The 136377-nt window shown below is 33.6% G+C and overlaps 6 protein-coding genes and 2 non-coding genes across 9 annotated transcripts; 4 read left to right on the plus strand and 4 right to left on the minus strand.

The window, feature by feature from the left end:
* Window positions 1–55477: 55477 nt before the first annotated feature.
* Window positions 55478–55559, minus strand: TRNAS-GCU. The gene has a single exon. It is a non-coding gene; the product is annotated as a tRNA-Ser (tRNA).
* Window positions 55560–67311: 11752 nt separating this feature from the next.
* On the plus strand, window positions 67312–71035 carry LOC115965290 (heme oxygenase 1, chloroplastic). Its single transcript, XM_031084483.1, has 4 exons — window positions 67312–68251; window positions 69197–69420; window positions 70507–70614; window positions 70824–71035. The coding sequence occupies exons 1-4, from the start codon at window positions 67822–67824 to the stop codon at window positions 70914–70916; spliced, it is 855 nt and encodes a 284-aa protein (XP_030940343.1). The 5' UTR covers window positions 67312–67821; the 3' UTR covers window positions 70917–71035.
* Window positions 71036–74987: 3952 nt separating this feature from the next.
* Window positions 74988–75060, plus strand: TRNAR-CCU. The gene has a single exon. It is a non-coding gene; the product is annotated as a tRNA-Arg (tRNA).
* A 355-nt stretch (window positions 75061–75415) lies between these two features.
* Window positions 75416–78782, minus strand: LOC115963626 (protein BUNDLE SHEATH DEFECTIVE 2, chloroplastic). Its single transcript, XM_031082709.1, has 5 exons — window positions 78570–78782; window positions 78366–78463; window positions 77585–77648; window positions 76515–76611; window positions 75416–75692 (listed from the first exon to the last, which is right to left on the minus strand). Exons 1-5 carry the CDS (start codon window positions 78625–78627, stop codon window positions 75614–75616), a joined length of 396 nt encoding a protein of 131 aa, XP_030938569.1. The 5' UTR covers window positions 78628–78782; the 3' UTR covers window positions 75416–75613.
* A 116-nt stretch (window positions 78783–78898) lies between these two features.
* Window positions 78899–82923, plus strand: LOC115963625. The gene is made up of 9 exons (XM_031082708.1): window positions 78899–79013; window positions 79228–79355; window positions 79597–79669; window positions 80360–80442; window positions 80718–80756; window positions 81491–81561; window positions 81633–81747; window positions 81984–82125; window positions 82688–82923. Exons 1-8 carry the CDS (start codon window positions 78968–78970, stop codon window positions 82050–82052), a joined length of 624 nt encoding a protein of 207 aa, XP_030938568.1. The 5' UTR covers window positions 78899–78967; the 3' UTR covers window positions 82053–82125; window positions 82688–82923.
* A 473-nt stretch (window positions 82924–83396) lies between these two features.
* Window positions 83397–88106, minus strand: LOC115965571. Its single transcript, XM_031084832.1, has 2 exons — window positions 87097–88106; window positions 83397–84198 (listed from the first exon to the last, which is right to left on the minus strand). Exons 1-2 carry the CDS (start codon window positions 87703–87705, stop codon window positions 83836–83838), a joined length of 972 nt encoding a protein of 323 aa, XP_030940692.1. The 5' UTR covers window positions 87706–88106; the 3' UTR covers window positions 83397–83835.
* Window positions 88107–108370: 20264 nt separating this feature from the next.
* Window positions 108371–121684, plus strand: LOC115963965 (polygalacturonase-like). 2 transcript variants are annotated; one of them, XM_031083231.1, is made up of 12 exons: window positions 108377–108494; window positions 111396–111457; window positions 116994–117061; window positions 117157–117282; window positions 117399–117536; window positions 118222–118392; window positions 118902–118928; window positions 119143–119350; window positions 119471–119552; window positions 120814–120922; window positions 121021–121149; window positions 121252–121684. In XM_031083231.1, exons 3-12 carry the CDS (start codon window positions 117050–117052, stop codon window positions 121480–121482), a joined length of 1233 nt encoding a protein of 410 aa, XP_030939091.1. In that variant the 5' UTR covers window positions 108377–108494; window positions 111396–111457; window positions 116994–117049; the 3' UTR covers window positions 121483–121684. The 2 variants fall into 2 exon arrangements, with proteins under 2 accessions (XP_030939090.1, XP_030939091.1); XM_031083230.1 differs by lacking the exon at window positions 111396–111457 and having other exon boundaries at window positions 108371–108494.
* Window positions 121685–126324: 4640 nt separating this feature from the next.
* On the minus strand, window positions 126325–127889 carry LOC115964527 (uncharacterized protein K02A2.6-like). The gene is made up of 4 exons (XM_031083822.1): window positions 127449–127889; window positions 127109–127288; window positions 126536–127003; window positions 126325–126480 (listed from the first exon to the last, which is right to left on the minus strand). Exons 1-4 carry the CDS (start codon window positions 127887–127889, stop codon window positions 126325–126327), a joined length of 1245 nt encoding a protein of 414 aa, XP_030939682.1.
* Between the last annotated feature and the right edge of the window lie 8488 nt (window positions 127890–136377).

Raw genomic sequence — 136377 nt, forward strand, 5'->3', positions numbered from 1 at the left:
GAATCAGTTATGTATTTGGCTTGAGAAATTATATAATATTTTGAGATGCAATTCACTATCACTAGCACTGTTAGCATATATGCACATCCTAGCTACTCTTACAGCACAAGATTCCTGGTGTTTGAATTTTCTGCAGTAATTTTTCTGCATAATTGTGTTTATCATGGTCTTTGGTTTAGACATGGTTTGATGTTCATGGTTTCAATTTTAAGAATTTGTGAATTCAAGAAACTCAAGTCACTTTGCAAGCGTTTTTATGTTATTAGCATTAGAACATCCCTCACATGCTACTTCAATGTCTGTCTTCTCAACCTATACATTGGTGCTCTAGAAATTAGTCAGGGTATGTATGGGGTTAGTGATGGATTTATTATATTGACCTTTATGCCAATGTGAACTAAGAATTCTTTAGTGCTGGAAAAGTACTTTTCAATTTGTTTTGTTTATTTGATTTCTTTTATCATTCTTCTTTATGACTAAATCCTGTTATAAAAATTCTTTTTCTCATGGGGCCTTTAACTTTTATCCTCTAAAAGCCGGTTCATATGGAGTTCTTTTATCTCCAAAGAATATGGTGAAAAGGAAGGCACTAAAAGAACAATTACTCCTCCAATTGATTTCTTTTTCATTTTCCTTTTAATTTAATTGTTCTAAGAGGTTTCAAATCTAATGTCTAAGTTGTGGACTACAAAGAAATCATTCCTTCCAAAACGAGATATGGAGTTGTTCTTCTTTTGTCTTCAGTAATTGATCTGGATGTTAATTAATTTTCAGCTATTTCAAAACTATTAATAATTAATTTATATATACAACTTATGCAGGGTTTATGTTTGGACGGCTCTTTTTTTTTCTTTCTTCTTGCAATATTCAATGCTTGCACTGTCATCAATAGATATCTGATTTAAGTTAGTGATATATAGTTATATACAATTATCAGTGATATAATTTTATACTTTTTTATCAAATAAAATTGATACTAATTAATTGTTAAGGATAAGAATTGTTATTCAACTATAAAACAAACTCATGCTGGTTGTGATATGGTGATATCTTAGAAATAGAATCATTTGGGGTCATATTAACTTCTCACCTTCTCTACATTGCTTTAAAGAACAAAAAAGCAAAGTTGTGTGTGTATGGCACAAGTTTGTTAAGATAAAGTCAAAGCTATTTATTGAATAGTTTACATGTTCAATCTAAAATTTACTACTATGTTATGCAAAAGATATAGAACTATTCAGCTGCCCACAATTGTTATTTTACCATTAATGAAAGTAATTGACACGTGTTAATTTATTTGCTACCCTCATCATTTGCTGATCATTTAGATACATGGAATATGTGATTGCTAATGAAAACTCTATAAAATTGTTTAAGACATTGCTAGGTTGGCAGATGAAAATTATGCATCACAAATCAATTCAAATCAAGACATCTCAATAATGATACACTTTATGGAGGAGAACATTAAACGTAAGTTACAATCGAAATATATATTCAATACTATAAGATTTAAGCTTTATAGTGGAGGGTATATGAAAGGCTTCTATTCACCCAAAAAAAATAAAAATAATTGCTAATAACTTAAACAATCACTCATCCATAAAACAAGCAAAACACTATAAATTACAATCCTAAACAACTTCAAAAATACAAACCAAAAATATCATTAAAATACACTCTACACAATCACGAAAATGAGCATACAACATGAATTATTGCTCGAAATATTTACCAATTTTGGAAGACAATTGCCAAAATTTTTTGGCAACATCAAAGTGAGATACACAGTTTTGAATTCACAACTGATGTCTATTACTTTCATATGAACTACTTTTTCTCTACTAATCACAATCTATCACATTCAAAATTGTGTCACGAAATATTGTAGTCCTATATTTTCTCTTTTTATTAAATTTATCTAATGAATTTGTGCACTGTTCTAGAGTCATTGTTATATTTTTGGAAAAAAAAAAACTGACTTCATGGATTCAATATTGCAATTAATTCTAAACCAACCAGATGGAAAATAATTGCTGCAAAACTATCGACAAATCCTTCGACATACAACTTTTGGAACAAACATATTTCGTATCCCAAAAAAACCAAGCATGCAAGAAAAATGAAGTGGGTCATTGGGATCATGGATGCCCTTACCCTTACGGAAACGAAGAACTACATGTTACATGAAAAATGTGCTCAATTGACTTGGAAATGTATAAATTAGCCAACCAAGTATGGTACAAATTTTGTTTTCAAAATAAAAATCTACAATAAAATTTCCTCATTCTATTCCGAATACAAATCTCTAATAATACAAAATTAATTCCATCACCAAAACCTCCAATCACCATGAATCCTGCAATATATTGGTTAAACATATAAAATGCAGCTTGAGCGGTAATACATAGAAAAATATTAATAATTAATAATATATAATAAGAACACTATCATAAACAAATTTATCATGCGCAACGCGCGGGTCCGCGACTAGTATAAATAGAAGCTAAAACTGCAAGTAGCTTAAGCAGAACTAAAACTAAACTATACACTTGCAGTCTTCAATTGCATTCTTCAATTCCTTCAATTGTATTCTTCAATTGTATTCTAACACTCCCCCTCAAGATGAGCCGTATATGTTAATTAAGTTCATCTTGGAAAGCAAGTGAAAGAACTACTTCTGCCCAAGAGTTTTGGTAAAGAAATCTGCAATCTGGTGCAGTGTAGGAACATGAAATGTTTTAAGAACTCCATCTTCAATCTTTTCTCGAATGAAATGATAGTCTATTTCAATATGTTTTGTTCATTCATGGTACACAGGATTGGTAACTATATAGAGGGCTGCTTTACTATCACAATAAAGGAAAGCAGGTTGAGAATGATTTAAGCCAAAAGTTTTGAGCAAAGTAATGAGCCAAACCACCTTGAGAGTGACTGTTGCCATTGATCTATACTTTGACTCAGCAGAGGATCTGGACACCACCTACTGCTTTTTACTCTTCCAAAGAGATTAGTGGATCTTCTAAAAACACACAAAACCCTGTGATTGACCTTTTGGTATTAGGGCAGGCTACCCAATCAACATCGCAAAGGGATTTCAATTGCAATTCTGATCTTGCAGATAGGAACAAGCCTTGATCTGGTGTTTTCTTCAAGTACTTGAGGATTTTGTAAGCAACTTGAAGGTGAGGAACTCTTGGTGAACTCATGAATTGACTTAACTTATGGACTGAATAACAAATGTTAGGCCTATTCAATGTTAAATATAAAAGTCTCCCTATTAACCTTCTGTACAGTGAAGCATCTGGGACCGCATCACCAACTGAACTATTGAATTTAGCTTATTGATCCATAGGAATGTTTGTTGGCTTACAAGCTAACATACCAACATCAGATAGAAGCTCAAGAGTGTATTTTCTCTAACATAATGAGATTCCATTGGAAGTTCTTGCTACCTCAAGACCTAGGAAATACTTCAAGGTTCCCAAATCTTTGAGCTTGAACTTCTTGTCCAAAAATTACTTAAACACATTCACATCATCCACATCATTACTGGAAATAAGAATATCATCAACAAAAACAAGTATGATGATCATAGAACCTCCCTTAATCCTGGTAAAGACAGAATAGTCTGCCTTTGATTGTACAAAGCCTTGATCCACAATTGTAGAGGAAAACTTTGCAACCCATTGTCTGCTTGCCTGTTTAAGCTCATAAAAAGACTTTGTGAGTCTACAAACCTCCCCCTTGCTGCCAAACCCAGGTGGAGGGAGCATGTAAACCTCTTCATGTAAGCCCCTATGCAAGAAAGCATTGTTGACATCCAACTGAGTTAAATCCCAGCCATGAATAGCAGCAAGAGCCAAAAGAGTTCTGACAGTAACAAACTTAACCACAAGAGAAAATGTCTCATAAAAGTCTATACCTTCAGTTTGTGTAAAACCTCTGGCCAATAACCTAGCCTTATACCTCTCAACAAAACCATCAGCCTTCAACTTGATTTTATAAACCCATTTACACCCAATTGGTACCTTACCAGGGGGAAGCTTGCACATAACCCAAGTATGGTTAGCTTGAAGTGCATCAATTTTAGCTTTCATGGCATCAAGCCACTTAGGATCATTCAAAGCTTGAGCATAAGTTTTAGGTTCCTTAGCAATGGTTAATGCAAGAGCAAAGGATTTATGGGAAGAAAAAAGTTTGGCATAGGAAAGTGTTGAAGCAAGAGGATAAAGAATACTTGTATCACCAGGAGCAGTGGAAGCATCTGATTGAGTAAGTAAAATTGAGGCAGACACATGTACAAAAGCCAAGTTGCAATGATAGTCCTAAAGATAACCAAGAGGTTTCCTAACTTTAGTGGATTGTCTAACAAGTTGAGCATCAGGTTGTGGCTGAGGAACATCACAAGAAGGGTTAGAATGGTCAGAATCAGGATGAACAAGGTCAAGGAACTCATCAGGGGGAACAACCAAGTCTGTGGAAAAAGGAGTGAATTCTACAGTAGGAAAAGAAGAAGAAGAGGAATCCGGTATGATAGGTTGAGGAGGAAACATGAAGGGGCAGGAAGAAATGGGAACAAACTTAGAGTTGGACAGCCAATGTTTAAAAGGAAAGATATTTTCTTTAAAAAAAAACATCTCTAGAGACAAAACAAGTTTCAGTAGCCAAATCATAAACCTTACAACCCTTAGTGCCAAAAGGGTAACCAAGGAACATACAAGGCTTAGCCCTGGCATCAAACTTAGTCCTATCTCTAGATAAGGTTGAAACAAAACACAAACAACCAAAAATTCTTAAATGAATATAGGAAGGTGAATGCCCTAACAGTTTTTCATAAGAAGTGAGATTTTGAAGAAGTGGACTAGGTGTTCTATTAATCAAATAAGTGGTAGTGAGAACACAATCACCCCAAAATTTGAGAGGTAAATTAGCTTGAAATCTCAAAGCTCTAGCTACAGTAAGAAGATTTTGGTGTTTCCTCTCAACAACTAAATTTTGTTGAGGTGTTTCCACACAAGACAGTTGGTGTACAATCCCTTTAGAAGCATAAAAAGAATTCAAAGCAAATTCAAGTCCATTATCTAATCTAATGACCTTTATAGGAAGTTTAAATGGAGTAAAAATGAGATTATAAAAGGATTGAATCAAAGATGAAGCTTTTGACTTGTATTTCATCAAAAACACCCAAGTGCACCTACTATAGTCATCCATTAAGGTAAGAAAATACCTAGAACCATTTAGGGAATGTGTGGAGTAAGGTCCCCAGATATCAACATGTATTAAATCAAAACATGCAGATGAATGAGAAACAAAAATAGGAAAAGACAATCTCCTTTGCTTAGCTAATGGACAGATAGAACAATCAAAGGTCTTATTATTGCAAGAAATGATGGTAGGTCCAAAAGATTGCAACAAGTCAAGTCTTTTGGCAGAGGGATCACCTAATCTACAATGCCATAGACTAGTAGTATCAATAGAATTCACATTACAAGAATTAAGAGCTGTTACAGTAGGAAAAGAAGATGAGAGCTTGGAAAGAGCATTGGAAACACATGATGGCAAACTATCTAGCAAGCTGCTTTGCAATGTGTATAATCCACCTTGATTTCTACCCAACCCAATCATCTTCCAGAGCTCTAAGTCCTGAATGAAACAGTATTGTGAAAGAAAAATGCAACAACAAGAAGGATGTTGGGTCAGTTTACTAATGGAAATCAGATTAAAGGAAAAACTAGGAATGCAAAGCACATTGTTAAGAACTAAGGTAGAAGATAATTGCACAGTTCCAATGTGTAACTTTGGCCATGTCACCATTGGGAAGTCTAATAGAAATTTGAACAGCAGAAGTAATGGAAGTGAAAAAGGCTAAAGAATGAATCATATGATCAGTAGCTCCACTATCAAGAATCCAATCAATGGACTGAATATGAAAAGTACTAATGGAAGAAGAAAATACTGAATATTCAAGAGAGGGAACAAACCATATACCTGATATCGCATGTCCTTGAAGATCAAATGATGGCTAAGTGATGATATTTGCAACCTAATGGGTATCTGCAGCTCCCTTAGAAGGTCTTTGAGTACCAAAATGGCAGTTGGAGTTTAAAAAACTAAGTAACTGCTGATATTCTAACTTAGTAAGGCTAACACCTCCACTTGCATCATCTTCAGGAGCAATTACATTGTTAGCAAAAGGTGGTAGAGTAGCTGCAGCTTGGCCTCTAGTAGACTTAAACTTATAGCCAAGAGGGTATCCATGCAACTTGTAACACTTATCAACCACATGACCCATTGCACCACAGTGAGTACATTGTGGCCTACCCTTCTTGAAGTTCTTAACATTCTTTGCTGCTAATGCTGATGCCAAAGCAGCTACTGTGTCAAGTTGCATTTTCTTGGCAGCACCAACCTTCCTTTGCTTCTCATCTTGAAGTATAAGAGAAAATACTTACCTCAACAGATTTCTGAGTTGTTCGTCGGAATATTCACGTTATCTCTTTCCGGTCACTCCAGCACTCATCGGTAAGCTTTAAATCTTGGATTTGGTTCCTCTCTTTAGTTATTCAAAAGTCTTCTTTTGCTTTCCTTCGTTTTCTCTGTTACCAAACAGTTTACATCTTCTAATTTTGTTTGATTTTATCTTCTCTAATTTCGATTGCCTGAACTTTTTTTTGGTAATTTAAATCTGTGAAAGAAATTTGACATCTACTAACTACTTTCACATTTCCAAATTTTATAGATATGTAAATGCATTACAAGGTATGAGTTTCCTTGTTTGAGATTCAATTGCAAGGCTCACCGTTACTTGTTCTCTCCTGACCTTAATCCCCCTATTGGAGATCAGGTACTACTTCTTTTATCATTTCTACTTCTTGTTTCTCTGTTTTGTTCATTTGGGTCAAAGTTGTTGATGGAAAAGAACTTGGATTTTGAGAAAATGTGTCATATAAAGAGATTAGTTTAGTAATTTGATCATATGGGATAGTTAAGTTTTTCATTCTTGATAAATAAAATATCAAACTTTATTACTTTTTTTGGAAGAAAAAGAAAACGATTTCCTCTGTTTTCTCAGTTGCCAAATATAGGAAAGAGATCATGACATTGATGAAGAAGAGGCGGTCACATAGAAGAGTTCAATTTAAGCAATTTGGGAAGTGCGTCTCAATGATTTATTCAGTTTGTAGTCGATTTTCTACTTGAGTATGCTTTGAGGACCAAATTCAGACGGCAATTTATGAGTGTATGTGATGCAAAAACTTATAGCTATAGATTGCCCTTTAATAAGATAATGAGTTAGGATACTTAATTTGATAAGAATTTGAGATTTAAGATTTAGTGTTTTTAATGAAGTCGCTTGGGTACATTTAAAGAAGCCATAATTCAATGTACAGTGTAATCAGAAAATGAGGAAATAAAATTTACATAAGGTTTGTGATGCATTGATTAATTCAGCCACATGGTTGAAATTAATTGGGACCTAAGGTACAGGACTTTTTTTGCTGCCTATTTGAAATTTTGAGCATTCCATGGTTGATTGTTTGATCAAATTTTAGATAATTCTATATACTAAAAAGTAGAGCAGTGAGGTTCTTGGATCAAAACTATAACTAGGTATGTGTGTAATTTACTAATAAAGAAAGAGTTTTGAAAACTCTTCTTGTATTTCAAAGATTATATTTTGAAACATTGAAAGGAATATTAAAAACAAAATTAATTATGTCGGTTGCAAACCAACAAAGGTGTGGCCATTTAGCCCTGCATATACAGTAATTTGATTGTGGGTTTATCAGTTCATTGGACATTTCTTTCTTTGTTGAACATTTAGCCTTTTATCCCAACATAAGTATTATGCTGCAAAAATTCATTTGTTTCTATGGCCTTTAAAGATCTCTTTGTGTGCTGAAATACTGCAAAGTAGAAAGAACGCTTATGCTACGTTAAGAACTTCGTTTGCTTTGTTTGTAATTCATTTGGAATATTGATGCAAGTGGATATGTTGTGGTGAATGAAAAGCTGCCTAATTATGTAGTCTCAGATTTGACTGACTTCAAGGTACTCATTTTTGTAAACTTTAAAGACTATTTGTATATATTTGAATATTGTTGTGAGTCTTCAAAGGGAAAGGTTCCTTTGCAGCTTCACATTGTACAAAATGCTTATATAGGTGGTTTGTCTTTAAAGTTTAACTTATTGGTTCAAATTCAAGCAAGTCACAATTGGATTTATACTTGGAAGAGACTCGACTTGACCATAGGTTGCGCGAGGATTTGAATGTTATGGGGTATTGGAAGTCTCACAGTAATCATTTCCCGGAACTTTCCTTGATGGCACGTGATATTTTGAGCATTCCCATTACTACTATTGCCTCGGAGTTTGCATTCAATATTGGTGGCTGCATTCTTAATAAGTTTCGCAGTTCTCTTTTGCCACAAATTGCAGAAGCTTTGTTATGTGCTCGTGATTGGCTATATGGAGTACCAAGTATATCATATTTTTTATCACTTATGTGCTCACAATATTCATTAATCTATATTTGATTTACTAATAAATGCTTTGCTTTCCTTTTTCAGTTGTACATGATTTTGAGGAAGAAAGCCTTGTGGAGGATTTTGGCAACTTGTGCCTATCTCAATCTAGTTCAAATGTTGGTAAGGATTAGGTGAAAGGAAGCTTTAAAGTTAGGTTTTTGTTGCTTATTAAGTGCTACATTGTTTGATAGGTTATTTTTCGTCTTCTTTTTTAATGTATTGGGTTTTAGGATTTTACTTTTGGTTGTTGGTGGTGTTAAATTTTAATTGGATCAGCAGCTGGTGCAATCTACAGTACTGCAACTTTCCCACTTGAGGTGGCTCGCAAGCATATGCAGGCTACTGGAGCTATCAATGGGAGACAGTATCAAAGCATGCTTCATGCTCTTGTGAGCATATTTGAAAATGAAGGGCTTCCAGGTCTGTATAGAGGGTTGGGACCAAGTTGTGTGAAATTGGTCCCTACTGCTAGGATATCTTTCATGTGCTATGAGGCATGCAAGAGGATACTGGTTGAGAAAGAAGAAGATGATTAACCCTAGAAGAGGCAGACTTTATTTTTACCCTTTTGAATAAACAAGATCCATGTTTTATTTTAATGGGTGACCTTTTTAATAGCAAATAGATGTTGGTTTCTAATTGGAAGTGTTGAGTCCAAATCTTCATGGCTCCCACTTAGCTACCCTATTGAGGAAATGCCACATCAAATTTTTTTTACTAGAAGGAAATATTATACGTATAGATTATTCATCATAAAAATTACGAAGTGGATTCCTACACGGTGGATTATGGGTTCCATATTGTTGGAGATGAGCTTGAAAGCTCTTTACATAGTATATAAAGTGAGGTATGTGTTTATCATTATAGATCGCCTCCAAATATTTCTAAGCAGGCCTCAAATTATTGTGTACGAAAGAAAACCTTGTGTTGTATCAACCAGGTGGTCCTAATCATGTTTTAAAAACCGGACCGGCCGGTTTAATCGGAAATCGGACACTAATCCGGTCCGGTTATTGTTAAAAACTGAAAATAGAAGAAAAACTGTTAAAACTAAGAAACTGCCGGTTTAACCGGAAAACCGGAAAAACTGAAAACTAGTACGGTTAAACCGGTTTTTAGCAGGTCTTCGTTAAAACTACAGATGCTGTGTTTTTTTTTTTAAAAAGAAAAGAGAGAGAGAGGGAAAGAGAGAGAGAGAAAGAGAGATTTTGTTTCAGATTTGAGAGGAGAGATTTTGATTTGGAAAATGTTCTCAAGCTTGAAGTGGTGAAGCCTAAGACACCAACAGAGACTCCAAAAACATCAAATCTCCTATCTTTGTGTTGAGGAAGGAGCCCAAAAACGAAGCAAATTTTATATGATTTTATCTGTCTGCACTCCGCTTCAGCCTTTGTTTTCTGCTCTTGCACAGTTGCACTTGCACATACCCATATTGATGGGAGAGATAGAGAGAGGGAGAGAATGTTGAAGAGGGAAATCCGGAAATTAATGAAACTTTAGCAAAAAGTGGATAGGAAAGAAACTTTTAAGTCCAGAGAGTTGTTTGAAAGTTTGAATAAATGTGTGGTGGGTGTGATATAAACGTGTAAGTGTAGGATAGGTGGGAAAAAAGTATCAAGTGGGCAATGATATTGTTATCCATTGGTGACTTTCTTTTGGTTATTTGACAAATTAAAAAATAACTAAATTTTTTTTGTAATTGTTACACTTTACCTTTTCGTACCGGTTTTTAAAACCATTGTCCTAATTGTCTTTGATTCGATGGATATATATCATTAATCATATTAAAGCAACCATCCAAGAGAAATTGGAGGAAAAAAATGTAGAACTAAATTACAATTGTCACCATATTTGTTGTTATATTTTTAATCATGGTGGTCCATTGAAGCAGTAACACATATGTATAATAACTTTATTTTCCTTCAAACATGTAAGGAAAAGAATTTCGAAACATTAATTTCAATAGAAATCTATATCATAAATAAATAAATAAATTAGAGTGTCATGGAATTTCTTAACAAAATCAATGCACCTGCTAAAAGAAAAGTATGAAAAAGAGATACAGTTTGCTTGTACTTGGTCATTTTTTTGGATTTTGGGGGTATATTTGTCATTTTCAGGTTTCGGGGGTATTTGGTAATTTTTTGGGTTTTTGGGGTATTTTGATAATTTTTTGGGTTTTAAAGGGTATTTTGATAATTTTTTGGGTTTTAGGGGGCATTTTGGTCATTTTTTGGGTTTGGGGATTTTTTGGTCATTTTTTGAAGATTTTAGAGTACTTTGGTCATTTTCACTTTAGTAGCATTTTGGTAATTTTGATAATTGGATAACTGGGTGGGTTGGGGTTTACCCATAATAATTGGGTTGGGTTGGATTTGGGTTAGAAGTAATTAGTTAAATGGGTTTTAATGGGTAAATGAGTTTTATATACCTAACCCAATTATGCCAACCTCAAATCCACCAATTTGTCACCCCTAGATTTAGGGTTTCATTTGTTGTCCGGAGAATATGTGTCCTTAGAGAGAGAGAGAGAGAGAGAGAGAGAGAGAGAGAGAGAGAGAGAGAGAGAGAGAGAGAGAGAGAGAGAGCGTTGGCCTTATTATAGGCAACCACTTGGCATCATCTTAGCAATATCTCTCGGGAATATCTCTTGAACATACTAGAATTTTGAGTACTTAACCCCATCATAAACCGCCACATGGCCTGATCTTGACCCTCTATATGTATCAATTGGTTGAAGATTAGCACCACATAAAAAGGGACCTAATTTAATTTGGATATGCCCAATAAAATGGATAACTAAATGAATTTTCGAAGAATGACACGTTTGATGAAAAATCAAATAATATTAAGAATTAAAATGCCTTTCTAGCACAAATCCAAATCAAATCAAGCCAAAAATACACACATTTTTTTATGAAAGATTCAAAAAGATAATTTTCACATTTTCACAATAACTCACCCAATTCAAGCATTAATTTTGTTCAAAAAAAAAACAATTTGAAGAGAATTTTATGGTATTTAAGTCCACCAAATTCTTAATTTAAATCTTAAAATTTCAGCAAAATTTAGGATAAGACAAAATATGGTATCAATAAAATGGAGGTTTATTGGTTTTTATGGAGAGCTAGATGCTCAAAAATACACGAATCATGGACAAAGCTGCATAGTCTAAAAAATCAAGGGTCTTCACCATGGATTGGAGATTTTAATGAAATCACACATCAAAGTGAGAAATTGGGAGGGAGGGTTTAACCTCACAGCCAAATGCAACGTTTCCGAGACATTTTAGATGAATGTGGTTTCCTCGACATGGGCTTTGTTGGATCCCAGTTCACATAGCACAAACACTTTGCAGGATATACAGTCTGGGAACAGCAGGACATGAAAGTAGCAACAAATGACTGGTTCTCACTTTCCCCAGATAAAATAAAATCCACCACCTCATGTGACCACCTCTTATCATAAGCCTATGTGGATTGCATTAGATGGCATGGATTGTAGAATGCAAAAACCTTTTCGCTTCAAACAAGATGACGGATGAAGGATGCAATAAAACTATTGAAGCCATTTGGAGAGAAAGATGTGATGAGCCGCATGATATACAAGTCATAAAGAAAGTGGAAAAATGTGGAAAAGAACTGGCAGCTGGAGTATAAAATGCTTTGGGGGGAGACTTTAGATGTATGACACAACTAGAGAGGGACATTAACAACCTGCTAGATAAAGAGGCAAAGATGTGGGGCCAGAGGTCCCGTGTTATGTGGTTAAAGGATGGGGACGGAAATACATAGTTCTTTCATAGTAAAGTTTCTCAGAGACGTCGACGAAACTGCATCACTGGACTCATGATGTTTTGGGTAGGTGGCCTACGCAGCAAACGCAGGTGGTTAACACAATTGTGAATTTCTATCAACGTCTTTCACTACAAGCAGTCCAGAAAATTTTGAGGAAGTACTAGAATCAATCCCCCGACAAGTGAACCCTGAGGTGAATGATCGACTTAACAGTTAACAGTGAGTTCACTACCTAGGAATTAGAGACAGCTTTAAAACAGATGGCACCACTCAAAACCTCATGTCCAGATGGATGCCTCCTTTATTTTATCAAAGCTACTGGTCTTTACTTGGTAATGATATTGTACAGGCTATGCTGCCGTACTTAAATTCAGGTTCCCTACCACCAGGGACGGACCCAGCTGGGAACCCAGCCCCCCACTGGTCCAATTTTTTTTTTTTTTTTTACTTTTTATTGTTATTTTTTTACTTATTATTATTATTATTATTATTATTATTATATATTAGTTGGACCTCCTTCCAAAAACTTACGCCCCTTCTCTCCAATCAACATAGCCCAACTAGAAACTATCCAATCCAAAAACTTAACAAAAAAAAATAGCAACATTCACAATGGTGATTGTATTTTAACCAAAAAAAAAAAAATTTATTTTACCACCAAAGAACCAAAAAACTATGTGTTCTTAGAAAAACTAAAGCTAAATTTTTTGCAACTATAATAAACTAGTATAAATACCAATTGATCGTAGAAAGTTGTTAAAAATAAAATACAATATTTTATTAAGATTATCTCTCTTCTTTCAATTACAAAACTCAAATTCTCTCTTTTCCTTTATTATTTTAATGAGTTGTTTATATTATTTTAAATGAAGTGGTAAAAAAATAGAACATTTGATATTGGGCGTATGTAAAGTGAGGTAATAAAATAGATAAAGTAGCTTTTTGAAGTGTTAAAAACTAAGTTTTTAGCAACACTACTATAAATGCTCTAACTTCAAAAATAATAAATAAAAATCATAGCCAGCCTTATATTAAAAAACAACATTATTATTATTATTATTATTATTTGTTGATAGATAATTGCATCTTAATGTATTAAAAAAAAATAATGATTTTTTATATTTATAATTTGTTAATACTATATGAATGCCTATTTAGAGTATTTTTTATTTTAATTTTTTTTCTTATACTCTGGGCCCTTCTAGCTTGAAATCCTGGGTTCATCCTTACCTACCACCATCCCTCTAGCTCTGCCACTCATTCATCACCTTAATCCCTAAAGTCAAAAACTCAAAATATTTTTTTGAATATAGGCCAATCAGTTTGAGTAATGTTTTCTACAAAGTCTTTTCTAAAGTTCTGAAAAAAAAAAAATAAAAATAAAAAAAAAAAAAAAAAAAAAAAAATAATGTCACACTTAGGTTATGTTTAGTAACAGGTTTTATTTTCTATTTTCAAAAACTTACTTTTGGGAATATGAAGAAAAATCAATTTTCTTGTATTTTTTAAATCAAAAACATGTTTAGTTAGTTGAAATTAAAATATATATATATATATATAGTTTTTTGAAGAAAAAAGTAGAAAATTCTAAAATATGTTGTTACTAGGATTTGAACTCTACTACTAACTCATTAAATGAGATGGATTCATTAAATTGAATGTATGTTTTCATTGAATTTTTAAAATTAGAAATTAAAAACAATATTTTGCATATTTTCAGTTTTCTTCGCAAATTGAGTTTTGAAAACAGATTCTATTTTTTGTCCATTTTGGGTTCCCAAACAAGTTTTTTAGTCTTAAAAATAGAAAATTATTTTTGGAAACAAAAAATAAGGGAAAATATGTTACCAAACATACCCTTAATTTCATAAATCAAAGTGCTTTTATGCTTTTATGTTCAGATAATATTTTGGCAGCGTTTTAAACTCTACACTATATGAGGAATCATAGCACTAGCAAGACATGTTTCATGGCTCTATAATTGGATATGAGCAAAGTCTGTAATAAGGTTGAATGGAGATATATGTAACAAGTCCTAATGAAGATGGGCTTTCTTGATAGATGGTCAAATCTAGATTTTAGCACTATATAACATAATTTGTCAAAACTACACAAAATACAACTTTTTTTTGATAGGTATAACTACGCAAAATACAACTTTACGAATGAAGCTTCTAAAAATTTTATTTAGAGATTAAAGGTACCGTTAAATGCAAGCAAATGGTCAAATTTGCTTTCAGAAGCTTACAAATGAGACAAAGAAGAGGAAGAACGATAATTCCCTACTTACACGAGAGTTGTCAAAATGCGAGTCATATCAATTTTTGATTTTTCTATTCAGCATTTTGCAGACTTATCTCTTCATTTGAATTTTCTTCTTCATCATCAACATTTACTATCTCTTCTTGTTATTTTATCTTAATGATTTATTAAAAAATATTTCTTCTTAGCATTTTAGTTTCTTAGACTTATAACAATAAGGAAAAAATAAAAAAATAATTATATTGTCAGTTAATCCTTGTTCATAGTATAGAAAAAAAAAATTGTAAATATGAAAGTGAAGTGTAACTGTGTAGTCCAACTTTTGTAAGAGAGAAAAAAATAATAATAAAAAACCTTATGAACATGTTATTTTATTAGGCTAAATTAAGTAACCTAATAATTTTGCAACTTGTTAGATTCAAATAAAAGTACAAATTTTAACCCCAAAAAAAAAAAAAAAAAAAAAAAAACCCAGTTTAAAGCATTTGTCTACATTTCTATGCTAGGGAAATAAAATAAAATCAGAACAAATATGCCAGAAATTCTCGAAATCTCTAAGCAAATTGAAACATAAACCGCTCAATCACTCACTATCCCAGTATATGCACATATGTAAATGTAAAATTTCAACAAAAACTCACACCCACACCAACAGAGAGAGAACTTTGAAAAGAAAGGCTTTGAGGCTTCTTTTTGTTGTTCAAATGCCGTTTTTTTCTTCCTAAACAACCATGCAGAATTCCCAAAATTGTAATAAAGAATCCAAGTGATTTAAATTTTTTTTAAATGCAAGTATTGAATCATGGAAGATTGCAAAAGAAAAGAAAGTGCAAAAGTCTCAACAGGGTTATCACAAAAATCGTTGTTAGCATGGTGAATTTGCAAATTTCATCATCACACTAACAACCATTCTAATTATTTTGTATTGATTCATCACACTTAAAAACCAAATCCCAACTAGAATAACAAATAATGAAATATAACTTCGGAACTCTCTCTTATCTAGAGTCTTACTTTTGTAGCAGTTCTATATCACTGACAATTTTTTTTTTTATTAGAACAAATTGTACAAAGTAAGTCACCTTTAGGAACAAGAAATAAGTGATAATATTGATAAAGAAAACTTCCCACAAGAATTTTCAAATTGACCTCTTGGCTATGTGTGGAATCTGATTGCTAATTGGAACTATAGATCAATGAACTTATTTGTGAAGGAATATCAGTCAATGGATTTTGTAGAGATCAAAATATAAGGAAACATTATATCAAAACAAAGCTTTGTACATATATTATTACATAAATTAGATATCTTTTATTTCATTTCAAATAAACAAACCAATTGTGTCAATTACTCAATTTATCTGACTAAGTTCTATTATAACATTGATACCTTGCAACATAGTTGTAACTTGTAAATGCAATATTTACACAACTCATGTCCTAAATCAAGAAAAAATTCATATTTAGATATCCAGTATGACCACAATTATGCTTTTACATTATAAATATATTCTTTTTATTTGGAGGAAAAAAGTATATTCTAATTTTGTAAATCAAAGGATACTTAATACTATTTGTCCACTACCACAAACATAATCTATGATGTGTGTCTAGAAATACTTCCTCAATAGCACTTGACATGGCTTGATCTTGGTCAGTAAAAATTGTTACCGAAGATCAATTCCCCATTGACTCTAAGAATGACTTAAACATCCGTTCCAAAAGGAATGCACATCCAAACATCATATTCTGCCAATGGTAAGTAGTGTCAAATACCAAATCTCCAAAATAATCATAATCAACCCTTGATTTCCTATCTCTCTAGAAAAACTTTGTTATGCAATTTTCTTGATCTACTTGAACCATGTAAAAATACAAGGGATCTTATGTCTGCCTTCTCTTAAGATGATTTAGTAGGCTTTGAGCATTTCCAACAATGATCGTTAAACATTTTCTTCATGTTCACATTTTAGGAACCTAGTGGTTCGTAATGGGATGGATGAGAATTGTAGAGAGATAAACTTAATTTGAGGTAGTCATCTTCCATAGAGAAATATTAAGAGAGAGAGGATATGCCCTAAGCAACCAATTGGTTTATTCTTAACTAATTTTGAATTACTATTATGTATTTATAGGAGACTAACCCTAATATCATTGGCACCCATGGCTCAAGATGATTGGCTAATTCATTCAACATGTGCGAATACCATTAGTTTTTTTTTTTTTTTTTTGGATAAAATTACACTTTTTCCACCTGTGGTTTGCCTGAAAAACATTTTGCCTACTTGTGATTTAAAAATTGACATTTTACCCACCTGAAGTCAACTCCGTTTGTCTCCCGTTACCCACATCTATTAAAAACATAGGTAAATTTGTATCTTTACTACCCTTTTATGTCTCTCTCCTATCAAAAAATAAAATTTTAAAAATCAAGAAAAAAAAATCTAGAAGCTAAGTTTTGTAAAAATTAAAATCTAGCTTTTAATTTAGATTAGAAAAGATTGTCCAATATGATCAATTGCTTCATTAAATAAACTTAGCTTTCAATTGCTTAATGGGTCTGTGCCAAGCAAACTGCAGAATTTTTCAAAGGATTCGTTTTTGGGTAACTCACTTTGTGGGGGTCCCTTAGATTCTTGCCCTGGAAACGTCAATGACCCAAGCAAAAGCAATGACGGTGGAAGCAACAAGAAGAAGAAGTTTTCTGGTGCTGCAATTGCGGGTTTTACAATTGGATCTATATTGGATTTTCTGGTACTAGTAGTAATTTTGATATTTTGTGCCGAAAGAAGAGTAGTAGTAAGATGGGGAGCATGGTCGACATTGCTATGGTGGAGCACCCCAAAGTAGAGATTCCTGGTGATAAATCAGTGAGGGAGGTTGAGAATGGCGGATATAGAAATGGGTATTCGGTGGCTATTGCGGTAGCTACAGCTATGACCAGGACCACGAGGGCGGAAGCAAATGGTGGAGGGGCTGGTGCTAAGAAGTTGGTGTTTTTGGGAATGTAGCAAGGGTGTTTGATTTGGAGGATTTGTTGAGGGCCTTGGTGAAAGTGTTGGGGAAAGGGACATTTGGGACAGCCTACACAAGGCGGTTTTGGAGATGGGGACTGTTGTGGCTATGAAGAGGTTGAAGGATATTGTTAGAAATCAACACAAACTCTCTTGTCTCTAGAAATTTTTAGAGTATTCTAGAAACTTCTAGAACTTCTCTCACAATCTCTCTCTCTAAAAACTTCTAGAGTTCCACTCAATTTACTTCTCTCCGGAATTCTCTAGAAAGTTCTCTTGCATTCCGGAAATTTCTCCATGATGCTCTTTCCGAATTTCTCTATGAGATATCTCTAGAGACTTCTATGTAGAAGTAAATCTTAGCCACGTGTTTATAGAATAGTCTAGAAGCTTGGTAAATAAAGTATTCAAAAAGAAGATGCTAGAAGCTTCAAGTTGGTTTCCTAACCAACATATTTATATGGACGTTATCTCCTTATTATTATGCTTAATTTGTATAATTAAGCCATGATTTGCATTAGCGCCTATTATTTATCTTTACATAATTTCTTGAATACAATGTTATTCATTGTGTGTAATTTTCTACTTTCAGGAAATTATGTGAGAAAGATGAGTTTACAGGAATTTGTGAGAGAATGGAGACCAAACTAGAATTAAAGTGGAGCTAAAGGATCATGCTTAAATGTCTAAGGAGGTGTAGCTGGAGCGCTTGGATCGTCTACCATGATTGGAAGCTTCAAATAAGGAAAGAAATCAAAGAGACAGAATCTGAAAAGGAAAAATCTGATTTGAGCACTGATCAGTATTTTGGGCGTATCTCTCTCCTCAAAAATCCAATTGACACAAGGTCAGATGGGTTGGAACCGTGACTTAGATATCTACAACTTTCCAGTTTTGAGTTTTTCGAAATTCTCAAGTTTTGTAGGCTGAAATTAACTCATAAGTTACTGCAGTAAACCTGGACGGAAATTAAAATAGTAAATGTTTTATTTTCTTTGGATACTTAGACATTAGGGTTTGTAAAGGAGGCTGGGAGAATGAATTTTGGAGAGAAAACCTTGTATTATTCTTTCTCTAATGGCAGCCTAAACTCTTTGCTAGGGCTAGGGGTTATGTTTCTTCTATACAGTATGAATATTCAATGTGATTATTTTTAAGATTTTATCTACAACATATTTGATTGTTCAATTAGATTTCTTTTGATGTATTAGTTCTTCCATGCTTTCAATAAGTTCAATCATGTTTTTCTTATTGTTTAGATGAATTTCTAATAGTTTCAAATAGAAATCAGGATTTAAAGTTAATGGGTTTTTCTGAAAACTTTTCTAACCGCATTATCAATCGAGGTTATCATGCGTTCTTGAATTGTCTCAACTCAACCGAATCATAAGTTTTTAATTGTATAAGAACAATCAATTATGAAATAGATATTTTCTTAGATCACAAAGAATTTCATATTGATATATAGGGAAACACCTCGATGCCCTAGTATTTACATATTGATTTAAATCAGTTATTATTATTATTCTTGTTAACAATCACCAAGCAAAAGTATTTTTCTTATTCACCCAAATTGTTATTTAATTATACTGTCTTTGAATTTACCCTACTCCTTGTGGTTCGACCTCGGTACTCCGAGAATTATATTACTACGATCTCCTGCACTTGGGAGTGAGCAAGCACATACACCTAGTATAAATAGATGTGGTGGTATGTGAAGAAGTGTGTGAGATTAGTGTGAGACTAGAGAGAGGTGCGTGAAGTGAAGTGAGATTAGTGAGATCTGTGAGAGACTTGTGAAGAGTGTGAAGTGAAGAAATAAGTAAGAGTTATTGTGTAGTGTCAATACATAGGTGTCTAGAGAGTTGGTGTGTGTGTCTTGTAAAAGCATTAGTGCTTGTAAAGTGTTGTAATTCAAAGAGTCAAGTTTTAATAAAAGCTCTTTGTTCAGTCATTTTTTCAATATTCTAGTGTCAAAACTTCCGCTAACTCAACAGATATGACGATTACTGAGAAGGAGTTCAAGAATAAGATTAAGGTTGTGGAGTAATGGATTATCAGAATAATTTGGTCCCGCTTAGCACATTTTCAGAACTATTTAGAAAACTAACATCTCGAGTATAATAAACTCAATTTTGGTATGCTAAATCGAGTACATTGAACTCGATTTCAACACCACTTAGGCATGAAACTTGAGTCTATTAGACTCGTTTTCTTTCATATTGAAATCGAGACCTGTAGACTCGATCCTAGCACGCTTTTTCCTCATTATCTCTTGTTCTCTCTCACTCAATGTCTCACTCACTCCATCACAGCAACAACTACACTTCTTCCCTCTTCACTCACTCCATCATAGAGCCTATCTCTCCATGTCTCTTAATCAAAACATCAACAAACCCAAAGACTTAGAGAAGAAAATCAAGGAATTACAAGAAAACCTTCACCTAGAGCCTTCGCCACCGCTGTTGCCAGGGTTCAAACACCGCCACCTCTTGGAGCCTTTGCCATCACTGCCTGGGTTTGATCTCTCTAGTTTGTTGTCTCTGTCTTCGTGGTTTGGGTTTATTCTTCTTAGCTTCTATCTTTGGGGGTTTCTATCTTCGTGAGTGAGAGACTGTAGTTACTATGATGGAGTGATTGAGATGTAGAGAGATAGGCTCTGTGATGGAGTGAGTGAAAAGGGAAGATGCGTAGTTGCTGCTGTGATGGAGTGAGTGACACTGAGTGAGAGAGATGGAGAGATAAAGGGCTAGGAATTTAAAAGAAATCAAGTCTATGATAGAAAACGAGTCTAATGGACTTGAGTTTCATGCTTAAGTGGTGTTGAAATCGAGTTCAGTGTACTCAATTTAGCATACTAAAATCAAGTTTATTATACTAGAGATATTAGTTTTCTAAATAGTTTAAGTTCAGTGTACTCAATTTAGCATACCAAAATCGAGTTAATTATACTTGAGATGTTATTTTTCTTAATAGTTTTGAAAACGTGCTAACTAACAAAATTGTTTGAAAATTAGTGTTATTTTGAAAACAAATCTCTCTTAAACATGTTCGCTGAACCAGAACAAAAAAAACCCGAACTCGAATAACCTGTATATCAGGTCGGACCAGAAAAATATTCAAAGGTCTGTGTCCATGTTCGTGCTTTGGAAACCACCAGAACTCCGACAACAACAAGGACGGTCTGGACCTCGACGTGGTCCTACTAGTCTCCGGTATGGGTAGCTCCATTTTACACTCGAAGAAGAAAAAGTTCAGGTTCGAGACCTAGGTTTGGGTTCAGATCGTCCTTGCAGACTAGGGGTGTGCATGGGTCGGGTTGGGTCGGGTTGAGGGGAGTTTTTGACCCAACCCACCATGGTGGGTCAAAAAAAACCCAACCCAACCCAACCCACATGGGTCGGGTTGAACCCATGGGTTTGAAATTTTTTTTTATTATTATTAAATTGAGTAGAAAAAAAAATTAAAATATTAAAAAAACCTAAAGATTAGTATCAATGTAACTCCTTAAAGGCAAACAACATTAATGACTAAACAACAATAGTAATTTATTAGGATTTGTGTGAACTAATTGGCTTTTATATAGGATAGGAAGAACTGGCTATTTAAAAAAAATTATTAATTATATAATATATTTTATATATATATATATATATATATATATATATTAAATTAGTATTAGTAGGAGAAACTAAGGAAATGCTGCTCTACAACTGTTTTTTTTAATTATTAATTATATAATATATATTTAAATATATATATATATATATATAAAAAAAAGTGTCCTACAATTGATTTAAAAAAAATATTAAATATAAAAATATATTTTAAATATATATTAAATATGGGTGGGTCGGGTTGGGTTTGGCGGGTTTGTAATTTTATGACCCAAACCCAACCCAACCCGCCATAAAATTTTTTTTTGTAACCCAACCCAACCCACCAAGCCTTAAAAACCGACCCAACCCGGCGGGTCGGGTCGGGTTTGGCGGGTCGATGGGTTTTCTGCACACCCCTATCGCGGACCTTGAGTTCAAGAAGAAGCTCTAGTCTCTCTACAAACCCACGGTCCCCACCACAGGTCTCTCTCTCTCTCTCTAAAATAAATAAACATTTATGTTGTAGTGTGTATGTGTAATAAGTGTATATGTGTATGTATTTTATGTTTGTATTAGTGGGTTTGCATGTAAGTTAACTTTGTGATTAACTTGTGTGAAAGTTGTGTTTTTTGATGTATTTTTTTAATGAGTTTGTGTTTGGTTGGTGAGAACGTGGAGGAAATTAAGGGAAAGGAAAGAAACATGGGTTTTGTATGCTTTTGATTGCAAAGAAAGTTACGGACGTTGGAAGCATTAATAAATATGAAAACCCATTATTTGGTTGGAGAGAAAAATTTGGAAAAAATAAGAAAAATGAAAACTTTTTTTGATGGGGTTGGGTTTGGTTTTTAAGAGGGGAGGAGATTAAATGGTAGGGGGAAAAATGGTTATGTATGTTCTTTAGTGGTGAGAAAGTTAAGGATGTTGGAAGTATGATTAAATATGGAAACTTGTTAATTTTTTTTTTTTTTTTTTTTTTTTGGATGATGGAAACTTGTGTGTAGTGTATAACTATTGTGCTTTGTATGTGTGTGTATTTGCATGTAAGTTAGACTTTGTGCTTAATTTGATTATGGAAGTTGTTTTTGTGAGGCTTATGTTTGGTTGGTAAGAGAGTGGAGGAAATTAAAAGGAAAAGGGGAAAAACATTGGTTTTGTATGTTTTTTGGTTGCTTAGGAAGTTAAGTACGTTGGGAGCATGATTAAATATGAAGGGCCATTACTCTCTTATTCTTTTTTTTCCTTTTTCTTTTTTTTGTTTGATGGGAAGGCCCATTAGTTGATTGCAAATAAATTTTAGAGAGAAGAAGAGAAGAATCAAAACTGTAAATTTTTGGGCTTTACTTTTCTCTCTAGGTTTGGTTGAATGGAGATGAGTTATAGCCGATATTTATTTTTTTGCTAGACCTCAAAAGAGAGAAAAATGATGGTGATTTATAAGCTTGTAGACAGTGTTTGGTTGCCAGGGAAATGTAGGAAAACAACAGAAACTCAGTTGGTGATTCTCGGGGTTGTTAATAACTTCAAGGAAACTAAACCTCCATTCTTCTTTATTTATTAATCATTTTATGCTTCACAGTTTTCCTCAACAGGAAAACAATGGGTAGTTTACCCTGAACTTCCTAAATTTCCATCCAAATAAAACCAGAATTTATACCTTGTAATATTAGTATCTGAATTATTCATGGAATCTTCCCAACAATATTTTAAAATGAGTATAATATTTTTCATGGTTCCCAAATTGTTAGTAATATTTTATTTTCACAAATTTTAAATTATTTTGTTATGAAAATAATTAGTTGTCTTTAATAATGATGATCTTGGATGCTTCTAATAATTTCCAAACTATCAGTAATTTTTTAATAATTCCAAAAATTCAAAAGATATGAAATTCTAAGACTTTTGATTTTTTTTTTTTTTTTGCAATTACTAATAATTTTTTACTTATATTTAAATTCCCCAATGGCAACCCCCAAAATGTTGCTCACTCATACATATTGATTCTTAATGAAGTGTTATTGTTCTCGTATCTATGGTATTTGAGAACAAAGTTTCTCTCCAAACTAGTTTGGAGAGAAACTCAACAAACTCCTCGTATATCTTTATATTGAGCGTGAATTTTGAAAATCTAACCGTTAGATTACATATTCTTATTATATTCTTCATGCATATAAAATTTCAAGAAGATTAAAGATCAGTTGCTATCTTATCGAACAAATGTTAAAATTTCAAATTTTTATATCTAAAATTATGTATAAAAAATAAGTTTATTAATCGAATAGTAAATAATATCCAATTTGAACGAAATTTAGTATGCATGTTGAAAATATAATGAACATGAAATCCAACGGTTAAATTTTCAAAATTTACACAAAAAAGAAAAAGAAAAAGAAAAAGAAGAGAGATTTATGAGAAGTTTGAAAAGTTTGAAACTTTATTTGGTGTTTGATAACACAATTTCAACTGTTTGGAGAGATAGTAGCATTGTCATCTGCAATTTTACCTTTTTTTCATTATCTGCGTTATTTTGTTTACTTAATGGCATAGTAACTTTCTTTCCTTAAATTAGTCTGACTTGAATTTACTTAATCCAAAAAAGAAAAAGGAAAGAAATCTGACTTAACTTTATGTTTTATGTCTTTCAGGTTATACAGAAACATTGGATGATTCTGTTGAACTTTTGGTCCCAGATGATGATTATGGACTACATGCAATTGATATTTTAGATCCTTCGTGGGTATGATCAATGATCCTTTCCATGGATTCTCATAGTCCTGAACTGATGTAGCATACAGTATTTTGTGATGGGATTACTAGATTTTGGATTGTACAACTTGATTCTTTTGGACATCTGATGGTTGCGGAATTTCTCCAATTCTTTGGTGTTGGTTGATCTGAAGTATATATAAAATATGCAGCTGTTCTTGAATTGAGTGACCACCAATGGTGAACATGATTTAAACTAGGTCTAATTGTAAGTGAAAATCGTTTAAAAAAAAAATAGTGATTCCATGCAAAGGGGCCCCAGCTGACTTACATCCTTTCTGCAATTAAGGAGGGAGTGCTTATGATAACCATAAATTATTGACTTTGGAACTATTGTCCTTATTTGATCTTTCTGCCTGTTAGTACTTGGGAACTCCTTACCCCCCCCCCCCCCCCCCCCCCGCCCCATTCTATTAAACGCACACTGATCACTCTCTTTCCCCTTAATATTCTCTTGGGCTTGGCTTTTGGTTTTTGAGTAGTTCAATTGCTGTGTTCTTTAGATTTTACGCACCGAAAATCATTGCCAAAAAAAAAATGATTTGGCAATGATACAGTGAAACAAATAGCCTATAATGATGTTCAAAGTTACTCACCTCCTGTTCTATCTCTTTTGATGTGATCAACCATATGTTCCCTTGTTTTCAAAACACACATTATTGTGCTTTCAGAATATAATCAATTAATGCTTCTTCCCATCAGCGTTGCAATAGATGTGGTCATGGGATGAAGTGCCTAAGTTGGACTTACCCCATTTTCAGATGATAGTTCCTGCTTTATCCATGAGGGGCGTGGGGTGCAAATATATATGGTAGTGCATTAAGAAAAAGAGAAAAAAAAAGAGAGAGAACATACTATTTTGAGGGAAAGGGGGTGGGGGAAGGGGTGGTGGTGGTGGTGGTGGTGGTGGGAGGAAAGGTTAATTAGAATTAGATGAAATAAGTATATAAATTCTGCAATCTAATTAAGTAGAACTAATTGTTGGGTGACATTTGTACATGCTCATTTAATGTTGTCATTAGATAGATAAATTATTTTTGGAATATAAAGTAAAAAAGAAATACAGTAACACTTTCCATAACAATACTTTAGATATATTCTCTAAAATATTACATGGATTCAATTATGAGATTCAAAATTTTGCTTTCTAATTCTTAAATAAAATCATAGTTTTGAGAAGTAAAAAATTTTGGTTGGAATTCACAAAAACATATTTGGACTTTATTTTTTAGAGAGTATATAATACTATACATTAGTGGTTTTACTTGCTGGTAAAACCATTTTGAATTTATATTTCTTTTGGAGGGATTTGGGAGAAAAAAAGAGGGGGGGGGGGTGTGGAAGGGGCTCTGCATTGCATGAATACATGTTTTGATCCATGTGAGGATCTTGGAATTGCACACAATTAGGAAAACAGTTTAGTTGAATCATGAGAGTTGGTTTGAGAGCGCCATTGAAACACTCCTTTTGTCTCTATTACATTTGAATTTTGCATTTCTTATTCTTTCTGTCACCCTTTACCATTGTATCAATTTTTTCTCTTTTATTTATTTCTGATATTATTTTCCTTGATGTTCCAGGTGGTAAAATGTTTACATTTGAAAGAGGTATATCATTTCCATGATATGATAAATATGCTTGTTGGATGCGGGTATAAAAAGGGAACTATATTATTTGGATATGGTTATGATTTCCGCAAAGCAATAGGTAATTCATATTGTATCAGTTGCCTTTTTGGTGGCTAAAGTTGATCATTTGGTTATGCAATTTTTAAGTGACTTAATCTCTAGCCAAATTTTAACTATAACGACAGTGTCTAATAGCTATTAAAAGTTCCATAATATTGCTCATAATTTATATGCAATGTATTGTTGGCAGAATTGACAAATTAATGGAAGGTCTTAAAGTTGAAAGCTGCTCACCAATCTTCTGGTGGTAGAAAAGTCAATATAATTTCACATTCAATGGGTGGACTGCTGGTATCGTGTTTCATGTCCCTCCATAATGATGTGCGCAAATTTTCTTTTGGTGACTAGTTGTTTCATGGAACATATGCGAAAAATAGTTTGCTCTTTTTGTGCCATAAGAGGCACGACTAGCAATATAACTATCCTTCGACAGGTATTTTCCAAGTATGTGAATAAGTGGATTTGCATTGCCTGCCCTTTTCAAGGTAATTTCTTGATTCTCTTTTACGCTATGCGGTTTTAGTTTTATGCTGGGAGCACAGTGCGGATTCGGGTTCAAGCGTGGGTGCGATGCAACAACATGGCAATTTTTGAAAAAGTAGTATACGGGTACAGCGGGATACAGGTATTTTCCAAGTATGTGAATAAGTGGATTTGCATTGCCTGCCCTTTTCAAGGGAATTTCCTAATTCTCTTTTATGCTATGCGGTTTTAGTTTTGGACTGAATCGGAAACAAAACCAAAATAAATAAATAAAAAAGGTAAGCCACAACCCCACGGCGTGTCCGTGCGTATCCAACTCGGGTGCGCCAACCCTATTGGCACACCCGTGCTTCCTAGGTTTTATGTTCAGGAAATAATTTCTTATGGGTATTTCCCAATTGAAACTGATGAAGATCTTGAAAGCTACGTGAGGGAACAGAAATTATGGATATTTCCTAATTGTAACTAGGCTAAAAGAATTATGGGTATTTCCCAATTGTAACTGATGAAGATCTTGAAAGCCATGTGGGGGATCAGAATCCTGTTCTTGCTTGCAACAAACCCTATGGCCGTATGGGTAGTGCATGCTATAAGGTTGAGCTTGTTGGAATGCAAGAGTAGGCCAACCATGATGTGGTGCACCTCCATAACTGTTGATTCCATCAGATAGCTGAGAACTCATGTTGTCATGATCATCTGTTCTTTTTCCATCCACAGTCATTTCAGCCTGCTCAACATCTTTCAATCGCTTGGCTGCCCCACCAATTGGCAACGTGCTGCTCTCGAGTATGCTCTTTACATCATATCTGCTCTTGCTGAAGTTTGTCACTGCATTCAGTCCTTGGAACTTAATGGCAGCAATGTCATAAGCAAGCCACAGCCGCTTCCTCTTGGGTGCCTAGGCCCTAGATTGAAAAAGAAAGAAAAAAGTTGAACTAATTAGTATAGCGTACCCACAAAATTAAAAACACAATTATATTCTTAGAAATCAAGCATTAGGGTATTTCACGTTCCATTTTACTTCTTATCTCATTTTCAGTGAGAATATTGGTTAAACAATTGTATTAACCATTTCCTAACTTTTTAAATTTTTGGAAGAATTGGTAATTTATAATTTTTAATATGAACTGGGACTATAGGTTTGAAAGTATAGTATTTTGATGTAACTGACCTAATTATATCACAAGCACCCAAAGAAAAAGAAAAGAGAGACTTACCGAAAGTACCAAGTAAAGGTCTTTTTTCATATGACAAAGATAACATAAAATATAACTATAGTTACGACCAATATTGATGCGCATGGCAAAGCAATGTTGGGAATCCAAACAATTAAATCAAGTGAAACTAATTGTAACATTGAAAGGGTTTAAGAATTATACTTCTAGGAAGATGGAGGGCCAAAATTTTATGCAGCTTTGAAATCTGCTTCTCTTGATTGATATCCTTAAACTCTTCATAGAACCCCTCTAAACTTACAAATTGCAGTATATTAGAAATCATACTTTCAGAAAATGGTCAGAGTGTACGTAATTAGTTACTGTAACATACTCTTAAAGGCCGAAGGTCTTGTAGCTGAATTGACACCTTCCCATACATAAAGTGCTTAGGGGTCTAGGGGGGAAAGGGTTCAAGTTGCGGAGTTAGCAGCATGTTGTAATTATTTCTCAAAAAAAAAAAAAAAAAAAAAAAAAAAAAAAAAAAAATTAAAGGAATATATACAGCATATCCCAGTCATAACAAAGTCCCATAAATTATTAAACAGCCTTAGATTTAGTACGTAAATAAGTATAAACTCATATTTACACTGACGAGATCTAAGAAGTCCTAAAATCAACCAATGAAAGAAGTTATGGCCCATCCATCTGCTCAATCATATCAAGAATAACAGAGAAACAGAAAACAGATCAGCACACCACAAACACAGATATCAATCATAACATTGTATTCAGCTAATGCAACAGCCACATCAAAAATTAAATATAAAAAAAAAAAAAAAAAAAGTTTTTTACTTCAGATTTTAAATTCAAATCACTTATCAAAATTGATTCATGAATATAAGGAGGATGAGAAAGAATCTGATTAAAAAATGCTCTTAGTTAATCATCGGAGGGAGGGGGGGGGGGCATGGCCCCCCTAGATTTTCCAAAAATGCCCGCACCCCCTCTATTTAATTTTATAATTTTAAAATATTTGAAGAAATTATAGGTGATGACCCCCTTTCATTAAAAAAAAAAAAAAAAAGGGTATAAATGCACTTTATTTTTTTTTGACTGAAAAAGTATAAATGCACTTTAATTTATTGTTGTCCCATTTATTTTCCTTTTAATATTGACTTTTTGTCATTAATTTTATTAGCATTTAAAGTATAAGTTAATAAAAATATATAAGTAAATCTCTTTAGTAAAATATTGTTGTTGTTTTCCACAAATAATGTCATACGCATTTATATAAAGAGTTTAGCAACTGGAATACAATGATACATTTGGCTTTGCCCCCCTTGAGAAGATTTTCTGACTTCGCCACTGGTAATCATATTGCATTCCTGTATTGGCTTGTTTGTAAGTCTGAACCTATGATCTACCCCAATCACTTAATACCATACTTAATTATAGTTTAGTTGTTTGAGTTCCTAAACAAATATTATATATCTAGGTACAAATGAATCACTGTTTCTTCACTTCAAGTCCTCAAAAAAAAAAAAAAAAAAAAACCATATTTAAACTAACCAGTACAAAGTGACCATTAACCAACTGATAAACTATGCTAGTCCCAAAAGTTCAAGCTGATAATCAAAGGGTAAAATTAATGATTTTGATCACTTAACCATTTTTCTTACATTGCCCCACATGTGGTCCTGAATTCCCCCTCAATAAGTAGTGCCCAACAAGTGGAAATTTTAACCATGGAAGAGTGGAGACAAGATTCAGACTCAAGTTCACCTACTTTAATACCATGCCAAATTACTATCAATCCCAAAAACTTAAGCTAATAGGAAAGGGTAAACATAAATCACTTAACCATTATTCTAAAACTCTAATGCTACCATATAGCTAGTAGCCTAGTACAATGGCATGATTGGGAAATTAGAACTCTCACGGTTCTCACTCAAGCCAAAAGGTACTGTCATTACTTGACCTAGGCTAAAGATGGGGAGACCACTAAAACATGTAAAGAAATAGAACCATGAAACATCTACTAAGGAAAGTGGTGCCTTTACTGATCTTAATCAAACATGACCAATTAACCATAATTGTTATAGATCTACATCTCCCTCACTGCACACCCAGCAGTATATCATAGAGCATAAATTGGAGCCTAGCCTTGTAGCCTCCTAATAAGTCCTTCAGTTGTACCATCTTTTACAAAAATTACAACACACAATCAATCTTGAAGTCCAGCTGAATTGGAAAATTTTCTACTGTTACTAGATAATTTCTTCATTGTTGTTGTGTTTCTCCTTGAATTATAATATGCTGTCACAAAGTCAAACACCATACATGAAAGGGATCTCCACTACAATTCCTGCAGTCTTTACATTGATTCACCATGCATTGTGACAATGGCCTAAGTATTGACAGAGGCCACTCTATGAACACACTACACAACCATCTAGAACCTATTGCTGTTATAATCTCACCTATGATGAAGAGTATGTAAGATAATCAATTAAGCTGATAAAGCCCTACTGCAAAAAATTGCACGATAGAGATAAAACACGTAATAATGCTATTAGAAATAGCTTATAATGGAAAATAATGCACAAAGTTAAACACATTTATAATTATATATTGCAATAGATAGCTTTTTTAAGTATTAGAGTTAGAAGTAATAATTACTTATATGATGGTGATAAACTATTTGGTACAGGAATTTGCAACTGAACTACCATATTTATAGAGTCACCTTAAATTAGAGATGGAATAAGTGGTAGTGCCAGCCTTTGTTAAAAGGCTTTTACTCTGTGTAGGAAAGCAGGGTTAAAGAGAAAAATTAATTATGCAAAATGCTTGTAGGCTCATAGCAGCTTTTCTCCTACATATTCCTTTATTTAGATAAGCATTTTCATTTTTCATTCAACTTACATAAAACAACTGATCAGAACAGACAAGCAAGTAGCCCTCCTTCAAGAACGTACTGTTTATTCATTTTTACAGGTTGATTACAAGACTATAAGTCCGTTTGGATTGAACTTATTTTTACTGAAACTGAAAACTAAAAACTGAAAATACTATAGGAAAATAATTTTTAATTTTAAATGTATGAATAGTACCGTGGGACCCATTTTTAATATTTTTTTTCTAAATAAAGTGACTGTGGGTACCATGAACAGTGCATGAACAGTGTTGCTACACTGCATGAACAGTAAATTTTGTCTCCCTAAAACGCATGAATCCTGAAATGAAAACGCAGACGCCGAATCCAAACCAGCACTATATACATATCAATCTCAACTTCAAAGACTTCCACACTGCAGAAATATAACTGTAACCACTTCCAACATAAAAACTACCATATTTCCATATACAATACATGCACTCATACCTTGTGGGGTTTCGATGTCATGCCCACATCTTCCACTTGAAGCGATTGTAGGAAAGCCATGATTGAACATAAAACCGGAGAGAGCAGCAGCACCGCAAAGCCAAATTCAAACTACAAACACAACATTTCACCATATATCTAAACGAGGAGAAACAATGCCATACCAAAAACACCTCTAAAGTATAATAATCTATTTAGTTCCCACAATTAACTTAAAGAACCTTGCCATCAGCCTGCTAAATTAATTGAATACAGAATTGTAAAAAGACTTGTGGCAGTCACTAACTGTGAATCACTTAAATTTACTGGAAAAGATAAGAAAGGAGGAAACATACTGGGAAATTGGTAGTGGTTCCCCAGTATTTCAATGCCGCTAAGTCATAAGCTCTAGCAGCCTTTTCTTCTTTGTCATAACCAACCATATAAAATTAAAACTAAGCAACAATAAATAAATAAGAGTAATAAGCTTAAGAAAAAAGAGTACAAAAGGTCCTTTTAAAGTTTAAACTTACCTAAATAAACTGCAAGAAGGTTGACGAAGCCCCACATGATCCCATGCTTTACAACTCGTGTAATAACAATTAACAAACACAAAGCAACCCACTCGAAAATAATAATAAAAATCCTATTCACTCTATAAAAAAGAACAATTTGGATCAAAATAGAATGAATTCTATTTTAGATTCTATATTGAATAGAAAATAAACTCACATACAAGTATACAACATAATTAAAAAAATGAAATCCAAAAATTACAATTTTTTTACGAAATCCAAAAATTACAACAGAGCTTTCATTTTTTATTTGATGCGCAGCCTGCGGCTCTCTCTTGGGATGTATAAAAAGTCCTGATGAATAAATTCATCCCATTGCTGAACAAAACGAAGAGAATGAGCAGAGAAAACATTTCCTCCGTAATTACCTACAAGAGAAAATAATAATCAAAACAAGAAATTGAGTAAATAAACAAAAACAGTAAACAAATTAACAAACCTTACCTTTTCATGTTTGAAAACGGCAAAAGCTGACATTTCGATTACACCTGGAGAGGTTATTATAAATGCAGTTGCACAAGCTTGCTGCCACGAAAGCAATACTACCCTTTTTGAGATTAGAAGAGAAGAAAATAACCGGGTTGTAACTACAACAATAATTAGTATAGCACATAAAACTGTTTTTTTTTCTTTTAAGTCGATACAAAATATATTTTTATTGGAACTTAATACTGTTATATATAGAAAAAGGAAAATTTTAATAAAATCGTCAATTTGTTTTAGAACCCTAGAGATACTTGGTATCCTGGGAATTGCAATTCCCAGGATTAAAGTTATGATTACACTGTTATCGGTTAAAAAGTCATTCATCAGGGTGTTACAAACCCCAAGTGACACGAAGACTAATATTACTATAACAGATGTATTTGAAAAAGAAGAGGAAGTAGAAACAAACACCATTAGGGGTCTAAAAAATAAAAAGACAAAAATGATAAACACTAGAAAGTATAGAAGGAGATTAACATTCACAGTCGAAGAAGAGTGACTGTGTTTTTCATAAAAAAATTTTCCTATCACGGTGATGAAATCAACCATTAATTCACTGATCATAGATGCTGAGAGAATATACGAAGAGATAAAATCCGAAGAGAGTTTAAGGTCCTCTAGGTTAAAGTGAGTTGTTGGATAGGATGGGGACGAAAGTGCAAATAACAACAATGAAAAACCCTTATGGCCCTCAGTATTTATTTCCCAAATGTGCTCGAAAATCTTTTCGACCACGATTCCCGCAGTAAAAGGAATAAATAGGCTTATTAGACCCAATATAACTTCACTTTTTTTAGGAACATAAATGGTTGTTTTTATTCCTGTAAGAAATATAGATATTATATATCCCAATCCACCTAGGGATAGTAATATCATTTTATTTTCAATAGAAAATATTTTCTCATAATAATTCCCGGCTACTTCCTTTCTTCCCAACAGTGATAAAATTATCCCAATCTGAGAGAGAGAGAGAGAGAGAGGTCAGTATATAGTTTTTTTTTTTTTAATATTGAATTAAAAAGAAAGAGATAAAAATACTTACCCCAATTTGAATACAAATGGAGGGAACCATAGTCCTAAAAATAGATCTTAAGGCGAGGGTAAGGGAAAATACTATTCCCAGAGCAAGCATCAGATTTGGCAATATATCCACAATTACCTTTCCCTCTTGATAGCCCACAGAAGAATTCATCTACAATATAAACAAAAAATTTATTAAAAAAAAAAAAGAAAAGAAAAAGATTAAAAGAGAAAAAGGTTTATGGTAGGTCGAGTAGCTACCATGAAGCAGGTCACTGGGTGGCTGATTGTTGTAATGGCGAGGATGGGGTTGGCTAATCTTGATAGAGAGCAAAGATTTGCGGCTTTTTTTCAACTTTTATATTTAGATAGGCGAAACATAGTTACAAAATTGATTGTAATCTAAGGTTTAAATAAGATTGTAACCTTAAGTTACAACCAATTTTGTAGCTAAACTTTATAATAAAATTTTGTTTGTTTGTTTTAACATGGTTATAAATATAGGGTGATTCAATGTTTTCGCTCCAATATCAATTTTGTAACTAAACTTTATCATAAAATTTTGTTTGTTTGTAAATTTTGTTTGTTTGTTTTAACGTAGTTATAAATATAGAGTGATTCAATGCTTTCACTCCAATACCAATTTTGTAACTAAACTTTATCATAAAATTTTGTTTGTTTGTTTTGACATAGTTATAAATATAGGGTGATTCAATGTTTTCGCTCCAATATGTTGACCAATGTCACATCAAAAAAAAAAATATATGTTGACCAATGAATACCTCCATTGCATTGGTTTTGGTTAACTTAAAAAAAAAAAAAAAAAAAAAAAAAAAAAAAAACCTTGTGGAGAAAAAAAAAAGGCCGAAATCTGATAAACTATCAAAGGAGGCTTTATATTGAAAATTTTATTATAGTAATGGAATGTGTAATACACATTTAATGACCCTTTTTTAAAAACATTATTTGACATATGGCAAAAAAGAGTGACATGTATCAATAATTATTTGTGTAAAATAATTGGGTCTTTTAGATAGATTGCATTGAAAATGTAAATGCTAAATCTAAAAGATAAGAAATTAAATTATTTTTTTCCTTAAAATTTGGAATTTATTATAAGCAAGATTAACAAAAGGATTAGTTGTTGTCAATATACCGTATTTAATGGGTACTCCTTTTCTTCCTTCAAATTTAGTTAGTGTAGACAAAAAGTCATTTTTACACAAATGCTTAGTTATTTTTAGTTTCTTTGATGTACTAATGGTTGGTTTATCAGACCTCATTTCTAGTTTATTTAGTTTATATAATTTTTTTCTAATTTACATTTTCCAAATAAAATTTAACCCGTAAACCAAAGAAAATAATTCCTCCCAAGCAAACATCATATCATATCATCATACGATATAGTATATGATATGATATGTGAGGTATACAAAAAAGTGAGGTTTGAAATAAATTTTGTTGATGAGATATGTGAAGAGAACAAAAACTCTTTATTATGAGGTAAATAATTATATGAGTGCTTTTTCAGTATAGTATTGTTTAAAGTCTCTCTTTATGAACTCTACTTCTAAATTTTTTTTTTTTGGTGCCAAAATTGTTGTATATTAGTTACCCATATATGATTAGTTACTCTATTCTAACTTTTTGTATTTCTTAAAATACTAATTGTTATTCTCATATTATCACCAACTCAATTTACTAAATTATCTTTTAGTACATATGATTTATATATAAATCTTGATTTCATATATCACTTTATCATTTATTTGGGTAAACACTAAAAGTTTTAAAAAGTTTTTGATCTATATCTATATAGAGGGGTAAAACTGTAAAAATAAAATTGATACTAAAAAGTTAATAAGATGATGATAAGAACAATGAAAAAAAAAAAGTTGATCCCAAACGTGAAATATATCTATATATTAAAAAGTGGGGTATTTGAATATTATCATATTATAATAAAAATTATTATTATTTTCTTTTTTATAATTTTCTTCCGAATGTTTTGCTACAATTGACTATTAAGTTGCATACAGCTCTTTCTTTCTTTTTTTAAAAGTTGCATACAGCTATGCTTAGTAAAAAAATTACAACATCAGTTTGGTTAACAAATAAGACCTTTTTTGGGGGGATATATATAGGTTTTGGGGATAGAATTTATCATTAATGGGTATATGCCATTTTAGGGCAATTAATGTATTTCCAATGCACATCTTCCAAACTATTTATTAATCTCTTTGTCTATATATATATATATATATATATATATAGGTGCAGTTGAGAAAAACTCAAATTAGAATTCCAAATTAGAGTTTCAATTTTGTGCTATGTGTCCTAAATTATTTATTCGTAAAAATTTTTATTTCATAATTTTAGAATCAAATGTGAGACCATATCATAAATATTCATTCAAGTGAGTTACTAAATACAAAAACCAAAGAGTCTAGAATAAATGAATCGAAAAAAAAAAAAATGCTTCACAATTTTTTTTTTTAATGGACAATTTACATTTTATACCTAATAATATCCTTACAAATTTTTTTAAAGATTTAACAAAATATAAAAATGACTATCAATAGTATTTAAATTATATATATATATAAATTATATTATGCATCTTTTTGTATATTTTTAAGTATATTCATGCATATGTATTGGATTACAAGTTAGTCAATATTAAAACAATGGTTTTCAACATAATTGGAAAAGGTTGTATTTGTGTATTGGAACCCATCAAAAAAAAAATATTGCTCCCCACAAATTCTTAGGAAACATATTTTATACTACTTTAAAGTATGTGTTAAGCATTGTGGAGCCTAGTTTTGTTTGATCCGGTTTGACAACTCGACCCATCCTAAATAATGTTGCGTAGTTTTTTAATGGAAGATTTTCTGAAGCTTAGTCTATGGAGTGGAGGCTTGGGCCGATAGGCCCAAGTCGGAGCGCTCATGGACAAGCCTCATGGGAGTCCAAGGGCAACGCCCCCAGGAAAAAAAAAAAAATTTGGCCCATTTTGTATATAGAAACCGACTTTGGTGATTAGGTTTTTTTTTTTTTTGAGGTGTTGTTGCCGTGTTTTTGAGTGAGAGAAAAACTGTAGCCGCACTTTGTACTTTTCTCCAATGTTATTAATTCCGTTTCGGACCCCGTTTCGGTTTGTCCAGTGGAATGAAATATTTCGGTACCGAATTATTTCGGCGTACCGTTTTAAGGTGTTTCGGATTCCTTAAAAAAAAAAATTATATATATATAACCTAAAAGTATCAATTCCAAAAAGTGATATATAGATATAAAATAACAAATTTAATCTAATTATATAAAATAATTATTTTAATTTTTACTATTCATTCATTTTCTTTATCTGACCCAACTACTGCCATATCTTTTGATTCATTTTTTTTATTTTTCTTTCTTCTATCTCACGTGTTTTGGTCTTCTCTTCCCCTATTTTCATCTTTCTCTTCAAGTCCAATCTATCACCAAATCCCAATATTCCCACTTCCCAAACCTCATCACAACCGTATATTCAAAACCTCATCACAACCATACTCTCCTATTAAAAAAGTCTGATACTCTCATCTTGTCTCTCTTATCTCCTCTCTCAGCTTTGTTCAGGTCTAAGGATGCCTCTTCGGGTCTATTACTCTGTGTAAATTTCTTGACACTCATCTCATCTTATCTTTTAATTTATGTTCTCATCATCAGTATCATCTTCATCTTCTTTTTTTTCTTTTCTTTTTTTCACTAAGGCTCATCTTTTGCTATTGAACATGTACCGGCCGAATCTTGCATTTCGGCCAGATTTCACCGAAATGAACCGGAATGCCCGAAACACACCGGAATAGGCCGGAATTTTATCCGAGGTGGAACAGAGGGGTGTGCCATTCCGGTTTACATACCGATACGAAATTTTCCGACCGGAACGGAACGAAATTAATAACAATGCTTTTCTCTGATAATAGTGAAATCACTGCAACTCTATGGACGTAAGCAAATTGTCAAACCACATAAATACTATCTTGTGCGTGTGATTTTTTTTTTCTTTGGCGTGTGTTTTCTCTATATTTTGTTTCTCACAGGTTGGGATTTCGGTTAAATTCCCTTCAACTGGTATCAGAGCCTAGGGTTAGGTTTGAGTGGGAACAATGGCAGAGGAAGCAAGAAAGGCGTCTGGAATAGAAAAGTTTGATGGCACAAACTTCGCGTATTGGAGGATGTAGATTGAAGATTATCTCTATGGGAGGAAATTGCATCTGCCTCTTTTGGGAACAAAACCTGAAACTATGAAAGCTGAGGAATGGGCGCTTCTTGATAGACAGGTTCTGGGAGTTATTAGATTAACTCTATCTAGGTCTATTGCACACAATGTTGTAAAGGAAAAGATCACAGTAAATCTGATGAAGGCTTTGTCTGGTATGTATGAAAAGCCGTTCGCAAACAACAAGGTGCATCTAATGAAGAAATTGTTCAATTTGAAGATGGTAGAAAATTCATCAGTAGCACAACATTTGAATGAATTTAATACTATCACAAATCAATTGTCGTCTGTAGAAATTGATTTTGATAATGAGATTCATGCTCTGATCGTCTTGGCTTCTTTGCCAAATAGTTGGGAGACAATGAGGACGATAGTAAGCAATTCTACAGGAAAGGAAAACTAGCAGGAGGAATCTAATTTCTGTTAGACAACTTGATGATGAAGGACATGCAATACTATTTGTTGGAGGTACTTGGAAGGTTACAAAGGGAGTTAGGGTATTGGCTCGTGGAAAGAAGACCGGTACTCTATATATGACCTCAAGTTCAAGAGACACAATTGCAGTTGCTGATGCAAGTACTGATACAAACCTATGGCACCGCAGACTTGGTCACATGAGTGAGAAAGAGATGAAGATGCTGTTGTCAAAAGGAAAACTACCAGAATTGAAGTCCATTGATTTTGACATGTGTGAAAGTTGCATCTTAGAAAAGCAAAAAAATGTGAGCTTCTTGAAAACTGGCAGGACACCGAAGGCTGAAAAATTGGAATTAGTACATACTGATTTGTGGGGGCCTTCTCCAGTTGCATCCCTTGGAGGTTCAAGGTACTACATCATTTTCATTGATGACTCAAGTAGAAAGGTATGGGTTTATTTTCTGAAAAATAAATCTGATGTATTTGAAACTTTTAAGAAGTGGAAGGCCATGATTGAGACAAAAACGGGTTTGAAAGTAAAATGTTTGAGGTCAGATAATGGAGGAAAGTACATAGATGGAGGGTTCAGTGAGTATTATGCTGCATAGGGAATTAGGATGGAGAAGATCATTCTTGGGACACCACAGCAGAATGGTGTGGCTGAGCGCATGAACAGAACTCTCAATGAGCGTGCTAGGAGTATGAGGTTGCATGCTAGACTACCAAAAACTTTCTAGGCTGATACTATTAGCACTGTAGCTTACCTGATAAACCAAGGATCATCAGTTCCCATGGAGTTCAGACTTCCTGAGAAGGTTTGGAGCGGTAAAGAGATAAAGTTTTCACATTTAAAAATTTTTGGTTATGTTTCTTATGTTCATATTGATTCTGATGCTCGTAGTAAACTTAATGCAAAGTCTAAAATGTGTTTTTTCATTGGCTATGGTGATGAGAAATTTGGCTATAGGTTTTGGGATGAACAAAACAGGAAAATCATCAGAAATAAAAATGTGATATTTAATGAACAGGTTATGTACAAGGTCAGGTCAACTGTAGTGTCAGATGTTACAAAGATAGATCAAAAGAAATCTGAGTTTGTCAACTTAGATGAATTGACTGAAAGTACTGTCCAGAAAAGGGGTGAAGAAGATAAGGAGAATGTAAATTCACAGGTAGATCTGAGTACACCTGTAGCTGAAGTTCGCAGATCTTCCAGGAACATTAGACCTCCACAACGTTATTCACCTGTTTTAAATTATCTTCTATTGACTGATGACAGTGAGCCAGAGTATTATGATGAAGCCTTGCAAGATAAGAATTCAAGCAAGTGGGAGTTAGCCATGAAGGATAAGATGGATTCCTTGTTGGGAAATCAGACATGGGAACTAACTGAATTGCCAGTAAGAAAGAAGGTTTTGCACAACAAGTGGGTATACAGAATAAAGAATGAGCATGATGGTAGCAAACGTTACAATACCAGATTAGTTGTTAAAGGATTCCAGTAGAAGGAAGGCATTGACTACATAGAGATATTTTCTCCAGTTGTGAAGATGTCAACAATCAAACTGGTACTGGGAATGGTAGCTGCAGAAAAATTACATCTTGAGCAATTAGATGTGAAGACGACATTCCTTCATGGTGACTTGGAGGAAAACCTTTACATGATTTAGCTAGAAGGGTTCATTGTTCAGGGACAAGAGAATCTAGTCTAAAAATTAAGAAAGAGCTTATATGTCCTAAAACAAGCTCCTAGATAGTGGTACAAGAAATTTGACAGTTTTATGCTTAGAATTGGGTTCAAGAGACGTGAAACTGATCACTATTACTATGATAAGATTTTTTACAATTCTTACATCATATTACTGTTGTATGTGGATGATATGCTTATTGCAAGGTCTAGCATTGAGAAAATTAATAATCTGAAGAAGCAGTTGTCCAAACAATTTGCAATGAAGGATTTGGGAGCTGCAAAGCAAATCCTTGATATAAGTATCATTAGAGACAAGCTAATAGTACATTGAAACTTTCACAATCAAAGTATGTGAAGAAAGTTCTCTGCAAGGTCAACATGATTAAAGCTAAACCGGTGAGCACAACCTTGGGTAGTCATTTCAAACTAAGCAAAGAATAGTCATCGAAGACAGAAGAAGAAAGGGCCCATATGAGCAAGGTGTTCTATGTCTCAACTATTGACAGCTTGATGTATGCTATGGTGTGTACAAGGCCAGACATTGCACATGCAGTGGGAATTGTGAGCAAATTCATGAGTAGGCCTAGAAAGCAGCATTGGAAGGTAGTCAAGTGGATTCTGAGATATCTGAAGGGTTCATCAGATACATGTCTTTGCTTCACGGGTGCAAGTTTGAAACTGCAGGTTTATGTAGATGCTGATTTTGCTGGTGATATTGATAGTAGAAAGAGTACTACTGGATTTGTTTTTACTTTGGGTGGTACAACTATATCATGAGCTTCAAATCTACAAAAGATTATTACTTTGTCTACTACAGAAGCTGAGTATGTTGCAGCAACTGAAACTGGAAAGGAGATGATCTGGCTACATGGTTTCTTAAATGAATTGGGTAAGAAACAGGAGATGGGCATTGTACATAATGACAGTTAGAATGCAATCTTTCTTGCCAAAAATTTGACTTTTCATTCAAAGTTGAAGTATATACAAACAAAATACCACTTTATCTATTACCATGTTGAAGATAAGCTGGTAATACTTGAGAAGATTTGTGGATCTAAGAACCCGGCAGATATGTTGACTAAGGGTGTCACCATTGAGAAGCTGAAGCTGTGTGCAGCTTCAATTGGTCTTCTAGCTTGAGGACAGGAGGATGAGTTGCAGGGATGAGGGATTGTGTTTTAGAGGATTGTGGTTGATGTTGGTGATTGAACTAGTCTCCAAGTGGGAGATTTGTTGGACTTTATGAAGCCTAGTTTTGTTTGATTCGATTTGACGACCTGACCCGACTCGAATAATGTTGTGTAGTTTTTTAATGGGAGATTTTTCGAGGCTTAGTCCATGAAGTGGAGGCTTGAGTTGATAGACCCAAGCCGAAGCGCTTATGGACAAGCCTTTTGGAGGTTCAGGGTGTTGCCCCTAGGAAATTTTTTTGATTGGCCCATTTTGTATATAGAAACTGACTTTGGTGATTAGGTTTTTTTTTTTTTGAGATGTTGTTGCCGTGTTTTTGAGTGAGAAAAAAACTATAGCCGCACTTTGTACTTTTCTCTGATAATAGTGAAATCCCTACAACTCCGTGAATGTAGGCAAATTACCGAATCACGTAAATATTGTCTTGTGCATGTGATTTTTTTTTTTTCTCTATTTTTTGTTTCTCACAAGTTAGGATTTCGGTTAAATTCCCTTTAGTATGAGTATTTCTTTAAGAGATTAAATTCTATAAGGATGTGGTGTGAAACTCAAGTTTTATCCCAGTATGACACATCATCATATTAAATATTATAAAATAGACACAACCACACCTAATCAATTCTAATATCCATTTGAAAATTCAACTCTTTTTTTTTTTTTTTTTTTGAGAAAATTTTGAAAATCCAACTTTTTTTTTTTTTTTTTTTTGAGAAAGTTGAAAATCCAACTTAATTGTGAGTTTATTGAGGTGTTATTATGAGTGATAGGATATTCTAAAATTTGGATGATGTAAAATATGAGTTTTACACCCCATTCTTACCAAATTTGAACTCTCACTTTTATACTCTCTTATTTGTATTATTTATTAATTTGTAACTTATGTACAACATACCTTACAAGAATTCATGGGTTATGCCCTATGAGTTGTTTTTTTAGGCTTTCTATTTCTAAATATAATGGATTGTTTTCAAATTTGTCGTCGTTAAGAATTGATAAAGACAAAAGGTCACAACTCTTCTCTTTTACGTTATGGAGGTAATGTATATTTCTTTACCATATTGCTTAGTTATAGATTAATCTCATCGTTAAGATTACTGAAACTAATATATATATATATATATATATATATATATGTATATATATATATATATAGAGAGAGAGAGAGAGAGAGAGAGAGAGAGAGAGAGAGCTCTACACTTTGTTTCTTAAATAATAAATCATATAAGTTTATGAACAAATCCATGCAACGCTCAGGACTTTAACTAGTCTATATCGTATCATATCGTATCATATACTATATAATAAAAGTTGGGCTTAAAAGACGTGGTTGAGCCAAGTGGCTTCACCAAATTATAGAATTTTTTTTTAGATTTTTAGATTTTAAGAAAATATATATATATATATATATATAATTTTTCTTTTCTTCTACTATAATTTCTAAGTTGATAAAAATCTTAATTCGATTACAATCCAAGTTCTCCATCTAATCTATCTAATCCTTATGCCATGGTTGCACCAAGTGGCTTCACCAAATTACATAAATTTTTTAAAATGTTTAGATTTTAAGAAAAATATATATATAATTTTTCTTCTACTATAATTTCTAAGTTGATAAAAATCTTAATTTGATTACAATCCAAATTCTTCATCTAATCTATCTAATCTTTAATTTTTTACGTGTAGTGTTGAAATAAAATTAGATTAACATTATTATTTTTATTTGTTAGGATATATTTCTTAAATTAAGGGCTAGTATTTAATATACAAAATTTTAATTCAAATAATAATTTATCATCTAAATTTTAGAATTTTAATTCTACTCTAACTAAAAGTCTATTTTAAAATTTTTCTAAATTTAAATCTCATCCTATGTTTTCATTGTTTTTTTTTTTTTTTTTTTTCCTCAAGTTGCAACCTACATAAATCTTGTAGGAAGGATAGGCCCAAAAATGTATATTGGGCCTTGGGCCCTGTCCGAGGACACTTAGTAGTCTGAGGATAAGGGAACATTGATATAGAGGTATGGGGCTAGTGAATGGAGGAAGGCGGTTGGTCATGATGGTTCAAGAAGGTGGTCCGAGGACAAATGCATCCTCGGCTTAACAGAGCAAAGGTCAAAAGGGTTGACATGTCGTCAATGGCAACATTCTGGGCAGTTCTAATGGAAAGGACGAGCATTAGGTAGGAATAAGATGAAGGGGAAGGTAATAAATATATAAGGGAAAATTACTATCACTGCATTAAATGCTCTGTAGCTAACTCTATGGCCACATTAATGTGGAAGTGATACCTGAACAGTGATGTTTAGCCTTATAATTGTCACTAAAAGTTTCAGGAAGGTGCTGATGGGACAAGGAGAAGAGCCGACCATTTGATCTACACGTGGAGAGTGAAGATAGAATTAAGGAGGGTAATAAGGAGAGAAATCCCATTACAAGGGGGATTGGAGAATCTGTGGAAAAACACTATAGCATTTAGAATTATAATTGTAACCCAGTTTAAGAGAAATGGAGATTCAAGAACTACTCTCCTCAGACATTACCGAAGAAGAACTTTTTTGCCCAACACTTGTTTTTCCATTGTTTTTCCTTACTCTCTTACCATCTTTAGTCCAAAGTGAGCATTGTCTACTTCATTAAAGCCCAGTTTCTAGCCCACTCTCTACAAATTCATTGTATTGAACTCTTTGGGCCTCAATCCAAAACCATTTGGGCTTGGGACTCAAATCTTGCTCTTACAAATCTCATCCCACGTTTTCATTGTTTTTATTTTCCTCAAGTTGCAACCTACATTTTATATATTAATTATTATTAAATAAATAATATTTTATTAGAATATCAGGCTACAAAACTCTTGGTTAAGGGATTAGATTTAACAAAAATTATAACCCTACAAGATGTAATCCATATCACAAAATTATAATCATAAACATCTGCCCACTCACACCACAAAAACAGTACAAGAGTATCTGTGCATAAGAGGAATTATGGATAGACTTACAATTCTTTAAAAACATTAGGCATGAAGAGTTGGAGGCCTTCTTTCGATCAAACTTCTATGTGATGTATCTAACACCTATATAATATAGGTGTGACTTGTGAGAGACCTCGATGAAAAGCATCCCTCAAAAAAGAGATTTGGTTACCTTTTAGGGCACCTCTCTTTTTGGGTAAGTGGTATGGAGTCGCTACTTATTTTTCTTTATACCAAAAAAAAAATACTAATTACAAAATACATGACTGAATAGTCCCATTCATTGATTGAATAAAATTACATATCTGAAAGAAAATTAAAAAGTTACATAGCTTTGGATCCTAGTTACAATCTACCAAATATTTACATGGCTTGTTGTCCTAGTTACATTCTACCCAAAACAAATGAAGACAATGTTAGATCTACTAAACCAAACCTAAATCCGGAGGCTAGGTTACGGAATGGGAAGGTGTTAGGCACCCATTCCACCTAGACAAAGTCTGGTCTTCTAGACTCTTGTGACCAATACACTTTCTTATGCATGTCATGAATGATATGTTGAACATGTGAGACAAAACTTAAATCACACAAATTTATTTATGAATGAAATCTCTTATTTTATTTTTAAAAAATTCAGATATGTTTTTATTGGTAAAAAAAAATTGATTTTGATTTGTCAAAATACCAGATCTGTTTTGTGGGATGTAAAAAAAAAAAGTGGTTTATGGTGGTTGATGTGCAAGAAATTTATATAATAAATACCCTCATATTTGCATATTTTTCCTCATTTTTATGATTAATTTGTAACAAATTATAATCTATCTTTGTTTTATAGGTTATAAAGGCTTTGCATGTTTACAAGAATTAGTGGAAGACAAGAAAAATGAAGAAGAAGCAGAGCAAGTGAAGTGTAATTGACTATGCTAAAATGATAAGGTGGGGCCAATTGATACAAGAAGCCAACTTTTAGAGAATTGTAATTTGGAAGGCTGGAAGGCGTGAAGTGTCAGATAAGGAAAAGTAAAGACAAGAAGTTTACATGTTTGTGGGCTTTCTCCAGTCCAACAATTCCCTATAACTTCACCGACATAAAAGAATCAAACAAGGAATTTCTATTGGGCCACTTCAGTTTTGGTCTTTGTAAAGAAAAGCCTTAGGTCAGCCGCGTGTATTATGTGATTATAAATGAGCAAATTAATGCAATAGAAAGGGAGGCTAGTCCGAATAGTATTAGGAGTGATTTCTCTTATATAATGCTTTAGGTTAGTTTGTTTAGGAGGAGTGGCTAGGACTGGAGCACAGGCAGCAGCACGTAGTTTCTTTTATGGTATTTCTCTAGCATTGTGGCTATTTCTTTCTCTATTTTATTTGTCTAGTTTAATGTTTAGTATTTTAATCCTGTGTTTTATTTCAATTACTATGAGTAGCTAAATTTATAATTAGGATTGAGGATGAAACCTTGTTAAGGATTATTAGTAATATTTATGTGATTTGATTTTTCCCACAATAGTTGTTCTTTAATGATTTAAATTGTTCTTACTTCATATCAAATGACTAAGATGGGATTCTAGATATGAGTTCAATCATATTTTTCTCATGATTTAGGATTTATCTTAATTAATTGAATGCTTGGTTTATTAATTCTTGATTATAAAATTGGATATCACTTGTGATTTGTCTATTAATGGATACAATTTATGATTTGATTTTTAGAATTGGATATATCTTGTGATTTGTTTGGCTACTAATACAATTGATGATTTGATTTTATACTCAAGAAGCGAAGAAGAACATGCTTTAGATAATTAAATAAAAGTTTTAATGATAATATTTTCCATGATAGCAAGATTGATTTCTAGATTATCATGTAGTGAGTTGGGAAAAATTAATGATCATAAATATATGCTAATATGACTTACAAGGTGGATTCCAAAACCTTAATCCCTTTCTCTTGATTGTTTACATCTTTTTATTGTTTTATATCTTTTGCTTAGTTTAACTATTTGCTTAATTTTATTATTTGTTTAGTATATTTAATTGCAAACAACCAATTTTTATTAAACTAGATTAGGATTAATGTGGTTAAGGTTTAATTAATTTTCCTACGTTCATACAAATCCCTGTGGATTCAACCTCGTTCATGTCCAACTATACTTCGGTACGATTCGTACACTTGCGAGTACTTTAAAATTTCACAACAATGATAAAAATTCAAATCTGTTTTGTTATATTTAAAAGAATGATTTTTTGATGACAAAAATTCAGATCTATTTTGCTATTTTTTTTATTTAAAAAAAAAAAAAAAAAAGATTTCCTAAGAAGAGAATTCTACTCATAATCTAAATTTATGCAATCATGAATTAAAATAGACACAAACACAATAATACACAATCTCTTTCTTTATTTCAACAATTTGCATGTATTAAAAAATTTGATTTATATCTTAAGAAAGATACAAATCAGTTTTGATTTGAGAAGAATTTAGATCTGCATCTCATAAAGATGCAGATCTCTTTTTGTTTGAGAAAACTCAGATCTACATCTAAGAAAGATGTAGATCTATTTTTATATTGAGAAAAACTCAGATCTACATCTTATCAAGATGCAGATCTGTTTTTGTATTGAGAAAAATTCAGATCTACATCTTATAAAGATGCAGATCTATTTTTGTACTAAGAAAAATTCAAATCTACATCTTATAAAGATGCAAATCTGTTTTGTTTTAAGAAAAATAATTGTTTACATGCAGATTTATTGACATTCAAGAAAAAGATTATCACAATCACATAAAAAACAATCATGCTTTAACAAAACAACAATTTACAATTCATGTTATGGACATTTTGAAAAAGAAAGAGATATAACATGCATCATCACATCACAAGAAAAAGGGTGAAGGAAACAACCTCTTGCATGAGCACTTTTTATTCTTGAGAGGATGTTTTAGGGTTCAATGAAATTTATGCAATTCTCTTTGAAACCTTAAAAACCTAATTTAAGCAGCAACACTCAGAGAAGGGATCAAAAAATATGGGCAATTTGAAGCCTAAAACGTATGCCTCCCAGAGCATAGAAAAAAGATGCTGAATTATGAGGTTTAGTCTCTATTTATAGAGGCTAGAAGACTCTAAAAAATAGGCACGGACGATTAGGGTTTGAATCCGGACGCATCCTTTTGCGAAAAGATCGAAAAGGGTGTGCATATTTGTCACCCAAAGGTCGTTGGGCCAAAGCCCACATCAGGGAAATTCGGCCCTTTTAGAGTGTCATTCGACACTCCAAAAGTGCCGAATTGGTCCTATGGCTCTGAATGCACTTTCATGTTCGGGTGCCGTTTGGACTCATCTTCTAGGATTTTTTGGCCAATCCTTGTACCTAGATGTGTTTTCATCCTCCGCCTATGATTTTATAATTCAGGGTATTTAAGAACAATTATCTTATAGATAAATACCCTAAAATAAATCTTGATAAAGTTCAGATTATCCACAGTTTTATTTTTATCCAATCATCCCTTTTATTTCCATGCATGCATCCCTATTTTAAACACTAATTATCAACCAATCACAAAATTATTTAATTAATTTTAATTGTTTAACCAGTCAGAATTAATTTAAATTGATCATGTGTGTCGATTCTACTTGGACACAATGCATGTTGACCGTGCAAACTTGATCATGCGATATCTGTCGATCCAATAGTCCGATTTGATAACTAGAAACACCGCTGCGACCGTTAGAATCTCAAAATCATTTTTATGATATGCAATGAATAAATTAATGCATGTAATGCAAAGACAAAATGATGCATGTAATGCAAGAACAAATTGATGCATGTAATGCAATTATGATTTCTGAGGTATATGGATTGGTCATTCAAGTCATTCTCCTTGATTAAATTATGGGTGCAAAATTGAGTGCCTACATGACCTTGAATGAAATAATAAAACTTCAATCACGATGCTGGGCAAGTAATGAAAGCTTCAACGATGCTAATGGATGTATGAATTTTATTTTCTTTTCAAATTAGCCATTTTTTTAAAGTGGATTTTATTTTATAATGAGACATATTTTTATATAAAATTTTTCCTGCTTTCAATTTGATCTTTGCTTTGTTTTACATAGGGTATACAAATCATTTTTTATTGATTTTGCTCATTATACAAATTGTTGTTCACAAGAATAGCCCAATAAAGGATGCACTTTCAACATGCAAGACCTCGCCAAAAGGTATTACTACTCAATTCTCATCTTATGTTAACATTAAAGGAAGTATTTTCAATTATCCATTAAAACTTATTGCCAAAGTCATAACTCTTAATAACATGCTTGCAGTTACGAGTGATTCAATTTTTGGCCATGATCTCCAAATTTCAAGTAACGTACTACAAGTATTGCAACCCTTCTCTATTTTTTCTCATATAATTGGTGTTATTTCTATCTTTAATTTTCATCATACAAAAATCACTTTGTTTTAATTTCTAATATTTAGATTTGCATGTCTTAGGGCATTGTCATTTCTTTTTAGAAAATTAGAAAATTTAGGTAGATTTATGCTAAACATAGAGGTATGGTGTTTCATAATAACTCCTAAGAGAATTAAAATTCTAATCAATAACAACTAGAATTATTTATGATTCCACCCTTTTTTATCCACGTGTCATGTTGATTAGGTTTTGTACATATAATAATTTCATGTAGTTTGAAATACTCTCTATGGCTTAACTTTCAAATTTGTTTATAAGAAGTTATTGCTATTTTGAGATCTTAATTCTTCTTCTTTTTTAGGTATTTTAGTTTATTTCATGCAATTCATGCTTCATTGCTTTGTGAATTAAGTCGCACGGGAGTTCTGTTGATGCTCGTTTGGAAGCCCAGTAGTAGGAAGAAGCCCAACAATATGGGCAAAGTAGAGTTAGTGGATTAATAGAAAAAACTATTAAGCCTGAATGGCAAGAACAATGGATTATAGGCCCATAAAGTAAACAAATGGGCCTTGAGGAAAGCAAATGGACCTAAAGGAACCCAGAGAGAAAAGTAGTAAACCCATAGGCATTATGAGATGTAGAAAAGTAAGAATGGGCCACAATAAGCCCGAGGTAATGAAGCAAGAAAATAAGGGGTTAGTGGAAAGCCCATAAGCCCCAAGGATGAAGAATAAGGTAATTGGGTCAGGGAGGCCCAAAAGAGTTAGTAAAAGCCCATGGGAATGCAGAGTCAAAAAATGGGCCAAGGATGCCCAAGGAAAGCAAATAGGCCAAGAATGCTCAAGAAGAAGGAAATGGGACAAAGGAGCCCACGAGCAATGTAATGGGTTAAGAAAGCCCAAAGTAGAATGAGTATAAATCCAATGACCATATTGACTCATTGAGAGAAGAATAGGCAACAAGCCCAAAGAGGACCAACAAGCACGGGTCAAATAACACCATGATAGGAATGACAGAGTGGTAAGGCAGAAATGGCAACAAGACTACGAAAGTGTATCTAGATGAGTACAACTATGAAGCTAGGGCCCCTACCTGAATTGACACCTGCTAATCAGCCTAACAATGGCCAGCTAAGACCTCTGTTTTCCTGGACAATTGTCAACATGAAGACAGCCCCTACCGTCCTCTCAAGAAGCTCATTGTACTCTGAATGTAAATTATTTCTGTAATATTTTGCCTAAAAATAGACCTCTGGTACCTTTGTAAAGGGCAGAGTGAAGAGAGAAAAGAAAGCCTTTGTAGTAAGATGTGTCTCTTATGTCTAATGTAAAAAAACTGTTGAATCTAATAATATCTCTTAACTTGTTGTATCTTGTGCTGTGTTCTATCCCATATTTTCATGTGATCTTCTTTTTCTTTTTTTCTTTTTTTTTAAGTGTTAAAGATGTCTAGTCCCATCCATCTCTTCCTTGGAACCATTCTTCATCAACATTCGTATCTAGATCATGGTTATGATAATAAGGATCATCATACCCTATAAGAGGATTGGGCATGGGCATTTCCCAATGATCTTCATATGGCTATTGTTGTCGACAAACTTCTAGATCAATTGGCACTATTTCAGATAAGGTTCCCTTATTAAGGGATTTTGTCATTATGAGAGCATTGTGACAAGATACCCAAGAAGTGTCCATATGTGTGTGGAGAGTGCCATCTGGATTAGTGACCCAATATATCTCTGCTAGGTGAAAGATTCCTTCTGTACGGATATCATTTTTGGAATTGAGTTTTGCAACCAAACATGCTGAGGTAATTTTAAAACCAAATCTTGGATGTTCTGCTTTAGGATATTTTATCCATTCTCCTTCATGAGCATCATTTTTCAAAATTTCAAGCCAAAATTTACGAAAATATCTATTTCCATGTAGGAAAATATATTTGTAAAATTTTGGCTCAAAATGAAGACACAGGTAATACTCATTGAGTAAATACCACATGTAGAGATAATGTGCGACAATTTATTAAGTTATCCAAAAGGCAAAAGGAGTTTTCCATGGTTGGTTTATATTAGGAAATATAGCAAGGAAGAGTCTGTGGTGGTCTTGGAGATAATTATGAAGGATTCTAATGATTCTTTTGGATCTGACTTCTAGGGTCAAGGTCTTTATTTGATCTTTAATTTATGGGGGAAGATTTCTATCATTTTAAGAATATCATTTTAAGCAGTTCACGCCATAAGAGGTCAAGGATGAGGGGCAGAATGCATAGATGAGCCTTCAAACCATGGTAAGCGCATAAGCAACAGACAAGCTTTCAACATACATAGGAAGTGGAGCATGCGTAAGGCCCAGGCATTACCAACCTATACCTAGCCAATACAGGAGTGGTGGGTCATGGGCAAGAGGTAAAAGAGGGTATGGTCTGGCGATGGGGAGAAGGGAAAGTCTATTCTGGAGTTCCCGCTTATATTCTTTTGGGGGTGATGTCCTGTTGGGATGACATACCACCCAAAAGAAGGTAGGATGAGTTGGAACCACTAGGTGCATGCCGTGAGGGACAGTAAAAGAGAATGCCATGATGAACAAGCAAACAAAATAGCCTTCTTTGTCTGGCAATGGAGAGTGGCACAACCAACATAGGTAAGTGGTGGTAGCTGAACAACTGACAAACCAGTGGATGGTCAAGAAGAACACCCTAAACCAGACAAAAGTGGTTAAAGGCTAAAATGGTAAAAACTCAGTCACGGTAAGTAGTATATAAAGGGTCCTTGTTGTGCACAGTAACACAACCACAACAATAGCAACCACTAGAAGAGAATCACAGTATCACCATCACCATAACACTACACAAGTAAGCATTAAGAAGGAAGGAAAAGAGGGGAAATAATCAAAGTAACAAAACGGAGAGGAAAGAGAAAGAAAAGAAATAAGGAGTGTAGAACGGTAGGCATGCACCGATAGGCCAATCCCTTCTCTCCCTCTAAAAACCTACCCTTTATTGAGGATAAAGAACTCGTTTGGGCACAAGTCATTCAGGCCCGTTCCCTCAAAGTGGACAATTTTTATGGTAGGATTATCCTGTGAGGTTATCCACGTTGATGAAGTGGTTCCCTCCTTGGCCTTAGCCCCGTAACGCAACTGAACACGGCAAACTGATCTTTTACTTCTTTGATTTTACCACTTATTGATATTGTTTTTACTTTTGTCTTTGCAACTTCACCGATAACGTGCTCTTTTTACCTGTTTTAATTAAGAATCTCTTACTTACTTTGTCTAACAGTGACGTATTTCCATTGTCGTTGTTTTATTACATTTTTCCACCATAACTCTTTTGTAGCAACTTCACCTGTCATGGGCATGTGACTGAAGTTTCGACAAATGGAGCATAATTTGTGTGCAAGCCAAACCAAGGTGAGTTGCAATTGGACCGGTCTCAACTCTTCTATCCAGAACACTTGGGCCCAGTGCAGCAGGAGGCAGTCCAGCCCAAAATCACAAAAAGGCCCACCACAAGTTCCAAATTTTTTTTTTTCATTTTGCTCATCATTTATTTTATTAATACTTATAAATATTTAATTTTGCAAAAAAATTCGTAAAGGGTTCTATGAAACCAAACATGTGAAGCATAAAGCCAAACATGTGGAGTCATGAAGTTTCTAAAAGAAAAAAGTTTTGAAGTCATAAATGGTGTTTGTATAAACTGACTCAATTATATTTATAAATTAATGTGGTTTTATTCGTATGGTTCATTAATTATGATTTATTTACATCTAACTTTTTAATTAAGCTGTGCATCGCATGATATATATATATATATATATATAACCGAAACCTCTGAAACTTCCACAATTTTCCACATCATCATTTTAATTTATAAATTTTTTAAACTAAATAGTGAAAGAGTCCTAACAAGAGTCTCTCTCTCTTTTTTCCTTAATCCTAAAGGTTATATATATATATATATATATATATAAATATATATATATATATATATTTTTTTTTTTACGTGAGTCTTTCTTTTTTCTTTTTTTGAAACCTAAAGTGAGTCCTTAAAAATAAAAATAAAAATAAAAATAAAATTCTAACGTGTGGTCTTTTTTTAAACTAAGTAGTGAAAGAGTCCTAATAGGAGTCTCTTTTTTCCTTAATCCTAAAGTTTTAAGTTTTTTTTTTTTTTTTTTTTTTTTTTTAAATGTGAGTCCTTTTTTCTTTTCTTTTTTTCTAACATGAGGTCTAATTAAAAAAAATTATAATTTTTTTTAATCCTAATTCTAGTGTAAGTCTCTCAAAAAGTCAAAATTTTCGATTTTATATTATATATAGATAATAATAATAATGTGGCAAGCTTTAAAGATATGGGAATGTAATTTGTAGATTCACTATCAAGATAACATAGATTATATTAGTGGTGAATAGTAGATTTAATTGCAGTTAAGTATTATGTGAAGTCATCATCATAAAATAGCTCACGTCGGGATGTGTTATGTGGAACCAATGATATGGAAGAAAAAGAATTTTTCCAAACCATTATATTGAACAAAAAAATAACTTATTTTCATTCATTTTCAAGTTATACATTTTTTAAAGTTAAGTCATAAACCTTTAAGCAAAATAAGTACTTTTAATTTTTATTTAACTATCTCGTGCATGTTTAGCCACTAGTCTATATATATATATATATATAAAACCGAAGCCTCTAAAGCTCCCACAATTTTCCACGTCACCATTATTTTCTTTTTCTTTTTATTTTAGATTTTATACCTTATATATTTATTATTCCACGTCACCATTATTTTCTTTTTCTTTTTATTTTAGATTTTATACCTTATATATTTATTATTTAAATAACAAAAATAATTCATACTTAAACGGTGAAACCCCCGACTTTATTTTTTAACCCTAAACTCAAAACCCTGAAGGGAGCCATTGTCTTTGCTCTGAAGATTAACACCAATATGACTGAGATTGAAGGAGATTTTGCGGTTGTTATCAATTTCCTTAACTCTGAAGGTTGCTGCCTGACGGGTTGTGTTCGTGTGATTAAAGACTCTCAGGTAGAAGTAAATTAAAGATATTAATCCTAAGGACATATCTCTTTTTGTAATATGTGACAAAGTTTTGATTCAATAATATCACGGTCTTGATTCAATAAATCTTTGGTTTTCAATGCGTGATTTTCTCCACCGTTGCCAACCTTTGCTTTCCAATGTCTATATATATATATATAAAACCGAAGCCTCTAAAGCTCCCACAATTTTCCACGTCACCATTATTTTCTTTTTCTTTTTATTTTAGATTTTATACCTTATATATTTATTATTTAAATAACAAAAATAATTCATACTTAAACGGTGAAACCCCCGACTCTATTTTTTAACCTAAACTCAAAACCCTGAAGGGAGCCATTGTCTTTGCTCTGAAGATTGACACCAATGTGACTGAGGTTGAAGGAGATTTTGCGATTGTTATCAATTTCCTTAACTCTGAAGGTTGCTGCCTGACGAGTTGTGTTCGTGTGATTAAAGACTCTCAGGTAGAAGTAAATCAAAGATATTAATCCTAAGGACATATCTCTTTTTGTAATATGTGAAAAAGTTTTGATTCAATAATATCACGGTCTTGATTCAATAAATCTTTGGTTTTCAATGCGTGATTTTCTCCACCGTTGCCAACCTTTGCTTTCCAATGTAATGATTTTGGTAGTGTTCCTCAAGGTAAGCTTTCTTTTTCTCTTTATTTTTTTGGAGGGCTCATCCTTATGAAGAACACTGATTGTACAGGGGTTATAAAGGTATTATATGAAAGAATTAATATATGAAGAACTATTATTATTATATTTTTTGGATATTGTTGGAAGTTTTTCAAATCTTAATTTATGAAGTGTGAGTAATATCTGAAGCATAAGTTTAGCCATTGTTCTCCCTCAAAAAAAAAAAAAATCAGCAATTGTGCAAGTTAACTCTAATTGTTATATATATATATATAAGTATATTCTTTATCTCAAGAGATAAAGCAACCTACTAAGCAAAAAATTTTGGTCTGCTTTTACATATCTCATAATTTATTTAGTTAGTTTGTAGCATTTACATTATAGAATAATAACTACTACTTATGTGTGTATTGCTCATACAAAATAATCTATGCTTTTGATAGTTTTGTGTTGAAGTTGGAAAAGCTGGTGTGTATTAGTTCCCATTTTATGAAGTGGTGGACCTAGATTTGGTTTGTTATCCATTTATGCTTTTGACAATATTTGATTGATGAAAATTGTGGTTATTTAATTTTTCTATATTATTGTTTTAGCTCTTACTAAATTATCAAATAGTCATAATACAATTGTAGGATAACTTATGTCTCTTAAATTTATGATTTGATTCCCTACAATATTTTTTTGGTTAATTGATATTGGTCTTACTTTACAAGAATCTAAAAATCTTGATACTAGGATTTGTGGTAAGTTCAACTTTAAGTGGAAGTCCAGTGAAATATATGTATTCTTGCATGATCAATTTCTTGCAGTTATTGTTGTGTGCTTATATTGCATCTTTTGATATGAAATTGTTGTTTATTTTTGTGTGCCACTTTCTATTTTGGTGAGCCTCTTACATATTTTCAAAAGAATGATTGCATCATTGAAGTAAATATTATGCTCTTCCAAGCAAATAAATTCCTTTATAAAAATGTTGTCCTTAGTGTAGTCATCATAATCTCTCTCTAAATGTAATTCTTATATAATTATATTTGATGATCAAAGTGTATTCTCAACTGGTATTGTGAGGTGAAGTTTGTATATATATATATATATTTTTTATGAACTTTATATATAAATTGAATTACTTATTATCATTCATTTTTAAGTCACTATCTCTTCAAGCAAAATATATATATTTTTTATTAAATTATACCGTGCATCGCACGGGTTAGTATTATATATAGCCTTTGACTTTTGGTTAACCTCTCCACAATTTTTCCGCATCAGCATTTTTTATTTATATTTTTTAATTTGATTTAATTATTTTGATTTTATAGTACCAAATTGCAAAAAATTTGAGGAGGGAAGAGAGAGTCCTAACAGGAGTCTCTCTCTCTTTTTTCCTTAATCCTAAAGTCTTTTTTTTGTACGTGAGTCTTTTTTTTTTTTTTTGAAACCTAAAGTGAGTCCTTTTTTTTTCTTTTTCTTTTTCTTTTTCTTTTTTTTTAAAAAAAAATTCTAATGTGAGGTATAATTAAAAAAATAATAATAATTTTTTAATCTTAATTCTAACGTAAGTCTCACAAAAAGTCAAAAACTTCATTTTTATATTAGATAATAATAATGATGTGACACGCTTTAAGAATATGAGAATGCAATTTGTAGATCTACTATCAAGATAATATATATTAGATTGGTAATAGATATTAGATTTAATTGCAGTTGAGTATTATGTGAAGTCATCACCATAGAATAGCCCACGCCGGGATGTATTATATGAAACCAATGATATGAAAGAAAAATAATTTTTCTAAACTATCATATTGAACAAAAAATTACTTATTTTCATTCATTTTCAAGTTATACACTTTTTTTTTTTTTTTTTAAAGTCAAGTCATAGAACTTTAAGCAAAATAAATATTTTTTATTTTTATTTAACTATCTGTGCATCGCACGGGTTAGCGACTAGTTATTAGTAATTTTACAAACTAATGTACAGCAGAAAGGAGAGGAGACTATCAAAACAAACTAATGTACAGTAGAAAGGAGAGGAGACTATCAAAATTTAATTGCAAAAATTTGTCCTAAACGTCGCCTGAGAGATTCGAACTCTCGCGGGGAAACCCCATGTACTTAGCAGGCACACGCCTTAACCACTCGGCCAAAGCGACTTTGGTTGTCACGAGTTTGTCATATGAAATACTTATCGTTTAATTCTAGTATTCACAAATACTTGAAATTATTCACAAATACCTTCCTTAAATCATACTCTCATGAAATATGCTTTTCATTATGCCAAAATTAATTAATTATTTTTCAGTTGACTTTAGAGATAACTATCACATCCATCTCCCAATAAGGTTGTCAAATTGAATCCCTTCATAATCTTTATTTATACTAGCTTCATTACACGCGCTTTGCGTGTACAATAAGGCTTTTTTTATTTATTATTTATTAAGTGTTATAATTTTCTATCCATCGCAATTTGAGACATTTCTCTCTTTTATCCAATTAAACCATATTCCTAGTGATTTTCATTTCAGACATAAAAAAGACGTTCATTAAAAAAAAAAAAAAAAACAAGCAGTACAAACAAATGCGAAGAGAAAACAACTCAAAATGGTTTAGTTACTAAGAGGGTTTGATTCTTTAAAATTTTCCCATTTCTTTTCCTTCCATAACAACATATAGGAAATTAGACTCCTGTGACTTACCCTTCTTTTTTATTATTCCCTTCTCTGTACAAATTTTTTTTCCCTCATGCCACCAATTACAACAAAAGCCGCACTCTTACTTTTTCTCCAATTGCAGCAAAAAACTACGCTCTTCTTTCTTTTCCTGCCTTTTCTCTCTGCTGCTTCCCTTTCTAGTTCTTATTTCTATTCTCTGTGCCTATCTTTTGTAAATAAATAAATAAAAGAATAGTATATGCACATCCTTTCATTGTCTAAAACGGAAATAATAACAATCTTGTTGCCTTTACTTTTATTCTCTTTTAAATTTAGATCAAGGATTTGGCTTATTTTCAGTACTTTTTTTTTTTAATGAATTTCCATTTATTTTAATGAGAAACTGCAATAAAAGGTGGGGATTAAAACACACTACCACTTGTATTGTATATTTAAAACAAAAGGACATATTCAGTTAAAAAAATACTAAAGGTAAGCCAAACCCGCTTCGGTTAATAAGTGTTCTTAGGACCATTTGTTAACGAATCATTTAAAAAAAAAAATTGATACCACTTTTATAAAAAATATTAAAAAAACTGTTAGGAAAATCAGTTGCTTTTTTCTTTTTCCATTAAAAATTTCTAAAAATATTTTCTAAACAAATTTTCATAGCTTTAGAGCATCCTCTGAAAAAAAATCATTTTTATAAATTATTTATATTTATTGGTGCGAAGACCACGTCATTATACTCTACGGAAGTATTTAATAATTTTTCCTTATTTTATGGTTCTACTTAAATAACTTTTGTACATTGGTTCAACTTCATAGACAATCGCATTGTTTGCCAATTGTTCTAGCTATTTAGCCACTGTTTTCTGAGATTTTTTTTGGTGTCAATCATATGATCGATGCAGGATTTGTATGTACTCTGTACAGTTATCTATAAGAGTGGCGTACAGAGTGGAACACCATTGAATCAGGAAAATCGAACTCATGTCATGATGATATGCTAAACAATACTGCTTTTGAATCACCTCAACTTCCTGACCAGCCCCCTTCACAGCATGTGATGGCTGATGATGATCAGAATATGTCTGTTGTGATGAAAAGCATGCCAGTTGACACAAACGTCTTCTCATCTTCGATAGAGGCTTTTCCCATTTTAACAGAGTCAAGTCGAGAATTTACTTTTTCCTTAGAGGGTGACAATAACTTAACAAAGGTTGAAGAAACTACTTGGCCTGTCGACAACAATAATAAAAATGAGATTGGTATAATATCTCATAATTATAACCGACTCTAACTGATCTATAAGAATCTATGGCTAACTCCAAAATTTAGGATGAAGGCTTGGCTATTGTTGTTGTCTATGTTTGTTATAAAGTCAGTTTCTTTTGGTGTGTTTAGAGGTTTTATTTCAGCATATAATATGAACAATTCAAAGTTTATATCTCTAAATTCTTTATGGTAAAGATTGCTCAGTGTTTATGCAATATTAAATCCAAACAATTGCATGTTGCTGTCTCCATTAATCAACCTCCCATTTTATATAAATTAAAAAATATCACAAGTTAAGTGTCACTTATATAGGGGGGGGGGGGGGGGGTGTTGGATCTAGACGTGAGGGAGAGTGTGTGTTAAAATAATGGTTAAATAATTAAATTCACAATTTCCTAAAGTTTTAAGTCTTCAATTAGGATATCACTTAAGTTAGGGAATGAAAATCTTAAAATTAAGAAATATTGATATTGCAGTTTTTTTTTTTTTTTTTTTTTTTATGCGTGTGTGTGTGGGGGGGGGGGGGTGTGGGTGAAAGAAGTGCACACACAAATTTCCTAATAATATGCTTCGTAGTCTAGTACACCCCTTAAACAATGGACTGAAATATGCAGATCAAGGTGTTCAATTTGCGATAACAAGAACAATGGTCACTAGATATTGCATTGCTTGATGACTGACTTTCATTTTTGTTCTTATTATCTGTTGTGACTCGGTAACATCAATGATATAGCAAGTTTTACTTCAGCAAATATTTTTTAATGTTTGCCACCAGTATCAGGACTTGTTCAATTTCAATCAAAGTGAATATGAAGCTCCACCAAGTTGGGATGGTTGTGATATATTCAAAAATTTGGAGGACCTTGGCTTCCTGGCAGAACTTAACAAGATTAATGGTCACTATATCTGCGATAGTCAGGCAGCAGATTGTGTTACAGATCAAATGTTGCTTGAACAGAATGAGTTCTTGAGAGCAGCGAAAGAGTCTGAAATTAACCCTAATAGGGGATTTGGTGTGCACTATTCAGAAAGATTATATGATTCAATACTTGATATTCCTATGCCTCAATCAATTGATGGGGAACCAATGATCCTACAGGAACCATATTGGTCACATGAGCCTCTTGATATGTCTTCAAAGGTAACTAACTAGATTTATGTTTGTTTGTTTGTTTATCTTTATAATTTTATGAATTGGCCCCCCTTGGAAATAAAATCTGGCTTCACCCGTGTTAAACCCACTAACCATGTTACAATATAGGCTTTGGTTATAATTTTACTTATATTCTGTTGATTATCTGATTACTGCAACTTTTTACCAGCTGAACAACAATTTTGAAGTAACAAAAATTAATGAAGATAAAGTATTGTCTTATTACCCAGCTACTGCTCCCTAGGAACTACACAAAGAATATGAAAGCTTTTCTGTTATAGGAACTACACAAAGAATATGAAAGCTTTTCTGTTACAGAATCTGGTAAGTGGAACTAGTATTTTCTAGTCTAAGGACACAACTTTCACAAATTCTTTCACAACAATTGAGCAGACATGTTGTGTGGTGGATCCATGTGAAAGTGATAATGCGAGTATTAATATTCTCCTTTATGGCTTTGATTTTTATTTATCTTTTTAATTCATAATTGTAACATGCGTTTACAGGAACACAAAGTTCCATTTATTCAAGTCTCCAATCCTTTTTGGAGTCCATCCCTGCAAGCCATGCCTCAGCTGTAGAAAATCCAGTTCATAATAGTGGATGGTCCTTGCAGGTGCAACCCTTAGATAAACTATTACAAATTAATGGCTCAAGCAAGCATACTTCACCTACTCATAATTAACAAATGCTTAGTCAACCTTGGAAGAGAGCTTCACCCTGGAAAGGGATATAAGTTCGTGGATTGCCTTGTCGTGCTCTCAGTGACATCATGGTTTGTGCTTGTCTTAGTAGTTGCCAAGATTGCTCGGCTTCTATGGATGATGATCTTTATCAAGTGCAACCATTGCTTTAAAACACAGCTAGCTAGGCACCCTTTTTTTTTTTTTTTTTGGGGTAACTATTGACATGGCATGTTACAATTAAAATGGTAAAAACTAAAAAGTCATTTTCCTATTCCTCCCTCCTCCCCCCCTTTTTATAGTAGGGTTGTAAACAAGTCAAGGAGTCAAGTATTAAACAAGATTATTCATTTAATTTTTATTTTTAAATATAAACTAAGCTCATGCTTATTACCAGATGAAATTACTTGTTCAAGTTTGGTTCATTTTATTTTAAAATAAGCTCAAGCTTATTTACGAATTATTTGATTAATTTATTCATTTCCCACATATTGTAAACAATAAGTGTAAGGACGTAATTTGTTCCACAGCTCAAATGGTTTGGACAATGGCCTAATGAGCCCAAAACAATGAAATTGTTAGAGAGTGAGCCTAATATTGAACGTTCAATGAGTTAGGATGATACTAATCACAATAGGTTAGTTAACATTGGAATGAACAAGATAAACAGCTTGAACAAGAAAAGTTCTCCTCGGTTAAGTCCGAGAAAGGTCTGTTCTTATATATTTCTCTTAGACTTAAACAAAAATTACAGCTCCTGGTTACACTGTGATTTTTCTCTAGTTTTTTTTTTATGACCCCATTGTAAGGTAGTTCATCCCTTTTATATTTCCCTTCCTCTGTCATCTCAACTTTCCACGTGTAGATCAGATTGTCAGTCTTGATACTTGTCCCATTAGCACTTTCCTGAAATCTTTATGGGTAGCTGTAAAGCTGAAAGTTACTGTTCATGTATCACTTCTACATTAATGTGGCTAGGAGATTAGATGCAGAGCATTCAATACAATGGTAGCAGCTTTCTACCTAGATATTTATCAATTCTCTATTGACTCATCCCTCTCTAAAGCTTATCATTCCTAGCACAGTTGCCTGCTGCCCAGTTCTTGATGGGTGGTCGGACATTAGGCCTTCACTTTGTCAACTGAGGAGGGATTGCTCCTCGGACAACATCTCTTGCTCATCGTGACCAAGCCTCTTCCCTGGCCCAATAATCTATCTGCATTTGCTAGTACTTATCTGTCTTGGGCTATTTGACGTTCTCGGGTGCGGCCCACGGCCCAATATCTATATCTAGGCCCTTCATTCCTACAGTAAGAGTAACATTTTTTTATCCCTAAAAAATATATGCTAATTATTAATAAATAATTAAAATATTAAATTGTAGTTGAAATTATATTATTATAATTAATTAGATAGAATGATTTCTTTTTATGATTATAAAAATTAAATTCATGAACCTTGTGTTGTTAAACATTATATATAATTTTACTATAAAATGGACTATTTAATATTGTTAATTAATTGCAAATAATCATTTGATATCTTATAAACTTGTTTACAAATTTATATAATCTAACCTCAAGTATATATAAATATATTTTAACATTTATACAATCTACATAAAAACATATATTATTATATATATTTTAACCAAGCCTCATACTCTCAAGCTTGTTTATAAGTACATTTTTATGTTTGAGCTCAATTTGTTTAAATATCAAGCATAAATTTAATCTTGAGTTTGCTAAATGAACAATAATAAACATGTTTTTTCCCAAATTAAGCCCAAACTATTTATAAATAACTTGGTTTTTATATTTTTTATTGTTATAAAGTTTGGGTAAATTTTAAATATTTATCCTAAACTATCACTTGATTTGCAAGATCCATGAGACTTTTTGTTTTCCTTTTTAATATTTCACTTTGAGGGGCATAGGGGTGCTTGTGTAAAGCCTCATATGTGTTCATAAATAAATAAATAAATAAAACAAACTCCATATGTTTCTACCTCAATTTTTTATTCTTCTCTCTTCCTCCTTCTTTTTGGATAAATTGTTTCTTTTCTTCCTCTTTAATTTTTTACTAAATATCTCTTTGCATGATTCTTCAGAGTTTGCTCATGAAAGTTCAAAAGGCCAACCCTACATGCGATGTAAATTTGTTTTTCATGGAAAGTTGTACATGTAAGTTATAGCACTAATGAATACAAATCTTCAACGACAAGTTTTGATTGGTAGAGTATAAAGTGGAATACATAAAATGAAATGGAGGATTTATATTTTAGCTATTACCATTCATTTACAAATTTTTTGTGGTCATAATGAGGTTGAAAGGGTCAAAGGGTTTTGACAACAAAAAAACGTATAAATTCATTTTAAGAAAGGGTCAAAGGGTTTTGACAACAGAAAAACATATAAATTCATTTTAAGACAAACTTTAATTACAATTTCTTAAATACTATATCTTAAATTTTTTTCAATTGAATTCAACTACATTATTGTATTAACTAATGAACAAACATAATCATGTGGTTTAAATTATTGAAGTTAATTGGTGATTCTAATGTATAACACTTAAAGAATTAACCATACCTAAATTAATAAATTTTACCCTTCATTTAAAAAAAAAGAAAAAGAAAAGAAAAGAAAAGAAAAGAAAAAAAGAGGCCTATGATTTTTAATCATTGAGTCAAACACTTTTAACTGTATCAAATATCAATGTGCCATATGGATCATTGTCTCCATCAAATTTCCATGTTTTCATGCTAAAATTAAGGCTTATGCATGGTCCATTCAAATAAGAGAAAAATTATTGTGTACTTTCGGAATACCATAAATACGTACTCTCTCCTCTCACATAAATGGTGGGTCCCACTAATTAAATTCATGGTGAGACTCATCATTCATGTGATAGGAGGGAGTACGCATTTATGATACTCCGGGAGTACCTAATAATTTTCAAAAATAAGAAGGGTGTAATTAATCCTTGGCAATCGGAGGAACAAAGAGATGGAAAATAAGAATTAAGAAGAGAGCATTAGACAAAAACAAAAGGAAAAGGGAGAAGAGATGAGAGAACAACAATCCTTTTAACAGCAGCTAGCTGCTGCCTACGGAATTTTTTCTTTTAGCTGGAAAACAAACTTTGACGTGACTGTTGTACAAACAAAGCTTGCACTACAATACAAATTCCAAAAAAAAAAAAAAATCTCAACCATTCTAAAGATTGAGGAAGATCGTCTGAGGTGCTTTCGGAAGCAGGTAGGATATCTTCTTCTTCTTCTTTCTCTTTTGGTGTCTATGTGTTTGCAGGATTATGTGTTGGTGGGATAGGCCATTCATTTCATTGACTTGGTGTAAAGAGATAAACAAGGGGATGTGATAATGCTTTTTTTGTCTTACCTGATTAATGGTTAAGGTTTCTTGTACTTATAATTACATTAGTACATAATGGTGTCATCATTAACACATGGTATAGCACAAATATTGTAGTATTTTCTCTTTTATGCATGCTACGGATTGTACTTAATAAAAGCTAGTATGAATGTCATCTTCTTGTATATGAATGCATGAATGAATCCAATTTTACAAAATTTTTATGAACTGGTATGACAATTAATGTGATTAGTGTCACTTAACAATATAATAAATGAATATTTGAATTAGTTTCTCATGATTGATGATTTGCATATCACTCAAAAACCATTATAATGAAGCTTTTTTTTTTGTCAGATCAGCCTCACCAAGTGAAAACAAAATAACCATATTTCTGACTTACATAAATCCATGGCTCGTGAAGGACCAAACCCTTCTTTATTAGAAGGGAAGGGGGGGGGGGGGGGATAAATTGGAAAATTTGAATGCTAAGAAATAAAATTATGTTACAAGGAATATATGGTAAGATTACTACCACATACCCTTGGTGCAATGATTACTCCACAAGTATTTTTACAAGGAATATATGGTAAGATTACTACCGCATACCCTTGGTGCAATGATCACTCCACAAGTATAAAAACTTGTGGAGTGTTGGAGAGGGAAGGGTCGGAATTCAAATCTCGAGGAGGAAACTTCACACATACATACACTTAAATTAGATTAGAATAAAATTTTTATCTTGTATAATATATATATATATAGAGAGAGAGAGAGAGAGAGAGAGAGAGAGAGAGAGAGAGAGGTGGATATAGGTGGTAAGAGTAAACACAATCTCCTATAGAAAACTATAAAAGTAAATAAAAAAAACACCCAATAAAAACAATAGTATAATCTGGAAACAAGTAGAATAAACTAGAAACAAATCAACAATAGTATAATATAGCCAAATCCATTTATGCTCTCCTAGATCTAACCACATAGGCATAAAATAAAAAATAAAAAATTCTAAATTCTATCACAATCACCAAAGCCAGATCTTGCACAAAAGATATTTCTCTGATATTCATAGACACACGACATCCCCTGAACCACCAAAGGCGCCTCTTGTACAGATTTTTTTAAGTATGTTAACTTGCGTAAACAAAAGTCCTCCAAAATTGTTTAAAAATCTAATAATATTGTAAAATGATACTTGAATTTTTTTTTCTTGATTTTTTTTTTCAAGAAAAAAAAAAATCATATGTGGGTTTTGCATTTTTCCCCCACCTCCAAGCAGGCCCTTAAAATATTGAGCCAATAGAAATCCAACTCAATTGAAACTATAAATTATTTCACCAAAAAAAATTATTATGAGTGTGTTGAATAGTTATTGACAAAATTTTCCTAATAATTTGTGAAATATATATAAATAAAACAAAAATATAAAAAATTAATTAGTAATTTTACATCTAAAAAAAGAACGGTTTCAATAAAAAAAATTAATATAAAATAGAAATTCATTCATAGTATTTAATTAATATTTAGTATTAAAAAAATGATTAAATTTTTTTGACTTAGGCCTCGTAAATAATGCATTGAGTTGGCCTTGTACCCATATTCCCTATTAGAAGGATTCAATAGATGGTTTCACAGCTCCATCGACAGCAGAAGGACCAATAGTAGAATCATTCTACTATTGGTTATATTCCCTATTAGAAGGATTCAATAGATGGTTTCACAGCTCCATCGACAACAGAAGGACCAATAGTAGAATCATTCTACTATTGGTTATATTCCCTATTAGAAGGATTCAATAGATGGTTTCACAGCTCCATCGACAACAGAAGGTCCAATAGTAGAATCATTCTACTATTGGTTGTCGAAGGACCAATAGTAGAATGATTCTACTATTGGTCCTTCTGCTGTCGATGGAGCTGTGATTAGAAAAATCTCTAGTGCACGTTAGGGGGAGAGTTTCTCTCTCTCTCTTTTTTCCCCCTCTCCTTGGAGAGTTTCCAAAAATTCCATTTTTTTGTGATAGATATATAAAAGGACATATGCTCAAGAATAATAAATATTCAATTAAGAGCTATTTTTTTTTTATTCTTTATTAATTTGTGGAAAATTATTATGTTTTCCTGGAGTACCATAAATGCATACTCTCTCATCTCACATAAATAGTGGGTCCCACTAATTAAACTCATGGTAGGACCCATCATTTATGTGAAAGGGAGAGTACGCATTTATGATATTCCAGAAGTACCTAATAATTTCCCTTAATTTGTTGACAGGCATGCACATTGCACGCATGTTTAAGAACTATTATTGTGCGAGTTTCTACCCAAAAAAAAAAAAAAAAACTATTATGTGATATCCTAAATTTAAGTAAATGGATAATGAATTTCTTATTCTCAAACTCACTCATTTGACACCTCTGCTAAATATTGGTGGAGTATGTGTCGAGTCTCACATTTGATCTGAGCTTTATTAACAACTACAAAAAAACCTTAATTGATTAGACTAGCTTTCTTGAGTCATAACATATTAAATACTAGTATTATTCCCATGCGAAACATGACTTGATAAAGATTTATATGTAAGCTTAAAATTTTTTAAATAATTAAAACTAAATTATTAAATAAATTTTAATAATAAATTATAAAATAAGTAAATAATTTTAATTAAAAATTACTTCAAGTTATGATTGTTTAGAGTTTAAACTTTATAAATGTTTATCTATTTTTATATTTTAAAATTCTCTTTGTGTTTCGTATTAATTTCTTAATATGAGATATAGAATGAGTTTGATTCATATTTGGGTTATGTTTAATTTATGTCCTAGCTAGCACAAAAATTAATAAACAAAATAGTTCTTCAATAGCGATTTTTTCCTAGTGATAGTCTAATTGAAAAAATCAATACACTCACAAATTAAATACAATAACCAAAACTAAAAATTGAAACATAAAAAAAAGGTTCAAAAATTGAGAATATAAATATAAAAAAAAAAAAAAAAAAACTTACATAAGAGAACCAAAAACTTAAATGGGGGTGTCTATTATTTTGATTCTTTATAGTAAACTTCCTTTAGCATAATATCCTACACACAAATTCGGAAGTAGAGAACAATAAGTAAGATGAAGTTAGGCTAAAATGCAAAACGCACCCTCTAAGTTTCACCTTTTGTCATTTCTGTCCTTTAAGTTTCAATTATACTCAATTTAGTTATCAGTTTATTATCCATTAAATTGCACTATTAATTTACACAAAATGATGCCGTTTTACAGTTTAATTTTTTTTTTTTTTAATTTCAGAATTTTAGAAAAAATGTTTTTTTTTTTAAAAAAAAACATAAACTAAACCCAAAAGTCTAAAACCCATGAAGAACAAAGTCAAAATAGCGCCAGGCAATTTCATTTCGATCGAGATTTTGAAGATGATGAACACCACCTCATTCAGATCTGAAATTGAATCAGATTCAGATTTGGAGGAGCATGGTTTTGGTGGCATTGGAATCACTGATGAGGTTCTGGCTTTCACGAGGAATATCGGTATGCATCTAGAGACGTGGTTGGCTTTTTAGTTTTATGACATAGATCTCCTTTCTCCCTCTCAATCTCTGTTTCCCCCTCTTGTTCTTTACGGGTTTCAAACTTTGGGTTTAGTTTGTGTTTGTGTTTTTTCTTTAATATGTTTTTTTAATTAACTTTTAAAAAAAAATCATAAATTAAAAAAATTAAATATTAATTAACCGTAAAACAATATTGTTTTGTGTAAGTCATCAGTGCAATTTGACGGATGGTAAAGGACAACTAAATTAAGCATAATTGAAATTTAGAGAACTGAAATATGACAAAAGTCAAACGTAGAGGACTGAAATAACAAAAAGTAAAACTTAGAGGGTGAGTTTTGCATTTTGGCCATGAATTTATTAGATTAAAACATAAGAGTAAGTTGCACTTTGAAAGAAAAAAAAAATACAACAACATGGGGTGTATTGTGTGGATTTAATTATAGGGATGACTTATCAGTTAAAAGAGATTGTATCGAAAAAACATGGTTGAATAAATATAAATTCTGAAAATTTTGATAATAAAATTTTGGTTGGAGTAGAATTTAAATCTAAAACCTAGATCATAAAGTTTTAGCTAAGTTAAATTATTGTTAAATCTTATAACTTCGTCAAGAGTTTTATAACTTAATATCCTAATAAAATATTAATTTAATAAGATACAATCTACAAGGAAAAAAAAAACAAAAGTGTGAGTTGCGTGGGATTTAAGTTTAAAATTTTTTTATAATAGACTTTTTAGATTGAATAGAATTTAAATTTATTTTAAATTATTGTTAAATCTTATCATTTAGTCAAAATGTAAGTTTTTTTTTTCTATAAAATTAATTTATTAATTAGTGATAGTAGTTATTTGGTACAATCACAACTTCTAAGTCAAACTTTTATTATATAGTAAGTATATATAATGATTTAGTTATGATATTACGTGCTTTATCACGTCTTTTATTATATTGTGTGAAGTGTCTGTTGAATCAACAAAATGGTTTTAGTCTGTTCTCTAGAAAAAGCAAAAAAGAAAAATGGAAACGACAGCCGTTTTATAATCTAAAACGGAAACGGTACTATAAAAGAATGGGAATTTAACTTCAGACAGAAGTAGTAGCAGCACAGCAGTAGTCAAAGAAACTGAAAAGACAAACAAAAACTCCGTACTTTTGTCGACCACAAGTATACGAAAGTCGTATTACCCATTTGCCCCCCCCCCCCCCCCACCACATCACCTATCCAAAGCAAACGACGCCGTACAACATCTTCCACCACCGGCACGCATTGCCTTGCCTTGAGTTCGACGAAACGAAACTACTTTTCCTTCCTCCCATTCATTCATTCATTCCCATACTCTTTCTTTCTTTCATTCTATCCAGACCACAACAACAACAGCAATAATAAAAGAAAAACCAAAACCTGTCTACGATTGCTCCCAAAAACAACACACTCTCCCATACGCTTCCATTACTCTACACTACTGACACATCCCCAATACCCCATAACCCACACCTATTTTTTATAATTTGTGTGAATTATTTTTATCGCTTAGTCTTGAAGATTACGTGAACCGCCATTTCAAGCTAAACCCACCCCCCGATTGCTCTATTCTTGTCTTAATAAAAAGTCTTTAATACTCACTCACTCTCTTTCTTTATATTACTATTTTGTGTTTCGGTCACTCTACAGATTTCGTGCACGATACAACTCTCTATTCTTCTTTTAATCTCTCGCTATGGCCTCTCTAACCTCAATCTCTCACAATTTCACCAAACTCCAACTCCAAACACCCCCTAACACTTTCGCTTTCAATCCCAATCCCTCTCTTCTCAGCAGAAGTACCAGCTCTCTCCGCTTCCGTCGCGAAATTACGAGAATGCCCCTGAAGGCCGGTGCGGTGTCTGTTTCGGCGACCACGGCGGAGAAGCCGAAGAAGAGGTACCCCGGTGAGTCGAAGGGGTTTGTGGAGGAGATGAGGTTTGTGGCGATGAAGCTGCACACCAAAGAGCAAGCTAGGGAGGGTGAGAAGGAAGTGAAGGAGCCTGAGGAAAGGACCGTCACTAAGTGGGACCCCACCGTCGATGGATACTTGAGGTTCCTTGTGGATAGCAAGTTGGTCTATGACACTCTTGAAGGGATCGTCGATAAGGCTGCTTTTCCTTCCTGTGAGTTCTTGGGTCTCTTTTATATACATATTTAATTTTTTGTTGTTCATCTTATTTTAGTAGTAGTAGTTAAAAAGAACGTGTTAATTAATGAAGCAACAAAGACTATGACTTTTGATTGAAAAGAATGAAGGAAAAGTGCAGAGGATGGTTGCCGATTCAAAAAAAGTTGGGAGTAAGGCTTTTGTTGGTATCTATGTTATTTAGCATTCTGCTTTTGTTGGTTTTTGGTGTTTTAGATGTATGAGCTCTTTAGAGTTCTGATTGGGAATGATACTCGAATGTGTGTGTGCGTGGGCGCACACTAGTTTGAGTTCAATTGATGATTATTATCATTATTATTATTTTGAATTCTAATGAGTGAATGATAATCAAAGTATTAATTGTATATGTTAATAAACATTGATTTGTAGTCTTATTTTTATTCATTTTTTGGTGACTTCTTGATTTAATGGTATCTAGGGGATTTATATGACCATATTGTGAAAGGTAAAGTTCTATTTAGCATTGTTGAATGAACTAGAGCTTTAACTGTTGAGATTTTGTGGCACAAATAATGAATAGTGCTTTAAAAGTTATGGATTTATAAAGCATGAACAATGAACTGTTGAGTTTTTTCTTTTCTTCTTAAATACTCCAAATTACCAAAAGTTTGACAAGTTCTGCTATAGGAGCTTTAATGCGCTTAAATAGCAGTTAAGCACCCCTTCAAAAGCTTAACTGGACAGATTTCAAGGCATAATGCTTTGGTTGGGTGGAGATAGTGAGTGATGAATGTAGTTTAACATGCCTAAATTTGAGAACTGAAAAGTCGATCTTTCCCTGTTGGGTATCACCACATTTTCCTCCAGCTCAAATCATATGCATGTGGTTCAGTTATTTTTTGCGTGTTTAATCTCTACTAATGACAGCTGAAAGATTGAAAATTTTCATTTTTGGTTGTAGATGCAGAGTTCAGAAACACAGGACTAGAAAGGTCTGAAAAATTGGCTAAGGATTTGGAGTGGTTCAAGGAGCAAGGCTATGCCATCCCAGAACCTTCTTCTCCTGGTGTGACATACTCACAATATCTTAAAGAATTATCAGAGAAGGATCCTCAAGCATTTATTTGCCACTTCTACAATGTATATTTTGCCCACTCTGCTGGTGGTCGCATGATTGGGAGAAAGGTAAATAAACATTAGCTTGGATAGTGTGTCATAATATTACCATGTGATGGTCTATCGCCTGGGGACTCAGGACTATCTGCTGGTTGTGGACTTGTGGGCGTGAAATCATGTGTGTGTCCTTTGATTGCAATTCTTAAAATAGGGATATCAATGAATTTTCAAAGTGTTCATTTGCCTTTAATTGCTCCAAGTTATGCTGTTTTCTCCACATAAAATAGCATGTTCACCATTGTTACTACTGATTCTTAGATATCTACAGTAGGGGAAATTATTTCATGTATACCTGGTTTATTACATAACTTCCTCTTACATAGGTATAGGCCCAATGTGTTGGTCCCACACATGAGACCCACATTTATGTGAGAGGGAGCTATGGTACACTGGATTTACATAATAATTTCTCTTACAAGAGGTATATTCATTAAATGAAAGTAAATAGTGAACTTTTGAATGAATGAGGAATCTGTTTTCTGTGTCTGTTATATAGATTCATCCATTTAACATATGACTAACAGCAGCTATGATATGTTGGATGCAGGAACTTCCACATTTTTAGAGCTCTGTTTTATCTGTTCCTGTATGTATCATTATGATTGTGGTTTGTTTGTATATAGGCTATTTTTTAGCTGTCATGAAGTGTGATTTCATCTTTCTGTTAAAAGATTTCCAAACTGTAGGTTTCACTGTGCAGTAACTGTGGACGGTGCCTATTTACTATGATTCAACCTCACTAACATGTGGCTGATATCTTTATGATTCTAAAATTGCGGCCTTCTTTGAAATAAATATTTGATAATAAGGAGGGAAGCAGTTAATCGAATTTCTTTTTGTGGGGACCTTTCAGCAAGTGGCAGTTCTTAGTTTCTATAAGTGAAGACCTTCCCCCTCACCCAAAAAAAAAATCCCTGCGGGTGGCCCTTCCATCACCCTTTTCTCTTTCTGCTCTCCTTGGCTGCCCTCTCTAGATAGTGAACACTACTAATTTTACTTTGGAAATTTTTTTATATGAGGCTGATGTGGTATTGGCATTTTATTTTAGTTTGTGAGGTGCATAACTCTAATTCTTTTCTTATTACTCTAATTCAGGTAGCTGAACAGATACTAAATAACAAGCAGTTGGAATTCTACAAATGGGATGGTGACCTTTCCCAATTGCTGCAGAATGTGAGAGAGAAGTTGAATAAAGTTGCTGAAGTAATTTCTTGCTACCCTTAGTATTGCATTTTCCTTTTTTACTTCAAAATTCTTTTGCTTTTTACCCCCAAGCTTGTGTGGAATCTGAGCAGTAAACCTGAAATACCGATACAACTAGTTTGTTTGTTTGCTTTTTTTTTTTCAAAACAATTTTGTGAATCATCCAGTTATAATATAGAAAAAACTTATTTGTGTATGGGTTTTTTCAGGGCTGGACTAGAGAGGAGAAGAATCATTGTTTGGAAGAAACTGAGAAATCATTCAAGCACTCAGGAGAGATTCTCCGTCTAATATTATCATGATTTGCACTGCACAATTAATGGCACAAGCTTCAAAGATTTCTGTATATATTCAAAATGTTTAATCTTTCCTTGAATGTTAATCATCTATCAAAATATGAATGCTTTATTGTTGCAGATAATCTGAAATTTGTTCAAATATAAATAAATTTAGGAAACTTGGTCTGGGCTAAGCCACTTTATGAAAAGGTGAAAAAAAAAGGAGCTAGAGAAACTCCAGAATGAACTTATTACTGTTCTTGTGAACCAAACTCACACGGTCACTCATCTTGGATGGAAGGCATGTAAACAAGATCTTGCCTTCCAAGGGAACAAGAATCATCTCTAGTATCAATGTTCTTGTTGAGGGCTCCTTAGCATTGTTAGCCAGGATGAGAGCAGCCTCAAGGGGTTAGGCTATCAATGTCTCTCCAGCCTGGTTTTCAGGTGCTTTAAGAAGCCTTGTGGTGTTCAGGTGGTTTTTATGGGTTAGACAAGTTATGTGTGTGTGTGTGTGTGAGAGAGAGAGAGAGAGAGAGAGAGAGATCTGGTCTTGGTTTATGTGTTTTGCATGTTTTTTGTGTTTGTGTTTATCTGAGTTTCATTCATGTTGTAATTTTTTCGACGCTTCTATTACTATGAGTGAGGAGAAAATCTATCATGTTCTGATACATATATCCAGTGAATGTATGAATATGATACATGTAATACCACCCCGTAAGTGAAAAGGAGAGAGATCGATCTGAAACTTGTCAACCTTTCCAGATTATTGTCTTTATCATTGCGTAGTTTCGAATATCTGCACTGAAATAGTAAGTGAAAAGGAGAGAGATCAATCTGAAACTTGTCAACCTTTCCAGATTATTGTCTTTATCATTGCCTAGTTTCGAATATCTGCACTGAAATAGTAAGTGAAAAGGAGAGAGATCAATCTGAGACTTGTCAACCTTTCCAGATTATTGTCTTTATCATTGCACAGTTTCGAATATCTGCACTGAAATAGATTGATGCAGTCAGCATATCTATGTGACTATGTTTTGTACCAATGAGACCGGGTTTAGATGGGTTTGGCATTTACTTTTTTTGGACTTTGAGTATTTAGATTTCTTATTGAATTCAAGATTTACCAATCCCTTGGAATTGGTTTGATTGGTTCTTATAATAATGTGTACCTGTTTCGTATCAATGAAAACTAAAACTATGGAAACTCTCTTTTTGCTTAATACTCCAGAAACTTTTAAAAGATATGCAAATACATTATTGAAATGTAAGGTAATGTTTGGTAGATTGTAATAAGTATTGTAATATAATAGTTATTATTATGGTTTGTCATTCTTTAGTTTGATAATGTGTTTCTCAAAAAAAAAAAAAAGTTTGGTAATTTTTTTTTTTTTTTACAAATTTGATAATGTTTTTATTACAAGAAATAGTCATTTCTTATGAATAGCTATTCTTCAAAGTGAGGAGTAATAGTTATTTCTTAGTAGATGCAATAATTTCTAAAGTTAATGTATTTTCAAATAAATAAAATTTCCATATATATGTGTAACAATTATAAAAATAAAAAATCATAAAAAATAACTCATCTCTCTCTCAAATTTAAGAAATATTATTTTTAAAGAAATATAATTGTATGAGTAAGATATTTCCTAAAATAAATCTTAAGTTTTATTCTAATGTTACAACTTACAACCAAACTTATAAATATGTTTAGTTATTCCATTACATCACATTTTATTCCTAGTAACGAAGATTACAATTCCTCTTATAATTCTCATTCAATATACCAAACGTGCCCTAATAAACCCTTCAGTTTACAAGACTTCCATTGGATTTTTTATTGAATGGCCTGTTAGATATTCATTGGCTTTAGCTTGATAGAGTTATTCATGAAAAGTTACTAAAAAGAAAAATTACTTTGTTAGGACACTTTTTTTTTTTTTTTTAGTAAACAGAAATACTTATTAGGACATTTTAGGTGTACAACTCAATGTATCTTTCTTCTTTTATTTCTAGTTTATCATGATGCTATGGACATGTATTCCTTTATTTTGTAGTTCTTTGACTTCTTGTATTTTTATTACATCTCTATTTTGCTAAGTAAAGGGAAGATCATAAGTCATATCTTTACAAACAGTAAATGGTAGTTTAATTAGTGTTACATTAGAAAAAATAAAAATTATTTTTTCAGGACACCTAATATACTAATTTATGAATCTATCTCCTTTTATTTTTAGGGAAAAATTATTGGATGTCCTAAGGGCATTAGTTTAAGATTAAAAAAATTTTATAGAAAAAAAAAAAAGTAACTAATTTTTTTGATAATTTTTTATATTTTCCATAAAAGTAGTACTACAACTTTTTAAAAATAATTTATTAATATGTTCTCATAAGGGCAAGTGTTAACTGAACCCTTATTTTTATTATCAACTATGACACCATGTATAAGTCATCTCACATGACAAAAAATACCTAATGTACTATCCCAATATCTTCTTTTATTTCTACCATCCATTAGGATACTGTGAACAGTTGAACACCTATGTGCTACTCTTTTTTTTTTTTTGCTGAAACACCTATGTGCTACTCTATTCCGTCGTTTTTGTATTATTGCATCTTTCTTTTGCTAAGTAGTTTAAATGTTTAGTACATTTGCAAACAGTAAACTGATAGTTAACGCTACTTTACCAAAAATAAAAATTACTTTGTTGGGATACCTAATGTACCAACCCATGTATCTATCTCTTTTTCTTTTCTTTTTATTATTTTTTTTTTTCATCATGACACTATGTATAGAATGACACCTATGTACCAAGGTTTTCAGACCTGAACCGTTCATTGAACCATAAAAGGGAGAGGTTGAAGGTTTTTGAGATCGAACCGAGGTCGAACCGGGGTCTAACTGTGATGACGTCATAATTAATTAAAGCCTAAATATAGATATTAAATTTATAAAACTAGCAAAATTGACTAATATATCTATATATGTGAGGGAAATTTAATGATTTTTAAGCATATATTTAATAATTAAATAAGAAAGTTAATAAAATAAAATAATAACCATGAAAATATTAAAATTTATGATTAATTTTTGAAGTAAAGTTGAATATCTTTGAAGGATTTTAGTTATAATTTTTTTTTATTCCTTGTAAGAGATGGATAATTTAATTAAGTAGAATAAAATTGTGTTAAGTTGTTTAAAAAAAAAAAAAAAATTGCTAAGGGTTTGGACCGCATGGTTTTTGCCACTGGTTCGTGCAGTCCAACCCCGGTTTTAGGGGTTCATGGAATTGCCACATATACCCGGTTCTTTATGCTTAAAAAATCGATTTTCATCTCGATTCTCGATTTTCACGGTCCAACCTCCCGATTCGGTCCGGTTTTGAGAACTATGCTATGTACTACTTTATTCCTTTGCAAACAATAAAAGAACAACTCCTACTACCACATGACAAAAAATAAAAATTACTTTGTCACCAAAGTACTAACACATGTATCAATCTTTCTTTTATTTCTGTTGTCCATCATAAGATTCACTACATTATGGATGCCTATATACTAATTTATTCCTTGGCTCTTTTGGGAATATCCTTATATCACAATCACTATTTTTGTCATGAAATAAGGGGGAAAAAAAATAAAAAGAATGCCTTGTTAAAATTTAAAAAGAGGGGAAACTAAGAAAAACTTCTTAATAATAAGTACTAACAGGATTCTTTCGAGTAATGCTATATATGCAACAAATAAATCTTATAAAACATTCTTTGTCAAATGCAAGAGAGTAGAACAAAGGAATCTTTTTTATTGTGTTGTATGAAATTTTCGTAAGCTTCAATTTTTCGAAAACTATTTTCTTAAAAAATCAACACGTAATTAATTCACTAGAATACATTTTCAGAATTAGTGGATATTACAATGTTATAATTTGAATGGGATGCTCCAATAACTATCAGAGTTGGTGTACAAGCAACATTTGAAGTGATAATTCTGATAAGTTATGTGAGGGTCTCAACTCTCAAAATAGAAATGATTATTTACGATGAAACATAACGAATTGCATTCTTATTACTTAAAAGGACAAAAGTTGCCACGCGAGCGCCTGTAGCTCAGTGGATAGAGCGTCTGTTTCCTAAGCAGAAAGTCGTAGGTTCGACCCCTACCTGGCGCGTTATGAAAAAATCCAAATTATTTTGTTTTGTATATAAGAAATCTTATTTCATATCAATCATTTTACTCTTCATTTTTATGTAAACAGATACAAGGAGTCTTATTTCATTTTTATATCAATCATTTTACTCTTTATTTTTATGTTCTAATTTATAAGATACATTAAAAATGAAAAAAAGAGTTCTGACTTATAAGCTAAATTTTAGTCAAGAAGCAACCTATAGTTATGTCATCTTATCCCAGCCAGTCTCTTTAAAATTTTTTTTAAAAAAAGCTGTAATATTTGTTAATTTTCCAGATGTAATATTCACATAAATAAGTTAAGCATGTCTCATTTCCCTTTCTATTATCATTAATTGAAATAATACCAGGAAAGCATAAATCCATGGAAGCCTGATATGAATTTTGAAAAATCTGTTTAAGATTCAAAGTTTAGAATCAAAAGCTGGACAACACAGACTAACATTCACAGTTCATTTACTGCAAACTTTTGGCAGTGTATCATGATTCAAAATTTTGGTACAAATCACTGAAGATCCGATTTTGCAAACTTTCTATTCATCAAATGTGCTCATGAATCCACCAAGAAAGCCAGCTCCATTACAACTCCCGCACAAAATTTCCCTTCTACCTCTGCAAAGAAACATATCATATTTATGAATGGGATTCCAGATGTATAAAAACTAGCATCAATACATTAATAAAATTATGACTCAAAGCCACAACAGAAATCTATGTCTGATCCAGGACTCAATACAAAAAAGATTGACATAAATCTTTTTTTTGGGAGGGAATTTCATTTACAAGGATATATGAGATATATCTTTATCTGAAACTACCAAATAGTGCATTTCTGAGTCCTTCATGCATGCAAGATAATATAAAATAAAGAAAAAATAAGGCTTGGGGTACCTGCATCCTGCCTATGTGAGCATTCTCAAGATTTTAAAATAACATTTTTACATTGGTTTTTAATTTATTTGAGAGAATTAAATACATTTAATCAAAATAGGGAAAGTGTCAAAAATGAGGATTTGCCATTTGTTTTGTAATTCCTAACCTAAAAGAAGCCAGGAAGGAAAAGAAGTTAAAGTGTTAAGATCTGCATTTCAAATGGTTCTCAATACTTTGACTCGTCCATTATCACATGCTGCAAACAAAAGCACTTTCAATTTTCCAAAACATTTCTAGGACCTAGTTCTCCTTACAAATCCTAAGGTGGTGTTAGTTTTGATTGTGTCTCCTGAACACTTTAGCCTGATTGATATCTCAGGCTTCTCAGTTGATGATAAGGAAAGCAAAATGTAGCTCTGGTCCCTTTATGGTGATCATAATGGAAATAATACTGATTCTGATACTCTTTGTCAGCTGCACTCAACATCAAGGACACAAACACAAACAAATGAACACACATGCAGAGAGAGAGAGAGAGAGAGGGCATTTTAACTTAAATACCTGCATAGCCAACATAATCCACCAGCTTTAAACTGTCCATTGAAGTGGTCTACTGTATTAACTCCAGTACCCTCACATTGTGTACACAATTTGGCACCTGGTATAGAAAGATAAACATAGTGATTCTATGCATTTATGTGCATTATTTATCAACTTCAGAGAAAATGTAATTTGATAAGGAAAGTACTTCATTAGGAGAGTCAAATGGAAGGTTTAGGCAAATCTGACCAACAGAAAGATTTAGACAGTAGGTGGATGATGCAAAAAACAAATCTCAGTAATGAACATGGACTCGTTGGAATAATCTTAAAGCTGTAGTCCAAGTAATCCATTACTAATGCTTTACTACACTCGAGAGAAAGTAACCGAAACAAACTCCACCTGGAAGAAGTCATAGGCACTACCGAATATATCCACAAACAATTTTTTTTAACAAGTTTTGGCCCCAAGGGGAGGGGCAGGGTTGATTCAAACTAGTGAGCAAATACATCCACAAACCAAAACTTCTCAACAGAACTCTAAGAAGTTGTAAGAAGCTTAGCAAACATAACAGACGAAAAGAAGTACAAAAAACAATTCGGCACGCAATCTGATTCTTTTCTTCTTCTTTTTTTGGTACAAGCAACTTGATTTATAATTTCAAGAATACACTTTCAAATTCAGCCTTATATATGTTATAAAAGTAGTTCCTAGACAGAATGACCGAGAAATTTAAAGCAGACTGCAAAAAGAAAGATTTGTTACAGTGGTAGAAGGGAAAAATTAGTTGTGCTTTGCTGCTATCAGCATGAGCATGGCTCACCCTTTAATACCATAGTGGTATCACAAATAATCATCAACATCATTGGCTATACATTTTATGAAGGAAGAGAAGAAGCAGCCCTACTACTCTTCTTTAGACATACTGTAAAAAATTTGTATCTCATCCCAGCCATATCACTAACTGCTTTTAAAGTTGGTATTCTAAAGTGTGTTCCAAGCAAAATTCCGCACAAAAAGAAAGACATCTAATTTCAAACAAAAATATAGACCCAAAAAAGAGAAGGAAAAAAAAAGTATAACAAACTTACCATTTCCATCACAATCAGCACAGACTATGCTATTTGGTTTGGTGCCCTTATTGCTTTCTGTAGCCTGTTTATCCATGACAAAAGCGAATTTCAATGGAAAGAAGTTCAAAGGAAAAAGGAAAAGTCTTCAAAGTATGATGCATTCTCAGCTCAAGTCCACTATAACTTATCCCACTTGTTTGCAACTTACAATACAATTCTTGACATTTCTTGTCTATATTTGCTTTTGATGGAAGCTAATATAAAATGTTCTCTAATTTTTCAAAGCCTAAAATCCACAATAATTTTAGCCTTCCTCTTGCCTTAAACAGTTAAATGCCTATTATTAGAATCGCATTGCTCTTAGTAGAGTAATGCCTTCATAATAGTTCATATTGAATCTATCCTAACAAAAACAGTAGTGTTTATTGCACACGCTTTTTTACACACGCGGAAATTGCACTTCCAAGCTAGAAATCGTGACTTCACAATTTTCATGTGTGTGTGTAAAGACGTGTGCAACAAGGTGTGTGAAAAAAGTATTTTCCAAACAAAAATGGCCGTTTTATATCCAGACGTGCAGTTATTCACAAAATCGTAAGTTCTATGTACTTAACACCGAATCGCGATTCAAATCAAATAAAAATGAATGGAGTAAAACTTGGGATTGAACCCTTTATTAGAAAAAGTCAAAGTAATTTATTTCCAACAACAACAAGTGGTGAAAAGAACAAGTTTAACCAAAAATTAGTTCAATATTAAGCACATGCTTACATTGGTGAATACACAATTACACATTTACCTTAACCTCCAAAGATTGAAACTTAGCAGTCTCAGACTTCTGAAACAATTCATTTACCCGAAGAACCTTCCGAGTCACTGACTTGCCAATTACTATCCCTGGAAACAAAACAAAGCAAACAAAAAAAAAAAAAAAAAAAAAAACCCATTTTTAATCAAAACATAAACACCCAGAATCAAATACATACATATGAAAGAGAGATACCTGGTTTGTTAGGGGACTTGAAGGAACAAACAGGTGTGAAACATAAAGAGTTAGCCATTCACAGAGGTTTTCCAATTCCTATAACTCTGAGTTTTAGCAGATAGAACTTAAAAGAATTGAGCTTTTAGAGTTTTAGGACCCAACTGAAGTGTCTGTCTCTCTGTGTGCGGTTTTAAGGTGGAACAAGATAAGATACTCTCTTAGTCTCTTCTTCAAATAAAGATGCTCTTTGTAATCTGATTTACTCAAATACCCTTGATGATATAATTGTACTTCTATTCCTACGTGTCGTTTTGTCGTCCTTGTAGTGGCAAATAAAGTAAACTTGATTTCCACCTCCAAAACTGTTCTTCGAAAAACACAGAAATCAGTTTCGTTAAAACAAAGAAACTGAGAAAATGGCAAGCGCTCTCTTATCCACATCTCGCTTTCACCCTTTGCAAAGTAAACATTTCCAAGTTTCTCTTCTTTATGCACAAGTTTCATAGTTTAATGTATTATTTTTCTTTTTAATTTTCTTATTTATATAGTCTTTTTTTTTTTTTTTAATTTCAAGTTGTGGTAAAGCTATGATGTTTAATGTTGTAATCTCCGGACTGGGTCACTAGCAACCGTTTAACTTCGATTTTATTGAACTGAGTTTATGCTGTTCAAACAGACAGAGAAGTGGGTGGACTTGTGAGCAATTTGAGGAGCTCATTTTATGGCAAAGTGATTTACAATCAAAATTTTGTGACAATGAAAACTAATAGCAGCCATGGAGGCCGTGCCGTGGTTGCCTCAGTGGTTAGTGCCACTTCACCTTTCTGCATGTTGTTATTGTACATTGCTGTTTGCAATTCAAGATTTACACATTCTCTTGCAATTTATGGAGCTGTGGTTTGTAGGCATAGTGAAAAGAAGCTTGATGGGATAGAGTTTAATGGGATACTTTATACATAGTGAATATGGAACATTTTTGCAAAATGGGTTTGGCTTTAATTGGGTGCAGCTTGTTTACTGGGAAGTTTATTTATGTGTTTAACAGCTTGGAAGGAGGGTCCAGAAGAAAGAGACTGTGATTCCTGAGCCAGATTATCGCATACCTGTTGTTTTACTTGGTGGGTATTAACTACTACTCTTATATGCATTTCAGGATTATAATTGGCTTTTGCAAGTTATTCTAAACTTTTATGTATGAAGGTCCTAATGACTTTGACTACACATCAAATAATGAACCAATTTTTCTTTAAGGATGAATATTGTCGAAATAAGGGGAAATTGTTTTTGTACACCAGTGTAGAACTTCTTTCTTTAACACAAAAATAGGTCCCACTGGTAGGGCCACATCACTCATGTGATAGGAAGGAACACTATGCTGGGTGTAGTAAATAATTTTTTTCAAAACAAGGATTAGTTGGTTATGTTATCATCTGCAGGATCATGCATTTTTATTTATTTATAGATGGCATGGTTTTTTGGGTTGGTTTAGTCCATTTGTTGAAACTCATTGTCAGAACTACATTCAAGCCGTGAGCTGGGCTCTAAAATTTAGATTATCACTTGTTTGTTGGTGAGTGTGATCCAAGAGATGTGAGATCTGCCATGTTTCAAACTACCAACATCTATAATTTTAGAAAATAAATAAACTAAATCCTGATTGACCATCTCAGAAATATTTGACTTAGTCATTAGATTTCATTGGGAACATTGTATGTGATAATTGCTCATCAACTACACTTTCTTTCTCCCAGCAAGTTGCATCTATGTTGTAGATTTTCATGTGCAACTTCAATGTATAATTGAAACAGGTCTATCTGGTGGGTTAGCCTATACAAATAATCTGTTACCAGCTGCGCCTATCGGTCTCCTTGGATTACTCCTTTTGTTCCAGGTAACAACTTGAACTAGACAGTATTAGAGGTTTTTCAAAACTACAGGCATTTAGGGGACAGGCCTGCCTATACTTGTTACATTCTTTATCCTGATTGAACTTAAAATGATTTTCAAGATGCCTTGAATTGGTCTGTCTCATGAGTGAATGAAAAACATGGATAAAAAGCAATCTTTTAGTCAAATATTTACTTCTCCATTTTTCCTTCTTGTGTTGCAACTTCATGCAATTATTTTTCCATGGAACCATCTAACCTATTTATTTCCTTCTTTCAGACAACAAGAGTGAGGTTTGTCTTTGATGCAGAGGCTCTGGTTTGTTCACTAACATTTCCAAAACATGTCCCATTTCTTTTAATTATTTGACAATGAGATAGCTTGAATTTCACATAAAGTTGGCACGTGTATAGTCATTGTTGTGCATAATTTTCCTTGGACTACTGCATTAGGTTGAAGGCTGGCATGATCTTTTGAAGAACAAAGTTCTTGAGTTTCTTAGGCAAAGGGTTCTGATTGCTTAATGGTTTTAGTTTATATTCAGTTGGTTTGCGGTAGCCTACATGCAACTTATTTTAACAGCAGTTACAGCACCACTTTTAGTAAACTATATGCATTCACTCATGGTGGCATGACACACACACTGTGCATGTACGTGTATGTTTTTATTACCGGTATTATACAATTTTGGCAATATCTGGAAGCACTTGTTAATCTATTTAGATATCTAACTTGTACCTGAAGTCAACTCCGATGCACCAGTTGTGGGGTATCTCTTTCTATCTCCTCTCTCTCTCTCTCTCTCTAAGTGGCACATTTGTTTGCAAACTGGTCTAGTATCTCCACCCATCATTATGAGCTCCTACTTTTACTGGTACATTTAGTTTCAGATGAACTTGTTTTACCTGGATGTTTGTTAATTAGAGTTGAGTCCTTTAACTTCCAAAATTTGATAGAAGATCCATCATATGTGGTATATACTCTTCTTTTTGTTTTGTTCACTGTTAGCCTGTTTTACATTTACTAAATCTGTGTTACTCTGTGGTTTTTAGGAGGTAAAAGTAGGAGAGCAGCTTCAGGATTCAGGTGAAAATGTCTTCGTGGGTGGGGAAAATCGATGGAAGTGAGTACTATTTCTGCACCCCATTAGTTTTAACAATTTAAACGGTCACTCACCTATTTGATTTACTACAGATATTCGACATTTGTGAATTGGGAGCTCTGGTGGCCAAATTTCCCTATTCTGGTGTATTTTAAAGAGACTCAAACAAAACCTGAAGGACAAGTACACTTCTTCCCAGTGATTTTTGTGAGTGCAAACAGAAACATACTCTGAATTTTATTGGCATTGTAGTCCAGTTGTGTCTTGCTACTTCTCTTGGAGTGTTCAAAGGATCAAGACCATAGAGTCTTGTTAGCATCCTACATGTTTTGGGAAGTTGGGTCAGTAATTGAAAGGGATTCTTACTGAAGTTTAGAAGCTAAAACTTTGATTCCTTAAAAGAAAAAAGAAATTAATTTTTGCGGTTTTCTTTTGACAAGCAGAATGGGAAGCAACTTTATGATGTTATGGTGGAGAGAGCTGGCCCTTCAAAAAATAGTGGGCCTAAATAATACTAAAGGCATGAGATTTATGCTGACAACTATCCTGCTTTGCCGACTGCCCCAAACATTTTAGTTCAGTGAGGTATGACATATTCGTTAACTAGTATGCTGCTTGTTGCTGAACATTTTTTATCTCCTGGGACAGTCATAGTAATGGCTTTATTTCCTTTAGAGTTTATTTATATATAATATATATATATATATATATAATTTTAAATTCTACCATTTTAAATTTTGTAATATCAGGATTTGGTTATCCTAATTAGTATTTAAACCAAACATTAGTATATTATTACCATCAATATCCTAAATAAATGTGGGGGTTCACTTGTTTCTTTCTCTTTCTCAATGCTTGATCCAATTCAGATTCTGTGGTTATCTGTAGTTTTGTCATTCCTGTTTTGTACAGTAGCTGCTCTAGGAGAGCTTAGTTGTGTATGACCAGACATAATTGTTTTGTCCTGTGAGCTCTATAACTTTGGAAAAATAAGTTTTGTTTGAAGTAGTAGGAAATATGCTCAGCATCTCATATCCTAATAGATATCTTCTTGAATCCCCACACGGAGATGTTCTGGCAGTTTATTGTAATAACCACCTCTCTCTCTCTCTCTCTCTCTCTCTCTCATATTTATTTATTCTTGCAGGTTACACGTTGTGCCTGATTGTGGAAGCTACTTTAGCACATATATTCACTGTGGACTATGTTTCATCAGATATATAATTAGTTTATTTTATTTACACTATCACATTCTGGCACAGTTGCAGCCATCTATGGAGACTGTTAATACAATGTACATAATTAGTATATAAATAGAAAAGAGACATATTTTACTTGTCCTACAAACAGGCTTTAAATGATTAATTCATTTTGAGAAGTTTTCAAACCCTCTTCAATTACTTGCTTACTGCAATTTATTTATCTTTTTTATGTTGTTTGAATGCCAACTCAGCTTGTCATGGAGAAATGATGTTTTAAAAGATTTGAAAATTCATTATAAACCAAGCGTTTCATCAGCCATCACCTGTATGGTTTATCCACACCTAACTGACTTTGATGACACAGGAAGCTTGTGCCTTATTTTTGCTAATTTCTCCGCTTCATTTATTTCATAATACTTTCAAGTTAGTGAAAACTCTTATCAATTCCCTTGATCTTTTCGTGTACCATAAGATTGAGAGATTACAGAACATATGAATACTTGAATTTTATGCCAGCCGCTTTAATCCCAGAGATGAAGTTCAGTATTTTTGTAGTGTGCTCTTGGCAACCGAGCATTATCAAGAAGCTATTGCTTAAAATGGACAGATTTTGTTTCTTTCTTAATATACGTATAAAAAGGGAAAGAAATCGGCTGTTGAAAATAAATTCCTGGCAAAATCAAATAAGAGTCAATGAAATACAATATTCTCAATGCATTCCCTATTAATTCAACACATAAATGCATATAAAGATCAAATAGCAAAAAGTAAGAATTTTACAATTTGAAGCTTGCAAATGCACAGCAAGAGCAACCAGCAAGCAAGCAAGCCAACAGCAGATCCTTCAAAACGCAAACTCTTTTTACATGTATTGTTACTTCCTTCGTATATGGTTCTGCTGAGCAGTAAAGAAGGCGACTTTCAACTAGCAATTGCTAACCGGGTTACACAGGTGTCATTAGGATCCCAACTTATCGGGTTTTTTCTCTCTTAAAAGATTAGGTGTTGTATGCCTTTCACTGCTTCTACAATATATGATAATACTGTAGCTGGGCTCCATTTTTCATGGCAAACTTTAAGGTAGGAAACTATGTCAACCACTCTTGGTGCAGTGAGCATCTGTACCATGCTGGGTGCAATGACTATAACCAACACTATGAAGGAAGTCACGTATCTCCTTGGCACTGCTATTACTGGCTTGCAACAATCGCTCATCTTCCTCATAGATGAGATATGGGGCTTCCCTTCCCTTTCTTGATAGTAACTTTGAGGCTCCTTGCAGCACATGATATTCCCAGCCCTGAACATCTATTTTGATCAGAACCACAGGCTCTGATTCTGGTATTACTTCATCAAGGGGGATGGACCTTACTTGAAGTGCTATCTCTTCATTGGATTTGAATGCCATCTTTGCCCCAGTTGCTGAAACAGCACTATTGTCAAGCCGACCAACCAACTGCAACATGAGAAAGAGTATTAAGTTTAGCAATGCAGCAAAAAGAAGAATTAGGTAGCATGATAAATATCCAGTAGGATTCAAAGAGCTTTTCCTAATTCCTATATCAACCATTCAAACCCATTAATTGAGGTTTGAAGATTTCAGACATGGTAAATTCATAAAGCAGTATAGTATACCAAGACTAGGGTTTACTCAATGAATTGAGAGAGCAATCAGATGAAATAAATTTACATGTATTAACAGAGTGACATTGAAAACTAAAATAGTGTGGACTACAGATAATTAAATTTTTTTTTTTTTAATAAGCCAATTATGATGACAAGTGTAGAGGGGGGGATTTGAACCCTGGTTCTCCTCATAAAGGAAATCAAGCAATGCCACTTAACTACAAGGTTATTAGCTACAGATGTTTAAATGTTGCAAATGGTTATTACTTTTACCAACAAAGGCTAGCTTTCCATGCTTTTGTGTGACATTATCCATAAAGCCTGCAACTCCATGTAATGGCTCCAATAGACCATTGCAAGTTTAATTCAAGAGAGCCAAGAATTTGTCAGTAAGTTAGTTGCAAATTTGAAAGAATTATACAAGAGTGGTTAGTGAGTAGTAACAAGCTGTTAGAGTTGTTATGAGGCAGCCATTTTCTCCAAGCTTGAAATCTGGGAACCATCAGATCAGATAAGATGTTTCAAACCACTATAAGTTCTTGGTAATGCCCTTTGGTCTCATCAATGCCCCTTCCCCATTTCAATGCTTGATGAATGATGTCTTTGGGCTCTATTTGAGAAGTTTGTGTAGCTGTTCTTTGATGATATCTTGGTCTACAGTAGAACTTTGAGGAGCACTTGGATCATCTAAGGTGCATTTTGGAGGCTCTCCAGCAACATCAACTTTATGCCAAGAAGATTTAAGTGCCTGTTTCGCTGCAGAGAGGTGGGGTATCTTGGGCATGTATCTCTAGAGAAATCATAAAATCAGATGCAAGAAAGACTAAAACCATGTTGCAATGGTCTTCCCCCACCTCCTTGAAGTCTTTGAGGGTTTTCTTAGACCCAATAGGGTACTACAAAAAGTTTATCAAAGGGAAGGGCCACATTGCTACCACCTAGCCAAAGGTTGTATCCAGCCTTATGGCTGCCAAGGTTGTTATGCTTTACATGCAGCAGGTATTCAAGTTACATGAGTTGCCATCCACCATGGTCGGTGACAGAGATACAATCTTCACTGGTAATTTTTAAAGTGAGCTGTTCAAACTTCAAACTACAGGAAACTACTTTGGGTATGTCCTCAGCTTATCACCCTTTATCTGATGGCCAAGCTGAGGTAGTGAACAAGAGTGTGGAACACTTTCTTAGATGCTATGGAGATGAGAAGCCTAAGCAATGGTCCACTTGGTTGCCCATGGCTGAGTATTGGTAGAACACTCATTAGCATGCCTCTACTAAGATGACTCTATTTGAAACCCTTTATAGTTTTCGACCACCAAGAGTATTAAAGTACATCCCAGGCACCACCAAGCTTGAGGCAGTAGACATGCACTTGAAGAACAGAGAACAGATTGTCACTCTCCTCAAGCACAACTTGATGGCTACTTGAGGAAAGATGAGGACCGAAGCTCACAAGCATAGGACAAAAAGAGAATTGGCAGTTCGGAACTGGGTCTTCCACAGGTTGCTTCCCTGTAGGCAAAGGTCCTTGATTGCTAGGAAAAATATTAAATTGTTCTCGCGTTTCTTTGGAGCATTCCAAGTCATCGAACAAATTGGTCAAGTTGCTTCCTAGCTGGATTTGCCTCCTAGCACTTGTACCCACCATGTGTTCAATGTCTCTGATCTAAAGCCTAAGTTGGGAAAGGAAAACATATTATTCCGCTGCCCACACAGCCATTAGTTGACCAGTAAGGAGAAGGTTTCCCCTAGCCAAAAGCCATCTTGCAAGGTAATTTGAAGGGGAGGGCAACGTAATGGTTCCAATAGAGCATTGCAAGTGTAATTCTTGTAATTTAGCAACAAAAAAAAAGGTGCTCTTTTAAGAGTGTCATGAAGAGCCAAGAATCTATTCATGAGTTAGTCGCAAGATTGCAAGAATCGTATTAGAGTGGTGATGAGTACTAGTTACAAGCTGTTAGAGTGAGTTAGTTATTTTGGCCAATAAGCCTAGGAAACATGTATTTGTAATCCTTAGCATTCATCATTAGGCAGTTAGTCACAACATTTCTCTCTTGCTCAATTCTTCCTTTCTTCTTGTTCTTGGAGGGTGACTAACTTAAATTAAGTCAAATTCCATCCAATCCTGTTCATTTCCCCTAAAACCCAAATTGATTCTTTCAATTCTACTTCAAACAGAATAGCAAAGTAACAAGTCCTTTGGCCATTGGCCAACGCATGATTGTGAACCTCATTAACGGGTGTTCAATGACCTTAAAAGCCACCTTCAATATTCTCACACTGCCACATAACCTCAATTGGGTAAGCCTAATAAACCCCTCCACTAGACTTAAGGAACGCTGTCTGACTCCACCATTACTTCAATCCAATGAGTTCTAGAAGTAGTAAAGAATCCAAACAGATATGCAATGACTAACAATTTAACCTACCATCTAAATCATGGAAATATAATTAAATCCCAATTAACCACTAAAGCAAAAAAATCACCACAATTACAACTCTTTACTTTTAACTCAACAATACAAAATAAATGGCACATAATTAAACTTCACTACCATGTAATTAAATCACATAATTAACCTACAAATAATAGTATTAATCAATCTAATCCCAATTGTGCACATTTGACTCATCAACAACAATATTCACCATAGCACAAATAACAATAACCAAAGAAACAACTCGTAATTCATGCCCAAAAACACAGTGCTTATACATAACAACATACCTTATGGAATGTAATGTTCCCATTCTGGTCCGAGGCGGCGGCATTGAAAAGAGTGACCAAATCCCCAACCCGATTGAAATAAATCCCATCACAAACCCTCTGCAAGTTCTCGAAAACCGGCTCGAAAGCCAAAACCCTAAACCCCATTGCGGCGGCAGCAAAGCTCGCCATGCCGACATTGGCACCGACATCGACAACAAGCCCATTGCCTCTCTCTCCGCTTGTTTTCAATTTGCCGAGAACCTCCTGGATGGTAACGGAGATATCGGGTTTGCGAAAGAGTTTCCCTTTGAGCATTCTGACAATGTTCTTGTGAGGCTTATCGGGTAGGGTTCCGAGGTCGGAGAGAGAGTAGAGAAAAGGGTATTTGAGGCCCTCGACGAGGTTGGCGATCACTGGGTGGGATTGAGGGCATTTCAGGCAATCGAATGGTGGGATTGGGTAGAATGGGAATTGGGTTTTGAAGAAAAGGTTAGGGTTAGGGTTTGAGGGTTGGTTTGTGAGGTAGACGAAGAAAGTAAGAAAAAGGAGAGTGCTTGTGATTAGTAAGCATATGGTTTTCGATTGGTAAAACTGTGTGGGTTTGTCTCTTTTCCATGCATTTGCCATCAAAATGGTTTTTCAGTTTTTTTTGGGGAAAATTTTTAAGCTTTCCGGGAAAATTGAAGGTATGGATCTCTGTAGAAAGGGAAAGTTTCTCACTTTCTTTGGGGAGGTGTGAGTTCAGCTGAAAGTCGGGATTTGAGTGACAATGAAATGTGAAAGGAATAGGAAAAATTTTCTGAGAAAATGTGGGATTTATTTTTTTCCCGAAAAAAAGAAAAGGAAAAAAAAGTGAGATTTGGATGTGTGAAGCGGGTGGAAGGGGAAGGTGGAGTGAAGTGCAGAGTTGGGAGTCAGCTAAAAAGAGAGCGAGTGTGGGAAGATTTCTGCTTCGGTGGTACTGTCAGTATTTTAGATCTGTATTTTAGCGTAAAACTATGTTGCAACAGAAATGTTATAGGCAAGACATTTCCCGACTACAATTTCAGTTTGTTTCAGTATTTAATCTTTGGGGATATTTGCAAACTAACATTGTGAAGGGTTATAATATAGTTAGTTAATACGGGCTTGAAAAATTAATGGAAATTAGTATCTTGAGTTTCTAAAACTCGAGTTTCATATCAATCTTGAGCCTCAAAGACTCGCTTTCTACTTGCTGAGTTTGCTGAGTTGGACACAGTTATGCCACATAGATCTCGAGTTTCTAACAGTCGAGATAAAAAAATGAATCTCAAGTTTTTTACACTCGATTTCAAACAGTATATACCCAGAAAAAGAAGGAAGAACCTGACCGAAGAAAGAAAGAACCCAAGAAAAAAAAAAAAACATTTTAGGCAAAATCATTTTTAACAGATGATGAGGTTCTAAAGCAAATTCCAGACAAGGAACCCAGAGAAAAAACATCATCAAAGAACCCAGAGAAAAAAAAACATCATCAAACAACGAATTCATCAACAAACCCCAGAGAAGAAAAACATCATCAAACAACAAAAATTCATCAAACCAAATACCCAAAGAAGAAAAACATTCGCCTGGAGCTTCGCCACCACTACCTCTGTCGCTCCTGGGTTAGGGAGATTTGCGTTCATCGATTTTGGTACTTGAAGAACAACAGACCTAAAGAAGAACAGGAAGAACGATCTGACGATGAAGAACAGAGGAACGATCTGACAACGAACAGAGACGAAGTCACACTACGTTGCTTGCGACGGCAATGTCAACGACTGGACCAAGGAGCGGCTCGGATTGTGGCTGATGCTCACGTGCTTTCAGACGTCGGTGATTTTGTCGGCGATGCTCTTGGGTCTCCGCTTGGGTCTCGGCGATGTTTTAATGGAAGAGTTGGTGGGTGTCACTGCTTGTGTTCTTAGAGACATGGGTTGCCTCCGTTTGTGTTTGAGGGTTTGAGATACATTGAAAGAAGAAGACGAAGGCTGATCTGGGAAAAAAAATGGTGGAACTTGAGTTTCTAAAACTCGAGTTCTACGTGGAATTTTTTTTCCACATCGGATGCCACTAGTTGGGTCTCCGCTTGGGTCTCGAGTTCTAATTGATCTCGAGTTTTTAAAACTCGAGATGCTAGTTTTCCAGTTTGTTTTGCAACCTGACAACTAATGATATTCTTAGAAAATTAACGCTAAATGGAAAAAAAATTCATTAATGTTTTATGAAAAATGGTTCATTTTTTAAAGAGCATTTTTTAGAAAACTGTCTTATTTTTCAGTGTTTGGTAACGACTTTGAAAATGAGTTTGAGAATGTTTTCTGATGTTTGGTATGCAATTTTTTTTTTAAATATTTCTTGTATAATTTAAAACATGTATATTATGTAAACTAACTAATATAATCATTATAAATAAATAAAAATCAAGAATGAATTTGGTTTTCATACTAAAATTTTGACAATAAATACAATCAAAATTAATTAGTTATCAAATTTTCATGATCTATACCACTCATCTTCCTCATATATATAGACAGTAACGTACATACACACACATATCAACCATTTGTCTATATATATATATATATATATATATTTGACTGGGGAATACATTTTCAATATGTATAAATAACAATAACTTTTCATTGTCTACTTTTTTGTTGGTATACTAATTGTCTACTATGGTCAACCACAAGTCTTCAATATTACTCTAAATTATGTATTTACATAATGTATTGTATAATATACCATCACTGTATAGTATCTACCAACAAAAAAAAGTATTTGCCAACAAATGCAATTCTCCTAAACAATTATCATTTATTATATAACAATATTATTAGTCCACGATAAAGATTGTCTTATGTAAAAGCAATTTAGAGCAATGTAAGCATTATGTTTAAAATTTTCATCTTTTACTTCATTCATTCTTTCTTCTTCTTCTTTTTTTATTTTATTTTTTTGCACTTTATGTACAAAAAAGAAGTAACTTCTACCTGGAATCCATCAAACCGAAAATTTCTTAGAAAAAAAAAGAAAATTGAGTTTGAAATTCAAAGCAAAGAATTGGGATTTTGGTAGAGAGGAATGAAATAATTACCACTGCAAATTTGTTCTCCTTTGCAAGTCGGAGCTATTGACCGATCAATGAAGGGAAAAAAAAATCTAATTAGAGAATTGTGTTACAGAGGGGAAAAGAAACATGGAGAAAAGAGAGAAGAGAGACAGTTAGAGAGAGAGATTTATGGGAAGATGAGAGACTAGAGTTAGTGACAGTGAGGGTGTGAGGAGAGAAGTAAAGGGAAGAGAGAAAAAATGAGCAAAATTACCATAAGAGAGAGAAGGTGCCAAAAAATTATGTTTCCCATGGCTATAGACGAAGATAATATTTATAGGAGATGCAACGTGTGAGAGAGAGATTGTTTTCCAAAAAAAAAAAGATTTGGAAAACAACCTATAGAAAATAAGTCTTATTTTTATTAGGGTTTTCCGTTGACTACAGATAGTTTTCCATTGACCAGGTTTTTTTTTTTGTATTACCAAACATTGGAAAATATGGAAAATTATCTTTACAGAAGATTTTCCAGCAAAACAAACAGAGCAATACATTTTCTAAAGATACGATTGTTATGGGCGGTTATGGGAAAATATATTATGATTGTTATTGGCGTTATGGATTTAAGTTAAAATTAATAATAATTTATTACCTATAATTTGTTGGAAAAATATTGTGAAATTTTGCAAACATAACACTTTTTTTTCCACATATAACAAGATATTATTTATGATTTGTTGAGAAAATATTGTGAATCCAAAACTTCTCATATTGCAATTATTGTGTTATATGCTCAAAAAATAAAAAAATAAAAAATAAAAAAACCTTGTGGCTTAATGGTTGATACGTTTTAGTATGTTTATAACATTCAATAGTGTTTAGTAGCTTGCATTTTAGGCGAAATAAAAGCTCATTTTCTAAAATAAAGCAGTGAGTGTAAATAATATAAAACCTCAGTGAAGCTCAATGCAATTTTCCCCAATAAAACAAAGTTACGTGCTACACTTCAAATTCCAAGAGGTTTCTTGTTTTTAGGGAAACCACATAGGATGCATAAGAAATACTCCTCTCTCACAAAAAAGCTCTCTAGGGTTACTCATAATATCATTTAAATATTGCAACAAACAGATCATAATTTGGGCTTGAAACGAAGAAGTTATGGGCTTTTCATGTTTGTTGATTTTTGCTGATCTGCAATCTTTGATCAATCGAACTTTGTTCCTGATAGATCGAAACTGTAAAAATTTGGATCCTTGAATCAACTTCTTTCTTGTTCTTAGAAATTGAATACCAGCTTCTCGAGCATTGTCTAATTTATTATATGTTGGAAATAAATGAGAGATAATACTTGAATTTTCCTTTGAAATTACACAATTTGATTTACTAAAAAGAGGTGGCAGAGATGAGGCGTGGACCAAGTCACTGTCTTGAGACAAATCGTGTCGTCTACGGTATATCTGATGTAGTTAGACAAATATTTTCTGCACGTTGCCCCTAGGATACAACAGCCCAACCACCTTTGCTGATTATCCTTGCGAGCCTACACTGCTTGTAGGATATAAGCTCTCTATAGTACTTTCTTTTCCTAGAAAATTTTGTAAAAAATAGAATATTTTTGTGGGTAGTAAGAAGTAATAGATGGTAAGTGTTTAAGACAATAGAAAATTGTTTTTAAAAGTCTGCAGCTTTCTAATTCAAAATTAAAAAATGTGTGTCTTAAAACTTTTATTTCTTTCCATATATATATATATATATATATAAAGCCAGACCGGCCTGTTGCTTGTCCTTAGCCAAAAAATTAAAACGTTTACCGACTTTAAAACTTTAAATGGTCATAAAATTGTTGAAATCAATGTGTGATGAATAGCTTTCATTATATATATATATATATGTGTGTGTGTATATATATATATTATATAAACCGGTCAAAACCTTTGCCAAAGTATATATGTTGAGGTGAGGTAAGTTAATAAACAAATCAAGTTTGTCTTTTAGTGTCATAATGCCATTAAAAACAAAAATTACAACCTCTAACGTGGCTGTCTTTTAGCTATCAAATAATACTTTCCTTTGAAACTTTGACTATACACAATAATTACAACAAAGAATGGAAAGCAATATATAATGTTGTAACCCATTGTTGACACCCCATTTTGCAACCTACATTTAATCTCACCTGGAGGGTAAAAGGGTAATTTTACTTTGGAAATATGCATCTTGATTCTGGTCACTAGATCCTTAATCTCATTTCACTAAAATGATCTTGATATTGTAACGATCAAATCGACTGGTCATAAGCCCTAATCGGACTATCATACTAAAAGTTATCATCAAATCAAGTTCTAATGGCCGAGATGCACTATCACAAATTGAGTCCAACTATATGTGATTATGAATAATTGATTTCAATTGGTTATAAGTATAATCAATTTGAGAACGGTGATGTGTCATAATTTGATTGATTAGGACTACATTTTATGGTAGGGTTGCACACACCTAATTAACTAGATAGTTAAACATTAATTATTCAATGAGTAATTTATGCAATTATCTTTTAATTAAGGTAAATTTGGAACCAATTAAGTCTGAAATGGGAGTAATTGGAGTCATTTAATGTTAATTAGGAGCTAATTTGGGACCTATTAATGTTAATTGTGCTAAAATCATTTTCTAACAAATGACCTCTGCTCATCATTTCATCGATATCTCTATGAATATTTTGAATCTGTAAATGAGGTTAATTTTCTTAGAAACTAGATATTCGGGGCTTTAATTTGAGCACAAGAATGAGACAATTCCGATCAAAATTGAGTCAGATTTGATTTTTCGAAGTTAGCTCTACAGGCTGTTATAGCAGTTTCGAGAAAATCGAACTTTGCTTGCTCCCCACTCTCATAAATCTCCACATTTAATGCACCGGATTTCCCCAAAGGCTAAAATGAGGTTTAGGTTCATAATTCTTTGTCAACCCTCATTAAACAACCTTTCATTTATATTTCCTTCACCACTACTATATAAACCCCCCCTCTCCTTCATTCCAAGATACAGAAAAATCCCCTCTCTTCCCCTCTCTTGAATTCTAGTAAAGTTGAGTAGTCTTGTCATATCTTGATCTTCTTAAGACTCAAGGTATTGAGTGAAACTCACTCTTCCTCTCCTAACTCTTTTTTTCCTCTACCCTTAGGACCTCTACCAAGAGTTTCCTCCTCCACCATATGGATTTTGCACGAAAGTATAATCCCTTTCCCTAACTTGTTTTTTGTGTTACCATGATGAGAATTTAGGATTAAAGTATGATAGTAACTATTTAAATTCTCTTGAATATGTTTGAATGTTCTTAAATGTTCTTATGTGTTCTTCATATGTTCTTGGTTGTTCATCACATGTTCATGCATAACACTAGTTTCGATCTTAAATCCACATCAAAAAAACATGAAAAAGATGTTTGTTTAATAATTCTTTTAAATTCTTGAATCTAGGATATCACCATCTACACACGTTCACTAGAGTTTATTTTTCAATCCAAATGTCTTACTTAATAAATTGAATTATGGTTATCACATGCACACACATTAAATTCAACATGTGAATTGATTGATAACATATTGGATGATATGATATGAATGTTGGTCATCATAGTCTAGAAGATCGGTTTCACCGGGTAAGGTGGGTGCCTAACACCTTCCCACCTTGTAACATAGCCTCTAAATTTAGATCAAGGGTTGATTGACCAATGTTTATCCTTATAATTTTCAGTTTTTAGATTGTAACTAGGAAACAAAGTTATGTACTTTATCTTAGATTGTATCTAGGACCAAAGCCATGTAATTTTCCTATGATCAATGTAAATTCAATTGAAAATTAATAAAATGAGGAATTTTTCAATTTTGGTTTTCTTATTTATTCCAATAATTAAATAAGTAGCGACTCCATTGTAAAACCCTTAATTTAAAGGGGAAAATATAACTAGTCGAACCTCCATTTTGAGAGGCAATAACACGACTCCACCCATTCACGTGGGTTTGGCCCAAGATCCTATATAAAACGGGTCGAGGGCACGGTCTCTCACACCCATCAACGATAAACTATATAAATATATAGTTGTACAATATCTGATACTTTCTATCTATAATGTTACTATTAAATATATTAAAAGAAACATTTAAAAGCAAAACTTTATAAAGGAAAGTATACTAAAAGCTGGCAATATATGGTATTAAAATTCACATTGATTTTTAGAGATATCCTAATTAAAACCATTGACAAAAGTTATTCAAATTTTGAATTATATTTGAATTTCAAAATTTAGCAATCAATGTATCTGACATTAAGGGATAATTAATACCCATAAATGAGTATTAAAATAAATATAATATTTTTTATAAAAATATCCAACATTATATAGACTCTATGAGCTATATCTAAACAAGTTTGTATTCATGTGTTTGCCAATAAAACTATGCAAGTATAGAATCTAACACAAACCATTTTATTTTATTTTTAAATGATGGAAATGTTGCATGCAATTGTTGATCACATGTGACTGAATTAGGGTTGAGTTAGAGTGCCTCTTGAGACTAAACACACGTGCCTCGTGAGTCGAATTAAATTTCTTCCTTCTTTTATGTATACTACTATTTAAGAGGTTTCCACTATTTAGATTCCTCAATTTTGATGCCTAAAATACTTTCATCATACCCACTTACAAGTTTTTAACTAATGGTGATAAATATGTAAATTAAAATTCCTACGCTTTAAAACCTACAAACTCACATATGTTTCTATCTCACTTTTTATCTTTCATTCTTCTTCAAATTGAAGACATTCATTTTAGTTTCCTACTTTCAGATTTGGTTTTTAAACAATTTAAATTGAAATTGTCAAAAGCTCTAACAACTTTTCAGGTTCTATCTTTTGCAAGTTCCTCTTTATTTTATTTTATTTTCTTTTATCTAACTACTATTTAAGGGGCTTTTTCTTTTTGGATTCCTCATTTTTTTAGTTCAAAAATGCTCCTGCACCCCTATGTTTAAGTAGAGACAAAACTAAAGGACAATTCGGTAAAAATGCAACTCTGACGCTCACTAATACATTGCCTAAAATACCCTCATCATACCCACCTACAAGTTTTCAACTAACGGGAATAAATATGTAAATTAAAAATCCTACACTTTAAGACCCACAAACTCACGTACACTGCCAGTTTCTATCTCTCATTCTTCTTCAAATTGAAGACATTTAATTTAGCTCTACATCCTCCTTTATTTTTCTTCAGATTGAAGACATTTACTGTTAAAGGCTCCAACAACTTTTTAGGTTCTATCTTTTCACGGTGGCTTATTATCGTGGTTGACTTCGAGATTTTAAATAGGAGGGTTTATGCTTGAATTGGTTGCCTAAAAAAGAATATTGGTAAACTCCTTTTTTGAGTTTTTTTTTTTTTTTGGAATTTACGGTATTTTTATTAAGGGAATTAAGCTACTTGGATGAGAATTAAGACTGATTGGTTTTGCGTAGATGTGTGTAGGTATTGGATAAGATTCTATTCAACAAGACTCTCTCTATTTATGTGTGCAGGTATTTATATATTATTCTTCTCTATTTTGGTCCAAGAACTTAATATTTAATGTGATTTTAGATTGCTAACACTTTTTTTGATTTTTGGGTTATAGATTTAGTGAACAATTTGGGTACAATTGCGAGGTCTGGGACCAAGGAATTTATGGAGGCATTGCAGGCTGGAGCGAATGTGAGCATGATTGGTCAATTTGGTGTTGGGTTTTAAGGGAATTAAGCTGCTTAAAGTGGTAATTTACACTACTTTTGTTTAGAGGGTATTATGTAAACAAGTTTTTCCATGTAATTTTGCGCTATTTTTTTAAATGTAATTTACACTACTTTTTTTTTTTTAGAGAGTACTATTATATATTTGATGTATCATGCTAATAGTTACCCAATTTAAACCTCACATGAAGTGGTTGTTATCTAAGAAATTGTTGTAAAAAAATTTCTTCTGTATCATAAATTATATTTATCATTTGTATAATTCTATGTGAAATTCAATTTAATTTTTTTTTTCAATTATTAATTTACTACTCTATAAAAAATGTTACGTACATTTTCTTAGTTTTAAGGTTAATTGATATCTTTGAAATTTAAACTCTTTTTAATTTTTGTTATGGATGTGTAGTAAGTGGCTAACTATTATTGATCCTTTTACCATAAAAAAAAAAATTTGAAATTTAAACTTTTTTTCACTTTTGTTATGGATGTGTAGTAAGTGGCTAACTTTTAGGATTAAAACATTACATGTAGTTTTTAAACTTTCAATTTGAAAAAACAAAAAGGGTGGTCGGGTAGTTTTTAAACGTGGGATAGAATGTGAGATTTTTTTTAAAATAGTACATGGATAGAACGTGGGAGTTTTTTAAACGCGTAGTTTTTCTTTTTTTGATAAACTTTTAAATAAGGATATGGTCACACCAATTCCCCACATTAATCTTTTAAATTTCCCTAAAATTTAGCCTTTTATTTTCTTTCAAAATCAGATATGTTAGTGTCTAAATATAAGGATATGAATGAAGAAGTTATAGTAGTGGTTTTATGGTAGGAGTCCTTTTTTTTTTTCCAAAATATGGAAGAGATTAAAAAAAAAACAAAGAAGAAAGGAAATACGTAAGATTTTTTTTTACAAAAGAAAACGTGAGTAAGGAAAGTGAATTTTTAAAAAATAAAAAATAAAAACAAATAAATCTTGATAAAAGAAAAAAGGAAAAGAGAGAGAGAGAACATGAGGTGAGTTTGCTTTGAAAACTAACAGAAAAGTGGTTCTATTTTGTAGGGAATTAGATATGTATTTTTACTAGAGATATCCTAAAAATTAGGTTTTCTATTATATTCTTTTTCAGTTTTTTTTTTCCTATACAGATGAAGGTGTTTACATATTATGGGGATTGCATTTTTCATGTGGTAATTTGGGATTGAAAACTTTTTTAAATGTGTAGTTTTTCTTTTTTTGATAAACTTTTAAATAAGGATAGGGTCACACCAATTCCCCACATTAATCTTTTAAATTTCCTAAAATTTAGCCTTTTATTTTCTATCAAAATCAGATATGTTAGTGCCTAATTATAAGGATATGGATGGAGAAGTTATAGTAGTGGTTTTATAGTACGAGTCTTTTTTTTTCCAAAATATAGAAGAGATTTAAAAGAAAAAAAAGAAAAAGAAAACGTGAGATTTTTTTACAAAAGTAAACGTGAGTAAGGAAGGTGAAGTTCAAAAAAAAATAAAAACAGATAAATCTTGATAAAATAAAAAAGGAAAAAGAAAAAAAAAGAAAAAGAAAAAAGAGAGAGAGAAAACGTGAGGTGAGTTTGCTTTGAAAACTAATAGAAAAGTGGTCATATTTTGTAGGGAGTTAGATATGTATTTTTACCAAAGATATCGTAAAAATTAGGTTTTCTATTATATTTCTTTTTCAGGTTTTTTTATTTATTTTATTTATTTATTTATTCTGTACAGATGAAGGTGTTTACATATTATTGGGATTGCATATTATAATTTGGGATTTCACTTTGTGCTTATATGAAATAAAAATCCCATTTCAGTTCCAAGTTATGCAATTTCATCTTCATGCTATATGCTGCATTTCATAGCTGTTATCCTCAAGTGAAAGGGAACCTTAATTTGGCAAAACCTTGAAGACCCAGATAGGGAATTGCAAGAAACAAAGAAAACAAATTTAGGAATGGGGTTTATCACCACTGCAATAGCTGCATACAGATACTTTAGCACCAATAGTATTGGGAAAAGCACAAAATTTGCACAAAATAGGTTTAGGAGTAAAACCAAGACCAAAAACAGTGAACCCAGAAAACCTATAGGACCAGAATCAAGTGGACTGACCAACAAAAACAAATCATATCTGCCATTTCTGAGGGAAATTCAGTGTTCATCACAGGCTCGGCAGGAACTAGTAAAACATTATTGGTTAATCATATTATCAAACTGTTGAAAAATGTTATCGCCGATCTGGGGTCTTTGTCACAGCGCCTACTGGCGTTGCTGCATGTGCTATTGGTGGACAAACACTGCACTTGTTATCATTGACTTTCTTGAGTTCTTACCTTGCCATGTTGGTCAAGTATTCTATACTACTATTTAAAGGGTTTTTCCTGTTTGAATTTCTCAATTTTGATGCCTAAAATACTATCATTGCACCCATTTACAAGTTTTCAACTAACGGGGATAAATATGTAAATTAAAACTCCTACGTTTTAAAACCCACAAACTTACGTACGCTTTGCCAATTTTTATCTCACTTTTTATGTCTCATTTTTCTTCAGATTGAAGACATTCATTTTAGCTCTACATCTTTTTTTTTTTTTTTTTTTCCTACTTTCGGATTTGCTTTTTAAACAACCTAAATTGACACTGTCAAAGGCTCCAACAACTTTTTAGGTTCTATCTTTTACAAGTTTCTCTTTGTTTTCTTTTTCTTTTTTATATTATCATTGACTTTTTTTGAGTTTTTACTTGCCATGGTTGCCAAGTATTCATAATTTGAGGAGTACTTACCCATGGGTGAATGTAACTAGGGATTTAAGGGTGTTTGATAGTAGCTTATTACTCGTGGCTGGCTATGAAATTTCAAAAAGAAGGTTTGTGCTTGAAATGACTCCTTGAAAAGAATATTGGTAAAAGTTCTTTCTTTTTGTTTTGGCCTAGAATTAAATACAAACTCTTTCTGTTTTTTTTTTTTTAAATAGAAATTTACGCTTTATATATATATATATATATATATATATATATATAGTAGGAGTTTACGCTTCTCTTTGTAAAATAAAGTGACAAACTAAGGCTGTGTTTGTTTTGGGTGAAAATCACTTCCGGAAATGCTTTTCTGTATTTACGGGTGTTTGGTTGCGCACTAAAAATGCATTTTCCGGAAATGCTTTTCAGTTGGCCTGTCAACGGGTGTAAATTGATTTCCATTTTTATTTTACCTTCAAATACCCATTTTTCGGAAAACAGAGAGAGAGCTGAGTGAGAGGGAGATGCGCCCGCGCGCAGAGAGAGAGAGAGAGAGAGAGAGAGAGAGAGAGAGAGAGAGAGAGAGGAAGAACCCAGAAAACCCAGAAGAGCCCGACTCAGATCGTCATCCCCGACCGCGTCGCACCCCAAAACCAATCGTCCTCGACCCAGATCGTCATCCCCGACTGTGTCGTTGGATCGTCCTCGACCCAGATCATCGTCCTCGATCGCGATCTCACCTTTGCGCCGATCGCGATCGCAGCATTGATCGGCTTCGCGCGATCTCGCCTTCGCGCCGATCGCAATCGCAGCACCGATCGACTTCGCGTGATCTCGCCTCTCGTCGAACCCAGTCGCGACTGGATTATGATTTTTTTTTTTTTTGGGTTTTATTTGTGTTTCTGGATTAAGGAATGAAATTAAATATTTGTTTGGCAGCTGAGAAAATGTGAGAAAATGTGAGTAATAAGTAGAAAATGCGTTTTCTATGGTATTTTCAACAACACAACCAAACACCAGAAAATATTTTTCACAACATTTTCTGAAATGCAACCAAGCACTTAAAAATATTTTCCTTTCCGGAAAATAGCATTTCCGGAAAATAAGTATTTTCCGGAAAATATTTTACATGAAACAAACACACCCTAAAACTCACCTCCTGGCTCAACTTATTTTCCAGAATATATTTTACATGAAACAAACACACCCTAAAACTCACCTCCAGGCTCAAGTGTGTTAACTAACTGCATATATCAACTTCATCACTTACAGAAAGTCTTCAATTGCGGCGTAATTTACTGGTTTTGTCTTTTAATAGAAAAGCCTCGCCGCAATTGAAGGCTTGAGGTACTGTAAGTGATGAAGTTGATATATGGAAAAAAAAGAAAAAAAAGAAGAAAGTCTTCAATTGCGGCGTAATTTACTGGTTTTGTCTTTTAATAGAAAAGCCGCGCCGCAATTGAAGGCTTGAGGTACTGTAAGTGATGAAGTTGATATATGAAAAAAAAAAAAAAAAAAAAAAAAAAAAAAAAAAAAAAAAGAAAGTCTTCAATTGCGGCGTAATTTACTGGGTTTTGTTTTTTAATAGAAAAGCCTTGCCTTGGAGCGCATATGAGTTATAATCCTACTTAATCAATAGCGTGTCACATTGACATTGTGATCCATAAGAGCAAAATTTTCTTGCTAATAGTGCTATCCATTCATCATAATTGATCCAATCAATGAATTACTCTCTTTGTAAAATAACGTGATATATAACACGCCCGCTACTTGGTTTGGTGTTTTTTTTTTATAGGAATTTTTTGAGGGGATTAAGCTACTTAATTGGTTTCCCAATTTAAACAAATACAAACTCTTTTTCTTTTTTGGTTTTTTTAAAAAAATTTTATTAAAGTTTTTTTTTTCCCTAATTCTTTTATCTCTTTCAGGTTGACGTATGCACAAATTTATTGGGTTGTATTGAAGAGGCATTGGAATGGAATGTTAAGATAAGTTTGGGTGAGAGACTTTACAAGAATTATTATATGATTCAAATCTCACATGAAGTTGTTGTTATCTAAGAAATTGTTGTAAAAAAATTTCTTTTGTAACATAAACTATATTTATAATTTGTATAATTTTATGTGAAATTCATTTTACATTTTTTTTTATAATTATTAATTTACTACTCCATAAAAAATGTAATTTAAATTTTCTCAGTTTTAAAGGTAGTTGATATATTTGAAATTTAAACTCTTTTTAACTTTTGTTATGGATGTGTAATAAGTGACTAATTTTTAGGATTAAAACACTCTATTTTAGGATTAAAATTGATCCTTTTAATGTAAAAGAAATATATTTGAAATTTAAACTCTTTTTAACTTTTGTTATGGATGTGTAGTAAGTGGCTAACTTTTAATATTAAAATACTACATTTTAGGATTAAAATTGAACCTTTTATGTAAAAGAAAAAAAATGGTAGTTGCTAAATTTTAAATATAAGTTGTTTTAACTTTTTGTTATGGATTTGTAGTACATGACTAAATTTTAGGATTAAAACACAACATTTTAGGATTAAATGAAAAGTTTTTAACGTGGGGAGTGTATTTTCAACCCACATGTATAAATCATAAATTAAGCAAATGTGGGAGACTGGTAGTTTTATTCGAAATTTTTTAACTTGTAGTTATCCACAAACGTGTATTGTTTTAAAACTTTGAATTTGAAAAAAAAAAGGGGGTGATCAGGTAGAGTTTTTTGGATAGAACGTGAGATTTAAAAAAACAAATAGTTTAATTCAAAAATTTTAAATGTGTAGCTTTTTTTTTTTTTTAGATAAACTTTTAAATGTGTAGTTATCCAAAAATTTCTATTGTTTTTAAACTTTGAATTTGAAAAAAAAAAAAAAAAAAAGGTGGCCGGGTAGGTTTTTTTTTAATAGAACGTGGGATGGTTTTATTTTATTTTTTAAAAAATAAGGGTAGTTTTTTTGGATAAAACGTACAACTTGATAACTATAATAAATAAAAGAACAACAAAAACACCACTAAAAAGAAAAAAATGTGGATGCAAATCTAGAGCCTTTCCTTAACCAAAAAAGAAAAAGAAAAACTAAAACAACAAAAATTTGAGTCTTTTACCATAAAAGAAAAAAAAATGGTAGTTGCTAAATAGTAAAATATTAGTTCTTTTTAACTTTTTGTTATGGATGCGCAGCACATGGCTAAATTTTAGAATTAAACACAACTTGATAACTGCCATAAATTAAAGAACAACAACAACACCACTAAAAAGAAAAAAAAGGTGGATGCACATCTAGAGCCTTTCCCTAAAAAAAAAGTCTTTTACCGTAAAAGAAAAAATGTTAGTTGCGAAATTTTAAATATAAGCTCTATTTAACTTTTTGTTATAGACGTGTAGTACATGGCTAAATTTTAGGATTAAAACACTACATTTTAGGATTAAATACAACTTAATAACTGTCATAAATAAAATTATAAAAAAAAAAAAAAAGAACAACAACAACACCAAAAAAAAAACTCAGCCTTTTAACGTAAAAAAAGAAGATAGTTATTAAATTTTAAATTTTATGTTTTTTTTTTAGCTTTTTATTATGGATGTGTAGTATATGGCTATATTTTAGAATTAAAACACTACGGCAACGTTTGGATTGTGCGTTTGCGCGTCCAGCGTCTGCATTTCCTTTTTTTTTTTTTAGCCGTAATATTTGACTTTTCAGCAACACCAGTGGGTCCCATGCACTGTTCACGGGACTCACAAATCTCACTTTTTAGTAATTTTTTCATTAAAAATGGGTCACACGGCACTATTTACACATTTAAAAATTATTTTGCTATAGTGTTTTCAATTTTTAACAAAATAAGCTGTATTCAAATGGATTCTACATTTCATGCGTGTGATCAGAGGTTCTTCTATTTTTTTTGGAAAAAAAATTAATAATTTGTATTCATTATAATTTGACATTACTACATTTTCTAATCACACACACACACACACACACACACACACACAAAAACTAGGAGTGTGATGAAAAATTATTTCACCTGCAAATGCATAATACTCATCGCACCACTAGATTTTTTTGTAATTAAAAAATGTAGTAATCCCAAATTATAATTGATGCAAACTATTATAATGGTATTGGGTGCAAAACTATTACTCCATTACTGTCGACATGCTTGTGTGGGAATGTTTGTTTTTGGTTGATAAGGAGATTGGTGTTTTTTTATTCCCACCCATGAAAGCTTAGGGGCTGTTTGGGTGAAAAAAAATGGTCACTCATCACTAAAATATCATCACTCTATAACTCATTTTTTATCACTTAATAATCCCCAAATACCTCCAAAACTCGGTTTGGCACCTAACTCAGATATGTTTTTCAACTTTAAAATCTTATAAATGTGGGACCCATTTTTAAAACTTAAAAAACTTAAAAGTCAAAAGTTACGGCTGAACCCATTCCAAAACATAAAAAAATCAGTTCGGTTTGTCAAAAGTTGCGGCTGGACCTGAGAAGTGCTTTGACCGTGGGTCCCTAAATGTGTATGTATTTACAAAAATGCCATTATAACTCAGTTTTCATAACTCAAAAACACCCCAAATTTGTTTTCAGTTTTGCTAACTCATTACTCAAAAATCAAAAAATTAAGTGATGGAAATAAAACTTGAAAACAAATCCAAACAGCCTTTCTCTGCGTGGGTCCTACAATTTTTGAGTGATGAGTGATGAAAACAAAGTGATAAGTGATGGAAACACCAAAATCCAAATAGCCCCTTATCTTTTCGACATACAAAATATCCTTATGTCTAGTTAATAATTTCTTATCAGACTCATTTGCTAGGGAAGGTACGTGAATTGCCTAGGTTAGGGAGGAAAAATGAACTAATTAATTTCATAAGAGAAAGACGAAAATTGATTTGACATACGAGGCATCTGGGTTTTGTCTCATGAGGCACTAACTCAACCTAATAGAACTAAATTGATCAAGAGACAAAGGATAATCTGGTCTTTGTTTAATTTTCTTTCTACATGTGATAAATAATTACAAGCCATGTGTCCAACCTTTTTAAAATGAAATTGGTTTGATCCAAGTTAGAAAAAATAATGATATAAACTAAAGGCAAAAAGCACATAATGATAAAGTAAAACATTTACAAAAGTTAAGTGACGAGAATCAAATCTTTTAAAGTTTAAGGACAAAAACTGAACTTTTAGTAAATTTTAAAGAAGAAAACAATATTCTAATCTATTTTTCAAATTTGATAAACCAAATTGCTTGTTTAAAATTCTTATATTTAGATTAATTGATAAACCAAATTGACCTGTTCCTTGTTCAATAAATGTTATATAATGCAAACTAAATTCACTGGCTAAAACAAATTGGAGTTCAAATAAGTGAAGTGGCCTTCAACAACATGTTTGGAACATCCAGAATCGATGTAGCAATTAATTAAAAAACTTGTTAAGTTTTAGACTCCTGGAAAATATAATATGTTTAACCTAATCTATCAGCTAAGTTCTTACTTAGATTAATTATGTAGATCTAGGTTAAACATCCATCACACATATCATGCACAACGAAAAAGTAAATAATACCTTTCTCAAAAAAAGAAGAAGTAAATAATACAATGATATGACGACCTAAGAAAACTAATAAAACAACTCGTTTCAAGGTAAAAAACTTAGGAGGAACTATCACAAGAGAACAATCCACTATATAAAATTGAGATTTGCAGTCAAGATTAATACCAATTCATAGTAAATCTAACACAATTACCAAACTGGCCTCTGAACCCCTCAGACTTCTTTGATTTGGATCTGCTCTCACATGAATCTCCAGTTCATGTCTCGATTTTCAGTACGTTTGATAGCTAAAGCTTGACTGCAACTTTTACTCCATTAGTACTAGCAATATGAGTATGATTTCCGGTAAGTGCTTGATAGAGCTAGAAAGTACAAAACTTCATAAATCTCACAAGAATAACTCTTAGAGCATCTCTAACAAGGCAAAAATAGCCAAATACCACTATTTTTCGAAATTATTAGTGTTTTACCACTATTTGAGAAATATTTAACAATTTACCACTTTTTTGAAATTCGAGTTTACAAAAATCGAGTGTCTTAAAAAAGTCCACTTGGAACTTGAGTTTATGAAACTCAAATTCCTTGTGATATAATACTTATTGCCTCTGTTTCAAACACTTTCACTACTTTTTTACAATTGTTGACTTATCTTCCATCCCATGTGACCTTGACAAAAGAAAGAAAAAAGAGAAACCCACACTTGGAAGCCAATGAGAAAACTGGAAGAATAAGAAACAAAATTGGAAGCCAGTGAGAAAAAAAAAAAAAGATAGAAGTTGAAAAAAAAAAAAAATTTAAAAGAGATAGAAAGGCATGCTATAGGAGTCAACAATTGTGGCTGTGTGAGTTCTATTGTTGACTATGTGAGTGCTGCAGGAGTCAACAATTATGGTTGTGTGAGTACTATTGTTGATTGTGTGAGTGATGTGGGAATTGGGGAGTGTTTCCTGCACGTTACTTAAGTGTCTTAAACTGGAGTAACACATTGCATTGAACTCGACTTCCACATAATCGAGTTCCATGTGGCATTTTTATGATACTCGATTTTCTTAAACTCGAGTTTCATGCTAAACCTGAGTTTCAAAAACTCGACTTTTAGTGATAAAACACTAAGCCCTGTTTGGCTAACTTTTTCTTATTACTTATCATTCAATTTTCATCACTCAATTTTCGCCACCCATCACTTACCACTCATTATTCAAAAATATCCCAATTTCTTATAACTCCGTTTGGTGGCCTATTTGGGTGGAATATCTCAAGTCAAATTTTCAGTCACTCACTGGGTCCCAGGTGTATAGAACGGTCAAAAGCCTACCCGCGTTGTCTCTCTCTCTCTCTCTCTCCTCTTCACGCCCTTTCCAAAACAAAACATTGTCCCCAACTTTAGAAACCCAAAATGAAACACTGGTTGGAAAATACCCCAGTTCCTCTCAGCATTTGGACCTAGCTTAAGGTTCTCGTTGGAAAATACCGCAGCAGCGTCTCACGATCTCACCTCCGATCTTCAGCTCTCCAAACCCTCACTCCGCCTCTCATTTTTTGCCCCTCACTTCCCCACCTCCACTGCGTTAGATCCCTCCCTCATCTCGAACTCCAGAAACCCACACGATGGAATTCCAGACTCCCAACTCTGAACACAAACCAGGTACGATCTTATTTCTTACCTCTGTTGTAAATGATGAAAAAACTCAATATCACAAACAGAGTAATAGTGAACACAAGTCAACAATCACGGCTGAGTAATAGTGATTACAAGTCAACAATCACGGCTGAACATAGAAACGAAAATATTTGAGAAATTGAGAGAAAGTGTGAGAAGGGAGAGAAGTCAGAGAGAGAAGAAAGTGAGAAAAGTTGAATCTAGAAACTTGTATTAGGGTGAGTTTGGTTCAACTTTTTATAAAAGTGCATAATGAAAAAGTGGAGTTTTCAAAAAGTGCATAATGAAAAAGTGCATTTTCAAAAAGCTAAGTGTTTGGTAAAAACTGTTAAAAAGTGTTTTTTGAAAAAGCTGAGTGTTTGGTTAGCACTTATAAAAGTGGTAGTTTGAGGGGTAAATTACCAAAAAGGACAATGTATATATAAAAGCATCTTCAACAGATTAGACAAATTTTTGTACTGTTTGGACAATCAACAGTGACATTTATCTTTTGCCTACCCACTTTTTGAATCTTTATTTTTAATTAAATTTATTCTTTTTTAATCTTTATTTATTCTTTTTCTATTCATTCTCAACAATTATATTTTTCAACAAAAAATGTTATATCCATAATATTTTTTGCAATACTTTCACAAGAATCATAACAAAATCTTATATAGAAAGTTGTTTCTAGTTCTAATTTGAACTCATTACTGAAATTATATTTTTACTCACCAATATTAATTAATTACTTAAAATTTATTGTGAAAATATTGTGGTATTCTTTTTAAATTATAATTTATTCTTCTTTGCCTTTTATTTCATCCACACGTTTCCTTTTTCTTTTTTCTTTTTCTTTTTTTTCTTTTTCTTTTTCTCTTGCATTTTTTCAACCACACACGTATACCGATATTAGTTCATCCACTCCTTTTTTTTTTCCTTTACTTTCACTTCCAGAAGCTCCTCAGAAGCTCCTCACTCTTTCTTTCTCCAGCTCTCTGAGGTCTTTCTACTCTCTTTTTTTTTTCTTCTATCGGCTTCTATTTTTTTTTCTATCGGCTCCTCACTCTTTTTCTTTTCTTCTCTCGGCTTCTATTTTTTTTTTTTTTTTTTTTTTTTCTAGAAGCTCCTCACTCTTTCTATATTTTTCACTCTTCTTTCTCCAACTCTCTTTTCTTCTATCAGCTTCCATTTTTTTTTTTTTTGCAGAAGCTCCTCACTCTTTATATTTGTTTTGATTTTAGATTTGTTATTTAAATTATATCAGTTTTATGAGAGCAAGAATTTTTTTTTCTTTTATTGTTGTGGTTTGATTAATTTTATTGCGTGAGTGAGCTCCAGGTGAGATGAATTTGCTAAGGCTGTGCGTGATCTGAAGAAGGCACCTTGCCCTTTATTGAAGGGCAATTTTGGTAATTGAAGTCACCCAACGGATATATATCAAACGCCCACACCAGCTTTTACAATTATGGACCGAAACATGTCCATTTTTCAAATGCGCGTTTCTTCACAAATGTAAAACGCAACTTTTTGCTAAAAGTTGCGTTTTATACTCACCAAAAACACCAAACTTGGGCTGGCTTTTTTAAAAAGCCAACTTTTGGGCTCAAAACGCCCAAACAAACGGGCACTTAATAATTCTGAATTACATAAAGAGTAATTACCCAACTACAGTGGTTTATATTCACCTAACATAACTTAACCGCCCCACATTATGCGGATTACAGTTGCTAGAGGATTGGGGAAGTTGGTTAAAAAGTGGTTAAGCTGATCACCAACCAAATCATGCACCTAAACCAGCAGCTCAGCAATTCTTAAATCAGTCCAAACGCACCGTTTCACTTAACCACGGAACAAGCTTCAGTAAGTAAAACGTTGCGTTTAGATGCCACCTAGATTAATTGAAACGTTGCGTTTTGCTTAGCTTTCTTCTTCATGTATACACACTCCTTCTTCAAGGTCTTTTTCTTCACAGTCACAGACCTGTGTTCAACAGTAAACCCATCGCGGCACTGTGGGTCTGCTGAAGAGAAATTTGTGAGCCCGCTGAAGAGAAATAAACAAGCATTCACAGCCATTCCACAAGGTCTCAGTAAACACAACACAAAAAAATGGAGGAACATGGAAAAAACAAAAAATATCAAAATAAAACCCAACAGATGGGAGGGGCTGAATATGGGTCTCACCGGAAACAAAATCGGTTCACGGAGCTGTGCTGAAGGTGCTGATCGGCGGAGAGTTGAGCTTCAGTTGTTGCTGTGCTGTGGGTTTGGGAGAAGGAAAATGGAAAGTGATGAATGAAGTAGTGAAGTGCTGGAGTGAAGTGCTGGGTAGTTGGGAAAGTAAACACAAAAGTGCCGTTGGGAGCTCAGTGGGTCCGCTGCGTCTGCACTGATGTGACATAACACTGCTTATGAGCAGTACCTCTCTAAGCATGATATTACTTTTTTCTATTTCTTCAGGATTCTCTCTCTCTCTCTCTCTCTCTCTGTTTCTTCTCAGTTCTCACAAAACAAAGGAAAGAAGGCAGCAAAACTCCTCCTCTGAAGTGAACGTCCCAGACGGCGGTGGCTTGCAATCGGAGTTCGCCTCAACCACCAGTAAGAACACCAGCTCAAGTACTCAAATTTGATTGCATGGATTTTTCATCTTTAGATTTCATCATATGGGTTTTTTCCAACATAACGTATTAGATTTCATCATGGGCCCATGGCCACCGATATTTACATTTGTTGATTCTTTTGTATGAGTTGATGATTTGCTGGTTTTAAGATTTGCTAATGTTCCTGACATTTGTTGCTATCTGGGTTTCTAGGTTCTGAGTTTTGGTTTATGTTGAGTTTGAAGGGGGAAGAATAAAAAAACATTAAAAAAATAATAAATAAAGATTAAAGAAAGAATAAAGAAATATCCTACAAATATCTCCCTCTCTCTTGATCGGCTGCCCCCATTCTTTCGCACTCAAACACAAACACAAACACAAACACACATCCCTCTACCTCTCTCTCCTCCCTCACCCCCACGTGAATCTCATCTTATTTCTCTTAAATTTCTCTCATGGCCGGCCCATGGAAGGCTCTTCTTTACACATTGGCCACCACTAAGAGTTCTAGAGGCTTCTTCCTACCCTTTAGGCATGGCTAGTTCAATAGATGAGGTAGGAAAAAAAAATATAAGTTCTCTTAATTCCTTCCATTAAAATATTTTGGTTTTGTTATTTGATGATGTTTATGGTATATACTTGGTGGGTTTGGCTAATGATGGAATATTAGAGGGTTGTGAGAATTTGGGTAGCAAGGGTTTTATTTAAATCTGAAAATTTCAACCAATTTGGGGGATTTTTGCATTGAAGAGGTATTTTGGTTGCAGACAGTGTTATGTGAAGCTAAAATCTGTGCCGGACCATGTGCATGTCACGTGACCAGCCAAAGTTACCAAATTCACTTAACCACAGTCAGCACCAGGCCACCAACCCTCTGCCCCTCCCTCTCTCTCTTAACCAACCCAAGTAAAATAAACCCAACCATTTCTCTCTTTGCCAGCCAGCCCCTCACTCTCTCTCTCCACCACCGTTCGACGCTGCCGCCAATTCTTGGCAGCAACACCATTAATGAGCTTGACTCAACTAAGCCATTCCCTCTCCAATTACTCTTACACTCTTACAAAAATGGAAAAAAAGAAAAGAAATGAGGAAATATTTTCAGATCTGAAAAAATTAGTGACTCAATGTGCATGCACCATACTCAGATCTGATTACTAAGTGGACCACATCAGAAATTATAGCCAAAAGCAACAAAGACCATCTTTTTATATTTGCAAAGCCACAAGGGATTTAGAGCTTTAGAAAGAAGCAACCAAGGAAAAGAATTTCACATAGAAAACTGAAGCTAAAGGTTTACAACAAATAAAACAAAAGAAATATCGAATTTTTCATCTTCATGCTTCCCCAAAAAAAAAAAAAACTTCTAGGCATCCAAAATATTCTCTCCAACTCACAATATACCTTCTTAGGACCAGCAAAACTTGACTTCCTCTGCAATAGTTTACAAATCAAATTTGTCTTTCAAACAAGAAACAAACTGGCCTATGTGTACTCTCGGTCCCCATTTCAAGCCAAACTTCTCAAAAATAAATCTTTTCTTTTTACCTTGATAGTTCTAAACACGAAATTTGATCCAAATCAAATATTTACAGCTAAATCCAACCACGAATTCCACATATACTTTCCAATTAAACCATGGGTCAATCACAACCAAAAAGAATATTTTTTATTTTCCCATTTTTGTAAGAGATTTAAGACTAAATGGAGAGAGAAAAGAGTGTTTTTGCTGAATTGAGCCAACTTGATCGAGGTATCACTGCCAAGAAATGATGGCAGCGACAAATAGTGGTGAAGTGAGAGAGAGAGAGAGAGAGAGAGAGTGGTGGACCGGCAAAGAGAAATGGTTGGGATTTTGTTTTGTTTTACTTGGGTTGGGGTTGTGGTTAAGTGCCAACTGTGGTTAAGTGAATTTGGTGACTTTGGTTGGTCACGTGACATGCATATGGTCCAGGATAGATGTTAGCTTCACAAGCTACCACATAACACTGTTTGCAGTAACTCTTACAAAGAAATCCTTGTTCATATGGGTTTTGTTGTTGCATGAGTTGATTTCTAAGTGTTTCTTTTGCATTTGAATGGCTTTGACATATGTGAGTGTGGGCATGTGCTTGTTGCATGCCAAGTGTTTGGTAAATTGCCTATATGAGTTAGAGGATCAAATTTCTTGACTTGTGTTGTGATGACTGTTATATGAGGTTATGAGTTGCATTCCTAGTTGTTATTATGTGCTAAAACATGTAGCTCTAAGGTTAATCGAGGCTGAAAGTTTTTGACATAGTATTAAGATTATAATAATTTTATTTTTGGACTGTAAATCTGTCCCTGACAGATTTGAGTAAGCTGCATTACGTGATTTTTAATAAATTATAGAAAAACCATTTTAAGCCAAATTTTTGGTGGTACATACTAGACATATAAAAGCTTCTCCCTATTTAATTTCAAGCTTTTTGGATAACACTAAGTAAACCAAACGAATTTTATAAAAAGGACTGATATGTTGCAAGTTATCTGAAAGTGTGATTAGAATGTTGTAACTTTAAGGAAATTACTCCAAACTTTTGTTGTGTGGTTTAGCTTGTAAGTTCATATGTGCTTTCTTTGACAAGTATTTTACTTTGACTAATTTTATCATGGATTGGTAGCAACATACTTTGTATCATATTGGTAAATGCACATTGTTTGCGGTAGGGAAATTAAAGGCTTTGGTTGCGTTATAGTCCTATAAGTTTCTTGTATGCTTGTTTGGTTCCCAATTGGGTAGGGATACTTGTCTTGGGATGGTCAAGCTAGGCTTTAGGGCCTTAGGTTTGATTTTTGAGATTCCGATTTATGGAGACAAATTTGATAATGTAATTTGTAGTGGGCCTTGTTATTAATAGGCTTGATACTTATGTTCTAGGTTCCAAGGTACTTGGTGATGGAACTGGTAACTTGATTGGTTGAATGCGGTGCCCGGTTGAGGTAAATTTGGGTTGAATTGCTGAGATAAGTAGCTTTTTAATGGGATTTTTGGAAAATAACCACGTTGCATAAACTTTGTTTTTGGGTCAAACATATTTTGAAAAATTATTTGTGAAACTATGTTTTCTTAAAAAGTATTGTGTTGTGACTCTATTATATATGATTATATATGAAAAGCGCATCATGTTTAATATTGCATATGGGGAAATGTATGATTTTTTAGTATGGAAGAGATAAGTATCTTTGATATAATTCTTGGGAATGAATTTTATGGATTTATTGCATTATTTGAAAATTCTAAAGATGTTTTATCTTGACTTGTGGTATTTGGGAAATTGATAGAAAATGTTATTGGCAAGAAATGATTTTGGAAAATTTGAGAACCTTTGTGAATATATTGGGTATTTCAAAGGTTTTTGTGAAACTACTTAAAATTGAACTGTGTTTTGATTTCATGAAAATTGTGAGCTTTTCATGTTTTTACCCTTGGGTTGTGACATGTGATTACCCGGCGATTACCGAGCTAGATGCTGTAGTCTTTGTGACATTGGTATCTTGGCACCTCGTCTTTGTGGCGGATTGATGTTTTCGTGGCATAATTGATGTCTTTGTGGCATAATTGATGTCTTTGTGGCATAACTTGATGTCTTTGTAGCATATTTAATGTCTTTATGGCGGCTTGTCATGTGGCCTTGGGTTGAATTTTCAGGTTTTAAAAGGATGTTTTGATAGCTCACAGTAAATAGTATGTAGTTTCATATTGAAATATTTTGAGAAAGCTTGGTGCTACATTTTTTTTAATCAATCTTGTCATTTTATTAAGAAAAATAGTTTTGCATGATATAAATGGAAATTCCCAAATTATGAAATGTTTTGTCAAATGCTCATTATCATAAGTCTCACATTTTTTCCACCTCCATTAATTATGCTACTTACTGGACTTTAGTTCATCCCACTCTCTAATAGTTTTTTAGATAAATTTGCTATACCTCGGGAATGGAGCTTGTTTTATTGGTGGTGATTGGAGCATTATGCTAATTGAGAGATTTATGCTATGGTTGGGTGGTGACCCAACTTACTAAATTTATCGAGACCATAGCTAATTCTATCGGAGGTTGGTCTCTTGAGGTTTGTTAACCCTGGGCATGGTAGGCCTAGATTCTGTCGTTGAGGTTGCCTATCCTAGGAAGGATTGTGATTTTATGTTGATCTATTTGGAGTTTTGGAATTTCATGTATATTTTTTGATAAGTAATAAAGATTCATTGATATTAAAAAGAGAGGGACACCCAAGTACACAGGGAGTATACATGGGTGAACATATAAAAAATCAAGTAAATCCAAAATAGACGAAAAAGGATGATTTCTCCACACAGAGAACCAGTCCAATAAAGTTCTAAAAAATAGAAGCTTGAGGTCAGGCATGGTACGCTCATTGTCTTCAAAACACTTATTATTTCTCTCCTTCCAAATACACCACATCAAATAATGAGGAACAACCATCCATATATCTCCATTACGATGGCGACCAAGTCGACCTTGCCAGCAAGCAAATAACCCAACAACAGACATTGGCATAACCCAAAAACTCCAAATAAACCAAACACCATTTCCCACAATTCCAAAGCAACCGGGCAATGAAGGAATAGATGGTCAACAGTTTCATAATTACACTTGCACATGTAACACCAATCTAAAATGCAAACCTTTCTTTTCCTTAAATTGTCAATTGTTAGACATTTCCCCAAGGCAGTAGTTCGTCCATACAAAGAAAGCCACTTTAGAGGGAATCTTCTGCTTTCAAATGCTTTTTCAAGGGAAAAACTGTTCACTGTGGCCAACTAGAAGATGGTAGTATGCACTAATCGTGAACCCCTTACTTTTACGAGGCAGCCAACATCTCTTATCCTCCCCGATTCTCCTTACAAGAGTGCTATAAATGGTATTGATGAAGCTCCTGAAAGCTTCCAATTCCCCATCCTTAAAAGCTTCCAATTCATGTATATTTGAAGACATGATTTGTAATTTGTTTTGTTTATAAATGTCTCGTAGAGCTTTGACTTATATTGTAGAGAGTTCGCAATGTTTATTTATCTTTATTAAAAAAAAGAAACCCCCCCACCCCCCCCCCCCCTTAAACAGTTTATTTTAATGGTTCTTTTCTCATGCTTTGGACCTAATTGGGTTCGGGCCGTGACAATGGGATTCAAACTCTAAACGTTTCATGGGTTGTTGGGCCTTCTTTAAAATTTTGCAAATTGCAGTTCGATTGGTCAAGCTTTCTCTTCGATTGATCGAGCTTTGACAGATTTTGAATTCTTGTTTTTGCAGCTTGTACGTTCTTGAATCTTGACTTGTCTCAACTTGAGCAATGTCTAAAACACTTCAAAGACTCTAAGATCTAATCCTGAACAAGTTACTTGAATTTATGATTCATAGGCAATCTAACAAAATAGAGAACATAGAAAATGTCAGTCAAACCCTAAACGAATGTCAGTCAAACCCTAAACGAATTAATATCAATATGGAAGTAGATTATATTTTGTATAAGTATTAAATTTATTTTGTATAAGTATTAAATTTATACCTTTTGTTTTTATAAACAAACGCACACACATAAACTTAATTGTTATACAAAACAATAATCATGTGGAACAGTTCTCAATATTGATATCATGTTCAATCAACTCTGCAACTTATCCCGTTATCCTAGAAAATTAGATAATGAATCTGTAAGCTAAACATTTGCATCACCACTGTGGGAGGGGAAAGTCCGAAGAGAGGGAATCATCAAGTGGAATCCACCCGAGGGGCAACTGGGGCCAACTATTCATCAGATTAGGCCTAGTCTAGCCTGGAAAGTCCAGTTGGGGAAACTAAGGAGGAAAACCTGCCCGAGGAGTGGATACTTCTTGGGAGACCATAAATAAACCACCGAGATCATAAGGTTGAATATTGAGGAAGTTAGTAGTGACATACAAGCAAGAGCAGGAGGAAGCTTCTAGATAAAGAACTTATCACCTCCACATTTAATGCACCATACCAGCTCAACCTACCGCATTAATAGCAGAATGACTGCTGAACAATACCTCCATAGCTTGTAGCCTACTTTACCGCCACCAGTAAAGTAATGATGAGACAAGTATCTAATGAAAGATCAAAGACCAACCAAGTGGAGGGTTGAGATGCAATCCAAACAATTATATATAGGAAGGAAGGTCCTCCGTCCAAAGGATCGAAAAAAGTTCAGAGAGAGAGAGAGAGAGAGAAAAATAGAGAGAGAAAGTAATCATTGTAAAACAGAGGACCGTATCTTTAAGCAATCATTGCTCCTCGGTCAGCCTGAGGAAGAACTTGATTAAGAATCTCTATTTCTTTGCAGTATTTCTTTGTTACAACTGTTGTCCTTGCTAACCTTCTTCCTTTTAAGTTACTAAACCGTGGCTACTAGGGCTTAAAAGGTTAACCTTGACCATCCATCTCTACAAATTAGTTGTATTGGGCCTCTTTCCCAACCTAGCCCAATTCCAACCTCGGGCAAGGCCGCAAGTTCGCCTCCTATAACCACTATGAATTATTTTCTTTGATTAGTAAGTTAGTTTTTATTTGTTCTATTTTCATCATTATTCTTTCTTGTCTTGGCTTTTCAAATTACAAATAGGCAAATCCGTTTTTGCTAGATAAAATTTGCTATATTCCTAGTAATAATCTGTTATTCTCCCTTAAATTTGTTATATTCCTAGAAAAAATTTGTTTCTCCCTTAAATTTTTCTAGACCTTAGACGTTATTAATTTGCTGTTATTCTAACAATAATACCCATCTTGACCAATTTCTTTCTTGTTGCAAAAAATTGCACTTGCTTATCTTACGCTCCGTTTGTTTCAATGTAAAATATTTTTAGGAAAATATTTTCACATTTTACAATATTTGTTTTGCAGTAAAATATTTTCAGTCAACCAAATCAACCTAGACAAATTTGTGTAAAATATTTTACACTTGAAATTTTGGTAAAATATTTTACATTTGTTCTCTCCCTCTTGCTTGCTAACATTCACGCTTTCTCCCTGTCACACTCTCTCTCCCTCTTGGATTTATCCTCATAACCCAAGTTACCCAGCCACCTACGATCCCTCTATCCTACCACCAGCAAGTTCTAATCGGCACCATCAGCCAGCTCCAGGCTCCACCGGCACCGCCCATCACCAACTCCTCATCACTCACACTCAACTACCAAGGAAGACAAATTCGTACCGATACTAAACTTCATGCAGAACGCAGTTCCTTCATCACGCTTGAGAGAAAAATTCGGCCATTGATGCTGAACTTCATCTACTGATGTTATGACTTGATTTTAAACTTCATATGGTAACTATGGTTGTTGAATGGTTGATGCGAAAACTTTGTGAGAGTGATAGAGATCTACAAGAGACTGGATTTTTTTTTTTTTTTTTGTTGTGTTTGTTTAGATCTAAAGAACAGAGAGAGAGAGAGAGAGAGAGAGAGAGAGAGAGGTATTTAATAAGAGACATTTTAAGAGACTTTTTGACTGTATTTAGGACTAAAAATGAGTGGAGCATGAGCACCATTAGAGGACCTTTTGCTTAAGTAATTGCATGTTAGACACGTAGCGTATAATGCTCTCTTTTTGAGATGTACTCTTATTGTGTGGCCCATCAATGACTACACCTTTGGAGAGAAAAAAGTGTGGAGGAGGAAAATTAAAAAGAAAAAAAAATGGTTTAATGCTCATATATTGTGGATTGTTGGTGGCTTATGGTCAAATTTATGATTTTTTGGTTAGATTTTTAAGTGGTGGCTGGGATGTTGTGATGGTGGTGGCTGTCTTTTTTCTCTCTTCTAGATTTGGTTTTTTGGGATGGTTTATGCTCATTTAGTGGTGGGGGTGGTTGGTGGTGGTTTTTGCTCATTTGGGGGTGGCAGGTTATGGTTTGTATTTTCATGTGTTTTGTTATTCCAAACACTTGAAAATGTTTTCTATAAAATATTTTACAATAAAATTTTTTACATTTGAAATTATTTTACATTGAAACAAATAGAGTGTTAGATACCCTCACGTATAAATAGTTTCAATGAAGATTATCTTCCTACACATCCAGTCCCAAACTTGAGCATCCTAGCTGTAATCATTTCTCTCTCTCTCTATCTCTCTCTCTCTTTGGGGTTTTGCTTCTCTTTCTTTTTAGTTGAGAGTTTCTAAAAAATAAAATGTAAGCCCCTCAGTGGAGTTTCTTACAAATAAAATGCAGACTTTAGTAATGTTTTAAGAGTTTTGAGAATGTTGAATGGTTATTACGTTTGGTTGCAAATCACACAAGGGAGTCAGATAAAAAATAAAGATATAGATTTCCACCTAATGCCCTCTTTATGAGAATATGGATTCCCTTTAAAAAAATGTTGGTATCCACATTCTCATAACTAGATAAAGTTACAATTTTTATTAACTGACAATATTTTAACTCTTATTACTTCTTTTTTAATTTATCCAATTATGACTAATCTTCAATTTTCCTTGTAGATCACCCACTAATTCTACAACTTTAATCGAGCTGTACACACGTCTCTGAATCAATAATGAAAGCCGTGGTGAGAACTGAGAAGCTTGTACTCTTTGGGTTTTTGATAATAATACTAGGTTTGGTTAAAACTATAAGCATTAATATTTACTTTTCTCTTTGCAGGGCGTGTTTGCTTTGATGCTCATTTTTGGGTTATTTTCTGCTGATTTGCCTTTCTCAAGTGCCCAAACGATTTTCAACGTGTTAGATTATGGTGCTAAGGCAGATGGGAAAACAGATGATTCCAATGTACTTTTCTTAATTTCCTAGTGAATTTTTGTTTCTTTTCTCCCTCTCTTTCTAATAAATATAAAGCCTAGCTGGTATATATATATAAATTGCTAAAAATTATGTACTACGTACAGGCATTTTCGGCAGCATGGAAGGCTGCATGTAGCGCAGCAACTCAAAATCCTACAGTCGTGGTGCCAAGTAGCAAGGATTTTTTGGTTTATCCTCTTACTTTTCAGGGTCCGTGCAAATCTAGCAACATTTCATTTCAGGTAACGAGAAAGATGAATAGTGCAGAATATTTTACTTTACGATAAAATTCAGATACAATTGCTAGATGCATATTCTTTAATTAAATTTAAATTATATGTTGTATTGACCTATAATATATGTAATGTTATCTTTTTTTTAAAGGGTAAAATACAAAATTGACCTTCTAAGTTTCTTCAGATTTCATTTTAGTACTCTAACTTTACATTTATTCAATTAAGACTTTTCCATCAACTTTTGTTATACGTTGTGGTTAATTTTTCAATTTCATAAATTTTTCTTCAAATTTTTTAAATTAAAAAAATTCAATTAGTGATTAAAAAATATTTTCTAATTTTTTTTTCAAAAAATTTTAACAAAATTTAACAGAAAGACTTTAATTGAATAAATCTTGAATAAATCTGAAATTTAGAGGATTGAAATGATAAAAAGCAAAGTTAAAGGACTGAAATGAAATCTGAAGAAAGTTAGAAAGTCAATTTTGCATTTTAGCATTTTTAAAAAAAAAAAAAATCAAATTTAATAGTACAATTGGGTTTTTAAAATCAATTGAATAATCTAAAATATTGTACTTAGTTTTTCTCATTCCTTTATATATATATATATATATACATATTCTATAAAAATGTTTATATATATTCTATTAAACAATAAAGAAAATAATGTAAATGATCGAAATTTGTACAGGTAATAGGAACCATTAATGCGCCATCCTCACCAAGTGTATGGAGGGGGCGTAACGCAAGAAGGTGGCTAATATTTCATGGTGTGACCGGACTTCTTATCACTGGCAACGGCACCTTTAATGGCCATGGTTCGGAATGGTGGGACCTGTCTTGTAGTGATCACCCTAGTATGGTACGGACTATATGGATAGAAATCCTATATATATACATATATATATATATACATATACAAACGTGCTTTGCAATTAGGTTATTTTTTTATATCTTGGATTTAGTTAAATAATATTTAAAAATAAGATAGAAAAAGCATCCTAATTTATAGGATCTTTTTCTACACGAGAATTAATAAAAATTTGAAGTCTAAAATTTAAGAAATTTTTTTTTAAATAGAAAATTATTCTTTTAACCAAATTGTCTTTTTAAGTTTAAAATTATTTAATTAAAAAATAAGAATATTTTAGAGAGTTTAAAAATGATAAAGACCAAACAGAAAATCCTGTTATTAATAGTATATATATATATATATATATTGATTAGTATTAACCATCTTTAAATTAAAGTTCAATCATAATTAATCTCTGTATTTTCTCCCAAAAAAAAAAAAAAAAAATCTTTATAGTTCACTATCCCACGTCTTTTTTTTCAATGTCTAATTCTTTCTTCTTCTTTTTTCTTCCCTAGGTGGGATGCGCTACAATAATACCAGTGGTAAGTATCAATATATCGTTAATTTTATTTTTGTGCTATATGCATTGGTATTTTTTATTTATTTATAGATATGATAGAATTCAAATCTATAACATCTGCTTTATGTTGATTACTCTTTGTTATATGCATAGTGTTTTTATGATTAATTAAATAAGTGCAATTTCTTAAAAACATTTTTACTATATATAATTTCTATCTATACACCGTATTGCAGGCATTGAATATCATACATTGCAAGCACAGTACTATTAGCGACATTTACACCATCAACAGTGCCAGATACCATGTAGTGGTAAATCAGAGTAGTGATATTTTGGTTAAGAATATGCATATAACAGCTCCAGAAAGTAGCCCTAACACTGACGGCATTCACATTGAACTCTCTCAAAATGTCCTTGTCAACAACTCTGTCATAGCTACAGGTAAGAAATTTTAGTCACTTTTGTTCAATCAAACTAATTAATATGCAATCAACTATAAAAGATTTATAAAATGACATGACAATGGATATATGAACCGACTCAACATTGCATTATCAACAGGTGACGACTGTGTTTCCATTGGAGAATTGTCATCTAATATTAACGTATCATATGTTACATGTGGACCGGGTCATGGAGTAAGGTGGGTCATCTACTACATTTCTTTCCATGCTAGAAATCCTTTATTTCTTCAATGCAATCCTCTTTAGATTTTGGGAAAAAATATTTATCATATACTGCTTTGTCTACACATTCACCCCACGCTCTGTCGGAGAAAATATGCTAATAATTAGGATTTTAAAAATAAAGTGATAAAAAAGCAGTTCCACATCAAGGACTAATATATTTTTTTACATTTAATTAGATAAGATAATCATTCAAATTAAGAATAAAAAAGGGTCCAAGTCAAAACACAAACACATTCTAAAATCATAATAGAAACAACAGATCAAGAATTGGGAAAAATACAAATTTAATTAGAACAACAAATCTAAAATCAAAACAAAAACAACAGATCAAGAGCATGAAACCCTATCTAAGCTCCCTTGTAACAACAAAGTGAATCAGAACAAGAAAAGAAGGAAGAAAAAGAAAAAAGAAAAAAAAAAGATAAACGAAGGCCATGTCGGCTGTGTGTGTGTGAAGTGAGCTGAAGAGGAAAGAAAATAGAAGTAGAAATAGAAGTCAAAAGATCATGCTAGAGAGTGTTCTAGAATCAAGTAGAAATAGAAAAAGTAAAAAAAGAGAGAGCTAGAGAATGAAAGAGAGAGTCCGGAATGTTCTTGAATGTGAGGGAGAAAAAGAAAATAAAAGAAGGGGAGGATAGAGATAGGTTGGACACGTGTGTGGAGGAGAAAAACAAGAAAGAAGAAAAAGAAAAAAAGAAATGAAAATGTATGGATGAGAATGAATTGAAAGAAAGGAAAAATAATATAAAAAATAAAAAATCTTAATTGAGAAATGCTACCACAATATTTTCACAATAAAATAAATTTTAAGTAATAGATTGTTATTAATTAATAATGGTGAGTAAAATAATAATTTCAGCAGTGGGTTCAAATTAGAACTAATAACAACTTTCCACATAAGATTTTGATGTGATTCTTGTGAAAGTATTGCAAAAAATGTTGTGAATATAACACTTTTCATTGAAAAATATAATCGTTGGGAATGAATATAGGAAGAATAAAGAATGAATGAAGAAATAATATTTAAATGAGATAAAGAATGAGATAGAAAATCTGTTGGAAAGTGTATTTGAAAAAACGAGTAGCTAAAAGGTAAAAGTCACTGTTCATTTTCTAAACAGTACAAAAATTTGGAGAATCTACTGGAGATGCTTTTAGACATGTACGATTGCAACAAGTGATTAATTTCTTATATTCACGTTTGTTTCAAAACAGCATTGGAAGCTTAGGCAGGTATGGAAATTCTGTCAAAGTTGAAAACATTCATGTGAAGAAAGTTAATTTCAAGGGAACAACAAATGGAGTTCGGATCAAGACATGGCAGGTAGTAAATCTAGACCAATTCTTTTTTTCTTTTTTTTTGAGAAATAATTACAATGTTCTGTTATTTATATCTAATACTTTTACAATATTTGTAAAAAGATTGGACTAGGTTACGCTCGAAAGATTTCATTCGAGCACATCACCTTGGAATCAGTAAAAAACCCAATATATATTGATCAAAATTACTGCAATAATTTTGATGGTACAAGAGGTAATTGTGAGCCAAAGGTAAATCGTACAAAACCCTGTTATATTTAGAAAGAATCGTAGTTAATTTCTTGTAAGATATATGTGATGCAAATTAATTAAATTTAACTTTTCTAACTACAGTCAACTGGAGTTCACATAAGCGAAGTGACCTACGATGACATAGTTGGAACATCAAGCTCAAATGCAGCAATTTACCTCAATTGCAGTCAATCTGTTGCTTGCACTGGAATAACTTTGAGCAACATAAAGATTGAATCAAATAAATCTGGACAGCAAGTCACCTCTGAATGTACTAATGCCCATGGCACCGATTCTGGAGTGGTTCAACCTAAGTCCTGTCTACAATCTTGATAGATTTGGGACATCATTCAAGGCACTCTATGAAAATTTTCTCATATATATGTGCTGCAAATGTCAAGAAAAAGTAGCAAAGAAGCAAAATTGTAAGTTAGTGACTATCATTGGTTGTGTACTCGTGTGAGACTATGCATTTCATGGACCAGCACTTCTATACGAGTTAAATGGGCTAATTGGATCGGCCTCGTTTCATCTAGGCCTCTCTCTCTCTCTCTCTCTCTCTCTCTCTCTCTCTCTCTCTATAGATATGTGTGTGTGTGTGAGAGAGAGAGAGAGAGAGGATGGCAACGAGTGTAATGGGGTCAGATCAGGGGTGTCTCAATCCCTTTTTGGGATGGGCAAAATTTGCATGAGGCAAGAGCAAGGTTGGTCAAGAGCGAGGTTAATTGAAGGCATTTTGTCATTTCTAATGAGCTGGTTTTAGCATTAGTGAGATTAAAATGAAAGTAAACAAGGAGAAGTTATAAAAGTGTCAAAAGAAAGAGAAAAAGTACGGTTGTCCATGAGTCGATTAGAGTTGATTGAAAAGTAAACCTACTGCTTGGTCTGACTGTTTCAAATAGGGGTAGAGTGGGGCGAGCAAAACCTATCATTGTCTCATTATCTTTTCAAGGTAGAAAAAAGTCAAGTAGGACAAAGTAAGATAGGGGGGAAAGTTTTTACTATCCCCTAAACCCACATAATTTGTATAATACTTCTTTTTATTTTTTTTAATCACTAAGACTATGGAAGACTTTTTGGGGTCTATGGATTATAGAATGAGAACTAGGGAAGTTGCTACCACAAGGAGGACAAATTGCAATTTCCCAAATAATAATAATAATAATAAACAATATTGTATATGTACAAATTAATTTGTAGGTGAGTATAACTTGTTTATGCATCCAAACACCTATATTAAGCGAGGAGAATGTATCTCATGAGTATACATGACAAAACGGGTTAGAATTTTTTGACTTGACCCGATTGACCCACAAACCCGATTGACTTGACCCGACCAGCCCGTTTTGCCACGTCTAACAACGTTGAGTAGATTGAGATTGAGGTGTAATTCTTATAAAATATTTACTTATTCTTCTTTACTTAATATGTTATGTACTCCATTATAGTTAGTCATTCTTTACTTGTCACCTTCATTTTCTCTTGTTACTTTAAATAGATTGAAGATTATACCAAGATTAGCTTCTAGAAAGCCAGAACAAGAGTTGCACTAAATTTGGGTATCAAGTGTTTAGTGGTAATTGGTAAGTGGTAACAATATTACTAGTGAGAATCTAATCACAGTTAAAGAACTCATAAACAATTGACAGATTGCATCTATTTCCAAAAAAAAAAAAAAAATTGTTTGAAAATTACAGGTCAACTCGACTCGACACGACCTGCGACTCGATTGACCCACAACCCGGTTGACCTATTTAAAAATGACCTGTTTTGACTCACAACCCAATTGACCCGCAAACCCGATTGATCCGACCCGAATCCGACCTGCCCGTTTTGCATTGTCTACTCATGAGATCACCCTTTTATAGCATGCGAAACCCATACATACTATAAGAGACCACCCTCTTACAAAACCATTTCTTAATACATTTTCGGTGTGTAAAATAGTTAGCTTGTACAGCTAGGACAAATATTGACCCAAGTGGTGGTCAATTCTTTGTATTGGACCTAGAGTTTAAGAAAGTAGCGTCTCAAAAGGGAACTAGCCCATAGTCTTTGGTGGGCCTAAGCAAATCGTTCACTGCTTATTGCTCTTTATTCCCTAGCCCCAATTTGTTCACACCTCTATATTGATGCATAGCCTGCATTAGTATTTACTCCATATTCAGTACTGGCCTTATCTCCCAAGAGAGTCTTTTTTTTTTTGGTGAGAGAGAGAGAGAGAGAGAGAGAGAGAGAGAGAGAGAATTTCAACCTATGACATCCGCTTCTGATGATAGCTCTTTATCATCAGACCAAGACACCAATCAGTTTTTGGTGTAGGCGGGGATTAAACCCAGATCTCTTATACAACTATCAGAGATTTTACCGGTTGAGTTAACTGGAACCCACTATCTCCCAAGAGAGTCAATAATGATTATAATAGTTATAATCAATATATATATATATATATATCATATCATATACTATATATAATGGAAGAAGTCTTTTCTTGCAATTAAGGAGGTGCTGCCATGTAGGAAAAATGGCCATCTAAAATTCAGCCACGTATACACTTTTAAAGGCCAAAAGCGTGATCGTTACACCGTTTGAAGGCCTCAAATTTAATCCGTACATTTACTATGTTTTCCATACGGTCTAAAACAGAACACGGTTAAATTGAAAGATAGAGAGAGCCTGAGAAAAAGAGCGAATATGAGAAACTGAGAGACATGGTTTAAAATATTAGGCGGTGGCTTCATTCACTCAAACACACACCTACAGAAAGCCATCAACACCGTTACCATTAAATTGAGAGATACGGAGATAGAGAGAGACAATCCATAAGGCACACAGGAGTAGAGATTGAGGAAGAGAAAACTAAGTGCCATTAACACGTTACCATTAGATCGTCGGATCTACCATTGGTAAATTTTTTTTCCCTTTCTTTCTTAGATCTGGGTATGAGGTTGGTTGGATTGAATTTATTTAGGTATTTGGATTACACTAGGTTTTGATTTTTTTTTTTTTTTTTTTTTTTTTTGGGTTTTCACTGTAAAGAAATGGGATTTTTTTTTAGATTACAGAAATCACTAAAAAAATATTGGTTTTAGTTTGGGTACTTTTGTTTATAATCTTAACCAAATCATTGGGATTAAATAATAAGTAAAGGATTGAATGTTGCATTGATATTTATTTTAGGTTTTTTGGCCATATACCCATAATCAATAAAGTTTTTGTTTTTTTGTTTTTTTCCTTTTCTTTTTCAAATTTGGGGAGTTGGATTGCTTTAGATTAAGTTATTTGAGTTAAAAACTTAAAATGCAATCGAAACTCAAAAGGCTTGAGATACAGAGATATGAGAGACAGAGTTCATAGGGCGCCAAGAGATAAATATGTAAGGCTGGCCAAAACCATCAGTTTTTCCTCTACCATCCATTCCCTCACCAGACTTAGATAATCGGAACCACAATCGCAAAGAGAAACAGTTCATAAGGGGCACATCGGAATAAGAGAGACTCAAAGTTCTAAGGAAAAAAAACCAGTTCTAATTCTTATTTTTCAGATTTGTATATTCCTTTTTTTTGTTAATGCTATTGTTCTCTTCTTTCTTTCCTCTTATTCTCTGAATTCTATTTGGTTTTTGTCTGCAACCATTCTATGGTAGTTTTTGTTGAAAGGTAGAACTGCAGTTGTTGTTAAAAACTATTTCAGTATCAAACAGGAAAAATTTGGGGCTTTTAGAATAATGACTTAGAGATTTGAGATTTTAAAGTAGAGAAAGAAAAATCAGTCTTCACACAGTTAGATTGTCGAAATAGTTACCTGTAAAGTTCTGTTTTTAATTTTTAAAATCTTTGTAATACTTTGGTTTGATGGGAGCACATTGCATTAGAAGAAATTTTTGAAGAACGAATTGGATTTTTAACAGAAAATGCTGAAGCCCAACTAAAGATTTTTGGCGAAAACAAGTTTGAAGAGAAGCCAGGAAGCGCCACAGTTTTGAAAATTTCTAATTTGCATTTTTTTTATAGAATAATTTTCATAAGTTCATGATTTGTTTTTGAAGCAATTTGAAGATTTAATTGCGCTAACTAGCTTGGCTCTTGATTAAAATTTATCTTTATACTATTATAAGCAACAATGTGTGCTAATTAAAAAGTAAGAGTTGGGTGTTTTGTCATTTGATGAATTGCCTTGAATGTGTTTGATTATGGTTGTTAATCGGCCTTAAATGCATTAAAAATTATTTAAAACACCGTCTTATATTTTTATAGATTACAGAAATTACTAAAAAATATTCACCCTAAAGTGTTCAAAATAGAAATCTTAAAGATATCTCTTGGATCAAATAAGCTTTCTTTTAAAATTTTATTTTAGTTTATTTATTTATTTATTTTTGGGTTATGTTATACATCTTTACTTATTGGTTTTTTGTTTCTATAATGAACTCTGTGTCGAGGCTTCTATACAAAGTGTTGTATTCTCTTAATTAATTTGGAATGTGTTGTGATTTTCTCAATTAATTTGGATTGTGTTGCGGTTTTCTTAAAATTGAATATTTCTCACAAAAGCCCACTGTTTTCAGTGATATCTAGTTTCCATGAAGAAGAAGGATGATGATGCCGAAAATCGTCAGTAAGATGCACAACACTCACGTACTCGAAACAAGACCTGCAAAATAACAACAAAGAGAAACCCTAGGAGAGTACCGGTGTGGTACCGGCCAAAGACCCTCTGAAGGTCAAGTTAGAAAACCTTTCTACAACTTTAGAGTGCTAGAGTTGGGGTGAATTATGCGTACCTTGTTTCTTGAAGGCTTTGGAGTTTTTATAGTAGTGTAGAACCGACCTCCATTTCTTGCGCAGGAAGGCATTTCCTTACAGGGAAGATCTTCATCAATGGGCATGTATTACAAAATCTTTCTCATACTGGAATTCTATCCATGTTAGGATTCTATCAACTAGGGATAGCCGTGGGACACAAGTTATTTCCATTTAGGACTCCTTGGAAATCACTTAATTCACGTAGAAGCCACATGACCTTTGAGATTCGTCCATCTTGCGCCCGTGAATATCGGATCCATCCACCTTTGAGATCCGTCTATCGTTAGTTCGCTGATTTAACACCGTCAGCCTCACTTGGACTGCTCATGACATAATTTGCCTCTTCGGGGACGAGGAACCTTAGGTATGGTCAGGAGAAGCCCCTCTTATAGAGAACGCCTTTAATTAGAATGAAGCGTGCTGGTTGAACCTTCAACTTCCTTGCAGCCTCCTTGTCGCCTGGTAGTACGTTGTCCTTTAGATAGGATGCTATTGGTGTTGTCCAATTATTTTCGGAGCCTATTTCCTACACACTTGTATTGTTTATTAATGATGATATTTGGATGAAGGATAATACCTACTGAAGCAGCCTTAGCAAGCCGATCGGTGTGCTCGTTCTCCTCCCTTAGAATTTGAACAAACTTTACTCGGAGGTTGTTAACTTGGTCCTTCACGTGCTCAATGTACTTCTTAATCCATTCATTCTTGCATTCGTAATCCCCGTTAACCTGACTGGTTACTACTTGGGAATCGTAGTATACGATCAGATTTTCAGCTCCTGCGGCCCTAGGAAGATCCAGCCCTGCTATCAAGGCTTTGTACTTTGCTTCGTTATTGGTAGTAGGGAAATCTAGAAGGACCATACATTCGATCTTATCTCCTTTCGGGCTATGAAGTATCACACCAACTCCGCCTGCTTGCTTATTGGAGGATTCATCTGTGTAGATGCTCCATTGTGGGGCCTCTTCTGCCCCCTGGCCTCCTACGTTAGTGAATTTTGCAATGAAGTCGGCGAACACCTGTCCCTTAATGGCAGTGCGCGGGCGGTACTGTATGTTGAACTCACTCAACTTTATTGCCTATAATGCCATTCGTCCGGCAGTTTCGGGATTACTTATTGCTTGCAATAGAGGTTTGTCAGTCAGGACGATCACCGTGTGAGCTTGGAAGTATGGCTTGAGCTTTCGGGTTGCTGTAATTAAAGCGAAGGCAAGCTTCTCCATTGGTGGGTATCTTTCCTCCACGCCTCGGAGTGCTCGACTCGTGTAATATACGAGCTTCTGTATCTTGTCTTCTTCTCTAACCAAGGCTGTGTTGATAGCCGTTCGACGATACTGCTAAGTAGAGGAATAGCTCTTCCCCAGGTTGGGAAGGACTTAGCAACGGAGGGGATGAGAGGTAGGTCTTCAGATCCTCGAATGCCTATTGGCACTCGGCCGTCCATTCAAAAGATTTCTTTAGCGTGTGGAAGAAAGGTAGACACTTATCTGTCACCCTAGACACGAACCTGTTTAGCGTTGCTATCTTACTGTTGAGGCTTTGCACTTCTTTCACGTTCCTCGGGGGTGCTATCTCTATTATGGCCAGGATCTTGTCTAAGTTGGCTTTGATACCCCTTTGAGACACCATGAACCCTAGGAACTTTCCTACCGTTACTCCGAAGGCACACTTGCTTGGGTTAAGTCTCATGTTGTAGGAACGAAGGGTGTCGAACATTTCCCTTAGATCATCTAGGTGATCTTCCTTTTTTCGGCTCTTCACTAGCATGTCGTCAACATAGACCTGGACATTTCTCCTAATTTTCTGCGCAAACATCTTATTCATGAGCCTTTGATACTTTGCGCCCACATTTTTGAGGCCAAATGGCATTATTTTATAGCAGAAGAGGCCCTGGCTAGTAACGAACGAAGTTTTCTCTTGATCTGCTTCATCCATTCTGATTTGGTTGTAGCCCAAAAAAGCGTCTATGAACCTTAATAATTGGTGTAGAGCCGTAGAGTCAACCAAAATGTCAACCCGCGGGAGGGGGTAACTATCTTTGGGGCACGCCTTGTTCAGGTCGGTGAAGTCTACGCACATCCTCTATTTTCTGTTTGCTTTCTTGACCATCACCACGTTTGCCAGCCAGTTGGGGTAGTAAACCTCTTTAATGAAATTCGCCATTTGTAGATTGTGAACTTCTTCCGCTATAGCTTGATCTCGTTCTGGGGCGAATACTCACTTCTTTTGACGAATGGGTGTAAAGGAGGGTGACACATTGAGTTTGTGCACCATGACCGAAGGGCCTATTCTCGTCTTGTCTTTATGGCTCCAAACGAACACATCTCGGTTATCTTTGAGAAAAGTTGCTAGTGCTTGGTAGACCGTCGGACTGGCAAGGGTACCAATCATCGTTGTTCGATCATTTCTAGAGTCGTCGAGAAGTATCTCTTCAAGCCTTTCAACGGGCTCTGTCACTGTCCGGTGTTCTTCTATGTTCATGGCCTGGAGGTGGTCGTCCATCTCCATCATAACCATGTAGTATTCGTGTGCAGCTACCTGATTTCAGCGTAGCTCCCTTACCTCGTAATTTGTAGGGAACTTGATCATTAAGTGGTAGGTTGAGGTTATAGCCTTCCATGAATTGAGGGTAGGTCGTCCCAGGATGGCATTGTAAGCGGACGAGCAGTCAACCACAAGGAATGTTATGTCCTTAGTGATCTGTTGGGAGTAGTCGCCGACTGTTACGGATAATGGGACTACACCAAGAAGGAACACCCTTGTTCCTCCAAAACCAACGAGCGGAGCGTTCATTGAAACAAGTCGCTCTTTATCAATCCTTATCTGTTGGAATGCTGGATAGTAAAGGATGTCAGCCGAATTGCCATTGTCGACCAGAACTCAGTGAGTGTTGTAATCCCCTACTCGTATACTGACGACAAGTACATTGTTATGTGGGTGGTGAAGATGTCGGGCATCTTCTTCGGAGAATCCAATGACGGGGTTGTCCATCCGTGCCATCTTGGGTACGGAACCCGTCAACTGGACGTTCTAAACCATCCTGAGGTAAGTCTTACGGGCCTTTTTAGATGACCCGGTAACCGTCGTGCTCCCTATAATCATTCTTATATCTCCTATGGGTGGCTTGGGGCGCTCATTCTCCTATCGGGGAGCCTGCTCTGGAGGTGGGTCCGTCCTCTCCTTGCTGACGAACCTCTGCAACTTTCCTTGTTTGATAAGGGCTTCAATTTGTTGTTTTAGGTCATAACAGTCAGTTGTGTCATGGTTGTGATCATGGTGGAAGTGGCAATACTTGTCTCTAGATCTCTTATTTGGATCTCCTTTTAGCTTGCCGGGGAAGGTTAGGGCTCCTTTGTCCTTAATTTGCATAAAGACTTGGTCGATTGGGGCAGTCAGCGGAGTGAAACTCGCGAATTTTCTCGTGGGGGCTTGGAAATCTTGTATTCCTGCCGTTCTCCAGTCCTAGCCATCTTCCGCCCCTTATCTTGCCGTAAGTCCTCCTATCTTTCCCTCTTCCTTGACTTTTCTTCTCAGGCCAACAACGCATCTTCTGCATTCATGTACTTGTTTGCTCTGTACAGCACATCTGACATAGTTTTTAGGTCGTTCTTGTATAGGGAAAACAGGAACTTACCCTTCCGTAGTCCATTCATGAAGGCAGCCACGAGTATCTTGTCGTCTACTTCGTTGATTGAGAGAGCTTATTTGTTAAAGCGGGTGATGTAGGACCTTAGCCTCTCGTCCTCCCGTTGCTTAATGTTCATTAGACATGCAGTGGGCTTCTTATACCTGTGCTCCTGATGAAGTGCGAGGAAAACTGGGCATTCAACTCCTTGAAGGTACTAATGGAGTTGGGCCTCAGCCTACTAAACCATATTCTGGTGGATCCCTTTAGCGTGGTACGGAAGGCTCTGTACATGATCTCGTCTGGCACCCCTTAAAGGTGCATCAGGGTCTTGAAGGACTCTAAGTGATCTAAGGAGTCCTTAGATTTGTCATAATTTTCCGCTTGAGGCATATGGAACTTCGGTGGAAGGGGGAATGTAGTGACGGACGCTGTAAATGATGAATCAATTCGATGGACCAAGTCATCGAGGTCACTAGACACCCATCCTCTAAATACATTCATCATAAAGTCCATCCGTTCCTTCATCATTTGCATCTCGGCGACTATATGAGGTGGAACCATATCTGTGACTGATGGGCGACTCATGTCCTGTCGCTCTGGCCTACTTGGGGTGTTGCTACCTTCCAGCCCTTCTTAGTTCCTTCTCTCAACGCTAGTGCCTTCTTGGTATTCCTTTTGGGTATTCTTCGCTGCATTCTTCTGGCGCAACTGTTCCTCTAGGTCATGATTTTGTTTGATGAGATGTTCTACTGCTATTGTGAGGGTTTGGAATTGCCTCTCTAGGGCAGTGGGTTGCGGTTCGTCGCCTTGATTGTTGGTGGTGGTTGCCATCGAACGAGTAAGCATCATGCAACTTTTTGTCTGGGAAGCGATGAATATGGCTTATTTTTTGATCACTGTTTCCCACAAACAACGCCAACTGGTGATGTCGAAAATCGTTAGTAAGCTGCACAACACTCACGTACTCGAAACAAGACTTGCAAAATAACAACAAAGAGAAACCCTAGAAGAGTACTGGTGTGGTACCAGACAAAGACCCTCTGAAGATCAAGTCAGAACTGATCTCCATTTCTAGAGTGTCAGAGCTGGGGTGAATTATGCGTAACTTGTTTCCTGAGGGCTTTGGGGTTTTTATAGTAGTGTAGAACTGACCTCCATTTCTTGCGTAGGAAGGCGTTTCCTTACAGGGAAGATCTTCATCAATGGGCGTGTATTACGAAATCCTTCTCATACTAGAATTCTATCCATGTTAGGATTCTATTGACTAGGGATAGCTGTGGGATGCAAGTTATTTCCATTTAGGACTCCTTGGAAATCACTTAATTCATGTAGAAGCCACGTGACCTTTGAGATCCGTCCACCTTGCACTCGTGAATATCGGATCCGTCCACCTTTGAGATTTGTCTACCGCTAGTTCGCTGATCTAACACCGTTAGCCTCACTTGGATGGATCTGCCATCTAATTTCTCCCTCTTCAAAGGAGATAGAAGTGGTGAAAGTAGAGTTAGTGTTGCCAACCCATCTTTGTTTCAAGCAAATCCAAACGCAGGCACTAGAAACATCTAAAGCAAATCTTTCAGGACGAGAATTAGAAGAATTTCCCTCCTTAAGAACCACCTGTAAGTTCTTGGAATGAAAGAAAATGTAGGGAATCTTTTCTTTCATTGGCTTTCCTTCATTTTCGTAAAAGCATAATTAATTATTAGAAGGAATGATGAGAATGCACTATGCTAAACTTTTTATTACTCATGGTAGAAAGTTGTACTTGCTAAACGAACTAACTATGGCTTTATATATCATATTAAATAGCTCAGGATTTATATTTAAATGATTTTATTTTACTGTGGAAGTTGTCTACTGATTCAAGTACTCAAATTCTCTATTTTACCAATGTAAATTAGAGAAAACATAATTGATGGAAACAATCCTCTTCTTTTACTTCAAGTTAGTAGTTAGGACTTCTAATGCTACAATGTTTTTTTGATTTTATTTTTTAATATTTTTTTAGTATGTAATGAACAATTGAAGTTTTATCATCATGGGTTTTATTTGGATGCCACAATATTGATTGTAAATTTGTGACTATCAAGACTTGATTTTACACAAATCTGAGTTTTTCCTGTTGGGTGATTTCACAAATGTTAGAATTGATTTATCATGTTCATTGCATTAGCATTATATTGTGATTGCTTTCATATATTGTTTTAAGTCATTGTACAATCCAGGATTTGTTAGCACTTAGCACAATTAGGCAATATAAAGATTTCCTGTATATTTCATTTTTAAATCATCATTTGTGAAATTATGTTTAGTTTATGAGAATATTGTGGGCTAAAGTTTTCTAATACTTTCTGTATTACCTGAAAGAGAATGGGAGGAATGGGGTTAAAAGTGCTGATAAATTGGGTTTAATCTACAAAAACATTAAGAGATATTTCTCTTATTTTAACTTTTTATATGCTCCTTCATACCCTCACACAAACTATGATACATACCTCAAAGACTATAACTAATATTGTCATATAAGTTTAGTTCGGTGCCATTCATTGTGGTTCCCAGGAATAGAAAATTTGGTGTTTGAAATTGTCATGTAAGTTTTAGATTGGTGCATTTCAAGCTTTTATGTAAGTTTTAGTAAGTGTTTTAAAAATAAAATGACCTTTGCAAATTGTTAGTGAGATTAGTAAAGGGCAATTTCTTGAAAGCCAAAACCGTAGAGCATTCTATTGTAGAGTGTACTACGGAAGCCATAATCCAGGTATAAATTTAATAAATGTGTGTGTGTGTGTTTTTTTTTGTTGCTATTTCCAATTGTCCTCTTTCTGATTCTCTTTGGATAGTTAATATGCGAGCCAATCTCTTCCTTCAATCCTTGTAGTTTTATGATTGTCAAAGCCAAATAACTCAAGAAATCAAGGTTTAAAAACCATCAAATTGCTTAAAAGAAGAAAGAAAAGAGTATTAGATTAGCTGAGTGATGTTGGCCTTTTGGAGGACCATTTTTGTATATCTCAACTTTGTGTGATATATAGAATCCCACAAAAAAAAAATTTGGAAAGGCTTTTTTGTTTGGTATATGAGCATTATTTGCGGATCACTAGATTTGTTGGATACTAGTAATGATTGATTAGAAATGCTAGCTGTTGGGATACATAAAGCCTTGGAATTTGCCAAGCATTTGTCAATATGAGACCTAGAGGTAGAGTATGAAGATAGCTCTGTCATTCAAGAACTTAATATGCATTTTGATGAGTGAACCTAATATGCTTTAACTCTTTGTCATGCTTTCAAGTGTATTGCATTCTTTTGATACTCTTGAATGTATTTCAGATTCAATTAATAGTTAATGATGTACAAGTTTTATAAGTTCTCAATAAATACCACTATTGTTTTGTTAAAAAAAAAAGTTTTGCAAAGGCCTTTTAAATATATATATATATATATATATATATTAATTATCAACTATCAACATATATTCATTTCTCCTATTACAAAACTGTGACAAAATAGACCTGCAATTGAATTTATTTTCTTGATGGTTTATATATAATCTAAATTATAGGCCTATCATCTTGCCATTATGTAATTATTGTGTTCATTTTTTTGTATTAGGTTTCATCAAACTCCTGACAAATTCAGTGCTATAACTACTTCTTACAGTGATATTTTTGGATTAGCTTAATATCCTCCTCAATGTATTGACTTGACTTTGAAGATTTAGTCCCAAATGTTTAGACAATGATGGCATACCAATTCAGTTGGATATATTTGCCCTATTTTCTATATGATTTCCACTATAATAAATTGTTATTATTAGTATGTGATATTGGATGGTTTTGAAGATATTGCATATATATGCAAAATTCAGGTATTCTAGAGAATTCCTCTCATTCGAACTCATTTGATTGCAATGAAAGTAATAATAGTGGTGGTTGCTCATATCATATGTTAGTCCAAGTGGTCTCTTGGAGAATGGAAGTACATACGTGAAGTGATTTGAAGAGACTAATGTTTAAAAATTTTAGGGGATATTAGATACTATATGTTTAAATATACAAAATTATTTAGGTTTGAATGCATGTAGTGAAAGTATGAGAACTAAGGTTATGTTGGATGCAAAGGATCATTAATATGTAAAATGATCTTGCGCATTGCGCGGGAACCAAAACCTCTGAAGCTCTTACAATTTTCCACGTCAGCACAATATTAAAAAAAAAAAAAAAACGTAATAAAACTTTTCTAAACCCGATGCACTGCCTCCTAATGCTCTGCCTTCTCTTCCTTGCCTTCCTCTACTAGCTCCTTCCCCAATCAAAACCCACCAATGGAGCTTATAGTCCCATGCAAACCAAACCCACTTTTATTTTCTTTAGCTCCACTCACACACAACTCTCAAACTCTCATTCTTCTCAAGCTTCCTAAGAACCCCAGGTCCAAAAATTCCCACCACAAACCCAATTTTCATGCTCTAGCTTTTGCAAATCCAAATGGGTCTGATGGGTTTTCATAGGTGAGTCTGACTCGGTCGGTCTGGCATGGCTTGGAGTGGTTATGGTCTAAACTCGACGAGTCAGGGAAGAAGGTAACTAGGTTTGGTTGGAAGATGCCAATATGAAGGTGGGTGAGTTTGTGGGACGAGCTAAGGAAGGGGTCAGCAAAGGTCGGGGTGAGTTGGAACGGTTTAGGATTGAGTTAGTGCCTAAATTTGTGAGTTGGAATTGGTGGGAGAGTTGGAAGGTAATTCTGCACTTTGAGATCCTTTTGTTTTAATTTTTGTTTGGTAGATAAAAAATTGCAGGAAAAGGATAGAAAATGGACAAGTTTAAGTATTTTCTTCTAAACTATTGGTGCATTGTATATTAGCTGGTTGTTAGTGTATACACTAATACAAATAAGGATAGCATATATGAACTTGGTGGAAATGGAAAATTTTGGGCATTGTATGTGATCTATATATATATAACTGAACCCTTTAAAACTCTCACAATTTTCCAAGTCAGCACGATATTTAAATAAAATTATCATTTTATTTAAATATAATTGTTCACTCAAACTCAAACGTTGATAATTTATCTCCAAATTTGCAAGGTTAATTATGAACACTATAAAAGCAAAACAAACCCCAATATATTTTTTTTAAGCCAAGTAGAGGTATGAGCTCTTCTTATGTTATTTTCTTCTCCTTTATTTTGTTAATTATTATTTTTTTTTATGGTTTTTCATGTATTTTTTTTAAAGTAATTTTCGTACATGAACCACAAACTCTCTTTATGCATTTTTTACAAGATAAAAAAACTTGCAATAATTGAAATTATTATTTTGAATGTAATCTGTGGGGCCCAACAATTCGTGGACCAGGCCCATTCACCCTTAGAGAGTCCGAGGGCCCAATCCGAGGAGAATTGTAGCCCAAGCTCCATGACGCAGAGCACAGACCAATTTTGGGAGGCAGCCGAGGACAGTCTAGTCCTCGGCAGGCCCATAATCCCCCCAGAATAAAGGGACAAATTCGGGAGGAAATCCAAAATACCTTGGGGCGATTACCCTAAATACCCTTCTGGATAAGGCCCAATGCCTGACAGAACCGTACTCTGCAGCTTTATCAAGTCATCCCCAACAATTCCGGGATTAGACTGATGGGACCAATGTCAGTATTTGTAAAGACTGACCCTACACGTGGACGAAGGACATCGAACGCACGCTAGTATAAAAGGAGAAGTAAGTGAATCTAGTGGGGGGGGAGGAAAAGAGAAAGACTTCATGAATAAGATCGCCGGAACGATCCATGCAGAGAATAGAGAAGGTCCTCCGTTGGACAGCCGGAAAGGACCACAAGGGTCCTCGGATCAAGTCCGAGGAGCCCATTCTCAGAAGTGGCAGCACGGCGGGGCTTTAAACGTTTAGGCCCAGTCCACTTTCCACAGGGACCTCTCTGAAATCCAGACCGGACCATCGTCCCGTGACCAAGCCCAAGCTTTTCAAGCCCACTCTCTACAAATTGTATTGTGAGGGATCTCTCCCGCGTGAACCCAAAAATGTCACTGGGCCGCGCAGGAATCGTGTCCTTACAATTGGCGCCGTCTGTGGGAAAGCATGCGCGCTTGGCGCAGGTGGCGGTGGAGTCAACTCTCTACTAAGCAAAAATTCACGGAGCTTCCGCCGTCTCTTTTGGCGTGCAGCTGTTGTTCCGACATAAACTTCTGCTAGGGGCTACTCCTTGCAGCGCCCATGGCGTAGGCCGCCCTAGGGGCTCTTGGCCTCAAGCCGGCTCTCCCCGCCCTGATCTAGGGGCTTACATCCGAAAAACAAACAAATACAAAAAACAAATCTCAAACTTTGGACAGAACCAAGGTCTTGCATGGTCCTCGGACTCAAACCTATGGGGAAACCAAGTACAAGAGATCAATATCAAAAGTTTTGGACAGAACCAAGGCCTTGCATGGTCCACGGACTCAAGCCTGTGGGGAAACCAAACACGAAAAACAAATCTCATAAAATATGGACAGAACAAGGTCTTGCAGGGTCCTCGGACTCAAACGCTATGGGGGAACCAAGTACAAGAGATCAATTATCAAAAAAGTTTTGGACAGAACCAAGGCCTTGCATGGTCCACGAACTCAAGCCTGTGGGAAACCAAACACAAAAAAAATAAATCTCGTAAGTTTTGGACAGAACCAAGGTCTTGCATGGTCCTCGGACTCAAACCTATGGGGAAACCAAGTACAAGAGATGAAAATCAAAAGTTTTGGACAGAACCAAGGCCTTGCATGGTCCACGGACTCAAGCCTGTGGGGG

Source organism: Quercus lobata, chromosome 10 (assembly GCF_001633185.2).
Source record: "Quercus lobata isolate SW786 chromosome 10, ValleyOak3.0 Primary Assembly, whole genome shotgun sequence".
In the NCBI taxonomy this organism is placed as follows: domain Eukaryota; kingdom Viridiplantae; phylum Streptophyta; class Magnoliopsida; order Fagales; family Fagaceae; genus Quercus; species Quercus lobata.

Excerpts from the sequence above, each read along its gene's own strand:
- LOC115963625 (XM_031082708.1), top strand. The coding sequence starts at position 78,968 with ATGGCAAGCGCTCTCTTATCCACATCTCGCTTTCACCCTTTGCAAA. Across the intron at positions 79,356-79,596 it reads GTGCCGTGGTTGCCTCAGTG|CTTGGAAGGAGGGTCCAGAA; the intron begins GTTAGTGCCACT and ends TGTGTTTAACAG. Across the intron at positions 81,562-81,632 it reads GGTGGGGAAAATCGATGGAA|ATATTCGACATTTGTGAATT; the intron begins GTGAGTACTATT and ends GATTTACTACAG.
- LOC115964527 (XM_031083822.1), bottom strand. The coding sequence starts at position 127,889 with ATGGATGAAGCAGATCAAGAGAAAACTTCGTTCGTTACTAGCCAGGGC. Across the intron at positions 127,289-127,448 it reads TAAACAGGTTCGTGTCTAGG|TATCGTCGAACGGCTATCAA; the intron begins GTGACAGATAAG and ends TCTACTTAGCAG. Across the intron at positions 126,481-126,535 it reads GGCTTGCTAAGGCTGCTTCA|GAAATAGGCTCCGAAAATAA; the intron begins GTAGGTATTATC and ends ACAAGTGTGTAG.
- LOC115965571 (XM_031084832.1), bottom strand. The coding sequence starts at position 87,705 with ATGGCAAATGCATGGAAAAGAGACAAACCCACACAGTTTTACCAATCG. Across the intron at positions 84,199-87,096 it reads GGAACATTACATTCCATAAG|TTGGTTGGTCGGCTTGACAA; the intron begins GTATGTTGTTAT and ends CTCATGTTGCAG.
- LOC115965290 (XM_031084483.1), top strand. The coding sequence starts at position 67,822 with ATGGCCTCTCTAACCTCAATCTCTCACAATTTCACCAAACTCCAACTC. Across the intron at positions 68,252-69,196 it reads TAAGGCTGCTTTTCCTTCCT|ATGCAGAGTTCAGAAACACA; the intron begins GTGAGTTCTTGG and ends TTTTGGTTGTAG. Across the intron at positions 70,615-70,823 it reads AGTTGAATAAAGTTGCTGAA|GGCTGGACTAGAGAGGAGAA; the intron begins GTAATTTCTTGC and ends GGGTTTTTTCAG.
- LOC115963965 (XM_031083230.1), top strand. Across the intron at positions 120,923-121,020 it reads TTCGGATCAAGACATGGCAG|ATTGGACTAGGTTACGCTCG; the intron begins GTAGTAAATCTA and ends ATTTGTAAAAAG. Across the intron at positions 121,150-121,251 it reads GAGGTAATTGTGAGCCAAAG|TCAACTGGAGTTCACATAAG; the intron begins GTAAATCGTACA and ends TTCTAACTACAG.
- LOC115963626 (XM_031082709.1), bottom strand. The coding sequence starts at position 78,627 with ATGGCTAACTCTTTATGTTTCACACCTGTTTGTTCCTTCAAGTCCCCT. Across the intron at positions 77,649-78,365 it reads TTCAATCTTTGGAGGTTAAG|GCTACAGAAAGCAATAAGGG; the intron begins GTAAATGTGTAA and ends ATGGATAAACAG. Across the intron at positions 75,693-76,514 it reads GGATTATGTTGGCTATGCAG|AGGTAGAAGGGAAATTTTGT; the intron begins GTATTTAAGTTA and ends GTTTCTTTGCAG.